Source organism: Cavia porcellus, unplaced genomic scaffold (genome assembly GCF_034190915.1).
Source record: "Cavia porcellus strain 051 isolate PalLab524CR breed Dunkin Hartley unplaced genomic scaffold, mCavPor4.1 scaffold_8, whole genome shotgun sequence".
NCBI lineage: Eukaryota > Metazoa > Chordata > Mammalia > Rodentia > Caviidae > Cavia > Cavia porcellus.
The window spans coordinates 40,410,943-40,517,157 of NW_026947491.1; the positions used below are offsets into that span (position 1 = coordinate 40,410,943).

At 46.7% G+C, this 106,215-nt stretch overlaps 5 protein-coding genes and 1 long non-coding RNA gene across 9 annotated transcripts; 2 read left to right on the forward strand and 4 right to left on the reverse strand.

Annotated features, from left to right (window-relative positions):
* The first annotated feature begins 24,500 nt into the window (after window positions 1–24,500).
* Window positions 24,501–36,729, forward strand: Cacnb3 (calcium voltage-gated channel auxiliary subunit beta 3). 2 transcript variants are annotated; one of them, XM_003475824.5, is made up of 13 exons: window positions 24,501–24,635; window positions 31,361–31,483; window positions 31,673–31,795; window positions 32,228–32,343; window positions 32,952–33,016; window positions 33,205–33,224; window positions 33,420–33,500; window positions 33,673–33,731; window positions 33,882–33,991; window positions 34,248–34,399; window positions 34,577–34,672; window positions 34,791–34,940; window positions 35,408–36,729. In XM_003475824.5, exons 1-13 carry the CDS (start codon window positions 24,594–24,596, stop codon window positions 35,720–35,722), a joined length of 1,452 nt encoding a protein of 483 aa, XP_003475872.1. In that variant the 5' UTR covers window positions 24,501–24,593; the 3' UTR covers window positions 35,723–36,729. The 2 variants fall into 2 exon arrangements, with proteins under 2 accessions (XP_003475872.1, XP_003475871.1); XM_003475823.5 differs by lacking the exon at window positions 24,501–24,635 and adding an exon at window positions 27,384–27,518.
* An 825-nt stretch (window positions 36,730–37,554) lies between these two features.
* Window positions 37,555–50,459, reverse strand: Ddx23 (DEAD-box helicase 23). Of its 2 annotated transcripts, none has more exons than XM_003475821.5 (17): window positions 50,331–50,459; window positions 47,247–47,455; window positions 46,482–46,592; window positions 45,431–45,521; window positions 45,249–45,314; window positions 44,572–44,710; window positions 44,170–44,303; window positions 43,927–44,039; window positions 43,542–43,685; window positions 43,219–43,444; window positions 42,696–42,841; window positions 41,964–42,141; window positions 40,876–41,118; window positions 40,200–40,351; window positions 39,857–39,965; window positions 38,840–39,014; window positions 37,555–38,459 (listed from the first exon to the last, which is right to left on the reverse strand). In XM_003475821.5, the coding sequence occupies exons 2-17, from the start codon at window positions 47,453–47,455 to the stop codon at window positions 38,236–38,238; spliced, it is 2,460 nt and encodes an 819-aa protein (XP_003475869.1). In that variant the 5' UTR covers window positions 50,331–50,459; the 3' UTR covers window positions 37,555–38,235. The 2 variants fall into 2 exon arrangements, with proteins under 2 accessions (XP_003475869.1, XP_013014864.1); XM_013159410.3 differs by having other exon boundaries at window positions 50,334–50,417.
* A 4,408-nt stretch (window positions 50,460–54,867) lies between these two features.
* On the reverse strand, window positions 54,868–61,751 carry Rnd1 (Rho family GTPase 1). Its single transcript, XM_003475820.5, has 5 exons — window positions 61,539–61,751; window positions 60,713–60,800; window positions 58,032–58,141; window positions 56,966–57,100; window positions 54,868–55,960 (listed from the first exon to the last, which is right to left on the reverse strand). The coding sequence occupies exons 1-5, from the start codon at window positions 61,656–61,658 to the stop codon at window positions 55,715–55,717; spliced, it is 699 nt and encodes a 232-aa protein (XP_003475868.1). The 5' UTR covers window positions 61,659–61,751; the 3' UTR covers window positions 54,868–55,714.
* An 18,634-nt stretch (window positions 61,752–80,385) lies between these two features.
* Window positions 80,386–94,253, reverse strand: LOC134477297 (uncharacterized). The gene is made up of 2 exons (XR_010049260.1): window positions 94,118–94,253; window positions 80,386–87,135 (listed from the first exon to the last, which is right to left on the reverse strand). It is a non-coding gene; the product is annotated as an uncharacterized LOC134477297 (long non-coding RNA).
* Ccdc65 (coiled-coil domain containing 65) lies at window positions 84,494–96,039 on the forward strand. 2 transcript variants are annotated; one of them, XM_003476063.5, is made up of 8 exons: window positions 84,494–84,679; window positions 85,235–85,402; window positions 92,539–92,708; window positions 93,556–93,694; window positions 94,122–94,319; window positions 94,477–94,695; window positions 95,397–95,549; window positions 95,636–96,039. In XM_003476063.5, the coding sequence occupies exons 1-8, from the start codon at window positions 84,548–84,550 to the stop codon at window positions 95,951–95,953; spliced, it is 1,497 nt and encodes a 498-aa protein (XP_003476111.1). In that variant the 5' UTR covers window positions 84,494–84,547; the 3' UTR covers window positions 95,954–96,039. The 2 variants fall into 2 exon arrangements, with proteins under 2 accessions (XP_003476111.1, XP_023423419.1); XM_023567651.2 differs by lacking the exon at window positions 94,122–94,319.
* Window positions 96,040–96,358: 319 nt separating this feature from the next.
* Fkbp11 (FKBP prolyl isomerase 11) lies at window positions 96,359–101,793 on the reverse strand. Its single transcript, XM_003475819.5, has 6 exons — window positions 99,815–101,793; window positions 99,569–99,634; window positions 99,062–99,149; window positions 98,723–98,756; window positions 98,317–98,387; window positions 96,359–96,609 (listed from the first exon to the last, which is right to left on the reverse strand). Exons 1-6 carry the CDS (start codon window positions 99,938–99,940, stop codon window positions 96,392–96,394), a joined length of 603 nt encoding a protein of 200 aa, XP_003475867.1. The 5' UTR covers window positions 99,941–101,793; the 3' UTR covers window positions 96,359–96,391.
* Between the last annotated feature and the right edge of the window lie 4,422 nt (window positions 101,794–106,215).

Genomic DNA, 106,215 nt, shown 5'->3' on the forward strand with positions numbered 1-106,215 from the left:
ACGGCAGTCACACTGTGCCTCTGCCGTAGAAGACAGTCTGTGTGTTGGTCTGGCCTCCTGTTCACCATCTGCAGTTCCCGCAGGGCAGGGCCACTAACAGATCCCCAACCATCAAGCCTGTTTCTAGCACCATAGAATACATTGAGACCTTAAAATGATTTTTAGTCCTTTATTTTATAGATGGGAAATACAAGTTAGTGCTAACTGGGTAGGAAATGCTCCGTTACTGAGTTTTTAATTTGAATCATATTCAACCTGGAAGGGAAGTTAAAGATGATGTAACTCAGGTCTACACTTTCACTAATTACAATAGCAACCATTTAGATAGTGTACATTGTGTGCTGAGCATTCTTCTAAGCCTTTGACATGAAAGAACTCAGCCCTCACAACTTTTGATGCTATTATTATCACCCCACCTTAAAGATGGGGCAAATTAGGCAGAAAGTTTCAATAAGTCTCCAAGATAGGTAAGTCAGTGATAGTACTCCAGAGTATGAGGCCTTGCACTCAGTCTGTTTGGAAGCCAGTCCCTTGAAATGTGTGTGAAATGACTTATGAGTCACACCACTGGTTGGGAATGGAAAGTATGACCCGAACTCATGGCCCCTGACTCCAATCCAGGGCCCCTTTTATTCTGCCTTTCTGTGATCATGCTGTATACATCTCAGGCAAGGATTGTGCTGGTCCGTCCCCAGTGTTTCTTCAGAAGCAGACTTTCTTCTGCTGGTGATTGGGCTTTACCCCCACTTGGCTGTGGGACACACACTGATTGGGAGGAGCTGTGTGCCTTCGACTTCTGGCTTCCATGACCTGAAAAATGTGAGAACTATTGCCACTAACTGCAAGGGTAAGGAATTCCTCATACCCCCAGGTTATACATGGCCCTTCCCCCAGTCCCTTCCTGACTGATGATTACCTGCTACATGTAGGTTTCAACCTAAGTATCTGTCCCTAAAATGTATCAGAGCTATTAAAAGAGGTTTGCAAGGCAGTGGTGTGTGGCTGGAATCCCAGCAGTTTAGAAGGCTGAGGCAAGAGAATTTAAGTGTGAGCCTAGCCTGGGCAATTTAACAATTTAGCAAGAAACTCTCTCAAATAAAAGGTAAAATAGGACTGGAGATGGAGATGTAGCTCAGTGGGAGGGCTCTGGGTTCAATCTGCAACACCACAAACCAAAAAAAAAAAAAAAACAAAACAAAACAAAACAAATAAACTTGGCATTAATACTATTTTAATTTTAAAATTTTTATTAGTATATGTTTGCAGTATATAATGATTATATTCATTATGAGGAATTGGTATATGTACAAAACACATCTCAATTCTTTTTTCCCCTTTCTTTCTATCCCTTTTTTTAAAATTTTTTTTGACAGTTTATAAATGAATATTTTTTTAAAAGGTTTGCAGAGGAGTAGCTGGATAGAAAACATGGAGTCTCTGACCAGGGATATAACTCAGTGGCACAGCACCTACCTGGAAAGCACAAGGCCGGGCTGGGAGTGCTGTAATCCCAGCACTCGGGAGGCTGAGGCAGGAGGATTGTTGTGAGTTCGAGACCAGCCTGGGCTGCAAAATGAGCTCAAGGCCAGCCTGAACTGCATAGTGAGAACTTGTCTTAAAAAGACAAAAAATAGGGGGGCTGGGGATTTAGCTCAGCGGCATAAGCGCCTGCCTTGTAAGCAGGCAGTTGTGAGTTCAATCCCTGGTACTGATAAAAAGGAAAAAGACAAAAAATAAAAATAAATTTTAAAAATTAAAAAAAAGAAAACATGGAGTCTCTAAGCTTGATCCTCAGTCTTACCCTGAGCCCTTCAAAGGCTAGTACCCCTTATCAGAATATGATCAACTATTAACATATTAAGCCAGGCATGGTGGTGCATGCTCAAAATCCCAGATCCAGGAAGGCTGAAGCAGGAAGGAAGATTACTGCAAGTAATCAGGCTACACAGTCAGACTCTGTTTCAAAAGAAAAAGAAAAGAAAGAAAATATTAAAATCATTCAATTAATAAACTTTGTGCTGTGACAGATCAAACAGAGTCTAAAATAGCAGGCACTAAAAATTTTAGATTATAATATGGAAAAACTTTAAAATGGAGAAAATTCTCAGTTTCTTTTCTTTGACCTGCAACATGCTGGTTATTCAGGCTTTGTGGCAAAACCCCTGGACCAGCTTTGCTCAGCCTACTTTGAAAACCACTGCAGTAAATAGAATATTCAGAAAGGACCTCTTTATCATAGGACAGGGAAAAAAAACCAGTAAAACAGGAATGAATTGGGAAGTTTTAACTCCTACAAAGAGAAGGGGGAAAGGATAGGAAGTGAGCAGGAACTAGCCCCATGTCCCTAAATCGGGCTTAGTCTCAATGACCTTTTAGGTTTTTATACCATAGATCATAGTCAAAAAAACTGCTATATTTTTATTTTTAAATGGTTGTACGAGAGTTGAACCCAGGGAGCACTGAGTTACATCACCAACTCTTTTTATTTATTTATTTTTTAATTTAAAATAGTTTCAAGCCAGGCATGGAAGCATATACCTGTAATCCCAGCACTTAGGAGGCTGAGGCAGGAAGTGGCTCACCACAAGTTCCAAGCCAGCCTGGGCTACATAGTGAGTTCAAGGACCACATAGTGATATTTTACCTCAAAAACAAAGCAAAACAAAACAGAATCTCAAAAACAAACAAAAACAGAATCTCATTAAGTTGTTTAGGCTCCCCTTCAAATTGTTAGCTTTGGCCTTCCAAGTAGCTGGGATTACAACCATGTGTCATCATGCTGGACAAGGGATATATTCACAACCTCTCACCCTCAGGAAACTCCTACTTGAAGCATATACTCTATGTAAATGCAAGTTCCATATCTGGACAACACTCCATGAATGCACAATGCTGAGCACATCTTGTAATGTGACAAGGGTTGGCTTGAATTTCCTGAGCCTTTCTCAGCTTGTTTGGGTAATAGCTAAGCCTTGACAATGCAAATAATCAATTATCTGATTTTCTTATCTTAAAGATCAGATTTCCGCACGTTCTATTTTCTAGAAGTACAAAAAATATATAGGGACTAAGGCTGTAGCTTAGTGGTAGAGCACTTGCCTAGCACACAGTAGGTTATATCTCCAGCACCACAAAACATAAAAAGTAAAAATAAAGATATGGGACCAGAGATATAGGTCAGTGGGGGCTGGGGATTTAGCTCAGCGGCATAAGCACCTGCCTTGCAAGCAGGCGGTCGTGAGTTCGATCCCGGTACCGATAAAAAGGAAAAAGACAAAAAAAAAAAAAAAAAAAAAACAGAGATAGGTCAGTGGCACAGCACCTGCCTGGCAAGCACAAGGTCCTGAGTTTGATTCCTAGTACCAAAAAAATAAAAATAAAAAGATGTGTAAAACAACTTACATTCATTGGGTCCAACAAATATGCCCTGTCCATTGTACCATCCCTAAATGTTGTAGCCAGGGGTTGGGGATTTAGCTCACTGGCCTAAGTGCCTGCCTGGCAAGCATGAGGTCATGAGTTCAATCCCTAGTACCAAAATAAAATAAAAATAAAATGATTCAATGCAATTTTGGGCTGGGGATTTAGCTCAGCGGCATAAGCGCCTGCCTTATAAGCAGGTAGTCGTGAGTTCGATCCCTGGTACCGATAAAAATGAAAAAGACAAAAAAAAATTTTTTTATATAAATAAATAAATGTTGTAGCCAGTAATGACCACTCAGTCTCAGCCCCCTCTGTGGCCCAGGGTTGGTCTTGGGTAATCGAACTCCATGACCACTCCCCTCCATGGTAAGGGAATGACTGTCAACACAGAGGGACAGCATATCTCTTATGCACCTTTTGAGGTCCTGCCATTATTCATGCATTCCATAAATATTTGAGCACCTACTATGTTCTTGTTAGTAAGATGCTGGGGATACAGTAGTTGAACTTGGCAAAAGGGGTCCATATTCTCATGGAGCTTACCTTCCAAAAACAAATGAATAGATGAGAAGACAGTTGATGGCAATACATGCTATCATGTCCACTGAACTGGGGATAGACTGGAAGTCACTGACAGAGCAGCCTAGGTTGAGCTGTCTAAAAAGGTTTCTCTGGGCCTGGGATTTAGCTTAGTGGTGTAAGTGCCTGCCTGGCAACTGCAAAGTTGTGTATTCAATCCCTGGTACCAAAACAAAAATAAAAACATTTCTCTGAGGAAGTGACATTTGCCCGGAGACCTGAATGAAAGCAAGACACACATGCAAAGAATCTAGGTAAAGAACCTTCCAGGCAAAGGGGACAGCTAATGCAAAAGCCTGAAGGCAATAGCAAGCTCACTGTGCTCATTAAACAGAAAATCAGTGAAGCAGAAGACAGCAGGAGATGAGGTCAGAGAGGAAGACATGCCCTGGCTAGTGGAGAAGCTCATAGGCCAGGATAAGAAGTTTAGATTTCATTCAAAGTGTAATGAGAAGCCTTTGGAAGGTGTTAATCTCTGAAGAGGCACAATCTGATTTAGAGTTTAAAGCTCATACTGGCTTCTGGATGGAGAATAAATTTTAGGACCAAGGGATGCAAGAGAAACCAGGTAGGAAGCTATTATAGTGGTCCGGTGAAATGTTCTTTCTTGACTTGAATAAGGACAACAACAGGGACTGTTGGGAAGTGGAAGGACTCAGATATTGTGAAGCTGGAGTGCCCGGCTTCCTCAGTCCCCTGTGCACTGGCATATTAAATAATTATTGACACGTGACAAATATTTACTAAGTGCCTACTACATGCCAGGCACTGAAAGTTCCAGTCCAGAAAAGAAGCCACACTCCACCTTCTTCCGCTCCACTGCCACAGGCAGCTCCGCTCTGGGAAAACTATTGCCCACCTCAACCCCCCCCCCACTGGCAGGGCCAGAGGCACACCCTCCCTCCACCGCCACCCTGGGAGTGTTTACAGGAGAATTGATGCCATAAAAAGAAGAGTTCAAAGTCCTCTCAAGATCTCAAAGCAAAGATCAGGCGAACCCAGAACTTTCCAAGTGGGGAGAGGAGTACAGCCGGAGCCACAAGAACCAGAGAAACTTCCTGGTGTCCACACCAATGCTCATCTTTCTCTGGGTTCTTTCATCTTTCTCTGGGTGCCCAGAACCAGCCTCAGCCTTCACCACCACCCTACTCTATAACATTAATTCCCCACTATAATCCTCCTAGTAAATGTACGAGTCTCCTGTGCCCTCTGGTGGCATGTTCCTGGCACTGCTGTCCATAATTTAGCATTTCACCAATCAGAAGCTCCGAAGTCCTAAGAGCAATATTGAAAATTCTGGAAATCCTGGGAGGGGTTGGAATGTCAATTCATTAGGACAAAAGGCTCATCAGGTTCGGAGCCTAAATGTCTGAGCCATCTACTCTTTGTACCACTCTAAAATTATCCTTTGAGTCAAATAAACCACTTTGGAGCATCTACTGCAAACTGACCCAGTCTCCAGAGTGTGCAGAGCTCCCCTAAGCTTAGATGAGCAGACACCGCTGAAACTTCGAGAGGCTGGAGCTGAAGATGTGAAGAAGATGGTGGGGTGGGCTGGGGATTTAGCTCAGCAGCATAAGCACCTACTTTGCAAGTGTGTGGTCGTGAGTTCGATCCCTGGTACCAATAAAAAAAGAGAAAAACAAAAAAAAAATTTTTTAAAAGATGGTGGGGCAGTTTAGAATTCACTCTGCTGTCAGACACTCTTCCATCATTCCTGTCATCTAATTTCTCTTTGTTCCTGCCTGGTTTTTAAGCCTGATCCTCCAGCCATTCCATCAATTATATGAGCACTATCCTTGCAATAAATGTCTCTTCTGGTCACATTAGTTACAGTCTGTTTCTATTTTTGCAATCAAGATGACTGGTACACTGGACAATGGATCAAGTGTCTTTGAGCCTTAGTAAAAAGGGATTGTTACTGGGTGTTTAGCTCAGTGGCATGAGTGCCTGCCTGGCAAACTCGAGGTCATGAGTTCTATCCCTGGCACCACACCAAAAAAAAAGTAAGGGAGAGAGAGAGACTGTGGTGACTTATCTGTTCCTGAGTACCAAACCATCACAAATTAGTTGTTTAAAACAACACATATTTATTATTTCAGGGTCTGCAAATCAGGAGTCTGGGTGTGGCTTAGCAGGGTTCTCTGCTTTGGGATCACATAAAGCTATAAACAAGGGGTCAGCTGGGGATCCAGTCTCATAAAGTGACTAAAATGAGGAAGGATCCAATTTAAGCTCATGTGGTCAGTGATAGATTTGGTTCCTTTCCTCATGGGCTCTCCAACATTGCAGTTGCACCAGGCATGGTGGTACACCCCTGTAATCCCAGCAGTCAGGAGGCTGAGGCAGGAAGATCACCATGAGTTCAAGGCCAGATGGGCTACACAGTGAGTTCAAGGCCAGCCTGAACTATATAGTGAGACCCTGTCTCAAAAAAAAAAAAAAAAAAGAATAGCTAAAACAAGTTCAGACCTAGCTTGGGCAATTTAGCAAATTGGTGAAACCCTGTCTCAAAATTAATCTAAAAAGGCTGGACACAAATCATGGTGAAGCCTCCTGAGTTCAATTCCAGTGTGGGGAGAGGAGGAGTTTCAGTTCTCCAAACCAGCAGGAATCTGCTAGAAAGACAGAAGTCACAATCTCTTGTAGCCTAATCAAAGACATGCCATCTTTTTTGCTGTATTCTGCAGATTAGAAGCATGTGCCTAGGCCAGTCTACCAGCAATGGAAGGGAAACACACAAGGGCGTGAATAACAGGAGATGATGATCATCTGTGGCCATTGCGGTCAGCTTGCCACAACAGTGGCCATTAGTCATTCTTCAGGTCCTGTTTGAAATCCCACTTCCTCCTCCAAGGCTGTTAAAGTCCCTTCCAAGCCCAAACCCATCAACATTAGCCCTTCTAACAATGGGGAAATTTGAAGATATTCTGTATATCAAAAAGAATCTCTTTTTCAGTGCTGGGAAATGGAACCCAGGGCCTAGTACATGCTAGGCAAGGTCTCAACTATTGAACCTTTTTTTTTTTTTTTTTGTACTAGGGATTGAATCAGAGCCTTCACACTAGGCTACCTCATTTTTATTTTTTGATTTTGAGACAGGGTCTTACTAAATCACCAAGCTACCCAGGCTGGGTTTAAATTTGTGATCCTCCTGCCTCAGCTCCCGTATTTCTGGGATTATAGATATGTGCCACCATGCCCAGCTCAGAATTATTTTTAGGTATTGTCTTGGTTATTTTTCTCTCCCTGCTGGGACAAAACACCCCATACCCAAAATGAAGAAAGGAAAGGATTATTTGCTCACTCTTTGTGGAGGTTTCAGTCCATAATCAGCTGGCTCCAAGGCAGGGTGGCCCAGCACTAGGGGTACGCTTCAAGGCAGCAGCAAGAGCAAAAAAGGAGGAAAGAAGCCTCTTCTCCACCCTTATGGTGTATGCAGGCCACCAGGCCCCTTCCAGGGTGGGTGTAGCACTCACAAAGTCTCCTTGCCCTTCTTTGCACAGGATGAGGATATTTACAAAGTAAGGACCCTGACTCCCTGCTGAGTCTCTCAGTTAAACTTCTAAACTTCTCAAGTTGACACAATATATCATCCATAACATGTGTATTAGAAATTAGGTATTTCAATGCTTTAAGAAATTTTTTTTTTAATTTTAACTTTTTATGTTTTTTTGGTACTGGGGATCAAACTCACAACCTCATGCTTGCTGAGGCATTTATACTGCTGGGCTAAATCCCCAGCCTCTATTTATTGTTTTAATTGACAAACTTATAAATGTTTATTTTGTACAATATGGTTTGGAATGTGTACATTAGCCAGGCATAATGGTGCACGCCTATAATCCCAGCACTCAGGAGGCTGAGGCAGGATGATTGCCATAGTTCGAGGCCAGCTTGGCTACATAGTGAACTCAGGACCAGCCTGAACTATATAGTAATACTCTGCCTCAAAAAAAAAATTCTCTAGCCATTTCATTTGCATAGATATTAAGTACAATAGATCTCCTGAATTTATTTCTCTTATCAAACTGAAAATTTGCATCTTTTGACAAGTATCTCCTCAACTCAACCCCCCCCATAACCATTATTCTATTCTTTATTGCTTTTTTAAAAAAATTTTATTTAAGGAGAAAAAAGAAAAAAAAGCAAAAAGGGTAAAAGTTATATAGAATTGCAGAAAAAATAAACAGTAAGAAATCACTAGTTAATTACATATTGTCATCTTAGAAATAGTTGTTGAAGTTACAAAATTAAAGCATTAGAAGGGACTTTCAAACAGTGAGACTGCAAACAGTTTTGTTCAGTGATCCAACAAAACTCAGTAATACGGTTATACATCTTATACACTTAAATATACATGCCGTTATATCTTTTAGAGAACTTTCTTTTCCTTTCTTTTCTTTTTTTTTTTTTTTTTTTTTTTTTTTTTGTCTTTTTCATTTTTATCGGTACCAGGGATCGAATTCACGACCACCTGCTTGCAAGGCAGGTGCTTATGGTGCTGAGCTAAATCCCCAGCCCCCCCCCTTTCTTTTGTATAATGACAATTATACATTTTGGGTTTTATTACTCCCACAGTTCTTATTACTTTTTTTTTTTTTGAAGAAAGTAAAACCAAATGTGACATACCAGGATAGAGTCAGTCAAATCAAAAGGATGGACATAATACACAATGTAAAAACAAAATACAATCAAAGTTGTAAAAACAAAATACAATCAAAATGTTATGAAAAAAAATACAAGGTGATCAACAATGGTTACCATAATGTCTCTTATTATCTTAAAAAGAATTGCCTATATCATCAGTTATAATAAAATTGAACAAACCAGTAAAAAATAAGACCAATAAAACCCAAACATTGGAGACATTAGAGGACTTCAAAAGAAGATAATAGTCAACCAGAATGGGCGTCACAATGAATCTTATTGTCGTCATAGTTGTTGCCTATACTTTCAAACTTGGTACTATCAAGCATAACAGAATAGAGGAAAATCAGTCAAAACAAGATGGTGAGAGCAATACAGAGTTTCAAATCAAGTTAATAGGAAATCAAAGTGGGTTACTATAATATATCCTCCTATTTTTTATTTATTTTTCCCTTAATTAAAAGGATAAAAATGAAAAAGTAGATAATAAAAAGGAGATTGAGATAAAAAAAGAGAGCATAACAACAGAACTGCGCAGGTCAAAACATAGCCATTTAAGCAAAAATAGTGTTTTACCACAAGATAATGTCAACATAATAGTAGTTACCATAGTGTCTCTTCCCTTAAAATCTTTGGGTATAACTTCGTATACTGTAGCATCAAACATATCAAGACAATGTAAAACCGTCCAAGAGAATGACAGTATTACAGGGTATTTAGAATCAACTAACAGAAAATGAACAATGGTTTCTGTATAATCTCCTTGTCTATGAAAGTTTTTGTTTATATTATCACATATAATAAAATCCAATAAGATACAAAAACCGATGGAGACAGAAGAACAAAAGCTTGATGGGACTTCAAAACAAGATGGTACTAAATCAGAACTACCTATTATGATGTCTTGTTTTCTCCAAAATGGCTGTTCCTACCATCCAACCTTGTCTGCCTCATTTCTGTTGAGCTCTTTTTCTGTCATTAGTTGTCAGTTTGTCCTCTTCATTTCGCTTTCTGCTCCATTCATTGTGGCTGCTCTGCCACTATTTCTGGAATCTTGGTATTTTTCATTTTTAGAATATCCTGCAGTAATCTCTGTAGAATTGAATTGGTGGTTGCAAATTCCCCTAGTTCCTCTTTATCCTGGAAGCACCTTGTTTTTCCATCAATTTCTAGGGACAGTTGTGCAGGATATATCAATCTTGGCTGGAGGTTATTATCTTTCTTTTTTTTTTATTTTTTAATTTATTTTATTTTTTTTAAAGCCAGTCAAATTTAGCAGTGGGGGGGGTGGTATACCAACTTTAGTGACACTAATGTTAATAAGTTCTGATAATCCACTGCCATCGGACCAGCCTGGTTATTATCTTTCAAAGCTTGAATTATTTCCCCCCACGCTCTTTGTGATTTGATGGTTTGTGCCGAGAAGTCTGCTGTAATTCTGATGGGTGTTCCCTTGTAAGTGATCTGTTTCTTGTCTTTGACAGCTTTTAATATTCTGTTCTTATATTGGATTTCTGGAATTTTGATTATTATATGCCTGGGTGTAGCTCTGTTTGGGTTGTAGGTGGCTGGGTCCTGTATGCCTCATACATCTGAATATGTTTACCTTTTGCTAAATTAGGGAAATTCTCCTGGATTATTTCTGTGAATAGCTTTTGTAGTTCATTTGTTTGAGTCCCTACTTCTTTTATGTTCTTAATTCTTTTTTTTTTTTTTTTTTTTTGTATTTTTACCTAACCGGCGGCGCAGCCCCCCAATGAGACAGAGGACGCTCTTGTGGGTAACAGGAACTGCTGCTTTATTTACGCGGGCTCTGGTTTATATATTCGGCCGTGACCAATCACAGGCTGCCACGAGGAAGCAGGGCGGGAATGGGACGCAGGCTCTGGCTAATATATCCAGCTGTGGCCAATCAGAGGTTGCCACAGAATCGGCAGGGGGCGAATACGGAGTGAGCACAAGGTGCGCACAGGTTGGCTAATTTAGAGAGGGACATAGCGCATTGCGGAAGCTGACGTGGTCTTATCGTCCCGGGCGGGGTGTGTTGAGCACCTGTGCCCGACATCTCCCCCTTTCTTTATAACTGACGCAGGGTCTCCAGGGGTCGGTGCCCCTCGTGAGGTGTCACGCTGCAGTCATGACAGTGCCTCACTACTTGTTGGTGCTCTTTTGGAGGGGGCAGGAGTATTATTTTATGAGCCCAACCTGCATGCTCATCGACTTGGAGACCAGGGTGTCTCCTGGCCAAGGATGACACCCCCTGCGATGCTTTGCTCCACACCTGCATCACAGCATGGCAAGCCATGTTGCCAGGCTTTGATCGGATTCCATGACCAGCAATGCTTGTTTGATACTTTGTCCCTATTCCTTTGTCTGCAAATCCGACAGAGCAGAAGTAGACTGCCAAATGCGGCAAGTGTAGCCATGGCAGCCAGAGCCCCTATTTCTGCCCATTCCTTTATGAAAGAGAAAGCTTTGTGGATCCAATTGAAGAGTTGGCCTGAGCTGGATCACAGGGAACTCGTCTGGGTCCGCCATAACTGGAATCGTTACGAACTGGGGTACCTGCATAACGACAGCTGAAAGTGTACTGTTATCCCAACATTGTAACATATAACAGGTTGCGGTGGAGCAGTTTAGAAAAGTCATATTTGTGGTGGCTTCAAACAACAGAAAAAGGATTCCCTGATAGGGCCCGAGATCTCTAACACTTGCAGGGCATTAACGGCATAATGTGAGTCTGAGAGTAGGTTAAAGGGTTGTGGGTAATGCTTAAAGACCTCTATAATGATAATTGAGGTTGATCAGGTGTAAATAGTTACCAATTCTGTTAATTGAGTTCGCCTGACTTTGGGTGTCTAACTTCCTCCTTTCTGGCGGCTGCTGTGTCCGCCATTTTGTGTGCCTCTTAATCCCTTTTCTCTCAGTAAGTCGCTTAAAGCAGCGGCTGAGTAGCGGTGTTACCCATGTTAAGGGGAATTTCAAGAGTTTCTTTTTATTTCTTTTTCCTTTTTTTTTTTTTTTTTTTTTTTGGTAACAGGGACAGCTTAATCCCCGCGCCCCTTTACGGCACCCCCAAAACCGGCCTCTTTACGGCCCCCAGAACTCTCTTTACGAGTTCCTCAACCCTTGCGACGCGTCTGCCCAAGGTTGCCCGATAGCCCCCGCTATCCAGCCCGGCAGCACCCGCTGCCTGTTGCGTAGCACCCGCTACCAATGTTGAGCAGTTTAACCTGTCAGCCCCCGCCTGCCGCATAGCCCCCGCTATCGGCGCTTGACAGTTTTACCTGTTAACGTCTCTGTTCCATCGGAGAGAGAGTCTCGTTCCCCGTACTGTCGGAAAGAGGGTCTCAGCACTCCCCGTACGGGCCACCAGTTGACCGGCGCAGCCCCCCAATGAGACAGAGGACGCTCTTGTGGGTAACAGGAACTGCTGCTTTATTTACGCGGGCTCTGGTTTATATATTCGGCCGTGACCAATCACAGGCTGCCACGAGGAAGCAGGGTGGGAATGGGACGCAGGCTCTGGCTAATATATCCAGCTGTGGCCAATCAGGGGTTGCCACAGAGTCGGCACGGGGCGAATACAGAGTGAGCACGAGGTGCGCACAGGTTGGCTAATTTAGAGAGGAACGTAGCACATTGCGGAAGCTGACGTGGTCTTATCGTCCCGGGCGGGGTGTGTTGAGCGCCTGCGCCCGACATTTACCGGTACCAGGGATCGAACTCATGACCACAGGCTTGCAAGGCAGGTGCTTATACCGCTGAGCTAAATCCCCAGCCCCTATGTTCTTAATTCTTAAGTTATAGATCCTGTTACCATCTTCTAGTCTTTGTATTATTGCTGTTTGTTTTCTTGTTATTTTTAAGAAGTTATTTCATGCTCCCACCTTACAAATCTGTCCTCCAATTCTGATAATCTATCCTTAGTTTCTTTCAAGCTGTTATGCCAGCTTTCAATAGAGTTTTTAGGGCCTAGGGGTTTAGCTCAGCAACATAAGCGCCTGCCTTGCAAGCAGGCAGTCATGAGTTCGATCCCTGGTACCGATAAAAACAAAAAAAGACCAAAAAAAAAAAAAAATAGAGTTTTTAGTTTCCTGGTAATCTCTTTGAATCTGCTTCACGTATTCTATGTTTTCTCTATTTTCTCCATCAAACAATTCTCCCCTTTTTTTCTGTTCTTCCATTCCACCATCTGTTTTTTCTTGGGCGGTGCTTAGCATTTCTCTAACTATGCTACTTATTTCTTGCTTTATTTCATTAAATACTTCATTTTTGAACTCGTCTATGAGGCTCCCGAGATACCGCTTTATGTCTATAGGTGCCGTGTCTGATATTGCATGCTTTTGTCTTCATTCTCTTTGCATTTACCTTTCCTGGATCAGTGTTCTCAGGATTGGGGACTGAGGACCCTTTCTTGTTGCTCCCTTTTCCCATACTTTTTGTTCCTTCCATACAAGTGAATGTAGGAGGCCCAGTTTTTTTTTTTTTTTTTTCTCTGTCTGTTACAGTTTGTTTGAATCCCCCGGCCAGGTGTTCCTGCCCACTGCAGTGTACTAGGGAGACACAGACCTGGGCAGCCTCTGCTGGGCCCGCCCCTCCAGGTCAACCTACTGAATGCTTCACTTCTGGGTGCACTGCCAGGCGCAGGGACCTGATTTGGGCTAGCCTACTGGATCTTAGTCCGCGGCATCACCAGGCCAAGCGCTCCCCACCACTCCCCCTTGAGAGGGGAATATGTGACTAAAGTCAATGCAGGGCCCTGTTCTGGCTAGTCTGCTCATTCCCAGAATGTCCTCTGTTGGAGCCTCCTAGTCTATGAAAGGGTCCCCATTTCTCTCACTCACCACAGGTCGATGCAGGGCTCCCTACCAGTCCCGCTCTCAACGCCATTTGGTTCGCCGATTCCAGCTCTCAGAGCTTTCGCGCATCTCTCTCCCTGCCTTGCGGATTGGGACGCAGTATCGGCAGAAGGAAATTCAAATCGTGGCTTCCAGTGGCACGGCATCCAGCTTCCGCACTGAGATTTTATCTGTTCCTGTTATAGCATCAGGATTGCATTTCCAGTTGGTTTCTCTCAGCTTAGTTTGTTCCTGGGTCAGCAGGGTACATCTCTCCTTGTGTAGGACTCCTCACAGGGCACCGCTCCTGGATTCTAAACTGGTAATCTCAGAGAGCCTCCTTGGCTGCTGTTATTTGTCCGCCATGTTCTCCCGGAAGACCTATTCTCTATTTCTTTGAGTTCAACTTTTCGTAGTCTATACACAGAAACAAGGTGCTATATTTTTCTATGCTTGACTTAGTTCTTTTACCATAATGTCTTACCCACCATATTGTTGTAAATGACATATAATTTCCCCCATTCTAGGGCCAAATAGTATTTGATTGTATATATTTACCTTTTTACGTTTTTTATTTGTGGGGGGAGGTGTTTATTTTGTTTTGTTTCAGGCCTAGCCCGGACAATTTAGTGATTTAATGAGTCCTGTTTTAAAATAAAAAAATACAAAGGGCTTGTGTGGAACTCAGTGCCAAGGGTAAGGCAAAGACAGGCTGACTGGGGCTGACTTTTTTTGTGGGGGGGCAGTAACCGAGGATTGAACTCACGACCTCATACTTGTCAGGCAGGCACTTATTCCACTGAGCTAATTCCTAGACCGTAGGGCTGATATTTTTGATCTCTAGTTTCCAGGCTGATTCTTTTCAGCTAGGCCTTACTTTTGGGCAAATGCAGTGTGTCTCTTCCTGCTTAGCACCAGCACTGTTGGCAAGTAACACATTTGGAGATAAGGCAATTAGGGCGGGATCTTCTTTTGATTTGGTTTTGACCCAGGTGGATCTCAGCCCTCAGTTTGGGGGAGAGGAGATGAAGGGTGGACTCCGAGGCTGTGCTTGACCCAGACAGAAGCCAATGCCTGCTTCCTCCATGGCAGGGAGCAGTGATCACATCCCACAGTCTTGGTCCCAGAAAAAAAATTTTAAAAACTACAGCCTTGGGGCTGGGGATTTAGCTCAGTGGCATAAGCACCTGCCTTGCAAGCAGGCAGTCGTGAGTTCGATCGCTGTTACTGATAAAAAAGAAAAAGACAAAAAAAAAAAAATCTACAGCTTTTCCATTCTAGGCCTCTTCTCTTGTCTTATTCTTCCTGGCAGTTCTCCTCATTTCCCTCCTCCTCTTTGAAGGTAACATCTTCCATGGTTAAGAAAAATGCCCCAGAAGCTGACTTAACCTCAAAGGATCAAGTTTACGAGCACTAAAACCAGAACAATCTGGTATCATGTGCCCTTAAAGGGTGCAGTGGGAAAGACACTGTGTCACCTAGCTAGTATTTTTTTTTTTGTCTTTTTCCTTTTTATCGGTACCAAGGATCGAACTCACAACTACCTGCTTGCAAGGCAGGTGCTTATGCCGCTGAGCTAAATCCCCAGCCCCCTAGCTAGTATTCTTAACGGAAATGTTCCACCTGAATCTAATCACAGGGAATCACACTGAGAGACATTTCTGAGACAATCGGCCAGCACACTGCAAAAATATCCATGCTGGGGACGTAGTTTAGTGGCTGAGCATGCATGGGACCCTGTGATCATCCATAGTGCTATGAAAATATATATAACAGCATATGTCCCAGTAGCCCCAAATTCTTTTAGAGCTCAATGAAGATAAAATTAAGACAATGGTGTCTGAAAACAAAATCAGAGATCCAGGCTAACACAAAAAATACCAGTGTTATGGGAAAAAAAAAAGTAGGCAAATTAATAGTTTTAACTAACTACAAGTAAATGTAATGCATGAGACTTGATCAAATTCCAGACTTTAAAGACACTAATGGGCCATTTGGAGAAATTTCAATTAGATAATAATGTATAAATGTTAAGTTTCCTGAAATAGTAGAAATGCCTATCTACACATGTCTGGTGAACCCAGGATAACATATCTAGGTCTGAGGTTGATTCTCACGTGGTTCATCAAAAGCACACTCCTACAAAGAGATAAAGCAAATGTGGGAGTATTGACACCCAGTGAATGCAGGTGAAAGGTACATCCTTGCCAATTTTCTGTAGGTTAGAAATTTTCAACACGAGAAGTTAGAGCCGGGGGGCTGGGGATTTAGCTCAGTGGCATAAGCGCCTGCCTTGCAAGCACAAGATCCTGAGTTCAATTCCTAGGACTAAAGGAAATAAAAGAAAAAGAGCCAGTGGTCGTGGTGTACACCTATAATCCAGAGGCTGAGGCTGGGATTTAGCTCAGTGGCATAATAAGCACCTGCCTGGCAAGTGCAAGGTCGTGAGTTTGATCCCCAGCACACACACACACACACACACACATCCAGAGGCTGAGGCAGGAAGATTGCTGCAAGTTTGAGGCTAGCCTAGGCTACACAGTGAGGTCAAGTCCAGGCTGAACCACATAGTTAGACGCTGTCTCCAAAAAGAAACAAACCAACCAACAAATAAAAAATGCTAAGCCTTTTGAGTTTTGATAGCAGCAGGAAAATATTCCAAATGAGAAAAGTTAATAGGATATTGTGATTCCCTTAAATTTTACATTTTCCACAGAAGGGGATAGAGGTTGCAACCACGAATACTGATCCAACATTTGGTGCCAGCAAAGCAGGGTTACTGAAGAATTATTTATTTAGAAAGAGTTTTGTATTCCCCCAGATAACAACTTTTCAAGGACATTTTCACAATGCTAGCTTTCCAATTTTTTTGTTACAGTTGAATTTTATTGTTAATTTTTTGGGTTGTTTGAGACAGGCTCTGCTTATTTAGTTCAGGGTGGCCTTGAACTCACTATGTAGAACTCACTATGTAGCCCATGCTGGCCTTGAACTTGTAGCAGTCCTCCTGCCTCAGCCTTTGGAGTGCTGGGATTTGCAGGTGTGGGTCATCTCATGTGGACTAGTCTTGCTTTCAACATACATTCATTAATGTCTGTTAGGCTGTTAGAACAACTCTAGGTGCTAGGGCTGCAATGATAAGATACATATGGTTCCTGGTCTCATGCAACCTGCATTCTAATCCAGGGAGGCAGACAGTAAACAATAGATGAATAAGAAAATGATACATCATGAAACACATGTTGCAGAATCTCATTACATTTAGTGTGATTTCAACTATACGACATTCTATTTGAATTTTTTTCTTTTTTTTTGGTATCAGGAATTGAACTCACAATCTTGTGCTGGCCAGGCAGGTGCTTAGGCCACTGAGCTAAATCCCTGACCCTCTGTATAACATTCTAGAAAAGTCAAAACTATTGAGACAAAAGATTGGTAGTTGCCAACGTTAGCGAGGATGCATGGATAAATATCTAAAGCACAGAACATGTTTAGGACAGTGGAACTCCTGTGTGACATCTTGGGCACATGTTGGTATACATTGCCCAGACTATGGAATGTACACCAAGAGTGAACCCAGGGTAAAGTGCAGACTTTGGGTGGTAATGGTGTGTCAGGGTATTCTGTTTCACAAGTCTGTCACTGTGGTGTGTGATGCTGACAGTAGGAGAGGCTGTGCGTGTGTAAGGGCAGGGGCCGTGTGGGAACATTCCATTTTGCTGTGAAATTATTATTATTTTTTTTGTCTTTTTCGTTTTTATCGGTACCAGGGATCAAACTCACGACTGCCTGCTGTACAAGGAAGGTGCTTATGCCGCTGAGCTAAATCCCCAGCCCCCCCCCCTTTTTTTTTTCATTTATTGAATTTTATTTTTTTTTAATTTTATTTAAGGAGAAAAGAAATAAAAAAGCAGGGAGAGGGTACAAGTTATACAGATTTACAGAAAAAAATGAACAGTAGGAAATCACTAGTTAATGGATTACATATTGTCATCCTAGAAATAATTGTTCAAGGGGCTGGGGATTTAGCTCAGCGGCACAAGCACCTGCCTTGCAAGCAGGCAGTCATGAGTTTGACCCCTGGTACCGATAAAAAGGAAAAAGGCCAAAAAAAAAAAAAAAAGTATTAATACCTGGTCATTTCAGGGCGATAAGACTATGGTGTTTTGATTTGTGTAATTGCTTATTTGAATTTTCTGATTTTTCACAACACAAAGGCACTACTTCTGCATGCAACAATAAAAGGTAATTTTAAAAACTGCATTCCAAATGTTTGATGATATTATCCATGGTACCCCAGGAGAAAGTCAAGAAATGTACTCACCACAGTATTCCTGAAAGAGAAAGGGGTGTGGCCAGGCATAATACAAAGGAATGGAATGCTAATCACTGTGGCTTCCCACCTGTGGGGGATTTTTCCGGGAAGTCCCCAGTGCTGAGCACGTGGAATGTCCTAGTGGATCAGAGTACCAGGCTGTCGATGTCGCTCCCGGCCGGCAGGAAGGACACACGACAAAGTCTGGCAGTGGACAACCTTTTCTTTTATTTTCTCTCCGTACAGCCTGCCCTGGGATCGCTCCCAGCCGAAGCCTCCTCTGGTCCGCTCCCCGCGGCTCCTTCCGTGCTTCGCTCCGAAGCCTCTACCGGTCCGCTCTCCGCGGCTCCTTCCGGGCTTCTACTTCCCCCCAGGGGTGGCACCAGTATATATACGGATACAGTGTCCAATCATGTTAAAGTAAGCAAGGCAAGCTGATTGGCTAACATATTATTGAGCGGGTTGTTTACGCGGTAAGCAGGAAACTAACGTGCTCGATGGGAGGGGTAATCTAACTCAGGCTTTACTCTTTACCACAGGCCGCATGATCGCTATATGCGGCGGCTCGGCAATGTGGTAGCTCCCAACACCAGGCCAGGAGCCTGATGGAAAGAACCCAAGAGAAGACCTAGGTCTGAATTCAGATCCAGTTGTTGTGGCTATTGGCGACTCATTTAATCTCAAAGTGGAAGGAACCTCAAAGGTCTTTCTGTGGGTTAGTCAGAGAGCAGGAGCTAAGACACTGGTCACTGGCCCTGTAGGGGTTCTTTCCACTATGTGCTGCTTCCCTGTTTGTGAAATTCTTACCCCAATAATAACTGACTTTGATATAACTGTTTATGTTTTATGAAACATTAATGTTCCTGCTGAATTCTCATAAAACCTCATGATAATCAAGCACGTTCCCCCTCCCCCCTCCCTTTTTTTTTTTTTTTTTTTTTGGTACCAGGGCTGAAATTCACCATCTTGTGCTTGCCAGGGAGGCACTTGTGCCACTAAGCTAAATCCCTGGCCCTCTTTCCAATTTCTCAAGGTAAATTTCTGAGATAATACATGACTTGCCCACAATTAGTGAATGGCAGAATTCAGACTTGCTCTCTGGTGTTCAGATTCCCAATCCTGCTTTCTTCCCAAGATGCCAGGAGATCTCAGAAGGACCCCACACTTAACTGCTCTCCTCCACACTCATGTAGGTCCTTATTGTTAGGGGAGGCAAAACTGAGAGTCCTTACTGGTACTGAGCTCAGCTCATTTGAGGAAGAATGCAGACTCTGTCTGCCTGTTACCCTAGATGTTTATGAAGTCCAAATCTCCACCTCTGGGCAGCCACTTGGGTCAAGGGCCTTCCAGTCCCACTAACCAGCCTAGTGGGAGGGGGGGATACTGGACACCAATTTAGTCCTGAAAATGCCCGCTTTCCCTCTTTCCTCATCCTCCCCACTGTGTTTTGTTTTTGTTTTGGGGGGGGGGGTTTGAGACTGGGTCTTGTATGCAGTTCAGGCTGGCCTTGGGCTCACTTATAGCCTACATTGGTCTCGAACTTGCAACAATTCTCTTGCCTCAGACTCTGAATGCTGGGATTATAGGCATGTGCCACCAAGCTTTTCTTTCTTTCTTTCTTTCTTCTTTTCTTTTTTGGCAAGGTCTCATTATGCAATTCAGACTGCTTTTGAACTCACTAAGTCACCCAGGTTCACCTCAAATTTACAATGATCCTCCTGCCGCAATCTTCTGAGTGTTGGGATTATAGGGGTGTGCCACCATGTCCTGCCTTCCACTTTCTTTTGGTATGGTACTGGGAAATCAAACTCAAGGGCACTCTGCCACTAAGCAATACCCCCTCCACATATACACACACACTTTGCTTTTAAAAAACAGGGTCTTGGGGCTGGGGATTTAGCTCAGCGGCATAAGCGCCTGCCTGGCAAGCAGGTGGTCTGAGTTCAATTCCTGGTACCTATAAAAAAAAAAAAAAAAACAGAGTCTTAAAAAAAAAAAAAAACAGGGCATTGCTAAACTGTCTAAGCAGGACTTAAATTTGCAATCCTCCTGCCTCAACCTGGAATTATAGGTATGGGGCCTACACTCATTACTAGCCTACTCCCCTCCTCCAGGGAGGCTTTCCCCAAGGCCCAAGGCCCTCTTTCCCATCCCTGCCCAGTCCCTGTCTTCCCTCATATCCCCTTCTCAGGCTCCAGGACTCTACCCTGCCAGCAGTGAGAACCAGAGTAAGAGGCAATGTTGGGCCCAAGGGGCGAATGCTGTGAGCAGCCAGCACTATGCTCTCTTCAATAATTCACTTCCAGGGAGGTGGCAGGCATCCTGTCCTCATTCTGAAACCAGCAATGGCTACCACAATCAGAGCTTTACACTGAGAAGCAATGAGGTAGATGGCTGGTGAAACAAATAGGTCTCCAAGCCCATGCTGGCACCTTTTCCCTATTCTTTATAAAAGAGAGGCTCTGCTGTGGGCTGAGATCAGGGATCCAGTGAGAAATAAAGGAGGCCATACACAGCAGAGAGGAAGGAGCTAAACACAGTGCTTCACTCCCGCCCCCTCCAGCTGTTCACACCTGCTCAGTCCCTTGCTCTGTAGCTCTGAGTGTTCTCCAGGCTACCCCTCCTAAAGGATGCCCAAGTCTCCTGGGTCCCCAGTTTTTGGAAGCCTGGGGCTTTTTCAGATGCCACTAAATTCCCCAAAGAGCCCCCACCACGTAGGCCTCTTAGAACCTCCTCCTGGATCACATCCATCCTCACCCTCATTCTGGCTGGCTTCAACCCCAGCCTCCTTGACAACCTCTGATGTTTAAAAACCTTATAAGTAGTGGTGGTGTGAAGGTGAGGGTCAGGAGTGAAATAAGTATTTTTGGGACTCGATCTAAAGATGCAGAAATAATGAGGAGAAAGACAAAGAACAGAAAGACCTTTAATGCAGGTTTGAGAGAGACACGCACTGAGAATGTGGGAACTGTCTCAGTGGACAAAGGATTGGAGGTTCCTTCTAAAGATTGCCTTTTGGGGAGGGGTCTGATTAGTTGACAGTGATGGATTATTGCTATGAATTTAATGTGTGCAGGTTGGGAATTGGGGAATCTCTGGTGCGCTCAGGAAGGAAAGACAGGGAATCTGGCTTGGATCAAGAAGAAGTGGGATAAGGTGTTCTTTGTGCTTTCTTTGCCATGTTGGACCTCTGCCAGGATAACTAAGCAGGACTGTGTGGATAAAAACCTATCACTAACCCTCTGAGCATTGTTGTGATTGAGAATCCTAAAGTGTTAGGAGTTTGGCAAGAGCAGTTCTTTGCCTCTAATGTAGTAAGAAGCTGTAAAGTCCAGCCTTCTGACTCCCTGCCGCCGTCCCCATCCCTGGGCCATCCTAGAAATTCTGTCTTCCATACTCTTTCTGCTACCTGTGGTAGCCTTAGAGTTCTGCTCAAATTCCAGTTTCATTCCTACTTCAATCCATTCCATGGAACTGGAATCCATATATGCAATGGAGCCAATGTATCCACATAGATCTTAGTCTAAACTGTAATACTAAAACAAACACCTACTATATGTCATGCTAAACCAGACTACAGGCAACAAAGGCATGAGAGCCAAGCACTTCAGCCCTCTCACGTCCCCTCCTTCACAGATAGGAGGAGGGGAGCAGTCACACTGCCCCAGAGTGGACCATAGCTGGCTTTGGAAGCCATGGCTCACTTACCAGGCCCTCCAGAGGCTTGGTTGCGGGAAGGAGGGTGCAATCTTTCTGGGCACTGTCAGCAAGAAACTCTTCAGACATATTTATAGTAAATGCTACATCAGGGGATGGTGCCTAAAAGTGCCTTGGAGCATCAAATAACACCGTGGGCCCAGCGGCTGAGGTCAGGAAAAGAAGACTGATTACAGCGGGAGAGACTGAGGTTGATGGTGGAACTTCCTCAGAGTAATATCTGGAGTTGGCAATGGGGATTCCCTGAGGAAGCTGCTTCCACAGAATTTTCTCAAAAGAGGCAAGTTAGGCATCTTTTTCAGGTCGGTGGGATAGATGCAAAGGAATAGGCATACAGTAGTGATCTCTGTCCTAGTGGCACACAGATTTTCAAATAGCAGGCCTGCAAAGTATAGTCACACAAGCGGGGCTGAAATCCAGCTCTATAACCATAAAGTAACCACTTGAAGCAGCGCTACTTCTGCCCAGAGACTGGCCAGGAGGGCCAGCAGGGTCCCTGCCAAGTCTCCTGAATTTTGACAACTTGTGGGCCTGGGGGGTCAGGAGACAAGGTGAGTTACCCAGGAAGAAGGGTTGAAGGCTTCTTGGGAAGCCACAGGGAGTTGTATGTTAGACTAAGCCTAGGGTCTAAATGGTCAAGAGAAAGAGGGTATATGTGCCAGGAGGATATTCACACTAGAAGCCTCTTAACATGCCCCGCTAGCTGGAGAAGGGGACCTGAGGAGCCTGAGTGGAGAGGAAGAGGGCATGTTCCTAGGCAGAGTCCAGAGAGGGAACAATGGGGCTAGCCATCTCACAGGAAAAGGTTTGGGGACAGCAGTGCTGGGGATGGAGACCAGGCTCCCTGCTCTGGCTCTGAGGTTCCTACCTTCTCTGCACAGCAGATGGAGAAGAGGTTTGTGGTCCAGCAGCTGGGATGGAAATGAGAAACAGTGAGGGATGTGGAATTGCCCCTGTGCACCTCAGATTCCCTCTGATAGGCTTAGGGAGAAGTAATTGATATTTCTATTTTTAAAAGGTGAAGGTGTTTTCTAGGCTGTAGGTTCAGGCAGAGGGAGTAGAAGAAGGGGGGCAACGGGAGCCAGGAACAATTGCTTCTCCTATGGAAACTCAAGCTGCCCCAAGGCCCAAAGGAGCTAGTCCATTAGCTGTGGTCAGCAGCAGGAAGGGGGGGCCTTTCTCCCTCCAGGTCTTATTGCCAAATGAAAGGCAAAGTCTTAGCTCCCTCCATTAGAGCCTCGAAAAAACCAAAAAGCACAAAAACCTCCAGTCACATAAAGAAAACACACAGAACCTCTGTCTTCTGAAGGCCTGAAGCTGAGTAACTTGAGGATAAGTGGGCAGTAAGGGATCCAGGCTCCTCGGACTAGACCACAGAGGGAGGGGAGGCAGTGCCCTCCCAAAGCACTTACCAGGTTAAATCCAGACTACGATGGAATCGGAATCAGGTAGAGAGAGTCTCCTTCGACCCAGCTCCCTCTGGAACATAAGCTGAACACAGAAGGAGAGACCGTTCCCCTAGATTCTCTGGGAATGGGAGGAGGGGAGGTGTATTGAGACCTCTCCCTCCCTCGCCATGGAAATAGATTCAAAAGAAGCGCTGGGAAAACTAGTTTTAGATGGTGCTGAGGTCTTTGGGTTGCAGGTCTATCTCCCTGAGATGGTCTGTCGCCCCCTGCCTCAGTCACAGTCTTGGATACCGATGGAGAAGGGTCCAGTAAGTGTTGGGGGGGGGGTAGAGGAACCAATGAGAGACTTGACCGCTCAGAAGGGTGCAAGGAGAGAGGCTACTGGGAGTACACCCCCGCTCCCCCCTTCCCCCGCCAGAACTTGGGCTTGTCCGGTTTGACGTGCCGTGGAGGGGGCGGGAGGGGGTACTGACCCGAGGAGCAGTCCCGCGACTCTATGCTGCCCGCTGCCCAGTCCTGGCTGGGATGCTGTCCTGCCTAGAAGGGCGCCCCTTGAGACAAGAATGGAGGTAGGACTGCCGTGGGGAGGGAATGTGGATCCCTTCAATAAACCTCGCAGGGGTGGGCATAGAGTGCAGCCTGGGGTCCCCTCCTGAGGATGTGGAGGTGGGACCGGAGTTCCTGGAGAAGACTGAGAGAAGGATTATTCCTAGGTTTGGGGGTCCTGGCTAGGGCAGCGCCTCCTGCTGGCAAGAGTCTGGACCTGGGGCAGTTGCTGCCGCCTGGAGGGTGTGTGCTGCCACCCGGCAGGGAAGCCCAGGGGGGCGCTGCAGCGTGCAGGAAGGAGTCGCTTCGTTTTGCCTCGTCCTTTTTTACTCAGAACTGAGACCCGCGGCGCCAGAACCGGCCAGAGAGGTGACCTGAGATTCCCTGGGTATGGGCGCGTTTCAGCCAGGCTGTCTCCAAATGAATCCTGCAGGAAGCAAAGGGTCCGCGCCTGAGCGGGCCACATGGGCTTGTCTCCCCACCAACCCCAAGGGTGCGCCTTGAGGCGTGGGCACCGACCACGAGTCTTTTTCCTTTTTAGTCCTTTCCTCAGCCGAGGTCGGGTCCCGGCCACCGCAGGAACCGTGCGCTTTTCTTCCTGGGGTGTGGCGCTGGAGGCTGGGTGTACGGAGCAGGGGTCGGGGGCGAACAGAACCTTCCGCCTGGAGCTCGGGCGCGGGGGCAGCCTTTGAACGACTCCCGCCTGTCTGCCTACTGCGGCCGGAGGTCCAGTCCCTACCCTTCTTCCTAGGGCGAAGGTTGTGGAAGATGCGGAGGGGGAGGGGAAGAAAGGGAGGGCCAGAAATGGGGATGGAAAGACTGTGGCGACGGGGAACAGGGATCGGGATCGCGGAAAGGAAAGACGGAAGTGGAGAGAGACTATACTAAAGGCGAAGGGAAAGCAAGACTGACAGAGGCTGCGAGGAAGGGAAAGGGAGGGAGGAGAAAAGGGGAGGAACCTGGAGCCAGCAAAGGGAGCGGGCGGCGGAGCCCAGCGGGCGTGGGGCGAGGCCAGGCGTGCAGGCGGGAGCCAGTGTGCAGAGCAGCGGCCGGTCCTGCTCCTGCCTCGGAGCCCCTGGCCCGGGGGAGGGGGAGAGGCCGTTAGCCCGGTCTATGTCTTTTTCTGACTCCAGTGCAACCTTCCTGCTGAACGAGGTAACCGTGTGTGGGGGGGAGCTCCCCAGTGGGTGGGTGGAGAGCTCTGCTCCAAGCTAACAAGGCCGGCATTTAGGGGAGACTGCAGAATGGGGAGGGAGGGAATCGGAGGTGAAGACGAGGATGGAAGGGGGCACTGGCTAGCCGCTCTCCGACTGGGACTGGGATGGGAGGGGAGAACTGACTGGGGAGCCAGAACTGGTGCTAGATGAAAAGGGCTGTGCCAAGCTTCTAGTGGTACCTGTCTCTGAATTCCCTGGGGCCAGCCTAACAACTGCCTGTGCTAGACCTTCACCTGGTCCGAAACTCCAAGCTCTTGCCTCAGTTTCCCTCTTTCAGTGCCCAGGGACTGCGATCTGCCCGACTTCCTGGAACACTTGGAGGTTAGAATGTATTTTAGAGACTCCTAAGATCTCTTAACTCCCTAAGCATGTTATTTAAGCTTTTGTTCTTAAGTCCCTCTAGAGGTGTGACTGAACTGGCATGAGTAGGCAGGTGTTGGTGAGGCAAAAAATGAAAGAGGCATTGGGTAGCAACCCAGAGATTGGGGCGGAGGCACCTATGAAGCACCTGCAGGACCCAGGGGAGGAACCCAGGAATGAGGAAATAAGAGAACCCATGGGGGGGGGGTGGCATGGCAACTCATGCCTCAGGAGCAGACCTAGGCAACATTGTCCCAGAAGGAGATAAAGACAAGTAGATGTGAGAGGAAGAAGTGCTGTTGATGGCACATCTGTTGTTACCTACTGTCCCAGTGCCTGTTGTGGGCCAGGAGAGGCTCAAAAGGAGAGGCTAAGAGAAAAAGATTCAGACATGGGAGAACCACATCCTAGGAGAAGAGCTCTTTGAGGCTCTTTTTCACACCTCTCTCCTTGCTGGAGGAAGACAAGGAATTGAGATAAGATAAAAGAGGAGGATACAAAGAATGCCAAGGAACTGGGAAAGGGCATCAAAGTGTGAAGACAGTCTGAAAACTTCCAATACAGCCACGGGGCCTCCAACAAAGTTTTGTGCCAATTCCAGCAGGAGAAAGATACTGAGCAAAGCTGCACTGGTCCACCCACGTGGGTAGGAAGACTAGGACTGTCTTAAGATAAGGTCCCTTCTCTCTTTTCTTGCCAAGGAAACAGGAAAAAGTGATCCAGGTGGGAAGCCAGTGGTTTTGAGAGGTCTTCTCTTCCATGGACTGTGCCTTTTGTCATAGATTTCATCAAACCCTTTCAAATTTTGGCTTTCTGATTTCCCTCTGGCCCAGGAGAGTAAAGAGATGAGCAAGTTGCTTAACTCACTCTCCTGGGAATGAGAAATTGGGAATGGAAAAGGGCTTAGTTTAGGAGCAAGAGCATAGACAAAAGTGTGTGATCCAAGTGTAACTCACGTGTATCTCACATCTTTCTCTTGGGGCATCCAGGTGGGTATTCAAAATTTAAAGCAATAATTTTGCTTATATGAAAAAAAAAGTGGTAGATCTTTGAGAGAAGTTTATTCAGAACAAGAGATGCTACTCTTTCAAATCTCAGTGCTCCTTTAAAGACTAAGTGGTGCAAGGCTGGGGATTTAGCTCAGTAACTCAAGCACTTACCTGGTAAGCGGGAGGTCATGAGTTCATCCTGGTACAAAAAAAAAAAAAATTAAAGTGGTGCAGATAGTGGTGGTTCTGAGGTTAGAACAGGATACTGCCCACCTCACCCCCTAACCTTTCAAAGAGGGAGACTTGCTGCCCTTTTCCCCTTCCAACTCCAATGTTCCTGGATCCCACCTTCCGTTCCACCTAGAATTACACACACACACACACACACACACACACACACACACACTCTTCCACCCTCTAGTTTCTTCTCCCTTTATGTTAATCTAAAACACCCATGTTCTGTCCAGATCCCACGGAAGGCTTTAGCAATGTCTGACAACCCTTGGCAGGGAACCTCCATCCTGGCCAAACTCAGATGCAATCTGTACGTGCAACAGGTGCGGGAAGGCCTAACCAACTCACTGAAACTTACCCCCTTCTCAAGGGCAGGGTGACAGCGACCTTTGCTGCAGCCCAGCACTAGGGGGCCGGGCACCTGTTGGGCTCTTTTCACGGCGTTGGCTTGGGGTCGTCAAACCCCTACTTCCCCAGTTCTACTGCGAGGTTTGCTTTCGGAGTCGCCAGGGCACAAACGCGCCGCCCTCTCACCTGGGGCCCCCTGTCGGCCTCCCGCCTCCGCTGCCCCTCATTTTCCAGTCTACCCCTACTTCCTCCATCTCCCTCCATCCCTCCCGACACCCTCCTCGCCCCGCCGGTCGCGGTCCTGCAGCCGCGCGCCCCCACCCTCCCCTGCGCGAGCCCTTTGTTTCTCGGCGGAGTAGTTCCTGGGTTGCCGAGCGTCTCCGGCTCCGCAGCTCGCCTCGCCCCGCCTCCTCACTGCCAGGACCCGCCCCGCCCGCAGCCTCTCCTCCCTTCCTCCCCGCCACCCCTGCCCCGGAGGTGCCGGGGACCCACCTTCCCCCGCCGGTCCGCTGGCTCCCGGGCCGCGCGGCCCCCGCCACCCCCGCCGTCCCCGGAGGGGGTCAGGTGGGCGGGCACTATTGTTGTGGGAGCCGGCGCCAGATTCCTCGGCGGCGCTCGGGGTGGGATCGGCAGGGTTTGGGGGGTGGGGAGGGGGAGCAGTGATTTGAGCTCGGAGCAGCTGGTCCTCGCGGCTAGCTCGCTCTTTCGCACTCCCTCGCTCTCCGCCGCCGCCCGCAGGGCTGCCGGGCTCGGTGGCATCTCGGGCGCGGCCCGCTGTCCTCGCCTCTGCCTCCGGGCCGCTCCCGCCCCCGGCGCCGCGCGCCTCCCCCCACCCGGACTCCCCCATGTATGACGACTCCTACGTGCCCGGGTTTGAGGACTCGGAGGCGGTGAGTGCCCACGGAAGGGTGGGGGTGGGGTAGTTGGGGTGACAACCACCACTGCCTTCAACCCTTCCCCCAGTTCAGGACTTTGCAAAACGCCTCCGTGGCGGGGCAGGGCGCACAGCAGGGCGCACTAGGAAAAGGCTCCACGCTGCTCTCGACCTGGACCCAGGGGCGGGGTATGTGCCCGGAGGAGACAGTGTTGGGGGAAGGCTCGAGCAGGTGGCCCCGGACACCTAGGACAGAGGCAGAGGGAGAAAGGGCTGGAGGCTGCGGGCTCCGAGGTTGTGGAGAAGGAATACGAAATGTGTGGAGTTCCAAATTCTGGGTATATAGGGTCTGAACACAACATCTGGGGAAAACCTGGCACTTCTGGGGAGGGGGACACTCCGGACCTGCACATCAAGTAAACGACAAATTGGGGAGCTGGGAGAACATCAGAAAGTCAGGTAATAGCCTCTTCAGACAGAAGCATAAAACTTGAGCCCCTTTATTCCTTTCTCCGCTGTCCCCCATCTCTGTGTATTGGCCTGTCTCCTGCCCTCCCTCCCCCAAGCCCAGTTTCTCTCCTAGCTAAAACCTGGGCACCCTGCACATGGGTGGGCCATCTGACTGAGGTTGTCCATTCCCCAGCCTCTTGCAGAGCCTTTCTCAGAGCAGTGGGAGTCCTGAGCTGCTCAGCATGAAGGGCCTGGAGGTGAGGCCAGAGGAGCTAAGGGCCTGGGGATGGAGAGGAAGCGCTTTGCTCCGAGAACCAGGCAACCGATAAATATTTAATTCTCCTCTTTGCTTTTATCTCCTGACCCACTGAGACAAATCAGATCATTAGGCAGTGATTTCAGGAGCTCAGAGAGAAGGGAAGATGCCTGGAAAGATGGGGAGCAACCCCTTGGAGCTGCTGCCCTTTCTCAGACATCACACAAGAAGGCCTCATCCCACAGGGAGAGGACCACTAGATGGCTTGTAAGGGCCTGGAGAGGTGTGGAGGGTATATACATCCCAGGTCCGGAAGTACTATGGGGTCAAGTCTTCTCCCATCTTGGCTAGATGAGTGCTGGGGTGTAGAACAGACAGCTGTCAGTCCTTCCCAGGGACTGAGCTCCTTCTGGGCCCAATCTTCCAAGGCCCCTCTAGGGCTAATTACATCACAGCTAGAGCAGATGATTTTCAAGGCTCTGGTGGGCACCTCTTTCTGGCAGTTGAAGGGACAGCTGGCCTAGCCCAGGGTGCCAAGGTGAGCTTGAGAACAAGCGTCTCTGTGGGATTGCAGGGCCCTAGGAGGTTCTTCCTTCCCTGGTGAGAAGGCAAGGGCTGACACGTGGATGAGTTTTGAGATGCTGACCCGATGCTCCCTCGCCCTTTCTGGTTCCTGGATCACCCTCCCCCACCTCTTCCTCTTGCCTGGCTCTTTGCTCTCCCTGAGGCCCCCTCTGAAGCAGTAGGAGGGAGATCAGGCTCTAAATAAATCCACCGGCTCATCTCCCTCCTCTCCTTCCCCCATGCCAGGCAAGAGAGGAGCTGTAGCCTGCCCACACACTCACCAGGCAAGGGGGGCACCACCAGGGCACTATGCCAAGTCTGGCAGCTCCCAAGTATTGAGCTTCTGGCTGTTTTGGCATAGCAGGGGAAGGGGAGCTAAGACTCCAGAATAAATTTGCCAGGGCAGCCCTGACCTCAAATGATACCAGAACACCAGAATGGTGAACCCCAAGGACTTGGGAATCATGAAAAGGGGGTTCCATTCCCAGTACAACTCATTGAATATTGAGGTTTTTCTCTCATTCCTTTCCTAGGGTGAGAAGCTAACTACCCAGACAGCCCAGGCAGAGCATGAACATCACTAAATTAGGCTGAGCATGTGGGCAGCAGAGAGCACCAAGCTGGGCATCTAGGCGGATTCTGATGTAACAGAGCAAGTGGTCACCCTGCCTTGCGGCTTATCTCCTGTCCTGTTGCCTCTACCCCCTCAGCCACCTGTGTCCCACAGAAATAGCTCTGTGTCCTTAGAACCCAAGAAAGAAGGTCCCCTTGCCCTGTGCAGAGGTTCTTTCTGGGGTTCAGCCTCTCTTTGTCCTCCAGGAAGCCTCATCTTGTTCTCAGGGGAGATGGAGAGAAGCAGACAGCTGTCACTCATGTAAAGTGAAAGCCATCCCACCCTCCATCCAGGCCTGCTGCAGACATTGCCTTTTGCTTAGGCTCTGAGCCCGGGCTGACTCTGAGCTGAGCAGCCCCCTTGCCCAAGGCAGGAGGGTGTGGAGGGCAACAGGTGTATGATTTTACCTTCTCCACTACGAGTCTTGCTTTGTTGTCCTCTGTAAGTGGTCACACTCGCTGGACTTGAGAGAATGTACCTCTACACATACTCCTTTATCTAGGCTCTTACCTTTTCTCTGCCACTGACATCTCAGAATTGAGAAAAGTAACTCTTTTGGCTTCTTCCAATAAAGAAGGGAAGCTGGGGCACAAAAGATTCCCCTTTCCCTTAACTGAGGGGAAAACTCAGATATCCTTTTAGCCACTTACTTAGAGTCCAGCTTCCATTATGTGTTTGGTCATCTGTCTTATGGCCTTGAAGGTTAACTCTATAACTCTTCAAATGCACCCCTATCACCCAAACGCCCTTCATGTGGGCAGGAGACATAGACCGTCCTTACTCATGTTGCCCAAAACCCGCTCCCCATATCCCCAGGGTCCTATACCTCTGTTAGGTTGCCTGGCAGCAGCATGGCCTTTCTCCAGGGCCTGTTATCCCTTGGGCCTGGGAAGGGAGTGGGGAGATGTAGGCTGAATGGGAGGCGAAGCCCAGCTTCACCTGTGCCAGGGGCAGAGCGTCATGTTGCCCTCATTGTCTGTGACTTATTTGCTGCACAAACCCGGCCACTTGCCCTAGGAGATGTAGGAGAAAAAAAATGTACAGATTGGAGAAAGTAAAGGGTGGGTAACTTCCAAGAGTTGTCAGTCAGCTTTGGGCCCAGGCTTTACCCTTAAAAGACCAGGATTCACCATTTGAGAGCGTCCAAAGCATTGTTGGGTAGGGAAAGTGGGACCTAAGTGGGGAGGTGGTGGCTATATCCTGACACTCAGAACCAACCAGCATTTTTTTTTTTTTTTTTGGTCTGTTTTGCTGTTTTGTTTCATTGCGGTTTTGAGACAGGGTCTTACTGTGTCATTTAGACTGGCCTTAAACTCACTCTATGGCCCAGACTGGCCTCAGATGTGAGGCAGTCCTCCTGTCTCAGCCTCCCAAATTCTGGGATTATAGGACTGCACCACATCTGGTTCATTGCTGTACTTTTGCAGGACATAATAAAGGGATAATGTCAAGGTTGCATTGCAGGCTGGTGTGAATAGGAGAGCTAATGCTTTTGGATTCTCCAATATATCATCTTCAGTATATCTCCTTTCCCTCTGCCTCAGAAGACATGGTAGAAGGGAGAAAAAGGAGGAAAAAGTAAAAATCTCTGCCCACTGGGCATGGTGGTGCACTCCTGTAAGGCCAGCAGGCTGAGGCAGGAAGATCACTGTGAGTTCAAGGCCAGCCTGAACTACACAGGAGAACCTGTCTAAAAAAAAAAATCAAACAAAAACAAAGAAAAAAAACTCAGTTCAAGGCTATGGTATTAACAGGGTTGGGGGTGGGGCAGTGACCCTGATCTTTCCAACATGGATTGTACCAGCCTGTCTGCATCCGAGGGGTATTGGAGCCCTTTTTGGGGGTGCAGGAACATAGAAGTCCAACCTCCTCCTAGAAAATGGAGAGCCCAGAAGTGAGCAGTGTGGGGCTAGAAGGGCGCCTCTATGGTGTCGCACACCTGAGGCCAGGAGTCACAGCCTCTCTCCCATCGCAGGGTTCAGCGGACTCCTACACCAGCCGCCCATCTCTGGACTCAGACGTCTCCCTAGAGGAAGACCGGGAGAGTGCCCGGCGTGAAGTAGAGAGCCAGGCCCAGCAGCAGCTCGAGAGGGCCAAGGTATGTCCTCTGGGCAGGCTAGACGGGCTGTGGGCAGGTTGTCCTTGAATGCAGAAGAGCATAAGTGCTGGGCAGAGGCTCTGGATGACACTGAACTCCCACTGTGGCCTCTGTCCTCCTGATGGGGTGTCAGAGCAGGAAAGGGGTCCTGAGGTGCCTCTCACTTGCACTGATGGTCAAATTCTCCAGCACAAACCTGTGGCATTTGCTGTGAGGACCAATGTCAGCTACTGTGGCGTACTGGACGAGGAGTGCCCAGTCCAGGGCTCAGGAGTCAACTTTGAGGCCAAAGATTTTCTGCACATTAAAGAGGTGATTGGCATGCCCTCCCCACAGCAGCCTCCGGCACATACTTTTCTAGCCCTGCTCTAGATCCCAGTGCCTCTTACTTCAGATCTTTGTCTATGAATAAGAAGTTCCAAACCTCTCCCTTCTGACCCTTACACCTGTGCACCCTGCTACCCAAGACCTGGTCACTCAGAAGGGGTTCCTGCCCTTCTGAGACCTGGCTTGACCTTTAGTTTCCATACCTGTAAAGTGTGAAGTTAGATCAGCTCCCTCTGAGCTCCCCTGTAACAGCTATGCTGCCACACTCTGAAATCCTGTGGCTTAACTTGGCCCCTTCCCTCCAGCACCTCCTGTCCGTTGCCCCACTTCCTCCAACCAGCTCCCCAAGGCCTCCCCAGCTCCTTAATATTGAAGCCAGCTATCTTACCACCCCTTCCTGCTCCACCCCAACCCCAGAAGTACAGCAATGACTGGTGGATCGGGAGGCTAGTGAAAGAGGGCGGGGACATCGCCTTCATCCCCAGCCCCCAGCGCCTGGAGAGCATCCGGCTCAAACAGGAGCAGAAGGCCAGGTGAGAGCAGGACTGTGACTCAGTAAACACACACACACCCCAAACACGTCACTGCACATACCACACATGCATGCATAAGCCCCTGCACAAATACACAGCCAGTGCCAGCACATTGACATCTCACAAGTCTGCAGTCTTTCGCAGACATGCACACATATCCCATATATTCTGCTCTCAAAAAGTAGGTGAGAGCAGAGTGTGGTGGTGCATAGGGAGCACTAGGGAGGCTGAGACAGGCGAATCAGCAGTTCTAGGCCAGCCTAGGCTACTTAGCAAGTTCCAGGTAGCCTGCGCTACAGGGGAGCCACTGTCTCAAAAAAAAAAAAAAAAAAAATCAGAGGCCAGGGATTTAGCTCAGCAACGTAAGCATCTACCTGGCAAGCGCAAGGTTGTGAGTTCCATCCCTGAAACCAAAAAAACAATCCAAAAAAAGTGGGTGGGAATTTGTACAACCATTAAATGTACAGAACCTACACAGAGAAACATACCATCTCTCTCCCCCACCCCTCCCTCTCCTTTTCCCCTTCTGCTTCTCTTTCTGTTTTTCCTTCCCTTCCTCCTTCTCTCTTCCTGCCTTTTGCCCACCGATGTCCTCCCTTGCTTCTCAGGAGATCTGGAAACCCTTCTAGCCTGAGTGACATCGGCAACCGACGCTCTCCTCCTCCATCTCTAGGTAGCCTCCCCCAGAGCGGGTGACTAAGACATGGGCAGGGGCTCTCCACAGTGAACTGCAAGGGAAGGGGCTGGTGGAGGGATATGAAAAGCTGGGAGTGGCCTAGTGCTCCTCTGGGGAAGGGACACCATGCCTCCAGGGCCTTTTCCCTTCACCAACTTTAATCTTTTATTTCCTTTTCCAAAAAGCCAAGCAGAAGCAAAAGCAGGTGAGTCAAGAAAGGGACTTGGGCTGGGGGGCTCATGGCTCTTGGCTCTTAGCCCTGGGGAACTTTTCTAGGTAGTCATTGTTAGTGGGACAGATCAGAGGGGAGGGAACCCAGAACTTCTGACCTCCTTACCCCCTAAATCAGGTGTAAGGCAGGCACCAGGGCCATGAATTTTATGCCCTGTTCATTTTGCAGGCAGAACATGTCCCTCCATATGATGTGGTGCCCTCCATGCGGCCTGTGGTGCTGGTAGGGCCCTCTCTAAAAGGTTATGAGGTGAGATAAGATCCTTGACCCCCCAAAAACCACCCTTGTCCAGCCACCACAGAGACAACGGGAGGAGTATTCTCCCCATCAGGGTCTGGAGGGTGGAGGGGTGGACCCTAGGCCATGCACCAGGACATTGCCTCTCTCCAGGGTCCTTGGTTAGTGCTGCCCCCCTCCTCAGGTCACAGACATGATGCAGAAGGCGCTCTTCGACTTCCTTAAACACCGGTTTGATGGCAGGTAAGCTGGCGTGGAGTGGTCTCAGAACCCAAGCTCACAACTCATGTCCACATGCCTGAGGCAAGTCTCCTCTATAGGCCTAGTTAGGGAGCTGGATAAAGTGAGGCTGAGACTTAAATGCCAGCTGTGACTGTCCACCCCTCACCCCAGGATCTCCATCACCCGAGTCACAGCTGATCTCTCCCTGGCAAAGCGATCTGTGCTGAACAACCCCAGCAAGAGAACCATCATTGAGCGCTCCTCAGCCCGCTCCAGCATTGGTGAGGAACCTCTTCTCCTGCTTCTCTGCCCACACCGGCACCACTACCTTTTCCCTTCCCCACCTCCTTGTGTTTCTGCCCCTCTCCTCGGCCAGCCCCAGGATCTTCAAGAGCCCATCCCCACCTCCTCCATTCCCTGGCCCTCTTGCCTGGCCAGGCTTCTAGTTCCTTCCTGTCCACCCTTGGGGCCCCTCAGAGCCATGGGAGTAAGCAGTAGGTGGAGCCCCTGTTGAGCACTGCCACTCCCCCTCCTTAGCTGAAGTGCAGAGTGAAATTGAGCGTATATTCGAGCTGGCCAAATCCCTGCAGCTAGTAGTACTGGATGCGGACACCATCAACCACCCAGCACAGCTGGCCAAGACCTCACTGGCCCCCATCATCGTCTTTGTCAAAGTGTCCTCCCCCAAGGTAAGTTAGCTGGGTGGTGGGGGAGGCCTCAGAGCTGCCCACTAGAATGTGGCACACCTGCGCCAGGGCATCAGTTTCCTTTTTTTTTGCTGCCTCTTATACCTGCTACTGACCCTGCATCACAAGTGAGTGACATGCCCAGTTCTTTCCAGGCCCATCTCTGCCTCTCCTCCTCAGGTACTGCAGCGGCTCATTCGCTCCAGGGGGAAGTCCCAGATGAAGCACCTGACTGTGCAGATGATGGCGTATGATAAGTTGGTTCAGTGCCCTCCAGTGAGTGCCTGGCTCAGCTGCTTTTGTGCCTCTTCTTTCAGGGCCATGGGAGAGGAGAGATGGGTGGGAGCTTCTGCCAAGAGGAAGCCAACATTCTCCCTTCACCCTCCTTCCCCAGGAGTCATTTGATGTAATTCTAGATGAGAACCAGTTAGAGGATGCCTGTGAGCACCTGGCCGAATACCTAGAGGTTTACTGGCGGGCCACCCACCATCCAGCCCCTGGTCCTGGACTTCTGGGCCCGCCCAGTGCCATCCCTGGACTTCAGGTACCTTTCCCAGTGGGTATAGGTATGCAAGCTAAGCCAGCCAAACAAAGCAAGATTCCTTTCCTTGTCCAGAAGAACGTCCTTGGTCTGCAGTTTAGCAGGCTGGGGAGCGGTTGAGTTCTGTGTAGAGAGCTGGTAGACCTGGGCAAAGAGCTTCTGACTGCAGAGTGAATCAGTGAATTGGTAATCAGAGACTGGCTTTCTAGGCATCAAGAGAGACATCTCCAAACCCTTCTCCCAGTCAGTATTGAAGACAGAGCCTGAATATGTAGGAGTCAAGAGCTCCAGTTTTCTGTGTCGACCAAGAATGTTCTAGCATGCTTCTCCCTCACATTTATTTCCCATACTTGGCAACTAAGAGGGAAACTGAGAGCTGAGAGGAAAGAACCCCCTACCATGTCAGAGGTGGGAGGGAAGCAAAGGCCAGCTCGGTGCTTCTTAACCAAGAGCTGTTATGTGCCACCTAGAACCAGCAACTGCTGGGAGAGCGAGGCGAGGAGCATTCACCACTGGAGCGGGACAGCTTGATGCCCTCAGATGAGGCCAGCGAGAGCTCCCGCCAGGCCTGGACAGGATCTTCACAGCGTAGCTCCCGCCACCTGGAAGAGGACTACACAGATACCTACCAGGACCTGTACCAGCCTCACCGCCAACACACCTCGGGGCTGCCCAGTGCTAATGGGCATGATCCCCAAGACCGGCTCCTAGCCCAGGACTCAGAGCACAACCACAATGACCGGAACTGGCAGCGCAACCGGCCTTGGCCCAAGGATAGCTACTGATAGCATCCTGTTGCCCTGCCCTGGCAAGCACTGGCATAACTGGCTGGGACACCCACTGCAGGCTGGTTGGAGTTAGACTGGCATTAGGCTGCCACTACACTCAGCGCCCACAATCCCCTGTCCAGCCCCAGCTCCAGGGCTGCCTGTGGTCCCAAGGTTCTGGGAGCAGCAGGGGAACCCTTACCTCCTGGGCACAGTGACCCCCTAGACTCCATTCCAGGTACTAGCTGTGTTTTGCGCCCCTGGCATCTTTCTCGCCTCCTGCACAAGATGCTGCCCCATTGGGCAGTGCTCTCAGGCCAGGATCTCCTTAGCAGGGGTCTTCCCATTAGACTCAGGGAAGGAATCCCTGAGTAGCTGGAGATGGGGGTGTGGACACCATGGCATGAGGAAGAAACAAGGTTCCTGAGCAGGCACAAGTCCTAACAGTCAAGGGGCTCAGGGCTTGTGTTTTGGGGTTTGAGGGCCTCTGCTTACCTCACTTCCATACATCAGTAATAAGACAATCAAAGCCCAACAGGGTGGCACTCCACCTGTGTGCTGGTGTGGGCCACCCACTGGAGCAGCAGGAAGGTGAGGCTGGGCCAAAAAGACCCCAGCTGCAGGGCTTGGAGGGAAGGGCCCTCCTTACCCAGCCAGCAAGCTTAGCATCTGACAGGACCAGGGACTCAGAGCATGGTCACGCTAAGGGGCACAGGAGCCATCCTGCACTGGGAATTTAGGAAGATGGAAGGTTTCGTTGCCTATCCTTTTGCCCTTGCATCCTGTCACTTCTGTTCTTGTCCTTCATGCCTCCTGAAGATAGAAGCCCTAGACTTTGCCCCCTAACTCACTGCTGCTTGTTAGGTTAGGGATAAATAGGGAGACGTAGGACATAGTGGACAGCCCCAAGGCCTTGTCTACCTGGCTACCCTTGCCTTATGGCTCTAGCGTGTGACCTACAGAGCATGTTCCACAAGACCCTGCCCCACCTCAATGTCATCACCAATAAAACACCATGCACCGTCCCTCAGGTGTTTGTTCCGTGTCTATAAGCTCAGGTCCCTCCCTGCGTGGCCCAAATCTGGTGGAAGTAAAGAAATATTCTGGCCTTTCCTTTCTCCAAGGATCCACTGAGAGAAATGGGAAAGGGGCAGAGCAGTGGGGGTTGCTGTATTCCCAGGCACTCCTTCCTCATGCTCAAATGTCCGGAGGGAGACACTGGGCTGCACAGAAGGGACTTAGTCTGAGTGGTACAATAGCCACAGCTTTCTACTGGCCTCACCTTGAACTAGAGTCCCTAGAAACAGCTGCAACTTGAATTCTGCACACTAGTCCAGCTCTGAGGGGCAAGGAAGAACATGTGAGCTGTGGGGGAAGGATGCAGCCTTCTTGCAACCTAACTCAGCTGGGTCCAGCTTCCCATGCCTCAAGAACTCGTGCCCACTCCTCCTTCACTGTCCCCTCCACGGAGCAAGGTACCCAGCGAAGGTCCTGAGGTAAGCTGTCAGGCACATGGTGATATAATAGGTGAGTGGGTCCATCTCACTTGCCCAAATTAACAATTTTCCTCTCTCACCCTTGCACAAAGCTCCCTAGAGGGTGTTTAGACCAGGACCCTAAGTTCCACGAGACCAGAGCAGGAGCAGGGAGATGCATTATGATCCCACTGCCATGGCTTTTCAATCTCCCCTCGGGCACTGCCTTCAAGCTTAGTCTATCCTGAAGCCTTAGGCTTCTCTCTCAGACTTTCAGGTCCCCAACCAGTCCACTGCGCCCAGTGTTCTCCCTCCTGTCCTTTGGGATGCTGGAGGGAACCTGGGAAATGAGCTTAGCTAGAACTACACGCAATCTTAATATTCATTATTTATTCTCAGAACATATAAACTCATCTTCTCAGAGAATAGAAAACAGAAATTTCACTCGGTGACTTAAAGATGGATATAGACAGCTCACCCTGTCCCCATATCTACTAAAAAATCCCCTGGGGGAGGGATGCCTAGAGTGCACAGCACCCTTTGGCACAGGCCATGCACACTCCTGAGGGCTCTCGTCTTGTTTTATATTCCAAATGGGAAAACGGCTGTCGAAATGAGAGTCCAAAGTCCACAATCCTCACAGTACCAGATCCCGGATCCCCTAGGTCATCCAGGGCTACGGTGCAGCATACACACACTTATGCCATCAAGCCAGTACTGAAGAAGGTCCCTTCCAGGCAGGTGTCTGTTCAGTCTGGGGTAGTACCACCAGCTGCCCCCTTCCCTGGCAAGAGCTGACAGCCCAGTACAATCTTAATGTCACGCCCAAATGGCAGAATGGCCACAATCCGATGATTTGCTCTTGTTGTCCCCTATGGCATCTTTCTGTCCTTTTGCAGTCTCACACTCAAGCCTCCAGATCTGAGGGCCAAGGCCAGGAAGACTTGCTGTTTTCTAAGTCCCAATAACCCAAGAGAGAACCTGGAAAGAGGAGAGTTTTGAGGAGCAGGCATCAGGCAGCATCAGAGCATGCCTTAAACCCACAGGAGCGCTGCTTCAGGCGAAGATGGTCTCCTCCCGGCGCTTTTTGGTGAGGATGGTGCCTGGCTTGTGCTGGGCATCTGGGTGGTTGGCTAGCTCTGGGGGGCAGGAAGACACTGGGCTCTCCAGGATGGCTTGCTTCAGCTCATAGAACACAGCAGAGTCCTCTTTGGTGAGGAAGGTGATGGCCACACCACTCTTGCCTGCTCGTCCTGTGCGGCCAATGCGGTGGATATAATCTGGGGAACAGGAAGAATGTTACTGGGGACCACTCTAGAGACCTTGATAAGTGGTACCTAAAGCATCCACTCCTAAAGGTATCTTCCTCCCCACTGCATCTCTATGGGCAGGAAACCCACCTCCCACTGCCTGCATCTGATGCACCTGCCCCTCTCCACTACTGACTGCAATCGCCCCATTCTCCTAACTCTGAGGACAGAAGTACTAGCCTATGTGCTGGGACAAAAACCCAGATAAGCATAAAGGGCAGAGGCTCTTCTCATCAGGATATTCACCTCTAAGTGGGCAATACGGGCTCCTCATTACAGCACCCTGACTGAGCAGCAGCGTGTAAGGAGCTGCACCTGACTGGACTGAAACCACCTTCCCCAAAACTTACCTTCAATATTTTTGGCCATATCATAGTTGACAACCATAGATACATCCTGAATGTCGATACCACGACCAGCCACATCTGTAGCCACCAAAATATCCTTGGCACCAGCCTTGAGGTTGGACAGTGCAAACTCTCGCTGTTCCTGGCCTTTTCCACCATGCAGTGTACAAGCGTTATACTGCAGGAAGAACAGTAAGGTGAAGGCACAGCAAAAGGGCACAGGAAGATATAAAAGGAAAGGCGTTATGAAGAGTTGAGGGGAGCAGCAGGTGAATACAGAGAAAAAGCCAAGAATGAGTGCAACTGAAAGAGGAGAGAAGCTGGGTATGGTGGTGCATGCCTGTAATCCCAGCCCTGGGGAAGCTGAGGCAGGAGGATCGCTGCAAATTCAAGACCAGCCTGGGCTACAAAGTGAGTTCAAGGCCAGGCTGTACTGCATAGTGAGACGCTGTCTCAAAAAGGAAAAAAAAAAAAAAAAAAAAAAAAAGCGAGAATAGGTGAACTGCAGGGATAGAGGAGAGCAGTGTGGGGTGACAGGGACCACAGGGTAAGGTCAAAGGCAAACCACTCCAGGAAATGAGGAGTCTGCCAGATGAGAAGTTCTCTGTAAGATCAGGGCAAAAAGCAGGGATCAAGAAATTTAAGGAAGTCAAAGGGCTGACTCTTCCCTCAAGCACTAGTATCAGTACAGGACATTGGTTATCAACATCTCCCTCCTAATCCCACCATCTTCTTTCCCAGACAGATAAGACAGCCTCAGACCTGGCCCAGTGGTCTTACACACCTTCTTCCTGGCCCTGCCCTACTCAGATGCAGCCCTGAGGCAGCTTGGGCTACACTAGTGGGATGGACAGGCAGTCTTTGCTCTTTCTCCTGATCTCCTCAAACATTTTTCTCCCTTTGGCCCTGACTTGCTGAATCCTGAAAAGGCTAAGGAACAGATGAGAATTAAAAGCAAGGGCCTAGGCTCCTGTAGTTTCAGAAAGCACCACCACAGATGCCACTGACTTCCAGACATACCCCCATCTTCTCCAGGGATTTAGCCAACACATCACAACCCTTCTTCTGGTTGACAAAAATGATGATGGGTGGATCAAAGCCTTGTTCCAAGATTGCCAACAGCTTTTTCCTGAGGAAGACGACAAAAAGGAGATGCATAATACTTCCCTACTCCAAGTGAAATACCCAATTTTGACCTATGCACACCAATAGGTAAAGGGTCTTTAATGCTGGTAAGCACTCCAAAGAAGAAACAGAGGTTCTTCAACATAGTTGAGCAATTGCCCTGCAGCCACCACTTACACTGAAGTCCTTGAAGCTCTTTCCCCTCCACCTCATTTCCCCAGCTCAGCTGCTCCCTTACCTCTTCTCTGACTCAGACATGAGGAACACCTTCTGTTCCACACGCTCATGAGGCTTGCCTGCAGAGCCAATGTATACCACAGCAGGTCGCCGAAGATAGCTCCGGGCCAGACGTTCTACCGCTGGCGGCATGGTGGCCGTGAACATGACTGTCTGTGAAAACAGGAGGCTCAGCCCTGGGCCCAGGCAGACACAATCACGTATCTACTCTCACAGCAGCCACTCAGCCCAGGCTAAAGAATATCAAGTGAGTCCTGCTGAAAGGCTATCACCTCAGAAAACAGTATCCTCTGCCTTCCCATTTTCACCCATTGGCTATTTTTTTGTTTTGTTTTTTGTCTTTTTCGTTTTTATCGGTACCAGGGATCGAACTCGCGACTGCCTGCTTGCAAGGCAGGCACTTATGCCGCTGAGCTAAATCCCCAGCCCCTCACCCATTGGCTATTTACACCTTATGATGACAGTAAGAGCCAAGTCTGCTAGCTGTGGGCCAAGTAGTAGCACAGTTTTTTGGCATTATTTTTCCAAGGCTAATCTAATGGCTCCATCCTTAGGGCTGATAGAGGGCTGTACCTAGGTATACCTTATCATTCTCTGCACCCACCTAAGGCAAGAAGGGCCTGAGACCTGGTTTGCCAACGTGCCCACACTTTCCCAGCCCAGGAAACCATCCTTACTTGTCGGTATTTATGCTTTCCTGACTCAAAGTTAGCCAACATCTTTTCAGGGTCCTCAGCCTCATCTGTGTCTGGCTTCTGGTTGCTGACAGGCATGTGCTCCAGAATCTTCTGGACATCTGGCTCAAAGCCCATGTCAATCATCCTATCTGCCTCATCCAGAACCACGTAGGTACAGCGGCTTAGCACCAAGTAGCGGTTTTCCAGCACATCAATCAGACGCCCTGGGGTAGCGATCACAATCTGTGGAGTAAAGTGGAATCATACACAGCCCCAGTAGGAGCACCCTTTTCTCCATAAACTCCTCACACACTTGGGCAACTGACTTCCGATTCTAAAGAACAGGGACCCCAAACTTCAGTGAGTCAGATGTTCCTGAGAGCTGACATGGAATCACTTGCTGCTATGTTAGATTTTTCCAGGAATAAATGGGTCTGAGCAAGACTGAGGAGTTAAAAAGAAGGGGAAAATCCAAATGAATTTCTTAGAAGGGAGAAAAACTAAAAAATTCTGTAGAAGAGATTATATAAAGAAGTCTTCAGAAGACTCAAGGTCTAAAGTAAAATTTCTAAAGGCTCTCATCCCTTTTTCTAAGAAAATGCAGAAGCAATGACATGGTTTGGCAGAGAAATCAGAACACAGGCTTTGACTATGAAACCTCAGCTCTGCCAATTACCAGTTCTGTGTGTAAGTTCAGGCCAAGTTATTAACATGAGCCTCAGCTTCATCCATAAAATGCATACATATTTCCTACTCTTACATGGTTAATGTGAGAATCAACGAATGAATGTGTGTGTGTGTGTATCCCTGAGGCATCATCTGGGGCCTTTTTAAAAAACAAAACAAAACAAAACAAAACAAAAACAGGGTCTTACTATGCAGCTCACTTTGCGGTCCAGACTAGTCTCAAACTTGCAACAATCCTCCTGCCTAAGCCTCCTGAGTATTGGGATTATAGGCATGAACCACCATGCCTGGCTCTGGACCTTTCTTCATTTTATTGCACATCTATTCCAGGAGCTAGAAACAAATCCCCAAGACAGAAAGACTTCCCAAACAGCAGATGGCTGCTGGCTGTGAATACAAACCTCACAACCCATGCGCAGTCTGAAGCCCTGGTCTTCTCTGGAGATGCCACCAATAACAGCTACAGTGCGGATGCCTAATGGTTTCCCAAACTTGATGGTCTCTTCCTCAATCTGCTGAGCCAACTCACGAGTGGGAGCCAGAATGATAGCGTAAGGGCCCTGGTCTGACTCTTCAATCCTATGGTAAACAGGGTGTCCCACAACTTCATAAGCTTTGGACCATAAACAGGAGCAAGACAAAGTCACTCTTAAGGATAGTCATGGGAATGGGAAGGCTTAGCAATTCCATGTAAAAATCAGAGACTTCAGGATAACAAATTTCTCTAGGGACTAATTCTTGCCAGCCACAAAATCATCCACTTCTTTGATTTTTTCCAGGGCTGAATGGGATAATCCAATTATCTCTTAACACCCAACACAAAATAAGGAAGCTTTTGATTATAAACTTAAAAAACAAAGGGGCTGGGGATTTAGCTCAGCGGCATAAGTACCTGCCTTGCAAGCAGGCGGTTGTGAGTTCGATCCCCAGTACCGGAAAAAAAAAAAAAAACTTAAAAAACAAATATCAGGTGGTGAGGATTTTGGCTTAGTAGCAGAGTACTTGATTGGTATGCATGAGGCCCTGTATTCAATCCCTAGCACTATAAAAAAAAAACCCACAATGCTCTGCTGTGTTCACTTTTCCTCCCTAGCTATACCCTCTCATCTTGATTGAGGTGGCACTGACCCTACCTGTCAATTTTGGGAAGTGTAGTGATCCACACCAGCAATGGGATAAGAAAGGCTGCTGTCTTGCCACTGCCAGTCTCAGCCACACCAATGATGTCACGATTCTGTAGTCCAATGGGAATTGCCTGACGCTGGATAGGTGTTGGCTCCTGCAGTAACCCAGAGAAAGAACAATGAGTACCTGGCTACTGCTAATGCAGTGTGCACACATGCCAGCTTAATGTACTTGGGAGGTCTACAGGAAAGGAGGCACAAGAAGAAACACAATTCCCCAGAGTTGAATAACATTAACAGGTAGAGAAGGCATCAAATAGTCAAGGAACAAAGTTCTTTTTTTTTTTTTTTTTTTGTCTTTTTCATTTTTTATCGGTACCAGGGATCGAACTTACGACTGCCTGCTTGCAAGGCAGGTGCTTATGCCGCTGAACTAAATCCCCAGCCCTGGAACAAAGTTCTTATTCCCAAACTAAATTTGGATCCTAGAATGAACACAGCAGGTCTCCTAAATTAATCTGTCCCTCCTTACCTTATAGCCACACTTATCAATGACCTCCAATATATGTGGAGGCAGAGAAGAGTCTTTCCAGGACCGGATAGGATTGGGGATCTTGCCACCTTTGGTGGTGATACTGTAGTCCTCACGGAAGATCCGCCAGTCCCTGTCTGTCATCTCATCTAACTTCTTCTGGGACCAATGACGATCATCCCAGCGCTGCTTAGCTTCCTTCTTACGAAGTTTTCGAAGTCTTGCCCTGAAGCAGGTTAAGGATTAAATCGAATCAAGACCTTCCAGTCCTTTCTGCAGAGACTCTGGACTTTGCCCAATTACCCTGGATCCCAACCACTCACTCCTCCTGTTCCTTTTCTTCTAAAGTTCTTCTCTTCTCCATTAGGTCTCCATAGAAACGTGACTGCTCTCGTTTCTGCTGCTTTAGGTCAATGCCTGCAATGAAGCCTCGCCCCAACAACTGCACCTGGTGCCGTTCTTTGTACCTGGGTTTGAGACAGGAAAGAGAGAGCTGTTACAGCTGTTACAGCAGCAGACAGGAAGAGGAGACTGGCAACATGCACCATTTTTTCTTCTCGGCCAGTGTCTTTCCTCTCCCGAGCACTGAACATTAGGTTACCAATTTCCCGTCCTAGCTTGTCTTACTTGTCCTACCCCTGCTGCTGGTAGCTCTTTCTAGAGCTGCCCAGAGTGAAAGACCCAGCACTCAGGCCCAGAGCCACTCACAGAGGGTTGTAGTCAATGGATGTGTCTTCCGATGCATCCCACTCAAAGACAAACTTTCGGTCATTAAGATGCCTTGTTCGGCGCCGCTTTTTGATACCACCCAGGTAACGCTCCTGCCTCGGAAGACAGCACAAAGTCCATCAACCTCAGGGTTGGTGAAATTGTTAAATTTCTAACTCCTAGTACCTCAAATCCTACATGTAGAGACCACAATGACCAAAGGCGTCATTTTTGTGTGCACACCTTAATAGCATGCAGTTCCTTGCTCTTATCCTTCTCTTCCCGGATCTTCTGCCGTCCTTCCTCATCCTCATTCCCATTGGTCTCCCGCTCCATCCTCTCCCTCCGTTCCCGACGTTCACGTTCTTGCGGGTCTTCTGCAGACCAAACAGAAAAGCTGCAGGAAAGCTCAATGGAAAAAAAAGGGAGCGGGAATGGAAGAAATCTAGATAATGGATTCCAAATGAAGACAAAGAAGCGTAGCTTTATCATACAAGAGAAAAGGAAACCTAACAGAAAGATACTTTTTTCATCACATTTCCACCACCTGTACCTTTTCTAGACTCTGAAGCAAATAGGTTTCTCTTCCTCCTAAGCAACACTATTATCCAAACCCACCCTTTCTACACGGGTAGAAAAACAAACCCAGCATCTTTCTGCCCAAGTCTTGGAACTGTTTCCTTTTCTTCCTTTCCTCCTCAAGCATCTTTTGCCGCTCTTCTACCTCCTGCTGTCGCCGCTTCAAAGCTTCAGCCTCCCGTTCTGCTTTGGAGAGGAATTTGGGCTACAAAACAGACAGGAACTGTGAAAGGATCTGGGAGCAGTGAACAGTCACATCACTGCTAGGGAGACCACAGTGTGCCCCAAAATAGTTGCTCAGGCATTAAACTTGTTGAGGAAAACACAAATAAACCTAGGACCCTGTTATGGGTTGAATTATGCATACTCCTACATCTGCATGTTAAATTTCTAACTCCTAGTACCTCAAGATTTGACAGTATTTGGAGACAGGGCCTTTAAGAAGGCAATGAAGTTAAAATGAGATCATTAGGGTAGACTTTCATCCAGTCTGACTAATGTCCTCATATAAGGAAATTTAGACCCACAGATAGCAGGGGCACATAGTGACAAAGAGACTTCATATGTAGCATATGCAAGCCAAGGAGAGAGGCCTCAGGAGAAATAACACTACTGACTTTGCCTCAGACTTCCAGAACTTTCAGAACTGTGAGGAATAAATAAATTTCTGTTGTTAAAGCCACCCAGTCTATGGTATCTTGTTAGGGTAGGCAGAGCACACTAGTACAGACCCTGAAGTTTACCTTAGCCTCAGCTTCTTCCTCAGCCTTCTTCTTGGCCAGCAGTTCCTCCAAGGATAGTGGCTGAGCCTAAAGATGCAAACAGGACTCAGCACATCTTCAGACCATAAAAGCTTTCTCCTTTGGGATCAACAAAGTAGCACTCAAGTTAGAGAGGAAGACAAAAAATCACTTCTCTCATTTACCTTTGGCTTCTTATCATGGTCATCATCTTCATCCTTTTTAGAGTCTCTGTCCTTTCGAGATTTAAAATCTTTTCCTCGACCGGGAGATAAGCTTTAAGGAAAAGGAACAAGAAAGATCTACATAACTGTACCACCCCAGTACCTGGATGAAGTCCAGGCTGAACCCCAAAAGAGAATGGAAGTTTTTCCATGACTCAACAAGACTGGCCCATGGTCATCCATCATGCTCTAAAGGTCTCCTAGCAGGCATGGTCCCTCTCTGTCTGCTTCAGAACCTAATTATGTCCCTGTCTTGGCCCATTTTAGCTGCATTTCCTTTTCTAAGACTAATCACTTTTGGAAAGTGGGCTTTCACTACTGATGTCAAAAATATTTCCTCTAAATTTTTTTTCCCTCTAGTCAGCAACTGTACACTGAACAAAATTCTAGACTTTATAATACACAATGAACTGAGCCAAAATGACCACCACTATAATAAGCCAAGGAGATACTGCTATCTACAGCCCCATATCCTCTTTCCTTCCCATTAGACCACCAATCCTTCCCCTAACGGTTGTGTGTCCAGTTTCCACGAGAGCTCAGATAGTTCCACTGTGTCTGTTGGGCACATTCTGTCCTTGACCTTAAATTCTAACCTACACATTCAGTGCCTGATAATAACTTTACATAGAACATTTCCAGAAGAAAGAGATGAAGACACTGTGAAATTAAACTACTCTAATAATACACACTGTATATCCTTAGTAGAAATACTGACTGGAAAAAAAAAAAAAAAGAAAGAAAAAATACTGAATGGTATAAAGGGGTTAAAGGATATTTTATAGGTTGTTAATCTTTTCAAACCAATTTCTAAATTCCAAGAACAAGTTGAGCCTCAACTTAGTTGTGACTTTACTAACCATGTCCTTTCAAAAGAAGACACTGTCGTCTAAGAACAGCTGTGTAATTATTATCAACAGGATCTCTAAGAGAAATCAGTTTGCAGCTGAGCCAGCTGCAGAGAGAAAGCGAGGGGAGTGTCTCTACCACCCACCTCCATTCCTTCAGTTACCTGGGTCGTTTACGATCCTTGTCCCTTCGGTGCCCATCTTTATCTCGATCTCGGTCCTTCTTATTCCGATCCCGTTCCTTATCTCGCTCCCGTTCTTTATGCCGTCGTTCTCTAGAAGACAGTAAATTTAAGAAATCATTTGACATTTCCATAGTAGCACTGCAACCACAATCATAAAATGGAGAACATATTTCCCAGGATAAATGAAGGAAAATCCCTCTCTCTCTCTCTTTTTGGTACTGGGAATCAAACTCAGGACCTTGTGCTTGCCAGGCACAAGGCCACTGAGCTATGGTCCTGGCTCAAAGAGGAAATCTTAATATGTCAGAGTTGTACTGCTAAATATTAAGGGCTGGAAGAGACCACGAATAAGTATGTGAATTGGTGAACTTTGATCATCTGGACCCTTATTTCACAACCTCCCTCTCAACTTTTTTTATTTTTGGTTGTTTAGACTTGGTCTCACTTTGTAGTCCAGGCTGAACTTGTACTCACTATGTAGCTAGTCTTGAGCTCACGGTGATCCTCCTGCCTCAGCTGTCTGAGTGCTGGGATTACAGGCATGCACCACCATACCCGGTTCCTCTCAATCTTTAAGAGTTGAGTCACTGAGGAAAACTGAAAACACTCGTAGGTCCAAATGGGATAGAGTGACACTAATTTTTGAAAAGTTGATGCCTAATAGTGCAGGTACTGCATGAACCAAGAAAGAAATTTGAAACGCATTCTCCCTTCTCATATAACAGATACGCAAAGTCATATCACCTCTCTGTAGACTTGGAACGGGAACGGGAGCGAGAGCGGCTACCTCCCCGTCGTCTATCCCTTGACCGATGGCGTTTCCTGTCTTTAGATGGGGAGGACTTCCGATCCCGGTCTCTATCCCGCTCTCTGTCAGGAGTTCGTGATCGCTTCCTTTCTTCCTTGGAAGGTGATGAGTCTCGATCCTTTTTGTCAGCTAGCTCTCCTGCCATCTGTTATAAAAGGAGTATTTACCATATGTAATTCACTAAGTCTCAAAAAGTCCAAGGTAGATATATTAGTATACCCACTTTATAGTTGAGGTAAATGAAGCTATGGTACATAAACTAACTTGCCTGAGGATATACAGGTAGAAAATGGCAGAGTTCCAGCTGTTTGGCTCCAGAGACCCATTTTCACTCACTATACTATACTGTCTCCCTGTGATTCCTTTTTATATTCACCTCTAAATAGGTAAAATGACATACCACATTTTTGTAGTTGGACTGCAAAAGAGCATTAAAAAACACATTAGTGAATGAACAGTAACCTAGCTACTTCTAGAAACATCCTATATTACTTATCTTAGAAGTCTATTAGGTATTAGATTAGCCAGGATTAGTCAACATATACAAAGTTAAAGGAAGATTCTCTTGAGCTCATAAAAAAAGTTCAAAAAACAAAAAAGTCAATTTTTAGACTTAGACTATAATAAGCATCACAGGGAAAACCTGAATTTAAAAGAAAAAACAAACATATTTTTATTCAGATTAAAAGAAATGTACTTTAAAAAAAAATAAAAGTACTTCCCCCCTCCCCCCCATACCGGGAATAGAACCTTGCACTTGCCAGGTACTTGGAACAGACCTTGTGCTTGCTAGGCAGGCCCTTATGCCAATGAGCTATATCCCCAGCCCAAGAAATGTACCTGTAGGTCTGGGGATGTATCTCAGTAATGCAGCACTTACCCAGGTTGCATAAGCCCTGGGTTAAATCCCCAGCACAATGCCTTGTCTCCCCCCCCTCCGGGGGGGGGGGGCCGGCAACATAGATGTGGCTGACTGGCACTGACCCAGGGAAAGGCTGATCAAAATGTATTCAGTGAGGCAGACAGGAGTCAGACTGTGAAAATTTGTTACAGGCTAGGGCAAAGAAACTTGCATTTCAACTTAACTGCAATGGAAAGATCTTAAAAAGGATGTGATGAGATACAATTTTACACTGTAAAAAAAATTACTTTGGGGACTTGTATGAAAACATAGTTTTACATATATAACCACTAAGAATGCTATCACAGTACTGCTGGTTCTCCATACCAATCCATAGTTTCTGCACTTACATATTCAACCAACTATGGATCAAAAAATATCCATATATTCTATCTTGAACATGTAAACTTATTTCCCTGTTATTTCCGGAGCAGTATATAACAACTTATACCGCATTCAGATTGTATTAGGTGTTACACATAAAGCCTCAGATGACTTAAAAGTACACAAGAGGATATGCACAAGTTATACACAAATACTATGCCCCCTGATGTAAAGCACAGGAGCATCTCTGGATTTTGGTGTTTCCAACTAATATTCCTCAGATATTAAGGGACAATTATAAGGCAGAGATGACCATGGCTTATTCTAGGAAAGTGGTAACAGAGATGGACAAAAGTAAAGTTCCAGAGTATATTTTGGAAGCAGAGCTGAAAGGAAAAAAAACAAAAGAGGAGACACAAAGTTCCCTAAAGATATCATTTGAACGATCTATTGGCTTGTGGTACCTATTGGCTGATGAACTAACCAGAAAACAGTAGGGAAGGAAGAGATTTAGAAGAAAACTAAAATCTCAATTTTGACTGGGTTGACTGTGAGATATCAATAGGAAAACCAAGTGTAGACTTCAAGAAAGCAGATGGAAACAAGCTGCAACTGAGAGTCTAGAGACAAAAATTTGAGTCACTAGTACACAGATGGGTGTTAAAAGTTGTAGTGCAACACAGTTAAAGAAGAATATATTAAAAGAGGACCCAGCGCTGAGCTCTAGAACACTAACCTTTGGCGGTCAGGCACAAGAAAAGCCAGAGAAAGACTGGAAAAGAAGCTGCCAAGTGAAAAAAGAATTCTCACAAAAGTAAAGTATACCAAGAGAGAAACCAAAAGCATGTTTCAGGGAGGGAGTGGTCAACTGTGTCAAGTACCATCCAATTAGAAAAAGATGAGGGAGTAAAGAAGAATCTTACACTTGGAAAAATAAAGATTAGAGTGACCTTGACAAGAGTTGTTTCAATGCCATGAAGGCAGTAAAAGACAAGCCTAAGTGGAAGGAGCCTGGCAGAAAATGAGAAGAACAAAAAGTTAGTATATATAGGTACCTTTTATTGTAGATAATTTTGGCCACACAGACTCGCTCTTCAAGCCTCCCTACCTTTGAGTCCCTCTTCTGTTCCTACAGGGCAGATTCTTTTCATTCAGCAAGGTACTCATCAAGTATCATTATATGCAAGGATCAATGCGAGGTGCTGTGTGAGTTACAGAGGAAATCTTGTACACAAGAAGCTTTTAGAACACAGCATATAAGACATGTATCAAGATGAAAGCTCAGATGAAGTACTTCAAAAGTTTAGAGAAGCAGTTTCATTTTTAAAAGTAGATCTGGAAGGTTAAATAGAGGAAGTCGTCTGGAACCTCTAAGTATAAGCAGATTTTGAAGGTGTATAATTGAGGATGCAGAAAAAGGTAATTCTCTTGGAAAGAAATAATACAGGCGGCCCTGAGGCGGGAAAGCACAGACTGATTCCGGGAGTAAAACAGTTAGTTTGGCTGCAGCACCGCCAATACACACAAAAGTAAGGTCTGCAGGGGAATCACAGGCACTGTGCCTACAGGCTCTAGGCCCATAACATAGTCCAGGGATGTGGCCTGTGCCCCCAGCAGGCAACTCTCTCTGGGGCCCGCGCCCCCTCGCTACTGCTTGCTAAAGCTTCCTAGGTTTGTGCCCCTTCCCCAAGGTATTCTTTCCCGCCTCATCCTAGTGGCAGAAGCCACAGCCATGCCCCTATTATGGACCCTCTCTGTAAACTCATGGGAACCGCCCCCACCGCCGGGAACTCACCACCTTGGGTCTGAACCGCCTAACGCGGCCTCAACGTTGCCGAGCAGTCGCCATCTTTCCAGTTTCCTGGTCGCCGAGGTGCACCCTGGCAGAGGAGCACGCTGGGAAGAGGAGTCCCTGGGGCTGCGCTGAGCAGGCCGACAACGAGACCTGGAACTACTAATCCCAGAATGCATAGCCCGACCGCCAGCCGGACCGCGAGACATGCTGGGCAATGTGGTTCGCCGAATGTTTGATTTTAAGGGAGGAAAGTTTTCTGTGGGTCCGCTTCCGCCCCCGTCTTCAGATTGTAGTCTGCTTGTCTTCCTAAAAGCTTCCGTTAATAACCAGCAGTTTATAGTAGAGGAATTTAGGAATTTAGAATAACCCTAGCATAGCCTGTAATCCCAATACCGTGGGAGGCACAGGCAGGATGATCCAATCCAGTCTGGACAGTTTGGGGAGACTTATCTCTAAACAATAAAAAAGGCAGGAGATATAGCTGAGTGCGAAGGCATTGTATGCAATCCCCAGTACCAAAAAAAAGGGGGCAGATAACTCTTAACATACAATTATACTAGCAACTGCAGTAAAACAAATAATTTACCATTAATGGAAAAGCATTTTAACAAAAATTCTGTGCAAGAGATTAACCCTATTTTACAACAGCACAAACTAAAAAATTACAGGCCATGCGTAGTATTTCACAATGACGGTGTGGAAGACTTCATTGTGCGGAAGTACTCTGGCTTTAGAGGGATTTTTAGCAACCCTGGCCTGGCAGTGGGGTGAATGGTGTAATAACTCTTAGTTATTGTGACAACTCAAAATGAGCTCACACAACTGGACATGGTAGCAAATATTTATAATCTCAGTACTTGAGACGACTTAAACGGGAAGACTTTGCGTTCAAGGCCATTCTGGACAACTTATCTAGACTCTGTCAAAAAAATAAAAAGAAGTAACAAACAAACAAAAACCAAAACAGTGGTCTCCAAAGTACTCCTGGAAGAATTGTATCTCTAACAGGACTGTAGCTTCCTGTTTTCCCTTCTTTCTTTTTTTTGTTTTTGGTACCAGGGATCGAACTCAGGACTGCACACTTGCAAGGCAAGTGCATATTGCCGCTGAGCTAAATCCCCAGCCATTCTCCTTCTTTTAAAATATTTTCTTTATTTAAAGTTTCTGTGAATGATGAGGTAGCATATACCTGTAATTCTAGTACTCAGGAGGCTGAGAAGCAGGATCACTCTGAGTTCAAGATCAGCCTGGGCTATATAGTGAATTCAAGGCCAGTCTGAACTACCTAGCAAGACCTTGTCTCAAAAAAATAAAAGTTTTTGTTTATTTGGTTTTTGTTTTTTTCAGACAGTGTTTCAAAAAAGCAGCCTTGGTTTATTTTAATTTTTATTTATTTACTCGGTTAATTATTTATTTACTGGTACTGATGATTGAACTCAGGGTCTTATGCATGTTTGTCAGACATTCCACCACCTGAGCACATCCCTAAGCCTCTTGTGATTCGCCTGCCTCAGCCTCCAAAGTAGGTGGGATCACAGGAATCCACCGCTACATGTGGTGTCCTCATTTTATAGTCCCCAGAATCTTGTTGAAATATCTCCTTATTTTTTCTTCTTTCTTCTAGATTTCCCTGTTTCAGTCTCCTACTGAACTTTCATACGCTTGCTTTATTTCTCTTTGTTCTTATGAGTTTATAATTCAAACACACACACACACACACACACACACACACACACACACACAGTGTAATTGTTAGGGTGGTTGAGTAATCAAAGTACCTAGTGCTCCTTCTTGCCCATTTTCCCATCTTGAGCTTGGATATTTCAATTCCACACTGCTTTGGATCTGGTTTTTCTCTCTGAATATGCTTTCAGTTCTCAAGCGGGGCCTCAGGATAAACTCTAGCCCTAAAACTCTGACATCACACACAGTGGCCCAAAGTAAGAGAGACTCTACTGTGTTCTTAGAATTCCAGTCTTTGACTTCCCCACTTCTAGCAGAAGGTGAAAGGAAGTCTGAGACCTATGGGGTGTAATTCACATAGTGAACATGAGAGGGTGCTCCATTCACAGGTTGGAACTCCAACTAGGAATCAGTAAGGGTAATCTGGTAAAAACTGCAGCTACCAGAGTATTGTCTTCTAAGTGCCCCATTCGGTTCTGGACAGTTAATTTACAATAATTCTTTTACTTAGTTATAATAGTAATATGATTTTGGTATTACCTCCATTTTACTAATAACTCAGAGGGATTAAGTATGCCTTCAAGTCCACATAGTTTAAAAAAAGCAGGGATGAGAGGGCAGGATCTAGACATGGTGGTACATGCCTTTATTCCAGCACTCTGGGAGGCTGAGGCATGAGGACTGCAAATTCAAGCTCAGCATAGGCAATTTAGTGGCTTAGCAAGACCCTGACTCAAATTAAAAATTTTAAAAAGGGCTATGAAAAAAGGGGGTGGGCTATGAATAGCTCAGCATGGAGCCCTGGGTTTAGGCTGCAGTACTGGAAGGAGGGGAAGGAGAATCAGACTCCAGGTTCATTTAATTTCAGGGTGCATGTTTTCTCCTATTTCCAGGCTACCATGCCTACTGTCTTTAAAGAAGAATGAATTGAGATTCAGCAAGATGACAAAGTTTGGCCAGGTTCATAAATGGAGTCTCCTGACACATGTGAGCCACAGAATACTTGCTGTTTTTATCTTACTTTGCTACTTCTCTTATAAATAGGCATTCTTGGAGATGGAGACAGGACTATGCTTTAGTAAGGACAATAGGTAGTCTGTTACTTAGTTATAATGGCTAGCGGTAAGGGGCATATGGGATTATTAACACAGTAAGACCTGGTTTGAGCCCTCACTGTCAGTATGATGTTATGCATTATATGACAGCTTTTTTCTCTCCTCAGTTATAAAATAGGGATAATAACTCCCCATGTCTACCTGGATAGAACAACAGTGCTATTAAAGAGTGCATGTTGTGATGGGGCATGGTAGCACATGCCTTATAATCCCGGTACTTAGGAGGCTGACACAGAAGGTCAGGTTCCAAGCCGGCCTGAGCTACGTAGTGAGCTGAAGTCCAACCTGGACTACATAATAAGACCCTGTTAAAAAAAAATCTATGTTCTGGCCAGACACAGTAGTATATACCTTATAATCCCAGTGGCTCACTCAAGAGATTGAAGCAGGGGGATCCTGAGTTCAAGGCCAGCCTGAGCAACAGACTAGGACCCCATCTCAAAACAAAAACAAAAAAACAATACTTCATGTTCTGCAGCTAGATTGCCTGATTTGTATACATGTTCTATCAGTTTCTAGCTGTGTGGCCTTGTACACATGTATGAATCTCTCTGAACCTCATTTTCTGTAAAACAAAGTAGGCAGTATCTCAAAGGATCATTACAGGAATAGATAACATAGGTGGACTTGCAGGCATAATCTTTCTGGGCTATCAGCAAAATGAAGATAATACCAAGATCAGACTACTATGATAACAAAATGCCCAGATCCTTACCAAACATATAACAAAGGTAAGTTCTTATCTTTTATGTTAAATCCAATATTGTAGGTTAAAGCCTTCACCACAGTGCTGAGAACACAGTAACTTATTTCTAGCACTATGCTATGAAACTGGAAAAACACAAAACTGTGAATCACAAAGGATGAGGGAAATTGAGGGCTTCAAAATACCATCAATAGACTCTGGACTGGAAGCCACCTCTCCTTGAATTTAAAGGACACCAACGGGGGCTGGGGATTTAGCTCAGCGGCGTAAGCGCCTGCCTTGCAAGCAGGCAGTCATGAGTTCAATCCCTGGTACCGATAAAAACGAAAAAGATAAAAATAAATAAATAAAATAAAGGACACCAACAGGAACCCACCTCCCTTGGGTTAGTTTGTGCATCTCTGCCGGAGGTGGACTCAGCAGCCTGATTCCCTACAGATGATCTTTCTCCCTTAGATTCAAGGACAGTGATGGTGAACCTATGGCACACAAGTCCCCAAGAGCTATTTGTTATCACTAAAGTTCTAAAAAGCTCCCTGTCACTGTTCTAGGGCAATGGTCCTCAGGCAGAAGCAACTTTGCCCTGGGGATATTTAACACTATTTGGAGACATTTTGGTTCTGACAACTCAGGATGCCACTGTCATCTAGCACCTGCCAGAAATGCTGCTAACCTATACTGCATAGCACAATGCCCTACAAAAAGCATTCCCCACTCCAGACATCATCCCAAGGTTGAGAAGTCCTGCTCTAGGGTTAAGGATTTGGGTGGAGTGGGAAAAGGAGGGGTTGCTTATTAGAGGGGCTGGAGGACTATGGAGGCAGCCACTGCAACCCACATAAAGGGCCCCAAGAAAGCTTTTCCCTGAGTATCAACAACCTAAAAGTTGGACATGGTGGCACCTGTTTGTAATTCCAGCACTCCAGAGGCTGAGACAGGAGGATCACTGTGAGTGCAAGGACAGCCTGGGCTATATTATGAGACCACCCTCCCAAATAGCGAAGAAAACAGAGAAAGAAGAAATGGAGCCAACTTCTTTATATGTATTATATTTTTCATTAATAAATAGGTTATCTTCTTTAAACACAGAACATATAACAGATTGAAACACTCCCCCCCCCCAATTCCAAAGACAAGAGTCTATAAAACAAACGCCAACTGTGCCACTCTACGGGCAGGAAAAGTCTGGTAATCTCCCCCCCAGCCCTGCCCCTGCAGCACCACCACCCCCGCACTCTGCAAGAGAAGGGGGTCTGGGGCTTCTCCCTTGGACCCTGGGGACTCAGGTGAGAAGCGTGTGAATGTGCAATGTCACCTCTCCATGATGCATGGGCTATGCAAAATGAGCTTTCCTTCTCATTGGCTCTGACCAGCCCCTGCCCTCTGATTTCAGTTGTGAAGCACCTGGGCCAAGCTCCCAAGGGGCTGCCTCTCACTTCCTGGATCTTCATTCCTCTGGCAGCTCCACGGAGGGGAAAGGACAAGCTGGGGACCCCTCCCATCCCCCGCCTGCATGGGAACGCAGTGTGGAAGAGGCATGATGCTGAAGGGGAGGCTCCCGCAAGCCCCCAAGCCCACGAGGCCAGCACACCCCCTGGGGCCCCCACATATTTGCCTCCACTGGACTAGGGGGCACTGGGACAGCTGCCCCCTCCTCAACCTGGCGCCCTGCTTGGGGTGTGATGGTTTTTACTCAATGTCAGGTCCTCATGCGGGGCCTGGTCCCTTCCTCATCCCATTCCTGTCTCCTTCCAAGCCCTCAACACGGCCATCAGAAAAACTTGTGTCCAGTGTCTTCAATTGTCTCATCCTCCCTCTCCCCGTGCCTCTGCACCCCAAGGGAGGAAGTGGGGGGTTGTCTCCCCCTTCCAACTCCCACTTCACATAATGGAACAGCTTTTGGCTTTTTCCTTCTTGAAAGTAGAAGAGATGAGTTCGGAGCGACTGGGCAGATGGAGCAGTCGCTTGGAGAGGCTCCGGGTAGGACTCTTGGGGGGCATCTGGCTGGGCTTGTTCAGACACACCATGGACGCCATCCGGAAGATGCTGTGGATACTCTTCTCAGAGGTGAAAGCTGAGCCTTCCAGGTAAATTTCCGCGCCCAGCTGCTTGGCTATGGCACAGCCCTAGGGGAGGAGGGTGTGGTTGTTAATCCCAGTCCCCAGTGGCTGGGAACTGCTGCAGCTTGCTGTGCACCGTTCCGGATGGTACCTACCACCCAGCCTCTGGCACCGGAAACCCCAGCCTCTTCCAATTATTATTATTTTTTTTTCTTCCAATTATTTTTGTGAAGGTGAAGCCTGACTACACATTGGAATCACCTGAAACACTTTTAAACTATACTGATGCCAGAGCAAGGAAATCAAATTTTCTGGAAATAGAGTGGGGACACTGTTTGTTTGGTGCTGGAATTTGAACTGATAAACGTTGGGTTCAGGGGCTGGGGATTTAGCTCAGTGGCATAAGCACCTGCCTCGCAAGCAGGCAGTCATGAGTTCGATCCCCAGTACCAATAAAAAAGAAAAAGACAAAAAAACACAAAACCTTGGGTTCTACTGTTGAGCCACACTCCCAACCCCAGTCCCAGCCCTACTTGTCTAAAAGCTCCCCCAGAGGACTCTAATGAGAAACACTGGCTTAAAAGAACTGATGGTTACACTACTGCATGCATTAGGAATCATTCAAAGGTCTTGTTAAAAATGCAAATTTCTATGTCTTTTTCACAGAGTGGTTTTATAGGTATGGAGCTATGAATCTGAAATTCTGACAAGCACCTCTAATGATTCCAGTGTGAGTGGTCAACAGCAAACAATCTTAGAAATGCTAACGCCAAGTGTGTGGTCGTGAGTACCGATAAAAACGAAAAAGACAAAAAAAAAAAAAAAAAAAAAAAAGTAAAAAAAGAAATGCTAACACACACAGGAACGGCTCACTGCTAAGCCATGGGCACCCATTACCCTATCGAGGGGACTGGGTCATTAATTATATTAAACACCTCACCTCAGTTCTCACTTGTCATGGCAGGAGAGTCTGAGCGAGACCCATATTTCAAGGCCTCTGCCTGCAACCTTCCCCATGTTGCCCTCTGCGTGTACACACACACACACACACACACACACACACACACACACCTGCTCATAGGAGATAGGTGCCTGCTTCTGGTGAGACAGCTCCATCAGTGTACTCAGATCTGTTCGAAGGTCTGTCTTGCAACCAATGAGCAAAACGCGGGTGCTGGGACAATAATCTAGGATTTCTGTCCTCCACTGAGGGGTCAAGCAGGAAGAAAGGAAGGTTAATGGGGAAGGAAGCAGAGTCAGTGGCAGGCAGATAGCAGAAGCTCAGTTGGCAATGTCACACATACCACCCAGGTCAGCACCAATTCAGCTCTCCCTCTGAGTCACAGCAGCTCCCCTGTACTAATGACATCATCTTCCTGCCCATTCGGTCTGTGACTCTGTCCCTTCAGCCCAGTCAAAGGGCCACACAAGTCCAAAATGCCAGGAAGAAGCCTACTAAATAACTCCCCCTCAGAGAAGAACATAACTCAGAGTCTTCTGGGAAACCGGGCTAATTCCACAAGGCTTCTGAGAGTCCTTGGTACGCAGACTTTGTGGCCCAGACCCAGGCATTTCCTACAGGAAGGCCAGCTCTGACTGCCTGACTCACTGCAATGAACATCTATGGATGCGGCCTCTGAAAGGTCTCATCCTGGCACTCAGACCACACCACGAGAAGGCTCTCTGCTTCTTGACCCTTTGCTTCCTAAATTTTCAGTACCACTCTTCTTTGCTGGGGCTGCTGGGAGAGGACATAGAAAGAGTAGAAAGCAGAAGGTTAAGGAGACCTCATCCCAGAGCTGCAGCTAACCGTGTGGCCTTGGGAAAATCTCTCCCTTCTCTGGCCTCAATTCCTTCCTCCCTCTCGCCCTCCTCCAGGACTGAATCCATGTGATCTTCACGTAGAGCTATATCTCAGCAATTCTCTGTAAGACAGGGTCTCACTAAATTGCCAGGGCTACACTCCAACTTTCTAGCAATCCTTCTGCCTCAGCTTTCCAGGGGTCTGGGATTATAGGCATGCACTTCCATGTCTGTCCATCACAACTGCTACACAAGAGAATTAAATGACAAGGCCCTGAAGATTCTTTCTTGTCCTTCTGCCAGGTTAGAAACTGTAAAGTGTAGCTAATTTTACCTTTTTGAGAGCACTGTCCACTGTCTCCGGACGGCTGATGTCAAAGCATAATAACACTGCATCTGAGTCGCTGTAGCACAGTGGACGGACATTGTCATAGTAGGGAGATCCTAGTGCAGGGGAGAAAGAGCTGGGGGTGAACCATGGCATTTTCCCCAGCTATACAGGCCTAAGCCCAAGGAGCCTGGGGATACCATGTTTGACCCCTTAGGATCCTCCCATCTCCCAGGGGAATGTGCTTCGCCTGGAAGCTTGGAACTGCCCTCCAGGCAGCTGCATACATATATCATGCCCCTTAGTCCTGAAAAAGCAAAAAAGGACAAAATAAAAGAGAGTGGAGTACATTTGATCCTGCCTGGGGCTCCTACAATGGACTTAAAGTCTATCTATTTTCCGAGTCCATGGTAATATTCCCAAACCCTGTGAAGAGACCAAAGCTTGTTTAAGGTCTCCTCTCAGAAGTCTCGCTGCTGCCCAGGCTCTGCTCCCCTCCTTCTGCTCTGGGGTCTCCCAGATGAGAAAATGAGCCTGCTTGTTACATAACTGGCTGCCTGCTTCTTTATCATGGGGTTACAACTCTAGGAAGCTGGCAGGCAAAGGGCGGCATCAGGGATTCGGTGTCCTACCCCCTACCCACCCAAGTCAGTTCAGTGAAACAGGAAAAGCAAAGCCGTCCCCCTCCCTGCCCCTAAGATCTCAGGAAGCCAATATCAAAGACCACAAGACCAACAGCTGGGGACTTAAAACTAGAGCAAGGGTCCTTCATTGGAAGGGAAGAAGGCAGTGTGGACTCAGGGGTCTGATAGGGGCAAAAGCCAGGACCTGAGCCTGCTCCCCCCTCCTTGGGGAAGGAACAGTAGCGGATTTGGAACCCAGACAATCCGTGCTCAGAATAGCAAGCAGCCCCTCTCCCTGCACCGCAATTGCCATGGAAACTGGAGGGAATCCAAGCTGGGGGGTGTCAGTCATAAAAAAAAGTAGTAAGGGGGAGATAGGATAGCTGCCTGACTCTTCAGCAATCTGTTCCTGGCCGTTTCTGAGGTGGGGGTCTGACCACTGCAGCGAAGCCACGGGAGCGCTGCAGTGCTGGGAAGGGAGGAGGGGAACAGCTCTCATTTGGGGTCCAATTGCTCCCCCACCCCTAAGACCAGCCAGTGAATAAAGGGAAAAGCTTCAACCCTGGCCCCAGCAGGAAAGCCGCATCACACACGTTACTGCCACTTCCTTCTCCTTTATGGAAACCTAATGTAAGAGGGAGTCCAAGGATAACTGATAGCCTTCATCCTTTTAGAAATGAAGGGGTGGGGCGCAACCCGATATATGGGGACCACACTTGCTGATTTTTCATGATCTGGATTAGGGACTGGAGGGCTGCATTCTGACTCTGGGAGGAGGGGAGGCAGCAGGAGGTTGGGGGTGGCGATAGTGAAAGGAGAAGAGCTGCAGTGAGATTCTGGGAAGATGGGGAGGTGGGAGGGTTCGGCAGAAGACACACCAAACGTCATGCAGCCACGCTGCATTCCAGCTGCTCCGGCAGCACAGCACAGTCCCAACCTGCCTCCCCACCCCTGGAGCTGCAACGGAGGAAAGCACACCAGTTTGAGGAATTTTTGCTTGGCAAGGAACAAGAGGAAATCTCCTTTTCCATCTACCCATTGCTTACTCCCAATCTTTGCAGACCTCAAAACTGGAGCAACAGCTCTTTGGAGGAATGGGGTGGCATATTTATTCCAGAAACAGGAAACCCCTAGTGATTTATAGTCCCTCTTTAAACTTAGACTGAATATGCATTTTTGGGTAAGAAGTGGGTATTTTTTCATTGCTAGTTTTTGTTCCTTAATTATGACTCTGAGCTTATTTAGAAAAGGACTGAAGTAAAGAGATGGTGGGAAGGGCTCAGAACCAAAGCAAAGACAAGCCAGCACGCAGGGCTTGGGGCTGAAAGCCTAGGAAAATACTGCTTTCTGCATTCTGGAAAGAGAGGGTATCTTGTACCTCACCCTAGTACTGTACAGGGAAACTGATCAGAGTGAAGCCCCTTCACCCAGCAAGCCACCAGTCACAAAAGGATTGTGCCCTACATTAAGCCATCTCCCCCACCCTCGAAAACATCGATGATGCATCGCTCCATCCTCGAGTCGCAGCAGTGTGACAGCGGAGCTGAGCTGCTGCAGGAGGACAGCAGTGGCCAGAGATGCCATGTAGGAGAGAGCCTGGCCTTGACGCTAACCAAGCAGGCTAATCACCTGCCCTGCAGGGGCTGCCGCCAGGAGCACTGCCTCTCGCTTCTGATTTAACTTTGTTTTGGGGAAGGCACGGCTCTGTGTGTGTGGTGTTGGGTAGTTGGAATGGAAATAGAGAAGTCCTGCCTCTGCCCCTGGGGGGATTCATGGGTCCCTCTACTTTACCACCCCAGCACCCACCCCACTATGCCCTCTGACAGATGGAACTCAACCCCAAGAAGCAAGTGGCTTCTGGATTCCTCTGCCCTGCACTCCTGTACTGTACAACTGAGCTAACAGCCCCCAACCCCAACCAAGGAATTTCCGAGTCCCTTCCTTCTATTTCCTGGCAAGCACCTTTCTCCTCCCTGCCAAAGGAGGAAACAATCTAGAAAAGCTGGCAGCTGCAGCGGACCTGTGGAGGTGCAGGAAAAGGGGCATTTGTGGCCGCAGTCTTACCTGAGGTATCCCAGAGACTAAGCTCCACTCTCTGTTCCTCTGTTTCCAGACAGGCTGTGTAATTCTCGAACACAGTGGGCACATAGGTCTGTGAGAAGACAGGAGCCATTTACATCTGGACACCTCTCCCCAGAGCCTTCCTGTTAGCTCCTGTTAGCCCTGGCTACACAATAAACCACACGTCCACCCTCAGAGACACCAGTGTCAGGCACTAAGGAGCCTGAGCAGGGAATACATGGCGGGAGGGGCCCTGTGGGACAGGAGGGAGAGGACTGTAGAGGAGCAGGCACTTTGCTCTGTGGCAGTAAGAAATGGGAACACTCCCCAGCCAGACACAAGCCCCCATAACCCAGACAGAGACACATGCACATATATCCCTCTCCTCCACGCACGGATGGGTCCCGGCTTCAGAGACACGGCCCACTCTCACCCCCTCCGTCCCCTCTCAAGCCCTCAGCCCTGGAGAAAGACTGAAAGGGGCAGCAAAGCCTGCGTGGGGCCCCACTCATGGAACCCGAGGCGGCGAGGGGGGATAAAGGGAGAAGGAGGAGGCAGGGATTACGTCAAGAAGAAACCCCAGACTCTCCAGTGCCTCCAGTTCTCTCTCCTGAGACAGACAGACGTCAAGGATGCAGGAAAGTAGGAGGGGATCTGATGGGTGAAGAGGTGAGAAGGAGCCGGCGGGGAGGCCAAAGTGGGGCAAGTCTCGGGGGAAGCTGAGGCCGGGCGGGCCGGAGAGCAGCCGGGGGCGGGGCGGCGGCGTGGGGGTGCCGGCTTGCCCGGCGGGTGGGCAGGGACCCTGGCAGGCGGGCGGGCGGCAGCTCACCTCCGGATAGCAGTCCTTCGCTAGCACCTGTAACATCGCTGTCTTCCCACACTGCACGTCCCCCACCAGCACGAGCTTACATCTGACCACCGCTGGCTGCGGCGCCCGTCTCTCCCTCATGGCTGCAGCCTCCGCGGACTTGCACTGGGTGCAGGGAGGAAGGAATGCGCCAGATATATCTTCACACTCTGTCAACTCGACTCCCTGCTCCCTCCAACTGAGGAGGACGGGCAGCACTGCCCCTTTATATCGCCTGGCTGAGCCAATCACAAGAGGAGGTGGACACAGTCCAGGCCAATCCCTGAAAGGTGGGATCCCCTCCAGCAGCCAGTGATAAGAGGCTCTGAGTCAGTGCCTTCTTCCTCCCAGCCCTTTCTCTTAAAGCTGCATGGTTCTTTCCTCCTGAAAGGGGATTCCCACGCTGTTTTGTATTTTGTGCTGGGAAGAGTGGGAGAACTTGAAGTAAAATTAAATGAAGTAAGTGTCCAACAGGTAGAGTCAAAAGCCATAAACTAGCCCTAGAAGCAGAAAGGGAGGTCAAGCTGAAGTTGTAGGCACTGTCCAGAAGAACAGGACCAGCCTAAACTATGGAGAGGTGTCAGCTGGGGTGTGGTGGCAGGGTGGTCCCAGAGATCTCTGACAGCTTTATCCTAATTCCTGTTCAACCCAGATCCCACTTCTGGTGTCTCAACATCAGTTCCTGCCCCTCATTCCCACCCCCCACATCCCAGCCTGTGTTATTATTTGAGACAAGGTCTCCATAAGTAGTCTAAGCTGACCTCAAACTCACTGTGTAGCTCAGGCTGGCCTCAAATTCATGGTGGTCCTCCTGCCTCAGCCTCCCCAGTGCTGAGATTACTAGGTATGTGCTACCATGCCCAGCTCTTCTGTCGTCCCTTTTGTAGCCTAAGTCCCTGCCTCAGAAATCACACTGAGCAAAACAAATGAGCAAAGCACAGCTCCTGACCCAGAGCTAGGCAGAGAGAAAGGACTGAGGGAGACTGCAGTAGGGAACAGGAACACAGCAAAACAAAGCCACTGTCTGCTGGCCAGCCTCTCATCGCAGGCCTGGCAGGATCCTGAAAGGCATTTGTTTTCCTTCCTGGATGAATCAAGTGCAGGTCTAGTTCCAGGCTGACATCAACAGACGCTGATGCTTTACCCTGTGTCACCTGGTTAAAGTTCAGTCAAGAAGACTGGGACAATGGGATTAGAAGTCCGAGGGCTATTGGCCAGGTGTGACGATGCACACCTGTAACCCCAGCACTCTGGAGGCTGAGGCAGGAGGATAGCCATGAGTTTGAGGCCAGCCTAGGTCACATAGCAAGACCCTGTCCCAAAAGAAAAAGGGAGAAGGAAGAGGAAGGGCAATAGGAGAGGAAGAAGTACTTGTTGTTGGAGGACTAAGGTTAGGATAAGCCACAAAGCTGCTTATTGGCCCTGCCCCTCAGCCCTTTTCCATCTTCCAGGCCTCCCTTCCAGACAAAACTGTAACGCAGACCACAACCAAGAGGATCTAAATACATCCAGGGGATTTGGAATTGGAGAAGGACCAGAGCTGGGCAAACCTGGAGCAATCCAGGGCCTGTTTTTATCTAAATAAGCCTAGCTCTTCTGAACATCCTGAGTGAGTCTTATTCCGTTTTTACTCTTCACTCATAGTCATTGCTGCTATAACCAGGGATATTTTCTCTGAAACAAATTAAAAGCATTTTCCAGGCTCTCAGAGACACATTTCTGGGAGCAAGAATTCCAATAGCTTTATGAGCAGCTCCAGCGCGTGGCCAAGCCTGTGTCCCTGCAGCCTCCAAGTCCCAGCAGCTTGGTGGGGGCTTTGGGGCTCAGCACTGCACTTGCCACCTCCTATGCCTTCTAAACCCCGGGATTGGCAACCATACAGAGGCTGTCAGGAGCTTCTCACCCTCCTGTCCCAGCTGTCTGGAAGTTTCTTCCCTCTACCTCCCCTTGGCCATCACCTCACCCTCAGCCTTCCGACAATATTCCGTCTGCAAAATTTGCCCTCTTCTTGCCCCTTTTCAGTATCCTGAGTGCTTCTCTGAGCTGCCCAGAAATTGGTCTTGGGAGAGTTCCAGAATAGCTGGAAGGTCAGAGACTGTCTCAGCCCAGTATCCTGTCCCCCGGACTAACCTTCAGTACCTGCCCATCTGCACCCTCTATCTCACCTGAAGCGTCCCACCTGGAAGCATCAATAGGGGTCTTAGGCATCCTAGAACCCTTATGTGGGTCCTCTCCTAACACAACTGCATAAGTGTCATCCTCCACATGTTCTCTCCCAGCCTCCCCTTCCCACAGCCCTCCACCAGCTACTCCAAATGCACATCCGGAACAGGTTAAAACTGTTCCTGGGGGGGCTGGAGGTTTAGCTCAGCGGCATAAGCACCTGCCTTGCAAGCAGGCAGTCATGAGTTCGATCCCCAGTACCGATAAAAAGGAAAAAGACCAAAAAAAAACTGTTCCTGGGGCTAAGGATTTAGCTCAGTGGCATAAGTGCCTGCCTGGCAAGTGCAAGACTGTGACTTTGATCCCTGGTACCAAAAAAACATAAAAACAAAAACAAACAAACAAAAAAACCCTGTTCCCATTGCACGCCTGTAATCCCAGAACTTGGGAGGCTGAAGCAGGAGGGTCACTGTACCTTAGAGGCCAGCCGGGGCTACAAAGTAAGTTCAAGGCCAACCTGAATTACATAGCAAGACTCTGTCTCAAAACAAAAACAGAAACCTGCTAAGCAAATAGTTTCCTATGGCTTCTAACAAGATTTCCATTCCTGGGCTCCTCTGAGGTAGAAATTTTTAAGACCTGGTGTCAACACAGATTCTTCTACAGATGGCTGCATTTCAGGGTCAGGCAACAGAAAACCTACAGCCTCAAACTGTCTCCAAAGATATCTCACAGGTCACATGTTTATGAGTTGTGGTGGGAAAGGTGGTGCAAGAAAGGGAGAGAGACAGAGGCACAGAGGCACAAAGAGCGAAGCAGAGGGGACAGTTAGGTCAGGAAGCAGCGTGGCAACGTGGAACAAGGAGAGAGCCAAGTGCTCAGGTTGGGGTGTGGGACCTAGCTCGGCCCTTAACCTGTGCAGCTTTCAGTGATCACTTCCCTCTCTGGGCTCCTATTTCCTTAAATGTTATTTGAGAGATTTGACCAAAGAAAGGCTTTTTTAGATCTTTTTTTCACAGTTAAGTCTTCTTCACCAACTTTGTTTACACCTCTTCCAAGTATCTATTTAAAATTCTGTAGCCAAGCCAGGTATAGTGGCTCATGCTTATAATCCCAGCACTCGGGAGGCTGAGGCAGGAGGTTCATTATGAGTTCGAGACCAATTGGGGCTACCAAGTGAGTTCAAGGCCAGCCTGAACTGCACTGCAAGATCCACACATTGACTTCAGTGATCAGGCTCCTATTTTATAGGTTTCCTCTCCCTTTGGTTTTGTGTGTGCGTGTGTGTGTGTGTGTGTGCGTGCGTGCGTGTGTGCGTGCGTGCGTGTGTGTGTGTGTGTGTGTGTGTGTGTTTTGCTTTTCTTAAGAAAACAGGTTCTTTGTTCTAGAGTATTAGTCTGAATTTTGCTGATTATATCTCCAGTAGTGTTGTTTATTGGTAGTTACTTATTTTATGAACTGAATCTTCTGCAGGATCCCCAAACACAAAGAAGATGCAAAAAAAAAAAAAAAAAAGAAAGAAAGAAAGAAAACTTCTCTGAATCAGAATAGGGGGAACATGCCGTGTACTTCATCTCCTCTCTGTGGGGCCCTCCAAGGGAAAAACACCAGGGAACACAGTTTGAAAACTAGATAATATCCTCTACCTTCAGTGTGTGTGTGTGTGTGTGTGTGTGTGTGTGTGTGTGTGTGTTGCCACATGCTCAAAGCTCAGAGAGCTACCCTATCGTTTTTTGGTTTTGATTACTCTGATAAGTTCCCTATGTGGGTCAGTGGCATAATACACAAAGATATTCGGGGTGGTAGGTGATATTCACTCTGACTCTTACTGGCGAATATACAAGCCCTCAAAATTCTTGCAAAGAGCTGCCAACTACTAGCTCCCAAGTGCTAGAACCCTAGGAGGTAGAGGCAGGAGGATCTTTGCAAGTTTGAGACCAGCCTGGTGGGGGTGGGGAGGTTAGGTTACTAAGGCTTTGCTCTGGAGTGGATTCTGCAAGAAAGTGGAATATCTTTCTCTTATCCAGAAAGCAGGGGCTATCCATTCAGGACTCCCTCTGTCTTATTAGACAGGAGCTATCTTTCTTTCAATAAATTCTTTCCACTCTTAACCTAGAATTCCTAGAATTCATTAGATTTTAGAAAACTTGGCACATTAGACATCTAGCAGGTTGGGAGTTATATTTCCTATATTATTTGGAGGCCCTGTTATTTGCCCTATATCAGAATAATGAAAAGAAATAAGCTTAAACGTCCAGAAAATAGCTGGGTGTGGTAGCACACCTATAATTCCAGCACTTGAGAGGTTGAGGCAGGAGAATTGACTTGAGTTCAAGCTCAGCCTGGGCCATGTAGGGAGATACTGTCAAAAATCCAAAAACAGGGGCTGGGGATTTAGCTCAGCGGCATAAGCACCTGCCTTGCAAGTAGGCAGTCCTGAGTTTGATCCCTGGTACCGATAAAAACAAAAAAAAGACAAAAAAAAAAAAAAAAAAATCCAAAAACAGTGGGCCAGGGATACAGCTCAGTGGCACAGTGCCTGCCTAGCAAGGTCCTGAGTTTGATTCCTGATATAAAAAAAAAAAAAAAAAAATCAGAAGGTAGAAGAATTAAACAAGGCTAAAACTGATTGTTTTCTAGCTTTTTTTTTTTTTTTTTTTTTTTTTTGTATCAGGGATTAAACTCACAACCTCGCACTTGTCAGGCAGCAACTTACACTGCTGAGCTAAACCCCCAGCCCATGAATATTTTTTAAAGCAGCCTTCATAGCTAGAATGGGTGGATATTTGGTTATTTTATAGCTTGAACAATTTTCTTGTTTTTGTCTTTGTTCAGATAGGATTATGGAGAGGCCTTGTTTTGTTTAATCTATCCTGGTTGCTGGGTAGCCTTGCTTATGGTATTCTGAGAAATATCTGGAGTTCTTCAGGACAGAACAAAGGTGTTGTCTAGAGTGCCCAGGCCAGTTCCTGGTTATCTGGGGCTGCCTTTCTCCTTCCCAGCTCTCTTTCAGCTCTTCTTTCTGGAAGCTGGACAGACTCTGGCATCCACCAAGAGAGAGAAGGGGAAAGCAAGAGAAGAATCTTCTAGAAAGACTTGTGGCTCCATTACAAAACAAGCACAGGATGCTGAGCCAGAGTGTAGGGAATATTCTAGAAGAAAAGATAGTTTAGACGTAAGAGATGAAGACCTGGGGAAGAGGAGTGCTACTGTGGTGGTGGTGTGTGTGTGAGAATAAAAGTAGGTACACAGGGAGAAAAGACTAAACAAATAAATAAAACCACCTGAGGGAGACTAGTAAGGAAAGTGAGGAAACAAGGAAATGGCTGAGCATGGGGCTAGAGCAGAAACAGAAGAGACCCCAAGGGGAGAAGTCCTGAGGAAGCACACTTCTGTCTGCGGTGAGAGGGGTTGAGAGTGGGTAGGAGAGCAGAATAAAGTAGCAGAGGGCACTTGGACGCAGGAGAGACCATGGCCTGAGGGCCTTCCGCCTCCTTCTGTCACCCACCTCAGGACTGGGCTTCCACCTAGTTGACCGAAGTGATGACTTGTGAGATGAGTGACCCTCTAGCTAGACAGAACCCTAAAAGAGGAACAGCAGAGAGATGAACCAGGAAATGAGGCCCACCCTGAACCAGGCCCACACCGTCTTCCATTTTCCAAGTGCAACAACTTCCTCTTTCTCTCACATGGCCAGTGGGATGGTCACTCACCTTTTTCTCACCAGCCACTGCTTCCTTTCCCCGGTCCTTCCTGGTCTGGCAAGGATGGACCTGAGTGTCCCTCCCTGTGAGTGGCTCCCTCTGAGATTGTTCTTCCTGCCTGCAAAGCAATGTAGGGAGGGAAAAGGACTGTAAAGAAACTTAGTTTCTCTATTTCTTAATCACTAGAGTGAAAATGAAAACAAGAAACTACAGAGATGGCATCCATCCTTAGCTTTAGGTCTTCCTATGGGGTCAAGTCCATGGTACATGAAATCCAGCTTCTTGCCTGGTGTGGTGGCACACACCTGTAATCCTAGCTACCCTAGAGGCTGAGCCAGGAGGCTCGGCAAGTTTAAGGTCCACATGGGCAATTTAGGGAGACCTTGCCTCAAAATAAAAAAAATTTTTTTTTTGGTCTTTTTCCTTTTTATCGGTACCGGGGATCAAACTCACCACTGCCTATTTTACAAAACAGGCGCTTATGCCGCTGAGCTAAACCTCCAGCCCCCCAAAATAAAATTTGCAAAACAGCTGAGGATAGAACCCATTCCCCGTACCCACCCCGCAATCCAACTTCCTGTGTAGGTCACAGAGCTGTCCATGACCTGCCTGGCCCACGCTGCCCTCACCTCCTAGGATTCCTCCTCTCTCCACTATGCTCCAGCCACACCAGCCTTTTAAAGTTTCATTTCTATTTTGTAAACATATTTTTATTCTTTGTAGTACTGGGCATAGGACCCAGAGCCTTTGCACTGAGCTGCATCACCAGTCCACTTTCTGTTTTTTATTTTGAGACAGGATCTCACTAAGTTGCTAAATTGTTCAGGCTGGCCTTGAATTTGTAACCCTTTTACCTTAGCCTCCCAGAGTGCTGAAATTACAGTTGTGGGCCACCCCACAAGGCTCCATTTTACTTTTTGAGACAGGTTTCCCACTGTGTTGTCCAGGCTGGCCCAGAACTCATGGAGAAATCTCTCTCTCTCTCTCTCTCTCTCTCTCTCTCTCTCTCTCTCTCTCTCTCTCTCTGCCTCTCTCTCTCTCTCTCTCTCTCTCTCTCTCTCTCTCTTTGTTTCTATCTCTATCAACTCTATCTCTGTGTCTGTGTCTGTGTCTGTCTCCTTCTCTGACTCTGTCTCTATTTGTCTCTGTCTCTGTATATTCCTGGGACTGGTGATTGAACTCAGGGCTTTTTGTACATGCTGGGCAAGCATTCTACCACTGAGCTACATCCACAGGCCTTTTCTTACTTTATTTTGGGACAGGTCTTGCTAAATTGCCAGGCTGCCCTCAAACTTACAAGCCTCCTACCAATACCCTCTACTGTTGGCACAATCCTGAAAAGGTCCCAGCCCTAAGGAGTTAGTGAGGGAGAAAGAAAATCAACAGAAAATAGATAAACAACTCTATCTCTGTGATACCCTCCCAAATATTTTGGATTGCAAGGACAAGCCACCACACATGACTACTGTTTTATATTTTTATTCTTAGTTGACACATAATAATTATTCATATTTATATAGGTACAATGTGACATTTTCATACATATACACAATTTATAATGATCAGTTCAGGTTAATTTGGCATATCTATCACCCCAGACATTTGTCATTTTTTTTGTGTTGTGGGACTTTTATTCCTCCAATAATAGCTTTCAGATTTTTCCTCACAGTCAGAAATGCACTTTCCCACATGACACACACCTATAATCACAGCTACTGCGAAAGCTGAGGCAAGAGGATTGAAATTTTGAGGCAAGCTTGAACAGCATAGTGAGACCCTATCTCAACACAAACAAAATTAGTTTAAAGGGCTGAGGATGTAGCTCAGTGGTAGAGTCCTTGCTTAACACATGAAGCTCATGATTCAGTCTCCTCTAAAAAAAATGTATTGTAAATTACAACAGATTTACAATAGATAAACACACACTTGCACTCAATAAAAAAATATAGATAAGCCAGGCGTGGTTGCACATACCTGTAATCCCAGCACTGAGAGGATTGCTGTGAGTTCAAAGCCACTATGTAGCTGGGCTACATAGTGAGTTCAAAGCAGCCTGAAGTGTATAGTGAAACCCTGTCTCAAAAAGGCAAAAATAATCAGATAGATAGATAACCAAAGAGAAAATATACAGGTATAGGGATATGGATATATAACATTGTATCTGTTTCTATGTGTCTCCTAGTTTTCTGAAACATTTACTAAGCACAAAGTATTCTGATATCTTCTACTCCATTAAAAAGACTGCTTGTCAAGACTTATTCATGAATAATTTGCCTCTCTACCTTGCCCTGGCAAACAGCATACATGTACTCTGGGCCTTTCCACTGCCTATTCTCTCTGCCAGGAGTATCTTCTCCTGATCCTCCCTACTGGCAGCTGTTCATTCTTTTGATCAAAGCTTAGTGTCACCTGCCCAGAGACATCACCTGAACTAAACTTGTTACCTGATCTGTCTTAGCCTTTATCACTCTATTTTTCTGATTCACATTTTGGTTTGTTTGTTTGTTTATCTATTTTCTGTTGATTTTCTTTCTCCCTCACTAACTCCTTAGGGCTGGGACCTTTTCAGGATTGTGCCAACAGCAGAGCCCTGAGCACAGCAGGAGCTCAGTGACATTGCTAGAAAGAAGGAACCTTGTCCAGTCTTGCCCTCAGTTTAGGCCTTGGTGGCCTCGGAGCCCCTCCAACTCTGCCCATCAGTCCAGTTTTCAAAGACACACTAGAGTTTGGGCTCCAGATGTCCAGGGTTGGCCTGGTGGGCAGGGCAGAGACAGTCCACTTGTTTACCCATAATCCCGTGTACCCGCTGTGGACAGACACTGAAGAAGGCCCTTGCTGGGCCCAGGCAGAGAATAATGAAAAGGCAGAACTGGAGCCAGTGGACAAAACAAAGACAACCATGTTGGTGTACTTGCTTGTGTGCCAGCTGCTCTACCTACAGTTTCCCCCTCAATCCTCAATCTCCGAGGGTGGAAGAGGCAGGAGGGAACACTGGTACAGACCACGCAGAGGAAGCTGGACCCAATTCAAAACCAGCATCTGACACAAGGAGGACAGCACAGGTTGAGGACTGGCAAGAGCTCACGCCCACTACCCAGCTTGAATCCCAGCCCTACCAGGCCAATAGTGTGACCCTGGGCAATCACCTCCTCTTTCCTTGAGCTTTTGCGTGTCTCAGAAGAAAATGGCAACTACATTACCTCATGTCTTTCCAGCACGTCTCCAGGAAGCCTTCCAGCGGGCTGGGAATCTGAAGCAAACCCGGAGTTCCCAGCTGGCCTGCCTTCCCTCTGACCCTCTGGGCTCCTGGTCTCTGAGCACAGGGGCTGGCAGGCCCTGCATTCAGCAGGCTGGGGTTTGGTTCCAGGTCTACCACTTCCAGACTTGTGACCTTGACAACCACCTGCTGGAGGGGCCATGACCTGCAGGAGCCAGTCCCCCAGCAAGGACTTTAGGCTTCTAGAGCCAAGGCCACGTCCACAGCTGGGATAATCTTCTAGTGGCCAGCCTCAGTCTCTCCACCCCTCTCAGAAAGCCCCTGAAGGACAGCAAGCAGAATTGCTACAGAGAGCCCTAAACTTTCTCTTTTCTTTCTTTCTTTTTTTGGCAGTACTGAGGCTTGAACCCAGGACCTCAGAAAAACCAGGCAAACCTTCTGCCACTGAACTACATCCTCAGTCCATTTTTTAAACAAATTGAGACAGGCTGTTGTTAAATTGCCCATGGTGGCCCCAAATTTGTGATCTTCTTGCCTCAGCCTCCTGTGTAACTGGGAATACTAGCAGGAGTCACTACCACACTTTACTTTTTTCTCTTTCTTGTGGTACTAGAAATCAAACCCAGGCTTCAAGTATACCAAGCACTTTACCACTGAACTATGTTCTTTCTTTCTTCTTCTTCTTCTTTTTTTTTAATCGGTATCAGGGATCGAACTCACGACTGCCTGCTTGCAAGGCAGGCGCTTTTGCCACTGAGCTAAATCCCCAGCCTCCCCTTCTTTTTTTTGACAGAGGTCTTTCTATGTAGGACAGGCTAGCCTTGAACTCACAGCCGAACTTTTATTCCTTTTGTTTCATTTTGAGACAAGGTCTCACTGAGATTCAGGCTGGTTTTTAACTCACTGTAACTCAAGCTGGTCTCATAGCAATCCTCCTGTCTCAGCCTTGCAAATGCAGGAATTACAAGTATGCATTGCCATGCCCAGCAGCATTCCATTCTTTCAGCCTTTGCTTCTGCAAGGAGCTGTGCTAAGTACTCTTTTCCTATGTCTTCATTTAAAACTGTCTACAACTGTATTTGTTCAGTACTCTTTTACTGATGACAACACCAGAGCATAACTGGTGGGGCAAAGGGTCCTAGATTCATTTGATACCATGTCTCCTATGAATCAGGGTACTGTCACAATGGAAGAAGCCAAAAGCCACTAGAGTGGGAAAAAATGGCCCAGTGAAGGAGCTTCTAGGAGAGGTAAAGGATTAAAAAAAACTCCCAGCCATGCAAGTTCTAGACAGCTTTAGAAGCAACACAATTCAGGACTTGGCGCAGGGAGCAGAGGGATGGGAGGTGGTCAGTAAGTCTGGAAATTCTCAGCAGAGGTAAGAAAGTATGGTGGGGGCAGGGTTAGAGAATGGTCAGGGCAAGAAGTGCCCTGGCACCCACGCCTGTGGAGAGCCAAAGGGTCAGGGAGGTGCTGGGGTGTGAACCGTGTTTATTGTGTTTATTTTGTTCAAGTCTAAAAATATAGAGAAAAGGATACACACACACACACACACACACACACACACACACACACACCCTTCTAACCAGAAAAGGGGAAAAGTGGTTACTGCAACAGCAGAGAAATTTGAGACAGGAATTTCAGGAACTGGGATAACTGTGACCTGAGCTTGGAAATTCCACCCCGTGACGACACATGGCTCTTGAAGCCTGTCTTCCCATCAGAGGGCGTGATTTCCAGCAACCTGGGCAGGGCAGGGAGCCAGGGGCCAGCTTGAAAGCTTAGGCTGTGGGTGTGGGGTGGGAAGGTGTGGGGTCCCCCTGGAGCCCATTCTTGGCAGCGATAGCTGCCCCCACCACAAGAATCCTTCACAAGTGCTGTGGAGCAGTACTGTCCCCTTATGGCTGAGGCACAGGCACGGCATCAGGTCGTGTAGGGCCCTGCTGGAACTGCAATCCCTTTGAAGGGTTTGATGAAAGCTGTTTATCCACTATCCAGGAAAAAAATGATAATCAACTAATACACATTTATATTTAACTTTAAGGGTTTCAAAGAGCCCTTTAACCCATTTTACTGTAAGGAAAGTAGATAGCAGACCTTATTTCCCACCTTTATGCCCCATACACAGTCTACTAAGCAAAGCAACTCTGTCAGGAGGGGGTCTACGGCCTCCACAGCCCCCACTTTGCAGGCCAGGCCCTGAGCTTTCTCCTGGGCTGGGTATGAGTCCCCCACCCTGACCCAGGGTGGGCAGGGATACAGTGGCAGGTGGCAGGGGTGGGCAGAAAAACCATACTGGACTCTGGGAAAAGCCTGAATTGTGTTGTGCTGTGCTGTGCAGGAGGACGACACTTTTCCCTCGCCCCCTCAGGGTATCCTTTTCTGGTGAGATTTGGAACTGCCCAGCCTAGGAGAGATGATGGCCTCCTCCCTTAATTAAATGCCCAGGAGTTACTATGGAAACAAGAGCTTCCAAATCCTGGCCAGACAATGGAGAGAGGAGCTGTCTCCAGCCTAGACAAGTAAAGCTTCAGGGGCCTCACTGGGGACAGGGATGAGGGCCAGCCGGTGAGAAAGAGGGGGTGCCAACCAAAGAGCCCCGCCTCTCCTCTAGTGCGAGTGTGGGAAGGAGCCTCTGAGAATCAAAGGGTCTGTCAAGCCAGGCAAGCCTCCTGGAAAGGGGGAGGCAGGGGGTGGGGTAGCTGGAGCCAGGAACTGAACACCTCCTTTGTTGCCAGAGGAGAAAGCCAGCCAAGTTGGTAAACAAAGGGAAGAGGCCAGAGGGTAGACAGTTCAGTGATAAGGCCCAGGACTGCTGAGTAATGGAGCCAAGAGGAGGAGGGAAGATCTCCAGAGCACCAAGGATAGGCCACAAACACAGTGACTCTGCACACACAGAATCCACGTGCGACAGACATGCACCTCTATATAAACTCCAGTCCTCGGGAACTCTCAGCTCCCACAGCTCCTTGGTCCTCTGCCTCTGCTTGGGAGTCCCTTTGGTCTCCATCATCTGGAGTGTCTCTTTTGGGAAGGCCAAGGGCTGTCTTCTCTTTAATGAGGTTGAAAATCCATTCTGGGAGTGCCACGTCCCTGTTTCGGAGAATTCCGTGGGTCATGGGTGTGTTACGTCATGTGGGGAGGAAAGACCCCTTTTAGAAAGATGACAATACCAATGTTTGTGCTTGGCACTGTGCTGAAGGCAATATAGCCTGTCACCTACCTCCCCTACAATTCTGGGTGGCAGAAATTAAGAGGACAGGTGTGATGGTGCATGTCTGTAACCCCAGCAGTTGGCAGGCTGCGGCAGGAGGAGTACTGTGAGTTTGAGACCAGGCCGACTATAACATAACAAGACCCTACCTCAAAAAAAAAAAAAAAAGGAAGAAAGGAAGGAGAAAGAAAGAAGGAAAGGAAGGAAAGAAGGAAGGAAGGAAGGAAGAGAGAGAGAGAGAAAAGAAATTAATCTTTTATGAGAGAGTGGCATTTAAGGGGATTTGGGTTCCTCAGGCCAGAGCTCCAGCCAGCAAGTGGCAGAGCTGGGATTTAACTTAGGATTGTCTGACTCTTCCTCTTTATCTTATCTTCGTTTCAAAATCTTCTTGGAAACTTTTCTGAGCAAGCCCACTCTGTTCTTACACCTTCATTCTCCCACTCGGTGTTACCTAAATACTTCTACAGAAGCAGTGCCTAATTTATAAGCTGGTTATTTAAAGGGTTTGTGTATAAGTTGGTTGTTTGGAACCAAAACACATTTTTCCCACAGTGGGGAAAAAAAGCATTAAATGGGTCCAGAAAGACCCCTTAACTTAGAACTCAGCTGGCAGTGTACACCTAGTTCAGGGCAAGCCTGGGGTCCCAGCGATCATTAATAACACTGTTTCCTAGAGACATACATTCTGGGTCCACAGTGCCAGAGAAAATGCTTTCTTTCCTCACTTTTTGCTCCCCCTGCTCCCTCACCCAGTGGCTTTATTTTCCATCCCCTGCAGTGCTGGCGTTTGGGAGAGAAAATAAAATATAAATATGAGTGCTAATCCAAGGGAGCATTTCTTGCACAGTCAGACCAGGGTAGAGGAAGGCTAAGAAACCAACCTTCAGAGCTGAAAAAGCTGCTCGGGTGGTGCCTGGAAGGCTGAGGGCGAGGTAAGCAAGGGAAGGCAGGAAAGCCGACCGGTGCTTAGAGGAGCAGGGCACTGGAGGTTTCTTCAGCAAAGGAACAGCTTTCTATTAAAACCCCTTTTAAAATGGGCCTGGCCTCTGGGTGAAGCAGTAAGTTCTCTGCTACTGAGAGTATCCGAGAAGGAAGATGACTGCTTCCCAGGAGACAGAAAACAGTGCTGGATGGGGGACCTCACAGAGCCCTCTAAAATTCTTGTACCCACTTAGTCAAGTGATCCAGATTAAGCCAGGAATAAAGAGAGGTTCCTTGCCCTCCTGGAGTTTGCTGCCAAATAGGACAGCCAGGTAGGAAACAAATAAATATGACAGAGGACAAACTTGTAATGGTGACACAGACTTTAAAGGTAGTAACAGGGGCTCTCAGAGGAGATCTCATTCTCAGGATCTGAGAAGCCTCTTCTAGAGGCCAAGGAAGGTGCATGAGCATGGGAAAGGGGTGTTCTGATAGAGGCAAAGGCAAGAAAGCAGGTCCTGGGCTGCAGAAATGCAATGTGATTGGAAAATTCTCAGTAAAGGAAGAGTCAAGAGAAACTATGGACCACAGAGAGAGGGCTACAGCTTAGAGGCTTCTGTGGGAGTCTCTGTGTTGCCAAAAACATTCTGGCCCTCTCTCTCAACTGCACTCTATTGTGGTACTGGAAACTGAACTAGGCCATTCTACCACTGAGCTATATCCCTGATCTTTTTTGTTTTGAGACAGGGTCTTGCTAAGTTTCTTATGCATCCCTGGAACAGGCAACCCCCCTGCCTCAGCTCCCTCAGTTGGTAGGGTAACAGACAAGCACCTGCTTGACCTTATCTCTAAACAAGATGCCCCTTTCCAGTCCTGACCCTTAGCCCTGGTCAGCAGCTCCACTGAATGAAGTGCCAAGGACTCAGCATACCCACAGCTCTGCCCAATGTCCCCAGGCTTCACTAGCAGTCAGTGCTCCCTGGAACTCATTAGCAATCTGGGAGGTGGGATAAGGAAAGCCTTACCTCTGCTTTATAGGAGGCCAGGCTCAGTTTTTAACTCTTGAAACCACTTCTCTCTTAAGAGGTAGCATAGTTTACAGGTGAAGAGCACAGACTCTGAGGCCAGCCTTCCTGACTCACTCGCCAAGTTGCTTTACTGCTCCATGTCTCAGTTTATCATCCATAAATAAGACTGATGACCATGCCTATCTCTTAGAAGTGTTATGAGTTAATATTTATCATGGGTTTAGGACAGTGCTTGCTTGGCAGGTGTTTGTGAAATAAACTGAACCACTGGCAACAAATAAATGCCTCCCTTTCTCCCTTTCTCATCCTACCCTCTCCTAGTCCCATTCCTTAGGTTCTCACTAGGGGGCCAGGGTCCACAGTCTGCTGCTGCCTCTGAAAATCCACTTTTCTGTTCAAGGCTGCCTTGGGCCATAATGCTGGTACTTTAAAAAGTGGGCAGAGCTGGATGTGATGGCATATACCTGTAATCCTGAAGGATGACTGCCCTCAGTTCAAGGCCAACCTGAATTAATAGAGAAACTTTGTTTCAAAGAAAAGAAAAGAGGCTGGGGATTTAGCTCAGCGGCATAAGAGCCTACCTTGCAAGCAGGCAGTCGTGAGTTTGATCCGTGGTACCGATAAAAAAGAAAAAGACAAAAAAAAAAAAAAAAAAAAACCTTAAAAGAAAAGAAAAGAAAATGGGCAGAACTGGGCTCACCCCCAGCTGGTCCTCAGTCCCTGAAGGAAAGATGTCCCTAAGCGTAGGCTGTGGTGAAATCCATGTGTGATCAGCTGGCTCTCTGTCTCTCTTCCTTCTAGCTGAGTTTGCTAGCGGAGTTTCCTGGACACTGAATGCTCAAGACCCACCTCCCACCAGGAGCCCTACTTCCTGGGCTCTGGTCCTACTCCCCACTAATCATGAGTTTCATGCTCTGCCCAAATGGTCTCAGACCATACAACAGTCATTCCCCACTTGGAACCTCTGCTTTACACCATAACCGCCGGCTTTCTGGCCGTGTCCTAGAAGGGCTGTAACTGTCTCCTTCCCTCCGCTGCATCCCAGCGCTACTGCGCTCACCTCCAGCCTCATTCCCACTGCGCCTCCTCCTGGCTTCTCTGCACACAGCCACTGGGCCTGCTACTGAGCTCCGGATTTGCCGTTCTCTCGCCAGGGCCTTCACCAGTGCTTTTCTCCCTACCCAGAATGCCCGCTCCTCCTCAGGTCCTCTCCTGGCTCCTTCAGGACCCAATTCCCCATCACTTCCTCCAGGAAGCCTTGTGTTTGGGGTCCTGGATGGGTAGGTAGGCGGCCCTCCTGTGGAGTTTCCCACCACTTGCATTTTCTCACTGGTTCCCTATATGTAGCTTCTCTAAGTAGTCTGTGCTTTCCGCTGCTCTGTAAAGCTTGATCAGGGCAGGTCACCTTTACCTAATTTGCTGCTCAGCACCGCACCAGTACAGCACAGTTAGGGAAGGCCTCTGGGTGCAGCTTAATGGTACAGCATTTGCCTCGCATTTGTGAGACTCTGGGTTACACACACACACACACACACACACACACACACACACACGTATACACAAAGGGGAGGGGCTTATGTTTGGAGTCTATGAGGTTCTGGGGATTCATGAGGCTACTGAAATCGTGTGATAATGTTTGCGCTATAGTGTATTATTTCCAGGGGGTAGTCTATATTTTTATCATAAGTTCAAAAGACATGAGACATCCCCTCAAAAGTGTAGGCATTCCATAAAAACTTGCTTTGATTGGATGTGTCCATCTGAATATATCACTGATACTCAATAAACAGTTATTGGATAGGTGAATGAAGAAGGCTCCTCCTCAGAGTTAGTGTGTTCTTAATGTTTTCAATGGGTCAAGAATAATCTCAGAGGAAGCCTCTGCCAGGAAAGCTAAAGTGATCCACGTTTCAACCCCTGGCCCTGCGGCCCTAAGAACCCCTCCCCTCTGCGCAGCCCACTGCTTATGACACGCAGTCCCTGGCTCCCAGCCCCTGCTTGAACCCAGCTCCCGCCCTGAGATTCACCTACTGCGCCTTTGCAGCCAGTCTGCTGAAAATGGCCCTGGTGAAAGCAGGGAGTAAGGTGGCAGCAGGAAGGAATCTGGCAACAGCACTGACTAGGAACAGTGCCCCCTGCTGACTGGCCGGCTCCCCTTCCGCAGGCCTCGAGAGCCCAAGGGCTGCAGGACCGAGGTCCAGGTCAGGCCGCGGAAAGGGAGCGAGGCCAAGGAGTCGTGCGCCCCCGGCATCTTCCCTTGGGCCATGAGGCTTTGTCTTCAAGATGGGTCGGAGACTTCTGCTTTGGCGGTCTCTGCGCTGGTTTCCTAGCTGCTGCCTTCTGCTCCCGGATTCTTTTAAGGAGGCAGGGGCGAGGAGGGGGTGGATGGAGGCTCTGCTGGAGCTCCAGGGAGGTCCAGTCTTTCAAGCTTGGCTCTCTTATCGATTTCTTTTCCCCGAGTCCTGCTACTGCCGACACCTTTGGATCCTGAGCCAATTCTCCGCATCGCCTACACTTGGCTGCGGTGTACCAGCCTCCCTACATCACCATGGAAACAGGAGCTCTGCATCCATCCCAGACCTGATTTGTGAAGCTATAAGAATCCGGAGTTCAGGGAGGGGGTGCAGAGAGATACAGAATTAGCCAAAGGGAAAACGGTCACAGAAATGGGCAGGGGGTTCCCTCAAGGTGGAGGGGTGTGCTTTATAAAGGTTGTTGAATGACTAGTACCCTGTGAAAAGGGTCAGATTCCTTGACAGGCCATAAGCCTTCATGGGTCATCAGTCCACCCGACTCCTCCCCTCACGCTGTCATTTAGGAACCATGGGACCTCAGGTTAACCCCTTTAAGTAGCACTTTTCTCATCTGTAAATAAAAATAATAGCGGCACTTACTTCACTGGGCTATTCTAGGAATCCCATGAGGTAATGCACACCCAGCGCTTCCTTCAGCGCTTAGCACATAATGAGTGCTCCAAAGTGTAGCTGTTGCTGTACATGCTTTTGTATCTCTACTTATTATTTCCATTAGTTCCTCTGGTAAGTTGCCAGCCTCTCCAACAACAATGCGTTCATCATCCCTTCCAGTTTTAGAGAGCTTTCACAGACACTGTCCCATTTCTCCTACCCCAATCCTGAAAAGCAGGGAGGGGTTCCTTTCCTGCTTTGCAGATGAGGATACATTCAGAACAGAAGTTTATTCAAAGCTTGTCTCTGACCTGGCGCTGAAAGGCAGGGCTCAGTAGAACAGGAGTTGATTGCCCTGCACACTGATGAACTCTCTCTGCATCCCTGTGCCCGGCACAGTGGCCCTATCAGCACCTACCTTGTGACACTGCTTCCCTGAGTGAGGTCTTCTGTGAAGAGCTAAGCCCAAAACATGGGTGTCTGGGATTGGCCATCATGGAAGCAAATACTCTTAACTGAATCTATGTTTCAAAAAACCAGAAAAAAAAATAACCTCACAAATGGGAAGTGCTGGCAGCTTCCTTATGGGTTAGTGAAAATGTTTTAAAATTGATTGTGGGGATGGCTGCGCAACTCTGCAAATACACTAAAATCATTTAGCTATTAAAATGGGGATTGTTTTGCAATAAATCTACTGTTTTTTATTTGTTTTGAGATAAGGTCTTTATTTTTGTGTTAGCAACAAACAGAAAGCCCTTCAAAAGACGTCATTTAGGTTGAATAAAGGCACCAAATATCTAAGAATAATTTTAACAAAAAACACCCCTACCAGAAATAGTATATATACCAAACTTCAAAAGAAATGAAGGGAGATGTAAGTAAATAGAGGGATATAACATGTTCATGAATTAGAAGACACACACAAAAAGAGTTTTCTCATTTTAACTTATCTAGATCACTGCAATCCCCCATTGAAAAGCTGATTTATGAATTTATATAGTAACTCAAAGGAAGCTGGGCATGATGGCACATGCGTAGGATCCCAGCACTCAAGAGGCTGACCTAGAGAATCGCCATGAGTGGAGGTCAGTTCGGGTTATATAATGAGTTCAAATCCAGCCTGAATTACATAGTGAGACCTGGTCTCAAATAACAAAAACAAAAACCAAAAGGTAGGAAATCATCTTCATGATTTTAGGATAATCTTTTTTTTTTTTTTTTTTTTTTTTAGACAGGGTCTCACTACATAATTCAGGTGACCCACGCTGACCTCAAACTCATAGAGATCCTCCTGTCTTAGCCTTCTGAGTGATGGAATTATAAACATGCGTTACCATGCCCAGCTTCTTCTTCTTTTTTTTTTTTTTTATCAGTACCAGGGATCGAACTTGGGACCACGCACTTGCAAGGTAGGCGCTTATGCTGCTGAGCTAACTCCCCAGGCACTCCCAGCTTCTTCTTCTTCTTCTTCTTTTTTTTTAAATTTTATATAAAAGGAAAAAGAGAAAAAACAAAACAAAACAAAGCGGTGTAAGGGTACAAGTAATACAGAACTACAAAAAAACAAAACAAAACAAAACAATAAGAAATCACCAGTTAATAGATTACACATTATCGTCTTACAGGTAGTTGCTCAAGTCGCAGTATCAAAGCATACAAAGTGGACATTCAAACAGTGAGACTGCAAACAGTTGTATTCAATGATCCAACCAAAAACATTAATATGGTCAGCTATTTAACACCCTTAAACACACTTGCAGTTGTATCCTTTAGCGCACTTTTTTCCCCTCTCTTTTTTACAACAAAATTTACACATTTTGGGTTTTATTACTTTCTTAGTTCTTATTTCCCAGCTTCTTCTTAAACGGTTAAAAAAAAAGTGTCATAATTCTAGCATTTGGGATGCTGAGGCAGGCGGATGGTCATGAGTTCGAGGCCAGCCTGGATACTGACGTGAGTTAAATCCAGCTTGTACTACATAGTGAGACCCTGTCTCAAAAAACTAAAAATAAGAAAAAAGAATGAACAGTATGCAAGAAACAAAAACAAAAAAAATTTGAGGTTGTAACTCAGTGGTAGAGTGCTTGCCTGTCATATACAAGACCCTGGGTTCAATATCCAGCATTGCAAAAGAAAAGGAAAAAAACAAAAAGAAAAGACTGAGTATTGTTATGTGAATTTGTTTTGTTTTCTCTCTCTTATTTATTTTTGGCTTTTTGAGACAGGGTCTCTCTATGTAGTTCGGCTGGCCTTGCAATCCTTCTGCCTCAGCCTCCCAAGTGTTGGGATTACAGGTATGTACCACTATGCCTGGCTGTTGTTTGTTTCTTGAGATAGAGTCTTGCTGTGTAGTTCAGGCTGTCCTCAAAATTATTAGGCAGTCCAGGCAGCCTTGAGCTCCACATCTTCTCCTCTTGGCTTCCTGAGTGTTCAAAGCACACCACGACACCCAGTAAATGTTTTTAATTAATAATTTTTTCAGTACTGGGGATTGAACTCAAGGCTCTGGCACTAAACTACATCAGCACTTTTGTTTTTTCTTTTTCTTAATTTTGAGAAAGAGTCTCAAAAATTGCCCAGACTGGGCTCAAATTTATAATCCTCCTGCCTCAGCTTCCCAAAACTCTTGGGATTACAACTGTACACCACCACACCTTTGTTTACTAAAAAAAAAAAAAAAAAACAAATTTTTTTTTTTGGTACTGGGGATCAAACTCACAACTTCATGCTTACCAGGAAGGCATTTATGCCACTCAGCTAAATCCCCAGCCCCTAAAATTTTTTTTTTTTAAAGAAAAGAAGCTGGGAATTTAGCTCAGTGGCATAAGCACCTGCCTTGAGAGCAGGCAGTCGTGAGTTTGATCCCCGGTAACGATAAAAAATAAAGAAAGAAAAAAGAAAAGAAAGTGAAAAGGTAAGTCACAGGCTAGAAAAAGAAATTTGGAATACATATACTGATAAAAGGACTTTTATCCAAAATGTAAAATTAACTACTACAAATCAATAAAAGACATACAACCTAGAATAAAAATATACAGAAACTGTAATAGATACACCATGAAAGAGGACATCCAAATGGCAAATAAACATGGAAAAGAGCAAATCCGGATTTGGGTTCCCTACTCATAATGTTTCTGCCAAAACTACCATCCAGGATTTACAGGGTGTCACAGTGTTCCACATGGCCTCACCTCTGATCAAAGAGTTCACTTCACAACAGCCAGACTGAGGCGAGGGCCTGAGGTTACCTGGCACAACCCTGCTCCTTACCAGTCTGACTGGAGGAAACAGTAGCGCAGGCTTTAGCTCAGAGCTGGCAAGTTGGCAATGCCCACGAGGCTCAGGCCGGCTTCCCACCCTTGGAAGCAGTCTCTAATCTACAGTGTCATTTCTCCCATAGCCAAGACTCTCGGGTCTAGAAATCAAGAGCTGGAGATGGTAGTGACACCACTCACTATTATGTCTTATGAAACACTGGCAAAATTTTGGTTCCCTGTTCCCCTGATCTCATTCTTTGCAGACCTAGAGGTCTTAGCTCCACAATGGTGTGTGTCTGTGATCACAGCACTCAGGAAGCTGAGACAGGATAGGGAGTTCAAATCTAAGCTGACTACATAGTTGGACGCTGTCTCACTGATGACACAGCAATGTGTCCACAGGACTAGAAACTGAGACTGTTGCCTGACCACCTTGGGCTCCTCATATATCTGAACTAACAGGCTAAAAGGAAAATCTGAGGGTCGAGGAGTGGGGGAGGTCGTTCAGTGGTAGAACATGAGAACCTGGTTCCCAGCACTATAAAAAAAGTGTGTGTGTGTGTGTGTGTGTGTGTGTGTGTGTGTGTGTGTGTTAGAAGCAATAGCCGCAGCTACACCTCCCTATAATCTCAGGACTCTGAGAGGCCGAGGCAGGAGGATTATACATGTGTGGCCAATCTGGGCACTGGGCAACCTAGCAACTTAAAAACTGGTTTTTTCTTTATTGCACACAAGGTAATTATATTATTATTATTATTATTTTGGTACTGGGCACTGAATTTATGACCTCATGCTAGCCAAGCAGGCACTTGTGCCACTGATCTAAACCCCTGGCAAGATAACTATTACATTAGACAGAACCATGTCCTTATTCTTATCATATTTGTTTGCTTTTTGAGATAATTTATTGCTGGGTAGGTTAGCCCTTGTTCTATTCTCTTGCCTCAGCCTCTTGAGTGCTGTGATTACAAGCATGTGCCACCATACCAGGCCTTGATATTATCTTTATTTAGAGATTATATATGGCTTAAGGAAGTGTACCAAGTCGACAAGGAGTGGGCCTATGATGGTCTGTCTTTCTTTCTTTCTTTCTTTCTTTCTTTTTTTCATTCTTCCTTCCTTCCTTCCTTCCTTCCTTCCTTCCTTCCTTCCTTCCTTTTTCCTTTTTTGGGGTACTGGGGATTGACCCAGAGCCTCCACAAGTGAGCTATAATTCCAATCCTTTTTTATTTTTTGAGATGGAGTTTAGCTAAATTGCTAATTTACTATATATAATGGGCTCAATCTCTCGCTCCTCAAGCCTTAACCTCGTGGGAGTGGTTAATTTTATGTGTCACCTTGACCAAGTGACGAGTACCTACACATGTGATCAAACATTGTTCTGTGTGTGCTGGGGAGGGTGTTTCTATGTAAGATTAATACTTGAGTCCATAGATTGAGTAAGGCAGCCATTCTCTTATTGTTGGGGGACTTCACCTGGTTTTTGAAGATCTGGGTAGATGAGAAAGGTGAGGAAGAGGGAATTCTCCCTGCGCACCGGGTTTGAGTTGGAACCTTAGTTTTCTCTGGCCTGACTCAGACTGAAATAACAGCTGTTCTTGGTCTTCAACTGGCCCACTTCCAGGCTGGGTGCTCCTAAGTCTCCAGTTTGCCAACTAGAGATCTTCTCAGTATCCAAAATCATGTGAGCAAATTCCCTCTAACAAATAAACACGCACTCTCTCTCTCTCTATTGGTTCTGTTTCTCTGTAAAAGCCTATATGAGCATTACATTTTGTTCATTTGATTACATATTTAAAAATAATTTTGAGGCAAGCATGGTGGTGCACAATTTGGGAGGCTGAGGCAGAAGGATTGTTGTAAGTTCAAAACCATCCTGAACTACATAGCAAAATCCTATCTTAAAAAAAAAATTTTTTTTTGAGCAGGATGTGGTGGCACATGTTTGCAATCCCAGCATTTGAGAGGCTAAAGCAGGATTACTGGGATTTCCAGGCTAGCCTGGACTATGTAGCTAATTCGAGGTTAGTCTAGGCTAGGCTTTTGAGATTCCATCTCAAAAGAAAAAAATGATATTATGATTTTTGTTTTGTTTCATTTTCCTGGTGCTGGGGATCCAACGCAGGAACTCACACATGCATTCTACAGCTGAGCTATCTCACCAGTCCTTTTTATTTTTGTTTTGCAATCTTCTTGCCTCAGCCTCCCACGTAGCTAAGATTACGGGCACATAACACTGCACCCAACCAAAATTAATTTTTGATAGATGGAAGGACCCTTTCACAAAAACTGACCGCGGTCCTCCAGCGGGCAGGGGGCGCTCCGCGCGAGGGCTCTTCTTCCAGCCTCTCACCCGGTCGTTTCAAAGCGATCCTTGTTGCTAGGAGACAAGATGCTTCTTTCCACTGGAGATCTGGATCTCGCGGATTGCTCCACTCTCTGTTGCCCCAGAGCGAGATCTACGGTCTTGCTTTGATAGTGGCCGAAGGCAGTTTCAGAAGGCATCTTTTCAGGGCCTTTTCCTTTTGTCCTTCTAATGTGAGCCAAGGCTCCTTGCCTAGATCCAATCCCTCACCCAGCCATGCCTAAGAAAGGAAAGAATGCCATGACGTCCCTGCCCAATGAGGAGCAGCTGCTTCTGTTTCAGCAGAAGTTGCTGGCCGAGGAGGAGATGGCCAAGAAGAAGGAGAGGCTCCTCAGCCAGTTCTTGAAGGTGATAGTCTTCTGCATACTGACCTGCCCAACCCCCTGCACTAGCCGCTGCCTGGCACTGGCATTGTGACTGGCTCATTTTCATACCAGCATTTCTTTCTCAGGAAATCCTGAGACCCAGGTACACTTAGGTTTCTGTCAGTCTTGTTTAGGAGGCTAGACAGTTCCTTGTGAAGCATGGAGGTAGAGATGGAATAGAGGTTAATGTCTCGACTGAGCCCTAGAACTAGGGTAGTAGGTGCTGTCAGCCATCTTGACTTCTGATATTCTCCCTGGAGATGGAACTGTAAACAACATCCAGGTCTGATGCTTTGTCATGAAGGAAACACACTCTTGCCCTCTCTAAAATGCCATCAGGCAATGTTCCTGACTTACTCCAGGTCCTGCCAAATAAAAAAAGGAACTCCTGAGTATTAACCTTCATGAGCTTTAGGTCCTCAGAAAACACTAGTGGCAAAGTGTCACTTTACAAATTTAGAGCGATCTTGTTCTTTACACTGCGTGGCCAGGGCTCTGGGCATTGACCTCCTGGAGATGTGCTTATGTCTTCTCACAGGACAAGCTGGCCAAGGAGGAACAAAACAGTGCCCTGAACCTTAATAAGATTAACATGCAGTGGAGAACTGTCCTCCGGGAAATCAAGACCAGAGAACTTCACAAGGACATCGAGATCCTCAGCCAAACCTTTGAGCGAGTGATGGACTGCAAGGACAATGTCATCAAGGTAGGCATTCTTCCCAGGGAAACGCTTCCACCTCAGACAATGGTCCTAGTCACTTCGTTAACCAGCCAGTCTTGAAGCCCTCGTGAGACACAGTCTGTGGCAAAGCTAGGGAACTGATTTTCACTGAAATGAAAACTAGAATACTGAGCTCTGGTTTCTCGCTCTCCTCCTTTACAAGAGACACTCTCCTTGAGGTATAAGACAGAGTTAATATGACTCAGTGAATTCAATTTAGGGCCACACATTTACTTCACTGTCAGAAGGCTCAGGTCAAGAGGGGAAACTGACTTTCCCAAGATCACATAGCTAATCATAAAGGGAGCCAAGATAAGAGCATGGGTTGCTTGACTCCCACTTCTGCGCTTCATACTAACAAAACTGTTTGACCAATTTTTGTTTGGCCACTTTGATTCAACTTCGCTGATCATGAAAAGAGTTGGGAAAATCCATACTAAACAATTTTGGATTCCTAGGTAATTCAGTCAGCTGTGTTTATGCTGTTGGGAAGCTCTTGATTTCATGCCTTTCTTCTAAGGGATTTCATTGTAACCCTTATTTCATTCTACTTTTTTTGTCTTTTTTAAAATTTTATTTTAGAATAAAACCACGCAAAATCAAACAGTAAAGCCAATCAAAACAAGACAGTGTAAGGGCTGGGGATTTAGCTCAGCGGCATAAGCGCCTGCCTTGCAAGCAGGCAGTCGTGAGTTCGATCCCTGGTACCGATAAAAACGAAAAAGACAAAAAAAACAAAAAACAAAAAAAAAAACACAAAAAACAAGAGAGTGTAAGTGACACAGGATTTCAAAACAAGGTAATAGGAAATCAACAATGGTTACCATAATACCTCTTGTTGTCTTTAAAATAGCTGCTCATACCTTCAGGCCCAGTAAAATCAAACAAAACATAAACAGAATAGAGCCAATAAAAACAAAACAGTAAAAACAAAACAATACAGGTCTTCAAAACAAGATAATAGTAAATCCAAAATGGCTACCATAATATACCGTGTCATCTTTGAAATAGCCGCCCATGCCATCAGATACAACAAAATCAAACAAGATAAAACAGAATAAAACTTAACTGAGCAAAACAATAAGAATAATACGGAATTTTTTTTTTTTTTTGGTCAGTACTAGAGATTGAACTCACAACCACATGCTTACAAGGCAGGTGCTTATGCCACTGAGCTAAATCCCCAGCCCTGATACAGGATTTCAAAACAAGATAATAGGGAATTAACAATGGCTGCCACCTTCAGAAGGAGATCCCCTAGATGCTACATTGTGTATTGTTATCCTCTGAACAGATGATCGGACTTTAGGCCTGCAGTCAGTGAAACACTGAACACTATGAGCGTTAAGCTGTATTTTACCTCATTAGCTGTCATCACAGCCTGTGTTTCTCTGGATCAGCTGGTCACTTACAGGGGAGTGGGGTAGGGGACGTTGGCTCTTCTTGCGTCTGTGCCCAGGAGCAGGAAGGGGCTGCGTCTGGCTCTCCCTCAGTCAGTCTGCACATGGTGCCGACTCCCAGGAGGTCTTAGCTTCTTGTTGACTTTTTGCTCTCCTCTTCTGAAGTCCTCATTCTACTTTTTATAGCTGTTTCCTGACTCCTCCTCCATCTTTTCCATCTCAAAGAAAACAAAACAAAAATGCCAAAATAACAGCGAATAGATGCTGTCATCATGCTATTCTTCTAGAAAATATGTGTCTCTCCTTGATGGTGTAAGCCTTGGCAAAAAAAAGAAAAAAAAAAAAAAAGGTACAGTGAACCCAAGGAAACTTAGGGAGATGCATATTAAGAGTCATCAAATTTGAAAACATCTTTACACACCAGAAGTCCTCACTCTAGCAGTTATACCTTATAGCATGTGTGTGTGTATGATACTAGGAATTGAATCCAGGGAGCACTGAGCAACATCCCCAGCACTTTGTTTGTCTGTTTGTTCATTGAGACAGGGGCTCATTATGCAGTTCAGGACAGCCTTGAATTGGCTATGTAGCCCACACTGGCCTCAAGCTCACAGTAGTCCTCCTGACTCAGCCTCCCAAGTGCTGGGATTGTAAGCATGCCCCATAGCACCAAGTGACCTTATGGTTTTTTAAGTGGCTTTTTCCAGACCCTATTGGGAATTAACAGATAATTGATGAGAAGAGTCAGTGGTATTCTTTAAGGGATGCAGAGCAGTTGACTGGGTTTGCCCATATACTCCTTGTCTTAGGTAAATCACACACTGCACTTTCAGGGTCATTTCTGAATAACTGAGACTGCACATATTAAATATGTGAATACTAGTTGCTCTCAACTTCTTTGCTTCCCACTTATGCTTTATCCCACAACACGTGATCTCCACTCTAGGAAACTGCACTGGAAAAGGTCACCAGACAGTTACAGCTGCCTTTCATCATTTTTCCTCCTCTACTCTGAGCTCCCTGTGGCCCTGACACCTTAGATCACACCACACATCTCCACACTCCCCTTTGGCTTCCCGGGCACCAGTCTGGCATCTCTTGCCTCCAACACACACATCCGGTCTTCTTTGTGAGTTTGTCTTCCTCTCCATTCCTTGAGCTTCAGTGGTCCTCAGATCTCTGAGCCTGTCCATCTCAGCCTTTAACCAATTGTCTAGGTCCCAGAATTCTTTTTTAGGACCCAGACGATCCAGTCGTCTCAGATTTATATACCAGATTGTAACACCAGCCTGGAGTTTTCTATTGACTTCCAAATCTTTGAGTTCAAGCTTCTGAGGTGTCTATTTCACCTGTTGCAGTAGACTCACAACTGGACTTTCTTCAAATGGCCCCATTCTCTAGAACCTGGGCTTAATAATACTTTTTTTTTTTTTTTTGGTCCTTTTGAGACAGGGTCTCACTATGCAGTTCAGGCTGGCCTTGATCTCACTCTGTAACCCAGGCTGGTCTTGAACTTGCAACAATCCTTCTGTATCAGCCTGCCCAGCTTTTCCTTATACTTTTCTATTTGGATAGCCAGATTCACCAAGTCATCCAACCCAGAAGTGTGGACATCATCTTACTTTGGCCTGAATCTCTGGACCCTGTTCTTGAGTCCTAAACAGATGTTTTCCTTGAGTATTTTTCAGAGCCCTGCCCTGCTGTCCTTCCCCCTTGTCCTGCTGTAGTTGAGACCTGGGCATCATCTCTCATCTGGACGACTGAAGTGGTTTGCTATCTTCCAGCTTTCATGCTCAGCTGCTGCCAGATGATTCCCTGTGTGATTGCCAGGATTAGCTTTCTAAAGCAGAAGTCTAATCCTGTCATTCTATTGCTTAAATCTCCTTAGTGACCCATCTCATTTTCAGGAAAAAAATCCAAGCTCCATGGTCAGAACATAACAGTCCTCAGGATCTGACCCCTGTACTTTTCATGCCATCAGTCTTGGTTTTCTTGGTTGCCTTGTTTGCAGTGCTTGGATTGGACTCGGGCTGTGTGCATGCTAGACAAGTGCAGTTCCACTGAGCTACAAATGTAGCTCAGCCTCTTCTATTTTATTTTGATACAGTCTCCTTATCTTGCTCAGGCTGGCCTTTAGCTAGAATCCTTTTTTTTTTTTTTTCGTACCAGGAATCAAACTCACAACCTCACTTGCCAAGCAGGTGCTTATGCTGCTGAGCTAAATCCCCAGCCCCTTGAACTTGAATCTTTATGCCTCTGCCTCAGTCTTGTTTCTGACCTGTGTCTTTGTACAAGTTATTTTCTTTCCCGGGAATTCCCTTTTCTTTATCTCTTATCTCCTAGCAAACTTTCACTCCTTCTTTAAGGACTGATACAAATAACATTTCTTCAGTGAAGCTTTTCTCAGGGCTGCTAGTCAGATGTAGATACACAGTCCTTTGTACCTCACTGTCACTTAATAAATCATCACTCTCATAGCAACTTCCATGTTGCTGTGTGATTTCCTGCTTATTTTAAAGTTTCTCTACTAGACTGTGAGTTTCTTTGAGAGCAGTGAGTATGTCTTTTCCTCTCAGAACTTTAGCACCCAACACAATGCAGGTACGCAGCAGGGATCTGGGAAACATTTGCTGAGGAAGTCAAGGGTCTCCTACGATCAGCACCTGTTTCATTCTAACTTACATGGCCAAAGCTGGCTGCGCAGACAGGTTCAAGATCCCTGGATCACGTGGTCATTCAATGAGCTGTTTTGTTTCATTTAATTTTAATTTGTTTTATTTTTTGAAAGTAATCATTCACCGTATTCAAAATTCAAAAGATAAAAAGGGTTATTTAGAGAAAATTTTTTCTCCTCCCAGTGCCTTCCAGCCATACAGTGCCCCCTACAACAATTCATTTTGTAAAACTTCATCACAGAAATGATGGTATTACATGTGACTCAAATTAAGCCTTTTCTCCTTTAAAAAAAGTGATGGTATTACACACTGTTCTGCATTTTGATTTTTCTTTCTTTTTTTGGTCTTTTTCATTTTTATCGGTACCAGGGATCGAACTCACGACTCCCTGCTTGCAAGGCAGGCGCTTATGCCGCTGAGCTAAATCCCCAGCCCCTTGATGTTTCATTAATAATACATCTTGAGCATGGTGGTACACATCTGTAATCCTGATCTTCTGGGAGGTTGAGGCAGGAAGACTGCAAATTCAAGCTCAGCCTGGGCAATTTTACAATATAAATAACTAGATCTGTCTATTTGTCTGTCTAAATGTGTGTGTGTGTGTGTGTGTGTGTGTGTGTGTGCACGTGCATGTGTGCATTATTCTGAGGATTGAACCAGGTCCCTCATATTAAGCTATATTTCCAGCCCTTTTTCATTTTGAGACAGAGTCTCATTAAGTCACTAAGTTGCCCAGGCTGGGCTCAAACTTGAGATCCTTCTGCCTCAGCTTCCCAGAGGGCTGGACTACAGGCATGTACCACTGTACCTGACTCTTTATTCTTTAAAAATGCTGTGTATTAATTTATATAGTAGATGAACATGTTACATTGTTCTCTGTGTTTCCTGTATTTTGGCAGTTGGATTGAGAAGCCTGGAGTTGTATTATTCCATCAGGAGGCATGTAATGTTTAGTTATCTCTTTGTGGTGTTGGCAGCTACTAATGATCTATTAATTAACTGAAGGTTTCAAGATGCTGATTTTCTAACAATATTGGTCATTTTAAAAGTATTAGCTCAAATACCAATATGAAAAAATAGTTCCCTCATTTACCACTCAGTTAGCTGGAGATAGCATTTATATAGGAAAGGCAAGATAAAGAATTGATTCTTTCTCTTCCTTTTATTTACTATTTTAAAAAAAAGAATTGGTTACTATCCTCAATGGTTACTTTTTACACTTGATCTTAGCCAAAAGGTGGAGAAGCAATTGGTTACTTTTTAAAGAGCACCTTTATGAACGCATAGCTAAACATATTTAATATTCCTCAATTTTTTTGGAGATAGGATCTTTCTATGTAGTGCAGGCTCACCTTGGTTATGTAGCCCAGGCTGGCCTTGAACTAAGGCAATCCACCTGCCTCAGCCTCCTGAGTGCTGGAATTACAGGAATGTGCCACCATGCCTTGCTGTTTTTCAATTTTCTTTTCTTTTTCTTTTTGTCTTTTTCCTTTTTATCGGTACCGGGGATCGAACTCACGACTGCCTGCTTGCAAGGCAGGCGCTTATGCCGCTGAGCTAAACCCCCAGCCCTGTTTTTCAATTTTCAAGCCAGTGCAATTTTTTTTTTTTTTTAACAGAGTCTCACAGTGTCGCTCAGTGAATTCACAATCTTTCTGCCTTGAATTCACATTCGTCCTGCCTCAGCCTTACAAGTGCTGGGATTACAGGTACAAGCATGATAATGGCCAGCTCTTATCTTTACTGATACTGAGATTTTCTTTTGAGGGGGAGGAGCAGTGGAACTATTCCAGTTATCTATTGCTTCATAACAAGCCACTCTTAAATTAGGACTTGAAATGACAGTTATTATCTTTCCTGGTTCTATAGGTAGACTGAGCTCAGAGGTCCCTCAGGCAAGAACAGTTTCCAGGCAGGTGTCAGCTGGGGCTGACACCTAGACCTGATAGGGCTGGATGTCCTCCATGGCTAGCAGCTGATGCTAGCTGGCAGCTGGATTGCTGACTGTTTTCATGTGGCCCCACCACGGATGCTGGGCTTCTCACAGCACAATGACTGGGTTTTTAGGAGCATCCCAAGAACAAGCATTTCAGGTCCAATAATGGCGATTCTTGAAACTGGCACAGTGCCACTCCCACCATTTTTTTAAAGACAGGGTCTTGCTTTGTAGCCCAGGCTGGCCTTGGACTCACAGTGATCCTTCTACCTCAGCCTCCTGAGTGCTGGGATAGTAGATGTGTGCCACCATGCCTGGTGCTTCCACCATTTTTTATTAATCTAAGTAGTTATAAGGTCCACCTAAATTCAAGGAGATGGAAAAAGAAATGCATGTATCTGTGTGTGTATGTGTGTGATGCTTGGGATTGATCCTGAATCCATGGCTTTGCATATCTGCAAATGCTCCACCACTGAGCTACTTCCCCAACGGTTCTCTAAATTGACCAGACTGGCCTTGAACTTGTGTTCATCCTGTCTTAGCCTCCTGAGTAGTTGGGGTTACTGGTATGCACCACCACACCCAGCTGTGAGTCACTACTTTTTGATAGGGGACTGGCAAGATCATATTGCAAAAATTGTCAGGTGGAAGATACTGCTGTGGTTTGCAAAATGTAATCTTCCACAGTCAGCCACTTCAGGTTGGTTCCCAAATCTGATATATGGTTTTTGATGGCTATCTTATATAATAAGAAATACTAGGTTTGATTTATTTTCTTCCTCAAAGCAGCCATTTCTCCAAGAATCCCTGGTTCCTCTCAGTAGCTCATCCTGTAAGTGTCTGTTGTCTACAGGACCCTGGCTGCTTTCAGGGGGTACCTTGGTGGCACTTTTGCTTCACACTGTGGAGTGAGTGGAGAGCCAGCACTCCCAAGGCCAGAGACTCAGCATTAGAACCTAAGGGGAAAGAGCTGTCAGCCATCCAGTAGCCAGCTGAATATACTTTCCTTTTCTCACACAGATGCCACTTGGCCAGATTTTAACTGTCTGCTTCCCGCCTAGTATTTTTTTTTAATTTTTATTTTTTGTACCGTGCATGGATCCCGCCCAGTCTTTAGCTAAAGACTTGTCTGAGGCCGAGGAACAGTACGCCCATGCCCTGCGCAGTCATCTGCACAACGTTGACCAGCTCTTAGCCCTGCAGAGGCGCCGGCTTAGCCTCCTGGAAGAAAGTTACACCATGGAGCTGGAGGCCCTAACCAAAGAGTTTGAGACAGAAAGGTATGGGAGGGCAGTGAGAAAAGAGGGAAGAATGAATCCATGGGAGAACCCAGAGTCTATGTGAAGGGGCTGCCTGTAAGCCTGGGGCCAGGACTGGGACATCCCATACCCCACTTTGATTGTGACCTGAGCCCTGCAGAACAGAGCCCGAGTTTCTTCCAGATGAACTTGGGTTTAGCCTGCAGCCTCACTTTCCTGCATTCCTACAGGCCCATCTATGTCCCTCTGCCACCCATTTTCACCTGTCAAACCTACTTAGTTGGCAGTGGACAGGGCAGTGAATTTGTACTTGTAAGTTTCTGTATAATCTGAATGTATCACCTCTTCAGCTATCAAAATAAGGCCAGTGTGGCCACACTTGTAGTTCCCACACTCTAGAAGGCTGAGGCAAGAGGATCACAAGTTCAAGCCTAGCCTGGACATTTAGCAAACCAACAAAACAATGCCTCAAAATTTAAAAATTAAAAGAAGAGGCTGGGAATACAGCTCAGTGCATGAGCCTTGATACTGAAAAAAAAATTTTTTTGTCTTTTTGAGACAGGATCTCACTATGCAGGCTGGCTGTGGGCTCACTTTGTAGTGTCAGCTGGTCTTGAACTTGCCACGATCCTCCTGTCTTAGCTTCCTGCGTGCTAGCATTACAGGAATGTGCCACCACACCTGGCTAAAAATAATAATTTTATTCATTCCTTCTGGCCCTAAAACAACAGAGCCCTCCTTCGCTCTGTTCTGTCAGTCCTTTGGAGTTGGTACCATTCACATAGTTTTATTACTGCTGCCCAAACCATCACTATTGGCCCATTATGTTCCAACCACTGGAGCAGGGACAGTGTCTTATCTCCAACAGGAAGACAATCACTGAGCAGCACGAGAAGGAGATTCGCTACCTTCAAGACGTTTTCATGGCCATGGAGCAGAGCTACATGGACTCCGAGTATGAAAGCAAGCTGGAGTTCCAGAGCCTGTGGGATGATCTCAAAAACAAGGTACAGAGGGAGAGTCCAGGGCAGGAACTGGGAGACAAGTGAGAGAAAAATTGCTCGAGGATACAAGAGTCAAAGGAGAGCCCTGAAACCAACACAGCCTATAGAAGTCAGTGCCACTGCAGGTGTCTGCACTGCTCTTTGTAATTTTGTGAAAACTGGTCAGAAGCCAGTGTGGTGGTGGTGCACACTTGTAATCTCCACGCTCTAGGAGGCTGAGGCAGGAGGATCACAAGTTCAAGGCCAGCCTGGCCAATTTAGTGAGAACCTGTTTCGAAATAAAAAAGAAAATAAGAAGGGCTGGGGATGTAGTTTAAGGCTCCCTGTATTCTATCCCCAGTACCAGAAACAAGTGAATGAGGTTGTTCATGGAGCTGAAGAGCACTGATAGCATTATTCTAAGCATTTAATATTTGGGGGCATTACCTAGAATTTAGAAGAGAAGCACTTTCTACGACTACAACTGGAGAATATAGTAGAAGGTCTGTGGAGAAGGTTCCAGGACGCACTCAAGAGTTACACTGATGCCACAGAGGACAGGAGGATTGCCTTTGAGACCCTGAAGGTGAAGGATGAGAAGAGTTCCAAAGAGATTGAAGCACAGATGAAAAAAATACAGAAATTACAGGTTAGCACAGTCCACCTGAAATTCTGCTCCAAACTGACCAGGTCTCATCACCCGTCTCTGGGCCAGGGGGAGGAGACTCACTCGGATTTCAGTCTCATGCCCTCCTCTGCTTCTGGCCCCACATTGGTCCCATTCTCCATCTCTTCTGTTCATCTAGGAGGCCATAGCTGTTTTAAAAGGCAAGATCATGCTACACAGCCGCGAGAGTGAAGATCAGAACCAATATATCCGCAATGATAAGGACTTGATCCTTATACAGCTGCGAAAACTTAAAGCCCAGAGAACTCAGGCACGGGAAATATCCCAGGAGAACTTAGTCAAACTCACCCGGGAAAGTAATGCCACTCTCAAGGCGCTGAAAAAGGTTGTTGATAAGGTAAGCAAGGGAGGTGGGCATGGTGGCACATGCTATAATCCCAAGCACTAGGGAGACTGAGGCAAGACAACTGCAAATTTAAAGGGGAATGGGGGCTGGGGATTTAGCTCAGTGGCATAAGTGCCTGCCTTGCAAGTGTGCGGTCGAGAGTTCAATCCCTGGTACCGATAAAAACGAAAAAAAAAAAAAAAATTTAAAGGGAAACTTAGCAAGACAGTCTCAAAAAAGAAGTAGCGGTGGGGGCACGGATGTAGCTCAGTGGTAGAGCACACCTTGGGCTTTATTTCCAGAACCAATAAATGAATAAATACATAAATAAACAAATAAGGGCATGAGGGCAGTCAGAACAACGCCAAGGAAACCAGTGCAAGGAGAAAGGGATCTGGAAAGGTAGAGGGCTTTCTCCTGCTGCCTGCTTCCCACCTAAGTGGACGCTTTAGATTGCCTTTTTTCCTTCCACCCTCTTACATTTTATTTATTTATATTTCTCCTCTTACTTTAAGTGAAATAATAATTAATGAGTTAATTCTATAATCAGAATTACCTAGGACAGAGCTTGGCACATGATAAGCACTGCACATTAGGTACACTTACTATTGTTAGCACCCATTGAATGAACTTTCCTGGGTTCAAGTAGGTGATTTGATTCCACTGTCTCTCCTCACTCTCTTCCCTAATTTGTTCTCACCTGCTTTCAACAGGGTGAAAAGATTCTTAAACTTGCTGAAATATGTAGAAAATTTGAAACCGAGGAAGAAAAAGTGCTGCCTTTTTACTCATCAGTCTTGACTCTTGAGGAGCAGGAGACTGAAATGCAGGAAGGAGATGAAGAGCTGACCAAAGAGCTTGCACAGGTACAGGCTGGGGGAGGACAGCAATGTGGTAGCATTTGCTAGAGAGAGTCCTGCTGCACACCTTCTCCTTCTACCTCAACCCCTAGGTGATGGCGGACTACAGAGGGATGGAGAATTTCTGGAAAAGGTACAATAAAGTGAAACTGGAACAACTAAGCCTCCAGCACAGACAAGCCCAGCTGTTAGAGATCAACAGGAAGCTGCGGGAGATGCTCAAGCAGTACTTGGATGGCATCTCAGTGAGTGACGAAGTTCTGAGCCAGCTCAATCCACTGTTCATAGTCAACCATCGGAGCAACTTGCCTCAGCCCCTGCCCACACCAATGGCCCAGTCAGGCAACAGGCAACCCCCAACCACTTACAACATTGTTGAAGCAGCCCATGTGATCTCCCACACCCTGTGATGCAAGCAGGAAGTCTTTTTCCAATCCCAAAATTTTGTTTCTTGGGTGACCCAAATGCTTTGCTATTAAAAATGTTACAGAATTTACCACATTAGACAGAGCAATCTATTTGGAAGACACTAGGAATACCACAGTCCCAGGGTGCAAAGCCAGGCAACTACTGGGAGGCTCATGCCCAGCGAAGCATGGCTGCATGGATCTGGCACCATAAGGATCTAGAAATCCTATGGGCAGACTGTAGACCAGGTCCTTGGGGAGACAGGACAGCAAGGGGAAAAGGTCTAGGCCTCCAGCATTACCCTAGGTTAGAGCCGTGTCCAGAAAGTCTTTTTTCTGAGCCCTTCATCTTATTCCCACTTATAAAAGCAAACTCAGAAAAAAGTGTCAGGTGAGAATGCAAAGAGGTTTTTTTTTTTTCTTTTTAATTACTATTATTTATTATTTCTTTTTACTCTTGTTTCGTTTCTCTTCCTTGAGCTTCTTTTTGGAGACTTTAGGTTGGCTGGCCTTTCTGTATAGGTGATACCCAATGAGGCCCAGGAGGGCTGGCACCATGGCCATGCCTACCAAAGGCAAAACGCCCTTCACCAGCTTCTGCCAGTAGTTGGCTCGGATCAGTGCAATCAGCTCCACGTCATACTGTACCACTGCATCCGCTGGAGAAGCAGAGGGAGGTGAGGGTTAGGACCTTTGTGCATTTTATCAGGGCTGTGAATCTGAGTGAAAATAGGGGAGGGAGCCACAGAAACATGAACTGTGAAGCTGTGGTGGTGAATCCCTGAGATAAAGGCAGAGGAGGGTCATGAACCGTCTAGTGACCACTAACCCACGACACACAGGGTTTAGGTCCAATGACAGGTCTCTGACACACAGGAAAACTCTGAAGGTACAGGAATAGGAAACATGCAAGTTCTCCATTTTCAAGTGAAAGAATCCTCAACACTAACTGACCCCCATTTCCAAACAGCCACATGGATAGGATTTCTGCACTGAGCTTACTCAGTGTGATTATTAGAAAGCAGGTGTTTTGTCGGGTGTGGTGGTACATGCCTATAATCCCAGCACTTGGAAGACTAAAGCAGGAAGACTGCTGTGAGTTCAAGGCCAGCCTGGTCTACAAAGGAGTTCCAAGGCCAGCCTGAACTGCATGGTGACTCAAAAAGACAAAACTGAATCAAACCAGATGTTTTGACATTAGAATTGGGGAAAAAGAAGGAACAACTGAAGAAGAAAGGGGGCATGTGTAAGAGGAGCCAGTGAAGGTGAGGTACAAACAGAAGTAAACAGCTGGGGATGGTGGTGCATGCCTGTAATCCTAGCACTCAGGACACTGAGGCAGGAGGATCACCATGAGTTTGAGGCCAGCCTGGGCTATAGAGTGAGTTCAACACCAGCCTGAATTACATGTGCTAAAGAGCCAGGGATGTAGCCCAGTAAAAGGCCTGGATTCAGTCCCCAGTGTCTCTGTCTCTGTTTCCCTTTTCTCTCTCTCCCCCGCCCTCTCATCCTCTCAATTCTCTCTCTCTCTACACACACACACACACACACACACACACACACACAGCTTCTCCTTAGTCTCCTTGCTGTTTTCCAGGCCTCCTGTGATGCTGGAACTAGAATAATAATTATGCTCCTAGTGTTCTGTGGAATAAAACACATTTTGGCTAATAGAACATCTGTTAAAAGCAAGAGGTACACATCTTGGGAAATCTGTCCAGTCTCAGCCCTACAAGACTAGATATCAGCAACACTATAGATGAGGGCTTTTATTTTTTGATACCAGGAATTGAACTTAGGACCCTGACTTGCCAGGCATGCACCGTGCCACTGAGCTATATCCCTGGCCTAATGAAGGCTTTTAAAATTATGGGCTAGTCAGGTATGGTGGTAGACATCTGTAACCCCAGCATCAGGAGGAAGTTGAGGCAGAAGGATCATTTCAAGTATGATAGTTTGGGTTATACAGTGGGCTCAAGGCCAGTCTGAACCACAAAGTAAGACTCTGTCTCAAACAAATAAAAAAACTAAGGGCTGAACTTGACATTTAGAGATTTTTTTAAAATTTTGTTGAGTTCCTAGGCTGCTCCAGGAGGAGTCGTATAAGCACCAGCCCCACATGGCTCAAGCAGATTTTTCTCAAAACCTACTGGTCAAGCCAGTGACCTTAACAGGTTATATGTCTGTAGTTTTTATTGGCAATCTGAGGAGGAAAAAGTGGCCTGTAGAATGAGACCCCAGCCTCTGCTGTTCCTTTCAGCAAACATGATCTGGACCTTCTCATGCTCCCGAAAGAGTTACAGTTCCTTGTAGTTCTTAGGGACTGGGTATTTTGGTGGCCTAAGAGAAAGGTCTCATTAGATTACCTGGGATAGATGGTGGCAATCCCCGTTTTCCATAGGCCAAGTGAGAAGGGATGACTGCCCTTCGCTTCTCTCTGAGAAAAGGAACGTGTGTCACAGCAAGAGGCAGTGACCAGATGCTTTGGTCCCACAGGCTCCACAGCAAAGCCCCAAATGTGACCGCTCCCACCTGAGGACCTATTGGGTTGGCCAGTAAAGGTGTCCTTCTCCCCAAACTTCCCAACAAAACCAACAGCCAGAGGCCCAGAGGCTCTGGATGTCCTCAAGGGTCTCACTGATGTGGACCTGTTGGTTGGTAGCCAGGGTTTTTTATCTCACATTCTCCTGCCTCCTGGAAAAGCAGGGATGGCAGAGAAAGCTTCCACTCAGGCAAAGGAGGACCCAGGGCCAACCCTGCCCAGATACTCACCCTACACACATGTCTAGAAGGCTCTGCTCCAGACCTTGAGAGAGAAGACATAACTCAACTGCGAGCTGCCTATGTTCCCCAAATTCCCCAAAGGAAGATCCAAGGTGCCACCCTGTCCATCGTTTGAGCTTTGCTCAGCTTGTCAAATTCCTGGCACCCAGTGGGGTACGGGCCAAAGAGGAGTATTAGAAGTGGCGTTTGGACCTTAGGAAACAGCTGCAAGATCCATCCCTAGGGTCTTACTCATTCCAGAGAGCATTTCGAGGGCAGCTTTTGGGTTAAAGAGTAAGGAAGGTCTTAGGTTGGAAAGAAATGGAATGAGAGAAGCAGGGTACATACCTGGAATCACCTGCTTTTGGCCAAGTTCTATAACCAGAGGGTCTCTGCTCAGAGAGGTGTCAATGATGCGTCCATCTACCAAGCTGCCCTGGAGGGAAGAGAGCATCAAGAGCAGCACCTAGTAGTATGGTACCTCTCCTTCCCAGCAAGTGGACAATACACACGTGGACCACTGGGTGGCGACAACCCCCTTAAAGTAGCAGTCTAACGACCCCCATCCTATCCCCGCCCTGTCGCTGGGTACAGAAAAACCCGAAGGGCTGGCTCTTCTTGGAGCTCAGAGCTCGCTCTTCCTTTTGTCAGTGTCCGAGAGGATCTGGCGGTAAAGCGCCCAGGGAAAAGGGCGGGGAGGCGGAGCGCCCCTCCCCCTGCCACGTGCTCAAGGACCCCAGACCCCGAGTTTCTCCTCCCAAACCGCTTGCCACGTGTCCGAGTGAAGGCTGACGTGTTTCAGCGGGGCACCGCCTCCTCCAGGCTCCGCCCGGCCCCTCCCCTCCCGGCCCTCACCGTGTAGTGGATGTGGAGCGTGTCTCCGAAAGCAGCGGTTTCCGCACATGGCTCGGGGGGCTCCACCTGCGATCGGACTACAAGGGTCACGGATGCTCCTCCAAAGATCCATTGCTGTTCCCTAGACCCAGCACCCCCCAACTCAGTTCCCGCAGTTCCCCTCCTCCTCCCCCCCAGGTTCCTCCGATCCCAGTACTCCTGACTAGTCCCTGCCGTGGAGGCCGGGAACCAGGACAGTCTCCTCACCAGCGTCTCCACTTGGAGGGTCCGGATTGGACTTTCGGTTTCGGACCCAGCCTCGGCCCGACACAGCGCCCCACTGAGCAGCAGGAGCAGCAGGTGGAGCGGCGAGAGTGAGGGGCACAGGATCATGACTGGACGGGACGGGTCACCCACACCAGGACGGCTGCTCGGGCAGTGGCGAGTAGGACAGCGCTTCCTCGGCCACCAGGCCTGACTGGACGGGACCGGGCGGGCGGGTCGTGAGGAGTGAGCTCCTCCTTCTGCAGCCCTTCCTCCACCTTGTCCCCACCTCCTCGTGGGAGGAGGCTGCAGTAAACCCTCGCTACCCGCTGAGATCCGGAGGTCCCCACAGATACTGATCCGTAGGTCTGTTAGCCATTCTGTGCCACAGGAGGGGTTGACCCATAATAGCAGCCACTACTGTTTGCATACCTACTGTATGCACATTAGCCTCTATCCCTCAAAACTACCTTGAGGGTGTTGGGGATTTAGCTCAGTGGCATAAGCACCTGCCTTGCAAGCAGGCGGTCGTGAGTTCGATCCCTGGTACCGATAAAATTAAAAAAAAAAAAAAAAACTACCTTGAAAGATAGGTACAACTATTCCCATTTTACAGCTAAGGAACAGAGAAGAATGTGCGAGTTGCTTGTCCAGTGTCATCAAGCTGGGTGGCCAAAGCACAGGATTCAAACCCAGTTCTGTCTGAATCCAGAGTATTTCTTCTAAGATACATCCCTCCACACCATCCTGGCAATGTCACACTGTCCAGCCTGCAGTTGTCAAAGAGGCATTCCTCTCCCCACTGCCTTCTGCAGCTTGAATTTCTGGAAGTTTAGATCCAAAAGAAGGGCGGTAGCTATCCTAGCCCTCTGCCCTTGGAGAGCTAACTGAAAAGCATAAGAAGTGGTTCTCCTGTAAGAACAGGGTGGGGGGTCATTGGCCGTTCCTCTGACACTACCATTTCCTTTGTTTTCATCAGCAACCTTTGCAAAAGAATGGCACATACAACCTTCATGTTTGTGAAGGGCTTCAACTTATTTTAGGTGATTCTGCCAGTCCTCTTTTGCATGATTGAAACCCTTAATGAGCTCAGACTTTGGCACCCAGATTCTGCTCACTCAACAGCTCTCAGCAAGTTCACTATCACTAATCTAAGGCTGCTTCCCAGGCCTGTTGTCCTTAGCATCTCTCTGGCATCAGAGCTCTGATGCCCTCACCAGTTCCACACAACTGCCTACTGGACATCTCCATCTGGATGTCTGGTCAGTGCCTGAGACTTAAACGCAACACATACTCGTTTCTCTTGCTTTCATCCTAGCTGCAACAGCCTGGGCTTCCCTCCCAATCTCCTTTCTGATGCAGATCTAATGGATCTAGTCTTCTTTTATTTCCACATCCAACCAATCTCCTTTGGATTCTTCATAGCCCTCTCACTCTGTCCATTCCCATGGTGACCACAAATTTTAAACCCTCACTGTGTTTCTCTTTGGGGAAAAAAAAAAAAAAAGGCTGAGCACAGCAGTGCATACCTGTATTCTCAGCTACTCATGAGGCTGAGGGAGGAAAATCACAAATTCAATCCCAGCCTGGACATTTTAGTGGTTTAGCAAGACCTTGACTCAAAATAAAATTTTAAAAGGGCCGTGAAGCTGAGTGTGACAGGACAGGCCTATAATCTCAGTACTTGGGAGGCTGAGGTAGGTGAATTACCAGCCTAGACTACAGAGCAAGACCCTGTCTCAAAAAAGAAAAAAGAAAATGCTGTGGCCAGCCTTGGTGATACATACCTGTAAATCCAGCATGCAAGAGGTAGAGGCAGAGGATTGCCACAATTTTAAAAACTGCCAGGGCTACATAGGGAGACCCTGTCTCAAAAACCCAAATCAATCAATCAATCAATCACTTAACCCAAATAAAGGGCTAGGGATGTAGCTCAATAGTAAAGCACTCCTACGTTCAAACTCCAGTGCCACCACCACCAAAAAAAAAAAAAAAAAAAAAGCTGGGTATGACAACCTAAATTCTGGCTAATCAGATATAAACAGAAATGCTGGAAATATTGTCTTAAATTATTGTCTTAATCCCTTAAAGGGATTAATTTATCTAAGAATTGCTTCATTGTGTTTATCTTACTTCCTCCAATCATCTCTCTTCATTGTTTCTACCACTTGCAATGGATTTTATTTTTTGGTAGTGGGGAATGAACTCAGGACCTCGCACTTGACAGGCAGGCACTGCATCGCTGAGCTAACTCCCTACTACCTGCCCACCACCAACTACCTGCAATGTAGATGAGATAGAGCCAGGGATTTAGCTCAGTGGCTCAAGCAGGAGGTTCTGTATTTGATCCACAATACCAAAACAAAACAAAAACAAGAAAAACCTGGGAGCCAAATAAACCTTCACTGGGGCTAGGGATTTAGCTCAGCTGGATAAGTGCCTGTCTGGCAAGCACGAGGTCATAAATTCAATCCCTATTACAAAAAAAAAAAAAAAAAAGTTAAATTAAGATATATGTCATAGGGGCTGGGGATTTAGCTCAGCGGCATAAGTGACTGCCTTGCAAGTGTGTGGTTGTGAGTTCAATCCCCAGTACCGATTAAAATAAAAAAAATATATATGTCATGTACAGATACAAATTCCTTATGACGAATGTTATCACTATACATATCTAAAGTATATCAATAAAAAAGGACATTTAAAAAAAAACAAGCTTTCATTCCTTATGAATTACTTAGCCAATGGCACTCAGCTATAGTGACAAAAATACAATGCAGATGAAATGAATTACTCTAGTCTCTAACATTAGACCATGAGGATGATCCCACAGTGATGACTTGTAAAGGTAGAAGCCCGAGTCTCTAATAATTGAGAGCCTCTGCATCAGTCTCGACTGCATAACATCAGGTACTTTTTTCTTTTTGCTAGAACCCAGGACCCCAAATGCTAGACATGTGCCTCACCCCTAAGCCCCATCCTCTGATCATCAGGCACCTTTCTTTGCTTGGTTTTGAGACACGGTCTTGCTGTGTAGTCCAGATTGGCCTCAAGCTCCCAAGCCTCCCTTAGCATCCGGAGTGTTGGGATTACAACATGTATGCAATGCCACACCTGGCTCCCTATCAGACGTGTGTGTGGTATGGAGATTGAACTCAGGCCTTTGCATTGAGTTGTTTCCATCCCTTTTTATTCTTTGAGACAGATTGACATACTATCCAGCCTAGGCTGAAACTTGCAATCTTCCTGCCTCAGTCTCCAAGTAGTGGGTAGCAGGGATTGTAAGTATGCACTCATGCACAATCCACTGGACATCTCTTAATTGATATAGAAATAAACTATCATTATTTCGGATGCTGAAGCAGGAGGACTGAGAGTCCAGGGCTAGCCTGGGCTATATAGATAGCAAGACCTTATCTTCAGGTAAAAAGGAAAAAAAGAAACTATTGCTTTAGACTACTCTGTGCAGTTATATCGTTTCAGTCGTGTCACCTACCCACTAAAGCCTACCATGGCTCAACACTGCCCAATAAGTAACACTGATTTCTCAATAGGCCAATTAAAAGCTTTGTCCTCCAGTCCTAATCTACTTTTCTGATCTTTTATCCTATTAAGCTGAAAGATTTTTGGAGACAAGAACCTCATGTTTTTCATTTCTGTATCTTCACTGCTTATATCGGACATGTGAATACTACTAAATGCAAATGAACTGAGTCCAGTCTTCCTCCTGCTGACTGCAGTCTGGCCCCCAATGAGCCTGCACTGTTTCCCTTCTGGTGCCCTTGCTAATGCTTAGTCTTCACCTGCCACACATCTCCTCTGTGAGATCCCCATTCTCCACACAGTGGCTTCCCCACTTTCTGAATGTCAAGTGCACCCTGAGGGACATTGAGGAGGAGAACTTGTCTCACTCCTTTTCTCTCTCCCAGAGTCAGCTCACTGATAGCAAGGACAAGATTGCGATCATACCTGGAGCCCTATAAGCGCTTGCTGTACAACATTCTTCAAATAACAGATAACAAATTTAATTTTGTATAAATTATACTATGAAATGAGAAACTATTAAAGAGGAAGATAGTGAAGTGCTGTGGTACAGGCCTGTAACCTGAGCACCCAGGGGAGCTGAGGCAGGAATGCAAGTTCAAACCCAGCTGAGCAACTTAGTAAGACTGTCACAAAGTAAAAAATGAGTGTATTTAGGGTGAGATGTAGCTCAGTATGAAGGTCCTAGGTTCAATTTCTAGTACCAGGAAAAAAAAGATAAATATGCTACTTGGAAGATCTCAAAAAACAAATGTATATACTCTTTAAGTAAAAAAGCAAATAGAATAATACATGTGATGTGAGTCCATTTATATTTTAACCCTTCCCAAATGTGGGTACATGCATATACTTAGAAAAAAGAAACAGAAGCTGGGTACAGTGGCACATGCCTACATAATCCCAGCAAAATCACAACTTCAAGCCCAGCCCATGGAATTTAATGAGACCCTGTTTCAAAATATAATAAATATATACTTAAATTATTTATATACAATTTTGTTATGTAATTATATATAAATAATATATAAAATTGTAAAGAGACAAGAAAGGAGAAAAAAGACAAATCAAGGTATATTATGTTCAGGTACAAAATTCCTATGATGGGTGTGAACACTGTATATACCTAAATTGTACCAATAAACTTAAATTTTTTTTTTTTTTGTCTTTTTCCTTTTTATTGGTACTGGGGATCGAACTCACGACTGCCTGCTTGCAAGGCAGGCGCTTATGCCGCTGAGCTAAATCTCCATCCCCTAATAAACTTAACTTTAAAAAAGAGAGAGAGACAGAAAGGGAGGGAGGGAGGGAAGAAAACTGGAAAAATGCAGTATATATTCCAAAAGCTGTTAAGGGTTAGGGAAGGCAGTGGGAAGAGAACAAGTTTTGCAGGTTGTTCTGTGTATTCATGTATTGTTTGGATCTTTTACAATAAAATTTTGATTATAAAAAATGTTTAAATACATACAATACTAAATAGACAAGATATGTAGCAATGCAAGGGGACTTGCAGGAGGTGTTGGGGAGGGCAATGAAACCCTCATGGTTAGAGAAGTTCTGGGCAGCTTTGTGGAGAAGTAAACAAGCTAGATCTTACAGTGCGTTGTTTTTTTTTTTTTTTTAAACAAGTGAGAAATGGGGCAAAGGCAGAGGACCAGATGCTTGGGAAAAAAAATGAGTGGACTGTCAGGTGTGGTGGTACAGCCTGTAATCCTGGCATTTAGGAGGCTGAAGCAGGACTGAAATGAGTGAGAGATCAGACTGGGCTACATAGCCAGACCCTGTCTCAGTAAACAAAAACAAATCAGGACCAGATTGGCAAAAGTAAGAGACTGGCCAAAAGAGAGGTTATTAGAAAGGGCAGTAAGGGAACTGGTTGTTGAGAACCTTGAATGTTAGACTAAGGCTATGGGAACACTGAAAGCTTCTGAGCAAAGGCTGACCATGCAGACTGCTCTGACACAAGCTAACTGCAGCAGTGTCACAGATCTGAACAGCAAGCGGGGCTGGGAAGGATGGCAAGGACAGAACTATTTCAGACAATATCCATTACAGAACATGGCGCAAGCCCACCTGGACACAGGAGGGCCTGGGAAGGCACTTTTTTCCTTGTACTGGGTTAAGAACCTAAAAGAGAAAGGTGAGATGTTCCTGGGAAAAGGAGGGGATCTGGTTCAACCCTAGCTGGTGCTACAAGTGCTCAGAGAACTTGACTTGCAAGGTGTCTCTGAGGGCCAAGTAGCACAAACTCTGCCAGTCCTTTTAAATTCCCAAGACTCGCAGGGCACACACCATACCCAGCTTGATCAACACAATGATTTATTCATTCACCCATTCATTCATCAGGACTGTGTGCCTATCAGCCACCAGAGAGCAAGCACGGCAGTTTTGCTCCCCATGGTGCTGCAGACTGGACGAAGGCCTTGTTTGTTATGTGGTGACACTGATGCCCAGACCCAGGCCCTTTAGGTTTCATTATATATTCATTCACCCACGAGTGAAGCAGTTACCCTTCACTTTTCCCCCACGGCTGCTCTAACCTCTACGGAGCTCTCACCCCATCAATGCAAGAGCTGGCAAAGGCAAAAACATGCCTTCTCTCTCCCCTTTCTACCACCTAAAGCCAAGAAAGTGACCATCCTCATTATACTCAGAACTAAAACCCCTGTAGCTTGGAGTCCACAATCTAAGCCTTCCTATCCTTAGAGGTTTCTTGTAGGTATTCAACTTTTTTTTGTACCAAGGTTCAAACTCACGACCCAGTGCTTGCCAGGCAGGCGCTTATGCCACTAAGCCACTGGCCCCATAGATAATCAACTCTATCCCAGAATGGCTCATAACATGCATGTGGCAGAGGGGCGGGAGCA

Bases quoted from the DNA above. Each gene is read 5' to 3' on its own strand.
- Cacnb3 (XM_003475823.5), top strand. From the start codon at position 27,474: ATGTATGACGACTCCTACGTGCCCGGGTTTGAGGACTCGGAGGCG. The intron at 27,519-31,360 runs GTGAGTGCCCAC...CTCCCATCGCAG, and splicing joins GGTTTGAGGACTCGGAGGCG to GGTTCAGCGGACTCCTACAC. The intron at 33,992-34,247 runs GTGAGGAACCTC...CCCCCTCCTTAG, and splicing joins CTCAGCCCGCTCCAGCATTG to CTGAAGTGCAGAGTGAAATT.
- Ddx23 (XM_003475821.5), bottom strand. From the start codon at position 47,455: ATGGCAGGAGAGCTAGCTGACAAAAAGGATCGAGACTCATCACCTTCC. The intron at 45,315-45,430 runs GTAAATGAGAGA...TTGCATCTTTAG, and splicing joins ACCATGATAAGAAGCCAAAG to GCTCAGCCACTATCCTTGGA. The intron at 43,686-43,926 runs GTGAGTGGCTCT...TCTCAAACCCAG, and splicing joins TCCATTGACTACAACCCTCT to GTACAAAGAACGGCACCAGG.
- Rnd1 (XM_003475820.5), bottom strand. From the start codon at position 61,658: ATGAGGGAGAGACGGGCGCCGCAGCCAGCGGTGGTCAGATGTAAGCTC. The intron at 60,801-61,538 runs GTGAGCTGCCGC...GTCTTCTCACAG, and splicing joins CGAAGGACTGCTATCCGGAG to ACCTATGTGCCCACTGTGTT. The intron at 55,961-56,965 runs GTGTGTGTGTGT...CTCCTCCCCTAG, and splicing joins CACCTATCTCCTATGAGCAG to GGCTGTGCCATAGCCAAGCA.
- Ccdc65 (XM_003476063.5), top strand. From the start codon at position 84,548: ATGCCTAAGAAAGGAAAGAATGCCATGACGTCCCTGCCCAATGAGGAG. The intron at 84,680-85,234 runs GTGATAGTCTTC...GTCTTCTCACAG, and splicing joins TCCTCAGCCAGTTCTTGAAG to GACAAGCTGGCCAAGGAGGA. The intron at 94,696-95,396 runs GTAAGCAAGGGA...TGCTTTCAACAG, and splicing joins TGAAAAAGGTTGTTGATAAG to GGTGAAAAGATTCTTAAACT.
- Fkbp11 (XM_003475819.5), bottom strand. From the start codon at position 99,940: ATGATCCTGTGCCCCTCACTCTCGCCGCTCCACCTGCTGCTCCTGCTG. The intron at 99,635-99,814 runs GTGAGGAGACTG...GTCCGATCGCAG, and splicing joins CCCTCCAAGTGGAGACGCTG to GTGGAGCCCCCCGAGCCATG. The intron at 98,757-99,061 runs GTATGTACCCTG...TTCTCTCTCAAG, and splicing joins CCAAAAGCAGGTGATTCCAG to GTCTGGAGCAGAGCCTTCTA.